At 41.0% G+C, this 144,179-nt stretch overlaps 2 protein-coding genes and 1 pseudogene across 5 annotated transcripts; 1 reads left to right on the forward strand and 2 right to left on the reverse strand.

Moving 5' to 3' along the window:
• Positions 1-4,762: 4,762 nt before the first annotated feature.
• Positions 4,763-62,071, forward strand: SMAD4 (SMAD family member 4). 3 transcript variants are annotated; one of them, XR_013525906.1, is made up of 13 exons: positions 4,763-5,168; positions 21,854-22,227; positions 23,591-23,765; positions 24,199-24,228; positions 29,367-29,579; positions 32,543-32,662; positions 32,759-32,875; positions 34,254-34,304; positions 42,185-42,368; positions 43,755-43,923; positions 53,488-53,626; positions 54,158-54,270; positions 55,114-55,250. XR_013525906.1 is itself a non-coding variant. In XM_008979832.5 (12 exons), the coding sequence occupies exons 2-12, from the start codon at positions 21,979-21,981 to the stop codon at positions 55,323-55,325; spliced, it is 1,659 nt and encodes a 552-aa protein (XP_008978080.1). In that variant the 5' UTR covers positions 4,763-5,168; positions 21,854-21,978; the 3' UTR covers positions 55,326-62,071. The 3 variants fall into 3 exon arrangements, 2 of the variants coding, with proteins under 2 accessions (XP_008978080.1, XP_008978081.1); XM_008979832.5 differs by lacking the exon at positions 54,158-54,270 and having other exon boundaries at positions 55,114-62,071; XM_008979833.5 differs by lacking the exons at positions 32,543-32,662; positions 32,759-32,875; positions 54,158-54,270 and having other exon boundaries at positions 55,114-62,071.
• A 47,015-nt stretch (positions 62,072-109,086) lies between these two features.
• Positions 109,087-123,518, reverse strand: LOC128929486 (serine/arginine-rich splicing factor 10 pseudogene; annotated as a pseudogene). Its single transcript, XR_013525908.1, has one exon. The product of XR_013525908.1 is annotated as a serine/arginine-rich splicing factor 10 pseudogene (transcript).
• MEX3C (mex-3 RNA binding family member C) lies at positions 121,921-143,960 on the reverse strand. The gene is made up of 2 exons (XM_002757244.7): positions 142,888-143,960; positions 121,921-124,953 (listed from the first exon to the last, which is right to left on the reverse strand). Exons 1-2 carry the CDS (start codon positions 143,618-143,620, stop codon positions 123,728-123,730), a joined length of 1,959 nt encoding a protein of 652 aa, XP_002757290.4. The 5' UTR covers positions 143,621-143,960; the 3' UTR covers positions 121,921-123,727.
• Between the last annotated feature and the right edge of the window lie 219 nt (positions 143,961-144,179).

Raw genomic sequence — 144,179 nt, forward strand, 5'->3', positions numbered from 1 at the left:
GTGTGAGAAAACAAGGGAGTCCACAATTGTTGGACAGCACAAGGATTTACTTGAGGTTCATGGTGATGAAATTAAAGTCAAACTACTCAGGGTTTTTGGTCTGAGCAACTTGAACAATAGTTATCAAATGAGAGGAAAGCTAGTGGGTTCAACGAGTTTGAGAAAGAATATTGCTCAGTTTGTGACATGTTTGAGGATATCAGAATCTGGAGTTCAGGTAAGAGGTCTGAGCTGGATATATAAATTTAGGAGGTTGTCATCATATATGATGATATCATATATCTTAGTTGGTATTGAAAGTCAGGAGACTGGTGACATCAAGGAAATGAGTACAGATTAAAAAGAGTTCAAGGGACTGGGTGTGGGAGGCTCACACCTGCAATCCCAGCACTTAGGGAGGCTGAGGCAGGCAGATCACCTGAGGTCAGGAGTTGGAGACCAGCCTGGCCAATATGGTGAAACCCTGTTTCTACTAAAAATGGGCCAGGTGTGGTTGTGGGCACCTGTGATCCCGGCTACTTGGGAGGTTGAAGTGGGGAGAATTGCTTGAATCTGGGAGGTGGAGGTAGCAGTGAGCCGAGATTGCACCACTGCACTCCAGCCTGGGCAACAGACTCTGTCTCAAAAATAAAAAAAAAAGAATTCAAAGAATGAGCCCTGATTAAGGGGTCTGAAAGAAGAGATGGAACCCAGCAAAGAAGACAGGGAAGAAGGAACCATCAATGAAGGAGGAAAACCAAGAGGATATGGTTAAAAAAAGTGAATTAAGTGATTAGCTGTGTCAGCTGTTACAGATACATCAATCAAGATGAGAACTGAGACTAGATCATTGGGTTTAGCCAATGTGAAGTTCATTTTTGGCCTTCATAAGAATAGTTTTGATAGAGTGGTAAGGACAAAAGCATGAATGGAGTTTAAGAGAGGGTGGGAGCCTACCACTCAGCTGATGATCTATAATATGCCACGTATGTAACCTGGTGTGTAATGATTCTACTACATATATATGGAGTCTTAACATATGTATCATGCATGACATGTTTTTGAGCTTTATATAAATGGTGTTGTATGGTATGTATTCTGCTGTTGTGGAATGGGAAAACTGCAGACAAAGCATAGAAAACTCTTTTAGAAGCTTCGTTGCAAAGGAATTAGAGAAATGGGTGATAGCTGACAGTAGATATAGGTTAAAGAGAAGAATTTGTAGGACTGGAAAAATCACAGCTGCTTGTAAGCTTACCAGAATGACCCAGTAGAGAAATATTGATAATATAGAATAGGGGGATAATTGCTGAAGTGACAGTGAGGATCTTGATTAGTCAAGATAGGACCTTGATCTGTATCTTGGTGACAATGCTCCTTTAGCTAGGAGCATGGCAATTCAACCATGTGAGGATGGGAAAGGCAGAGTAGAGGCTGGTATATGGGTGTGGGTGATGTTGAGATTCTGTGGAAGTTTTTCTCTTATTGCTTCAATTTTCTCAAACAAGGGTAGTAATTGAGGATGATCGAGGGGAGGATATGCAAGTTAAACAGAGAAGGTACAAAATCCAGAAGAATGGAGGAGGGAAGTAGAATTGCTGGACAGCACAAAGGGTCTACCTGAGCTTCATAGTGATGAAATTAAAGTGAAAGTACTCAGTGAGATTGTGTTCTTCCCTAGTCACATTCAGATGCATGAGTGCTAGCTTGAATCAGGATCATGGCTTTGCAAACAAGCAAGCACAACAAAGGGAGAGAAAGGCAATGGGGCTGAGGGCATGTATAAGAGTGATTGTGATTGGCCAGGGGTTGAGGCTGGGTGAGAGCGGATATGAGGCTTCAAGAATTGTTGGAATTAGAGTACTACAGGGAGTGACCTGGAAGACTGAGGTGGTGAATGGGGTGTGAGATGTTTGAAACCGAGATAATGAAGAAGTTGCAGTTTGATAAGGCTAATGTGATTATGACCATGGGAGTAAGTGGCTGAGTTAGGGTATGTGCAAGTTAGAGGACAGAGAAGGTACAAAATCCAGAAGAGTGGAGCAGGGATGTATGACAGAACTGCTGAACAGCATTAAGGGGCTACCTGAGGTTCATGGTGAACAGCGAGGGTCTCCAGCCAATAGCCAGGAAAAGACTGAGGCCCTCAGCCCTGCAGCCTGCAAGGAACTGAATGTTGCCAACAACCACATGAGCATGGAAGCGGATCCTCTGTCCCAGCCTCACTTTGTAGAGGACACAGCTAACCCATGCCTTGATTCCTGACTCAGAGCAACTGTAAGATCACAAAATTGAAGCAATGAGAGATCCCTGGAGAAGAAGAAAAGGAACTGAGAGGCCAGGGTACTAGGAAGATCTTATAACCACCTAGCACTAGGACAGAAGTGGCATTAGAGTGACTGACAGGAGCAAATTGTGCAGAGATGAAGGGGAGTGAGGTCAGCGATAGAGGTACTGGATAGCAAGATTTAAAGCTGCTGGTTTAGAGGAGGAGGGGGATGGTTTGAAAGCAATGTTGAGAAGCAAGAAGGAAACCTACCCCACTTCCAGGCACTGAGAGGCTGAAAGCTGAAAACACAGTTGCCACTACTTGAGAGGTGGAAGGAGAAGCAGTGTTCCACGGCAAAGCTGGGGTTTCCCTTAAGTAAAAAGGTGAAGGGAACCTGAAGAGAAATTCTGAGAAGAGGCTGAGCTTATAGAGAATGCCATTTGCCTAAATAAATAGATAGCATTGTAGACTGAATCTAAAGAAGCCCCATATGATCCCCACCTCCTGGTGTTCATGCCTTTGTGTGTCTCCTTCCCCTTGGCAGTGTAGGTGGTGCCTGTGATTTGCTTCTGGCCAGCAACGTATGGCAAAAGTGACAGGGTATGAGTGACACAGTGTATGTGATGATGTTACATAAGATTGAAACCAGTGTCTTGCTGAGACTCTCCCCATTGCTGGCTTTGAAGAAGCAAGCTGCCATATTGTTAGCTTCCCTATGGAGAGGACCACATGGCAAGGAACAGAGGGGGTCTCCAGCCAACAGCCTGTAAGGTACTGAGGCCCTCAGTCCTGCAGCCTGCAAGGAACTGAATGATGCCAACAACCACATGAGCTTGGAAACGGATCCTTTGTTCCAGCCTCACTTTGTAGAGGACCCAGCTAAGCCATGCCTTGTCTCCTGACCCACAGAAACTGTAAGATCATAAATATGTGTTGTTTTAAGCTTCTATATTTGTGCTGACATTGTTATACAGCAATAGATAACTAATACAGACGGAATGGAAGAAGTTTAGTTATAACAATGTCTCAACTTTTAAAAAACTTCTTCTGAAGTGTATTACCTAAGAATCACATATTGAACTATTATTAAATCATGTTTAGTAATCTATTAGCTGACAGATCTACTTTCAGTTTTGTTGACAGAAAAGATTGGAAAACTATCCGACTTGCAAAATAATTTAATACCCTTCACCTAAGGTCATTTACTTTCTCAGCATAGATACCGATATTTGAATTGCCCCTTTTGGATTGCTGGGGAGGTTCTGCATTGACCCAGTGTACCTTAATAATGAGTAAGAATTCTGACTTTCTTTTGTAAGGTGGGAGGGAGAAGGGTAGTTTTGAAAACAGGTGCTGTGTCCTTAGCTCCCTTCTCAAGCTGGGCAATTTTAGAAAACAGAACATATAGCAACGGAAGATATGGAAATGAAATCCCTTAAAACTGGTCTTCATAAACCCCAGTGGTAAGAGAACACCAGTTTGAAGCTTTAGGGGCTTTCTGGCATTAAAAGAAAAAAAAAAGTGGGGGGGAAATGGCCCAGGATGTGGAGGACAGAATGAGGCACAGAGGATCTATGTGGCGAAGGCATGCGGTGGGTGTAGAGAGTTCTGGGCTACGTGACCTAAGAAATGACTTTAGAACTGGCTCATCATTAGTTTTGGAGGGACTAAAACTAGTCCCAAAGTAGTTCCTGCTTGGTGAAAATATATCATTAATGCGTTTTAAATTAAAAAAAGAAATGCATGCGTCTTGTAAAAAATGAAATAAAAGAAATATAAAGCCAAAAGCAGAGCCTATGCCTTTCCCCACCGAACAAACAGATAACCTAGTTAATAGGTGTGTAGTAGGAGTCGAAGTTCCCCTCCAGCTCCGAGAGTGCTCTGTATCTCCTCCAACAAAACCACCCACACTTGGAACGCCTGGCAAGGCTCTTCAGTAAGGGATTCCTTGACTGTCCTGTGCGTCTCTCGAGTTTAAACACCTCTGGGGCTCGTGATTCGGGGCTGCCGGAGAGGGAAGGTGCGGCCAGCGTCTGTTTCTTACCGAAGTGAACTGCTACAACCTAGCCACGTTCTCCTCCGAGCTGTAGACTGGCTCTTGAAGGCCAATTTTTGTGCCTACGCAGGTCCTCAACACCAAACAAAACAAAAAACCAACAAAGGCCGGGCTAATCACTGTTTATAAACACTTACTGGACGCCCACTCAACGCCGAGCTCTCCTGCGCAGCTTGGGTACTTTTTTGCAAAGAGATGCCAGTGTCCCTGGCGACCACTCCCTCAAGCAGGCCTTCGCCCTCCGCCCGCATCGCGGCCCAGGCCCAGGCCCAGGCCGAGGCCGGGACTCTGAGCCTCCCGCCGGCTGGCGCTGCCCGGCAGGCGCCTGCGCAGAGCGACCCTCCCCTTCACAGGGGGCGGGGGACGGAAGGCGGGGGCAGCCGGGAGAAAGGAAAGCTGCGGGGGAAAAGGGCCAAACCCTGAAATTACCCGGATGTGGTCCCCGCGCGCGCATGCTCAGTGTTCTCTCGACAAGTTGGCAGCAACAACACGGCCCTGCTCGTCGTCGCCGCTGCGGTAACGGAGCGGCTCGGGTGGCGGAGCCTGCGTTCGCGCCCTCCTGCTCTCAACGGGAGGCCTTTCTCGCCCTCCCCTCGGCTCCGCAGTCGCCCAGCGGGTGGGAGCGGGTGAGGGAAGCCGGGTGCCTCGCGAGAGAGGCCCCCCGCCGCGGGGCTGCCCGGGAGCTCGAGGCGGTCCGGTCGGCGCGGGCAGCGGCGCAGCGCTGAGGAGAGGCGGCCTGGCCGGGAAGCCTCGGGGCGGGGGCCGAGGAGCTCTCCGGGCCGCGGGCGAAAGCGACGGGCCCGGAGCGTCCGCGGACCAGCAGCGGCGGGAGAGCGGACTCCCCTCGCCACCGCCCGAGCCCAGGTAACCGCGCCATGTCCCCTCCCCTTCCCCCGGCCTGGCCCGCGCACCCCGCCCGCGGCTTCTCCGCCCCGGGGCGGGCTCCCGGCGGCGGCGGGGAGCGCGCGGATCCGCTGGGAGGGCGACCGTGGCTACCTGACGAGCCGGCCCGGGCGGGCTGGGTGAATGCAGGGTAGCGGTGCCTCGCGTCCCTCCAGCTCCCAGCTCCGCTAGCAGCTCGTGCGAGAATCAAGTTAAACTCGGACGGGACTCCTGCCGCGGCCGCCGCTCCTCTTTGTTGTTCTGGAGTAGTTTCTTGGTCGCCCGGGCTGAGCGCGTTGGGTCGGCTGGAGTGTGTTGCCTTACGGTCTAAATGAAAGTTGTAAATTGTTTGTCTTAATTTATTTTCTCCAGCCAATTTCTGTTTTCTCTTTGTCCTTTACTTTCTCTTCCTAGTCGTGTCAATGCCAGTTTACGCTTCTGTCTTTGATATGTTTAGTTTTTGAGTACTGAGAGTGACGGTGGTATGCCGGACACATTCTTAGCACCTAACTGAACCCCTTCTTCCCCCTATATAACATGCTCCCTAATAAAAGGCACAGTTGATCTTACTGTTAGCACTACGTGTACTGAGAGTGAAATGGGTGTAGGGTGGAGGGCGGTGGCTCCATCACTTGCCCCAAACTGTTGTTAGGATCTCTCAAACTAGATTTTCAAAGACACGAGTATGTTTAGTTAACCTGAAAGGTTTATTGGCTGGTGCAGAGGTTTTACAAAGCCCTGCTGAATATTAATAGCTGTTTCCCTCAAAAACCTAAGTACATTTGTTTTTAATAAAGCGCGCGCGCGCACACACACACACACACACACTCACACACACATTTATTTCCAAATTACTTTCTTAATGCATTTAGTTTTTGCACCGTAGTTTAAGGTGAAATTGCCAGTTACTTAGGAATAATAAATATAACAAGATAATAAGGGAATTAGACTGAGTTGACTTTCTGCAGACATACAATCTTAGCTAATTTTTGTTAATAACCTTTTGACTTTTGTCGGAATTAGAATCCTTTTAGTCTTAGTAGCAGCTTGGTTACTCGGGTATTTAAGAATTAGATTCACTACTTTTTGCTGGCAAAAAACATTTATTAGAGTCTCAAAAAAATGAAATGCATAATGTTGTAATTAGGTTTAGAACATGGCATTTGAATAATTTTTATGGTGGATTTCATAAATTACTTTGCCATACTCTGCCGAGACTAGATATATATTTTTTAGTTGAAATATAGGAAATTCTAAAGTGCAACTTTTTTTTTATGCTGAGGACTTATTCTGTCTATATTGGAAAGTTCTGATGTGATTAGTAGATAACATTCTAAACTGTAAATGATTAACATTTAAAAACACGGATTTTTAAAATTAATGTTTCTTCCATAATGCTGTCATGATTTTGTATACTTAAATGGGTTCCTTAAAGAACAAATGTAATAGAGATAGGCCAAGCATTTATAATTTGGAGTAGCTTTAGATCTAAAGATGGTGATGAATTATGTAGGCTTAAGTTGTTGGAATTAAAACCAAAAGCTTCTTTAGATAAAATTGTTACAATATTTAACTTTATTAATAGAAGTGGCTTTTTCCTTGCTTTCCAGGTTTTCGGGTGAGTTTTTAAAAAGTATGGCATCTTGGGTTTTTTATTTTTGAAGTGGGGGTGTATGGCTCTGTTTAGGTCAGTGCCTTCAGTGTAAATCTTGAGTTTAGAAAAAAACAAATTGCAAATCTGTTTTTCAGACTTAATGAAAATTTGTGCTGAGAAATATTTCACTTTGAAATATTTTGGAATAAGTTTTATGTGGATGATTGACTTTTTATGATAGTTTTGCTGCTTGAAGCAATTCTGCCTATACTAGGAGGCAGCAAATCTTATTTTAGAAAACTTGTGCTTCATTTTCTTTTTTTTTTTTATTGCATTTTAGGTTTTGGGGTACATGTGCAGAACATGCAAGACAATTGCATAGGTACACACATGGCAGTGTGTTTTGCTGCCTTCCTCCCCTTCACCCACATTTGGCATTTCTCCCCAGGCTATCCCTCCCCAGCTGCCCCGCCCCCGTCCCTTCCCTATTGCCCCAATAGACCCCAGTGTTTAGTACTCCCTTCCCTGTGTCCATGTGTTCTCATTTTTCGTCACCCACCTATGAGTGAGAACATGCGTTATTTCATTTTCTGTTCTTGTGTCAGTTTGCTGAGAATGATGTTCTCCAGATTCATCCATGTCCCTACAAATGACACGAACTCATCATTTTTGATTGCTGCATAATATTCCATGGTGTATATGTGCCAGATTTTCCCAATCCAGTCTATCATCGATGGGCATTTGGGTTGGTTCCAGGTCTTTGCTATTGTAAACAGTGCTGCAATGAACATGCATGTGCATGTGTCCTTATAGTAGAACGATTTATAGTCCTTTGGATATATACCCAGTAATGGGATTGCTGGGTCAAATGGAATTTCTATTTTAAGGCCTCTTAAGCTACATTTTAGTCGAGCGATTGATTGTGTGTGAATTCCTTTTCTGTGTTCCTCTTCAGTTTTTCTTTTCCCCCCAAATTAAGGAGCAAGCATTAACCTAATTTGTGCTGCCCAGTCACACTGCAGCTCTCCCACTTGGAAGCAGTTTCTTTCTGATTGAGCCAGTGTTATAGTAACATCATTAGACACCATTCTAATTGAGGTGTGAATTACTGAGGCCTCTACTAGGGCGGTTAACCCTATAGAATCTGCAGGGTTCATTATATGTAAAATGCATATTTAGGCTTGTCTAAATTTTTGTCTATTTTGGTGAAAACAGGTTTTGCTGATGTTTAAATTTAGTTCATTTTGTCCCTCTCTAGTTCATACCTAACCTTTTTTCCATTTTTAATTCAGTGATTTTTTTTTTTTTTAGAGTGACTGGTTCTTTAAGCATCTTTTAATCGGCATTTCAGCACTCATTATATATGTTTGGATTTCTTTTTGTTGGTGTTGTTGACCTGGAAGACTGTGTAGTTACGAATAATTTTTTTTTTTTTTTTTGCTTAGATCGATGATGGATGGTGGCTCTGAGATGACTGTTAATTGTGTATAAAAGTAACCTGACAAAAAATGTTTTGTTATCTACAGTTAAAGGACAGACCAGAATAACACAGCATTTCTTCTTCTTTTTTTTTTGAAATGGAGGCTTGCTCTATTTGTTTGTTTTTGAGATGGAGGCTTGCTCCATCTGAGATGGAGATTCCAGGCTGGAGTCCAGTGGTACAATCTCAGCTCACTGCAACCTCCGCCTCCCAGGTTCAAGCAGTTCTTCTGCCTCAGCCTCCCGAGTAGCTGGGATTACGGGCATGTGCCACCACAGCACCTGGCAAATTTTTGTATTTTTAGTAGAGACAGGGTTTCACCACGTTGGTCAGGCTGGTCTTGAACTCTTGACCTCAGGTGATCCACCCACTTTGGCCTCCCAAAGTGCTGGGATTACAGGTGTAAACCTCTGTGCGTGGCCATAACACAGCATTTAATACAGTTCTGTATATCAAATTTTGGACTTTTTGTTCAACAGTTGATGAAGTCTCAATTGTTGCAAAATGAGAAATTGAAACAGTTGACAAATATATCTAGATGTATTCATTTGAGCTACTTGTAGAGTGATGCTGTTTGCATATGCCAAGCATACACTTGATCATAAGTCAGATTTAGAATTTTTGGATTTTTTTTCTCTCTAAAATGTGTAATTTGGTGATGGGAAATTGGACTGAATCCAGTTTCTCAGGAACAAAGTATTTTAGGTTGTGTCACCTTGACACTTACGTGGTGTATTTGGCATCCGGGAATATTTGTTTTTAACTCTGAAAGTGAGTGAAACCTAGGGTAGTGCTTACATATGTAAAACTAAGATGGTAGATAGTTGGATTCTTATAATTTATAAGGTGCTTATAATCTAAGTCTCGATAAGTTGCTACTGCAAATTGTATCATAGATCAGACAGGTAAGTATCAAAGACCAATCATAAAGAGGGTCTGTTGTTAACATTTTAATCAGCTTAAAATTGGCGATAATGGTAAAGACCTTTTGACTCAAAGACTGTATTTCATTATTTACATTTCAAATGAGAATTTTTTGCAGTTTGGAAAACTTGTAAATGTGTTGAATTTATCTTATTTTGAGACAAAGTCTTGCTCTTGTTCCCCAGGCTGGAGTGCAGTGGTATGATCTGAGCTCACTGGAACCTCTGCCTCCCGGATTCAAGCCATTTTTCTGCCTCACCCTCCCAAGTAGCTGGGTTTACAAGCACCTGCCACCACGCCTGGCTAATTTTTGCATTTTTAGCGGGGGAAACGGGATTTCACCATGTTGGCCAGGCTGGTCTTGAACTCCTCCTGACCTTAGGTGATCTGCCGGCCTCAGCCTCCCAAAGTGCTGGGACTATAGGTGGGAGCCATCTCGCTCAGCCGAATTTATCTTTTTATTGCCTTTTTTACTCCCAAGGTTTAGGGCGATGGTCTCTCCTCTCCTTCTCCCTCTCCCTCTCTTTCTCTTTCTTTCTCTTTTTTTCTCTCTCCCTTTCTCTTCTTTTTTTTTTCTTTTTCTTTTCATCTTGCTCAGTGCCCCAGCCCTAGAGTATTGCAATCATAGTTGACTGCAGCCTTACCTCCCAGGCTCAAGCAGTCCCACCTCAACCTCCCTGGTAGCTGGAACTACAGGCATGCAGCATCACACCTGTCTAATTTTTTTGAAAATTTTTTGTAGAGACAGGATCTCCCTGTGTTGCCCAGGCTGGTCTTGAACTCTTGGGTTCAAGTGATCCTCCCACCTCGACCTCTCAAAGGTGCTGGGATTACAGGCATGAGCCACCATGCCTGGCCAGTTGTTTTCAGTCTTGGCTGTACTTTTAGATATCTTTGGGAGTTTTACAAAATACTGATGCCTGAATTGCAGCCCCAGAAATTAATGTGATTAGGTTGGTCTGGGGTGCAGCCAGGTTAGCCCTCCACAGTGATTGAGCCATTAGGGTCCTCTGACTTTTGAACTGCTTCACTTGTGTTAGCTTTACATTGTTTAATACGGTGATAAACATATGCACAGTGTAGTCATTTCACACTTAATGGGCCTTTTGAAAGTATTGCCATATTTGTTTTGCTTCTGTGTCTGTCTCCTTTCTTTCTCTCCCCCTTCCTATCACATATTCCTTTCTCCTGTTTCTTTACTTTCAGTTTATTTGAACTGTCTGGTAGTAAGTTTTAGGAAGCTGTATTTCCCATTATGAGTAGTTAGTATATCATCACTCTTTTAAATAGGAAGTTGGTCTTCTTTTAAAGTATATTCCCAAATGCTTACTTGTACTCCTTTTGGAGACTGATTACTTTAAGTCCCTAAGTTAGCATCTAACTCCCGGTGGGCTTGATGTGATGGCTTACTCTTGTAGTCTCAGCGCTTCCTGAGGCTGAGGTGGGAGGATCACTTGAGCCCAGGATTTCAAGGCCAGCCTGGGCAACAAAGTGAGACCTTGAGTCTTAAAAAAGAAATAAATAAAACTCCTAATGCAAATTGTCTTCTTAGGGGGTTAATCTACTTGGAAACCATAATGTTTTCTAGCCACCAGTTAACTAGTTACTTAACCAGTTTCTGAGACGCAGGTTGCATTGGGCTTTTTCTGTCAGGGCTTAACTTACACGCTGCAAGACAGTTGCTCGGCTAGGCCAGCTAGCTAGTACGTCTTTAGAGATCATCGAGGGCATGTTCAGCTCTCCATTTACATCACCTGAAGTAGTTCCCAAGTGCTGGGCTATGGAGTAGTTTCATCTCTCTCTCTGGAAAAGCTATTTTAAAAAATAAAAATATTTTTTCCCTGCCTGATTGTAATACACATGCTGCTTCAGAATGGGAATGGAGTGGAGGAGACTTGGGAATCTGCATTTTTCAAAAAGTGTCTCTTGATTCTAAGGGCTTTATTTTAGTATGCTTATCCTTCTTGCTTTATTTATCCATTTGTCTATCTGGTTTTTTTAGAGACAGTTCACTCAGGCTGGAGTGCAGTGACACCATCATAGTCCACTGTAACCTTCAACTTCTGGGTTCAAGAGATCTTGCCGCCTCAGCCTCTAGAGTAGCTAGGACTACAGGCATGTACCACTATGCCTGGCTGATTTTTAAAAATTGTTTTGTAGAGATGGGGGTCTCTCTTTGTTGCCCATGCTGGGCAAATCTTATTTATGATTTATAACTGGGACTTCTACTGAATATTTATTTTTATAGTAAGGTATTATTTCTATAACTTAATATGGATGAATGGATGCTATTCAAGTCTTTTCAAGTCAAAATGTATTTCTAAATGTAAACTGAATTAAGGCTATTTGTCAGTGATACTCACTAGTGAATTCTAGAGCATATGATATCACTAGATGGTCAGTCATTGTAAAAACTGAATCATCTAGTGAAAGGATGACTGGAAATAATATTTAATGGGGTAAGCCAAGCCAGGAATCATTGTACCTAAATATATTAGGTGTGTCTTACGTCGTAAATATGCCTACTAAAACTAGTTGAAGGAAGAATGTGCATAGATGTTGTAATAATGAAAGGGCTGGCTAATTGTAAAGAAAATGATACAACATCTGTGTAATTAGTCTTTTTAATCAGTTGCATATATTTATAATATTTAATTTGTAAAGTAAAGATTGTAGACTAGATCAGTGTTCTATAAAACTACCAGAACCTCTGACTTCCATAGTACTTTTTAAAGGTACAGCCCCACCCTTGGTTGTAGTTAGTGGAACTCACCTAACCTGCAGGGGATTTTGATTCATCCTTTTTGAAGGAATAAGCTAGATGGCTTGATAGTCTCTTTCATTTAAGTTTTATGAAACACATTTTTCAGTTATCAGTTATTAAAATTCGGTTTAGTTTCCACCATCTTTTAAAACAGTGGTTCCCAAAGTATTGTCCACAGACTCCTGGACATCCCTAGGATCCTTATATTTAAGGGGTTCACAAAAGCAAAATTATTTTCATAATGAACCTGAGACATTTGCCCTTTCACTGTGAGGACATTTGTATGGATGGTGAAGGAGCAGTGGTGGGTAAACTGGCAGCACTTTAAAATGTATCTAGGCAGTTGTACCAAAGGTCTGAGTTCTTATTTTGTTCTTTATAGTCAAACACACATTAAGCATTTGAAAAAATGCTGGTTTCACTTAATAATCCCCTTTCTGCAGCAGTAAAAAGGTTTAATTTTAAAAATGTCTACCCTGGAGTACATATCTTGTTAATATTCAGTGTGATTAAATGGGAAGTATGCATAAAGCATTTCTGCACATTGAAGTACAGTGTTCTTTTCTAGGAAAAGCACTTGTGTGATTTAGCTGCAAGCTGAACTAGCTGCTTTTTAATGGGACACCATTTTTGTTTTTATATAACAGAATGACAGATAAGCCATAGCTATTTAGATTTGAGTATTTGGCAGGTAATTCCTTGGAAATGAATAAGTGAGACAGCCACTTCAAGGAAAACATTTATAGCCAGTGCTAAAATTAGATTTTTGGGAAACACCTATCTGTCACTATGAACTTGACAGTTTCTTAATACTTAAAGACTTTTCTGATAAGATGGGTGGTGATATTAAGGAATGTGATCTAAACAAAATATGTTGGGCTGGGTACGGTGGTGCACACCTGTATTTCTAGCGCTTTGGGAGGTGGATGTGGGAGAATTGCTTTTGACCAAGAGTTCAAGACCCTGTTGCTACAAAAACATAAAAAATTAGCCAGGTGTAATGGCATGGGCCTATAGTTCTAGCTGCTCAGGAGACTGAGGTGAGAGTATTGCTTGAGCCAGGGAGTTCAAATCTGCATTAAGCTAGGATCATACCACTGCACTCCAGCCTGGGCTACAGAGCGAGACTGTGTTGTGTATGTGTGTAAGGGGTGGAGGCGGGGGTGGGGGGAGTATGAGGAAGTGTGTCAACATTAGGAAAATCTGTATAACTCATTGAACCAGTATTTTTCGGAATGACCAATTTATGTTACAAAATCCTAAATGGGTAGGCAATCCATTCAAAGTACAGCATAGACAAATGGATTTTTATGTATCAGAGCCAAAATATTCATTGATACAGGGTCAGATTCCACATTGTAACTAACCTTTTGGAATTGCCACTTGAATTTTGGTGTTGAATAAAAGATGAATATCCATTATTTTCTGAAAAGGTTATTAAAGTATTCCTCCAGTGAGCTATCCATGTGAGACACATTTTCCTCATGTACTTTAACCAAAACAACATATCATAACAGATTGGATGGAGAAGCAGATATGAGAGTCCAGCTGTCTCTTATTAAGCTAGTCATTAAGATAAACTTGTGAAGATGTAAAACAGTGTTACTCTTGATTCCTAACTTTTGTTGTAGAAAATTCTGTTTTTCATAAGATACATTATTTATAAGATAGCATGGGGAGAAATGCCAGATATAGGTGAAGGGGAGGAAGGCAGTAAATCACACTGCCATATGCAACAATCTTGCATGTTCTTCACATGTACCCCCAAACCTAAAATGCAATAAAAAAGATATATTATTAATATTAACATGTAATGGGTTTATTATTTTAAATGAATTAACAAAGTGAATACCAAAAATTTTAGTAGTTTTATTTATTTGTAATATGATAAATATCAATGTATATAGCCCACATAAACAAAAGCTATTTGACATCTTTAATAATTAAGAATATAGGCCAGACACGGTGGCTCATGCCTGTAATCCCAGCACTTTGGGAGGCCAAGGTGGGCGGATCACGAGGTCAGGAGATGGAGACCATCCTGGCTTACATGGTGAAACCCCATCTCTACTAAAAATACAAAATTAGTTGGGCATGGTGGTGTGCTCCTGTAGTCCAGCTTCTTGAGAGGCTGAGAGAATTGCTTGAACCCGGGAGGGCAGGTTGCAGTGAACCTAGATTGAGCCATGGCACTCCAGTCTGGGCGACAGAAAGACTCTGTTCCCAAAAATAAAAAATAAAAAAAATTAAGAATATAAATAAAGACTCAGTTTGGCCAACGTGGCAAAACTCTGTCTCTACTAAAAATACAAAAATTAGCCAGGCATGCTGGTACATGTCTGTAATCCCAGCTGCTTGGGAGGCCGAGGCACGAGAATCATTTGGACCTAGGAGGTGGAGGTTGCAGGGAGCTAAGAATATGCCACTGCAGTTCAACCTGGGCAACAAAATGAGACTGTATCTCAGAAAAAAAAAAATGAATTAAGGGGTCCTGAGATCAGAGAGAGACAGCTGCTGTTTTAAAGTAACTAGTTCTAAATTACTGATTGATTTCATTATTTATGTAGTTTGTACTATATTGCTATTTTTTCTAAGGATGTTAGTCATTCAGTTTTTGTTCAGTTATCAGGGAGCATGTAGCAGTCAGACTTAAGTAAAAAGGGGAATTCATTGGCTTGGTCTGGAGATTGAGCTGGCCTCAGATTGCTGTATCCAGGGTTTTCAAGCATTATTACTAGGACTCTTGACTTTTCTTCTTTTCTCTTTCTCTGGTAGTTTCCAGTCTAACTACTCCTGGCTTCAAGGAAGCATGAAGAGGGCTTTTTCTTTTCTCTGTACTTCCATCAGAAATGCTGGAGCTATGTCACTGGCCTGCCTTGGGTTCTTTTTCATCTCTGAAACAACATTGTGGTCAGGGGGTGGCTCTCGTTAATCTGGGAATTGTCCCATCTGGTTGGATAGGAAGATTCTCCTTGGAAAATCAGACTGCAGTGTTACAAATGGGGAAATATATGCTGGTACACAAAAACTGATGTCCACCTACAGTACTTTATTGTTTCTTCTTTTAACAACTTTTAATTTATTAATCCAAAAAGGATAATTTTTAAATAAGATCATTTAAACTGAAGGTGTTATACCAAAATGACATTTAAATTTAAGACACATGGGTAAACAGGAAGCATACGTCTCAATTTATCCTGTATAGTTCATCTTAAAAGTTAAAAACAAAATCTTTGTGTTGTTTTTATTGCTTTATAAACTCCTTATGCTCTTGGAAGTTCTCCAGCTGCCCTCAGTTTGAAGAACCTCAACTTGCTGTCTAGGATTTAGTCTTGAGCTTGTGCTGCAGACTACTCCTTTTTTTTCCTGTTGGTAAACCTAAGTTTAGAGTTTCTTCCTAGTGATATTTTACCAGGTCCAGCTTTTTTCTCCCTCCCCTAGTTAAATTTAAGCACTTTTCTCAGATATTCCCATAGTAAGTAGTTTACTGATCACTGATCAAAACACGTACTTCTAGAAAATATATGTTTGACACATACAGTACAGTTAATTCAAAGGTAAACTAATATCTGAGTAATAAAAAATGCCAACAGTTGTTACCTAAAACATATGAATTTATATGAGAGCATCACAGGCCAGTATTCAGCTTGAATACTAAAATTAACAAGAATACTTGTTTAATTTTAGAGAGTAACTTAATTAGTTTGGTTCCTTGGCTTTCTAGTCCATTGATTATTATACTTATGGTCAATGTTAGGTGACAGCTTACAATTCATAGCAAGGCTAGAGGAAAAACAATAGGTACGTACAAGAATCAGCTGTCTCTTTTTGCTGACTCTACCTCTTATTACTCTTTACTTGACTGGATCTAATACCTGTATATGTAAAACCTACCTTTCAGTTAGGCTTAACTTCTCTGGTAATCTCTTCAAACTCAAGATATCTAAAACTGAATTTGTTACATACCTCCTTTTAAATTTTTTGTTCTTTTTTAATCATTGAGTTAACCTATCTAGAAATGAGTCATCTTTTGATTATTCTCCCTTTTTCACCCTTCATATTTAGTTGGTTAAAGACACCAGTCTTTTGTACCTGGAAATATCTCTCTGATTTTCTCCTCCTCCTCCTCTCTGTGGCCCGTTGCCCATACCCTTAGTCTAGGATCTTATCACTATTCTGATAATTGTTTCCTAATTGATTTTCTGTTTCCTTTTCCAAAGCTGTTTTCTGTGCTCTCACTGAAATTTTCTTTCTAATACAAATCTAATGCTGTTATTTCTCTTTTTCTACCATGAACCTACTCTAGACAAAGCTCTTACTCATCTCTGCTTTTCTCCATCATTTTCCTTCAGCCTGGCAAATTGTTAATCACATGTGGTAATCCATTAATACTATTCTACCAGAATTCTGATAGTTCTCCCCTGGAAAATGGTAGTATTGTGCTTCTTTGTCTCTCTCATCCCTACATTGAAATTAGGTGTGGCCTAGAGTTTCTTGTACTGGCACTGTTGACATTTTAGGCTGGATAATTTGTTTTGGGGGTTGTCCTGTGCATTGCAGGGTACTTAGCAGCAACCATGGCCGTTAACCACTAGCTGCCTAGTAGTACCCAGTTGTGACCATATATTGCCTCCAGATATTGCCAAGTGTCCCCTGATGGACACAGTTGCTCCTTGTTGAGGACTCCTGGCATGGCCATATGACTTTGGCCAGTCAAACATGAGTAGAAGTGGTAGCCTTTAAAAGAAGATACATGAACTGTCCCGTCCCTTTTGCTGTTTAAGGACATATGTAGAAACGGAGCCTTTGTCAGTCTAATTTCTGAGAGATGACAGTTAGCAGTGCCCCCAGTTGATCTGTGATGAACGTGTATTATATCTTAAGCAGAAAATAAACTTTGTTTTAAGCTACTGATCTTTTGGGGGTTGGTTGTTACTGCAGCATAGACTTGCCAACCCTGACTGAACATTCTGCCAAGACTTAAGTTACGTATGAACTTTCCATGCTCCCTCATTTATAGTCCCAAATCACTTTATACCTGCTGCTTTTAGCATCTGTTACTTATGTAATAATATGTTTGGGTCTTCCAGATTAGTAGTTCTCAGTGGAGTACGTACTGTTCTTTAAGGGATGTTGTAGAAATTTGTGGATGGGTTTGGTGGATTGGGGGCCAGGGATGCCATCCTGCAGTGTGAAAGACTGAGTAATTATCTTGCATCCCACAAGACTTTCAAATGCCCCAGAAATTCATGTAGGAGGAAAACATAATTAGCCCAGAACCTAACTCTATAATATTCGCTTTGCCAGGAATTAAATTTCTCTTAATTTATTTTTTTTCTTCACTGCCTGACTCCCTCCCTCCCTCCCTTCCTCCCTCCGTCCTCTTTCCCTCCCTCCCTCCCTTCTCTCTCCCTCCCTTTCCTTGGGCTCTGTTGCCCAGGCTAAAGTGCAGTGGCATGATCTTAGCTCATTGCAACCTCTGCCTTCCAGGCTCCAGCCATCCTCCCACCTCAGCCTCCTGAGAAGCTGGAACTATAAGCATGCACCATGATGCCCAACTAATTCTTTGTATTGTTTTGTGGAGGGGGGGGTCTCACTTTGTTGCCAGGCTGGTCCTAAGCTTAAGTGATCCAACCATGTCAGCCTCCCAAAGTGCTGGAATTACAGGCATGAGCCGCTGTACCCAGCCTTTGTTTTTTTTTGGATTTTTTGAAACCAAATCTTACTCTGTCACTCGGGCTGCAGTGCAGTGGCTCAGTTGTAGCTTACTGCAGCCTCGGTCTCCCGGCTCAAGCAGTCCTCCTGCCTCAGCCTCTCATTAATTCATTTTCTTAATTGAAGTTTTTTTAAGAGTTCACCATTTGGGAAAATCCATGTTACTGACTGCAGTGCCAGTATGCTATTTGAGTTGCCAGTATAACACATTTGTCTTGGAAGGTCTGAATTTGTAGCTGTCATATTTATGATGATTCTATATATAAGTGCAAGCATCTAACTTCTTTATTATACATTCTAACTTAGTTGGCATGCCTGAGTATTTATAGATGCAAATACACATTATATATTAAGACTTTCCTTCTTTTTGTTATGGTTAGGGCATTGTTAAATTTTCAAAATATATGTAAGTAGTTTAGAATTTTGTTTCAGTACAGCTAAGGTGGTGATATAAATTATTTGTTAGAAAAAAATGGGATGTTGGTCTGAGAGAGTCCAGACCCACTTTCTTACTATGCGTCACCTGTTTTTGTATCTGTAGTGCTATGTACATACATTGTTTGTTGAATTGGTTAATTTATGGTTCCCAAAGTACTTTTATGTACATAGTTGCATCTAATTACAACAGTAAATCTGTAAAGTTGGCAGGGCAGGCGTTCCTATTTTATAGATGACAGAATTGAAAGAGATGTTAACATTCAGTTATGTTGCTAGACCTTTAATCAGAATATATAATTTTATTTATATTGCTATTATGCCCTTGCCTACCATACTTCCATAATCTAGAACCATTTAATGTAGGAATACATCTGTATATTCCTGCTAGTGTTATATTTTATGTGCAGAACTTTTAATTATGCGTCACGCACTGTGCTCATAGGAATACAATAAAGAGAGAGATGAGAAAGCTATATTTGTTTAAGAAAGCAAGGTCGTTGTCATTTGTATTCAAAACAACTTGGCTTTAAAATAAACTTTGAGATACTGTTAAGGCTGCAGAATAGCATAAATTTTAGAAATGGTGACATGGTGAGGCTGCGGTGAAATAGTTACACTTAAACAGTTTAATTGCATTGTAGGTTGAGACACATCTTTTGGAATATATCAGAAAATGACTTCAAAAGCATCTGCACTCTTCTAATTTGTTTAAAGATAATTCCACAGAATAAAAAGCTGTGTAGTCAGTCCACAAACACTTGCCTGGTATATGTCAGGAACTGTGCATGGTTCTGGGAATTTCTAAAATGAGAGTGTTTTTGCTGTTTTCTTGGATATCTAATTTGTGGCAACAATGTGGGACAGATATGTAATCAGATAACTGACTACTGTGAAAGCTGGAATTCTAATCCAGATCTCTGACTCCAAAATCTCCCATGCAGGGAGTTATCAGATGTGTAATTCAACACATCTTTCTTTTTCCCTCTTTCCTGATTCCTTTTCTTTCTACGAGTCTCACTCTATTGCCCAGGCTGGGGTGCAGTCGTAACTCACAGCAGCCTTGAATTCCTGACTCAAGCAATCCTTCTGCCTCAGCCTCTTGAGGAGCTGGGACGGCAAGCCCACACTATCATGCCTGGCTAATCTCCTACATTTTCTTAGACAGATTTTAATAGGAGAAGATACAGAAAAATGCGTAATGTATTTTAGGAAAAATCTCCTGATAAAACTATTACTTTTTTTTTTTTTGAGATAGGGTCTCACTGTCGCCCAGGCTGGAGTGCAGTGGCACAATCATGGCTCACCACGGCCTCGACCTCCCAAGGCTCAGGTGATCTTCCAGCTTCAGCTCCCTGAGTAGCTAGGACAACAGGCATGCACCACCACACCTGGTTAATTTTTTTATTTTGAGTAAAGATGGTGTTTTGCCGTGTTTGCCCAGTCTGGTCTCAAACTCCTGGGCTCAAGCGATCCACCTGCCTCAGCCTCCCAAAGTGCTGGAATTACAGGTGTGAGCCACTGTGGCCACAATTAAACATTTTAATATTTAGACCGTAGCTTTTTTACTGAACACTGTGTGTCAGACACGTTACATTTAATTTTTCCTTTGAACTAGAAGACCCTCCTTTTAATCCAGATTCAGAGTAACTTCATTTTCTTATTACTGTGAAAGCTGGAATTCTAATCCAGATCTCTGATTCCAAAATCTTCCATGTAGGTTAACCTTGGTTATTCGGAAAGTATACCTTCAGCTTATCTGTATTGAGTGTGGGCAAGTGCTATATATAAGGCATATGAAAAACTGCTTCTCTGCATGGGGTTTATGAGTTGAGACAAACATTTGTGTAAAAGGATAACAACAGGGAGAAGCAAGTCTTAAATATCAAGTGATTGATGTATATTCTGAAGAGGCTCAAAACTACAACAGTGGCAGGGAGAATGGAAGGAGAAATAGAAATGACTGAGGTAAAGAATCTTCTAACTGTGAGGGGATGAATGTAGGGATAGTGAAAGAAAGAGGCAGATCAAAGATCTCTTTTTTGCTAAGCTTTCCGAGACTGGGTAATTGAGTGTAATTGATACTTTAACAATAAAGGTCTTCAGAAGAGGAAGAGATTTTGGTAGAATGATCAGTTTTATTAATCTTGTGGGAGGGTTTAAGGATTCAATTATACAGCAAAAGAAAATGAAAACAAAATAAATCTGGAATGCAACTTCAGTGAACAAATAAAATACAACCTAGCACATAAAGTACAGGCTTCAGTCTTGCTTCATTTTCTTTGCTCTTAGGCTAATGGCCTTTTCCTATTCTGTGTGGAGTCTTGGGATCAGATAAGTTAGTTTAGTTTTCTACTTGTTGAATGGATTCTTTATTAATCTTCATTTATTTTATTTTATTTTTTTGAAAGTAATTTACCCTGTTGCTTTTACAAATCTTTTGAGGAATTTAGTGATCTCTTTAAAAAACAGCTGTATTGAGATATAATTCCCATACCATAAAATTCACTATTTCAAAGTGTACATTTCAGTAGTTTTTACTATAGTCAGTTGTGCAGACATCAGCATTATCAATTTTTAGGACTTTTTCATTATAACAAAGAAACATCATACTCTTTAGAAGTCATTTCTCATACCCCTTCCTGCCAGGCCCTGGCAACCACTGATTTACTTTCTATCTCTGTGAATTTGCCTATTTTGTATATTTCATATAAATGGGATTTTATAATGTGTGACCTTTGTGACTGACTTCTTTCACTTAGCATGTGTTTTTGAGGTTTATCCATGTTGTAACATGTATTAGTACTTTTATTTTTTATGGTTGAATAATATTTCATTGTGTGGAATTTTATTTGTACATTCATCAGTTGATGGACATTTGAGTTGTATCTATTATGAACAGTGTTGCAGTGAACATTCGTGTACAGGTTTGTGTGGACATAGGTTTTCATTTTTCTCAAGTAGAATTGTGAAGAGGGGAATTGCTGGGTCATATCGTAACTGTGTTTAACATTTTGTGTTAATACCAGCCTGTTTTCCAAAGTACCTGTGCCATTTGTAATACCAGCAGCAGTGAATGAGGGTCCAATTTCTCGCTTCTTCAATACTTATTATTGTCTCTTTGATTTACCCATCTCAGTAGGTATGAAGTGGTAGAGCTACTTGTGGTTTTGGTTTTCATTTTTATAATGACTAATGTTGAGCTTTCATGTGCTTATTGGCCATTATCTTTGGAGAAATGTCTTGTAGAATAAAAGAGATCCTTTTTTTATTGGTCTCTTTTAACAAAGGTCAGTGTTAACTGCTAGGTAGCATTTCATACCAGGCGATGGTAATTTTTCATAAATATTAGTAATAGACTTTTAGGTTTAGCTGATTGTTAATCAAGACTATTTTAAAGTGCTAATCCTCATAAGTAATCCTTTAAAAAAAGTCCTGGTAAGATTTCCCTTTAGGGTGACCAGTACAGTCAGCAAGACTCAATTGAGCGTCTCACTATTATAATGAGGAGACCTAATTTTAATATTTTTGGAATGTCAAAAACAGTGACATTTTGATTAATTTTATTTTTAAAAATTATTTTTGATGGTTAACATTTTATAAGAATTTTAAGTAATGTTCAACTCTGAGCATCAAATTTTAATTATGTGCGTTGAATCTCTGACTTAACCAGAACAATTTCATCTTTTTCCAAGTATATCTAAATCTACTTTGTGAAATATGTTCTGATGTGTGTCTTTTTTTTTCTTTTTTAGGTTATCTTGAATACATGTGCAACAGTTTTACTTGCAACGTTACCTGTTGTTTTATACTGCTTCCAAAAGATCAAAATTGTTCTGGAAATTGGAGACATTTGATTTAAAAGGAAAAACTTGAACAAATGGACAATATGTCTATTACGAATACACCAACTAGTAATGATGCCTGTCTGAGCATTGTGCATAGTTTGATGTGCCATAGACAAGGTGGAGAGAGTGAAACATTTGCAAAAAGAGCAATTGAAAGTTTGGTAAAGAAGCTGAAGGAAAAAAAAGATGAATTGGATTCTTTAATAACAGCCATAACTACAAATGGAGCTCATCCTAGTAAATGTGTTACCATACAGAGAACATTGGATGGGAGACTTCAGGTTAGTCTTATAAGAATTTTTCTATACCCTCTATGGTGGCAGGTTAAAAAACTTGCTAAATTTCCTTTCAAGCTTCTATAGGGTAATTTAATGCATGCTTCATCTCTTCAGATACTGTCATCCAGTACAAATATGCATTATGGGAATATGTGGAAGAATATGCAAAAGATAAAATTTTAAAGTTTTTTATGTTCTGACTCAGAAAAATGTTCAGTGGAGAAAATTTGGAAAATAAAAAGAAGAAAACCCACATTTTGCAGGAACTTCCGTTAGCCCTTTGGTATTCATTTTTGTAGTCTGTTGTTTTCTTTTTCTTTCTTTTTCCGAGGCAGAGTCTTACTCTGTCACCCAGGCTGGGATGCAGTGGTGCAGTCTTGGCTCACTGCAGCCTCCGCCTCCCAGGTTCAAGCAGTCCTTCTGCCTCAGCCTCCTAACTAGCTGGAACTACAGGTGAGTGCCACCATGCCCAGCTAATTTTTGTATTTTTAGTAGAGATGGGATTTCACTATGTTGGTCAGGCTGGTCTCAAACTCCTAACCTCAGGTGTTCCACCCACCTTGGCCTCCCAAAGTGCTGGGATTACAGGTGCAAGCCACTGTGCCCGGCCATGTTTTCTTTTTTGATATTGTATGTACATTTAAACAACTGGTGGATTATACTTAGTCCTTTTATAATTTAGAAATCTGGTATGTTTCACTGATATCAAATGTTTCATTGGTCACGTTTTTCATGTAGAACTTTGTAATACGTCTCCCTTGCTCAAGTAAATCTCATAGAAATTTTATGTCTTAGATTTTAAAGTTTTATTTCTAGACTTTAGTTTCTACAACACAGTCTTTTTGCATATTTATTTGTTTATTTTATTTTCTTTCTTTGAGACATGGTCTCAGTCTTGCCCATGCAGTGGTGCGAACATGGCTCACTACAGCCTTGACCTACTGGGCTTATTCAGTTCTCCTGCTTTAGCCTCCTGAGTAGCTACGACTACAGGCACACACCACCATGTCTGGTTGATTTTTTATTTTTTGTGGAAACAAGGTCTTGCCATGTTGTCCAGGTTGGTCTTGAATTCCTAGGTTCAAGAGATCCTCCCTTGGCCTCCCAAAGTACAGGTGTGAGCGACCAGGCCCACCCACTTTTTGCATTTTTAAAACCTGAGCACAGGCCTTGAAATTATACCAGCGTTTAAATTCTAGGTCTGAAGTATGACATGGCCAAGTTAGTTATTTTGAATTTTAGTGTTCTCGTTTATGAAATGGGGATTGTAATACTGACTTGGTAGGATTGTGAGGTTTAAATCAGAATATATGTAAAGTGTCTTGCATAATGTGACACACGAATAAATGGTTGTTTATTTTTCTAGGTGGCTGGCCGGAAAGGATTTCCTCATGTGATCTATGCCCGTCTCTGGAGGTGGCCTGATCTTCACAAAAATGAACTAAAACATGTTAAATATTGTCAGTATGCGTTTGACTTAAAATGTGATAGTGTCTGTGTGAATCCATATCACTATGAACGAGTTGTATCACCTGGAATTGGTAAGTAGACTTTTGCTTTTATCCTTAGAAACATAAAGGAAAAATGATGTCAGTAATGCTTTAATTTTTGTGAGTTAAATTATAAATTTCGAAGATAGCCCAGGATTTTAAATAAGGTTAAAGAATGAGATATTTTTAATATAAATATTTAAATTTGAACTCAGGAACAAACATTTTGACTACTAAAACCAAGTATTATCGTTGACATTTTGCCCATGTAAAACATTGTTTTTGAGAAATAAGATGGAAAGCATTATAAGTTTGAATACTTAGTGTATGTATTGTTAGTTAGCGTTTATGCTACTTCTGAATTGAAATGGTTCATGAACTTTTGTAATCTCTGGCTTAAATTTACATTCTCTGTTTTTAAATGGAAAATATTTTCATTGTAATGATTAATGTTTTATTTTTTTCCCCTCTTTAAACAATTAAGATCTCTCAGGATTAACACTGCAGAGTAATGGTAGGTAATCTGTTTCTTATCACATTCTCTTTCCTGTGTTTTATCCTCTCTGTTTTTTTGTTGACCTAGAATTAATTAGTTTGTGTGGGCGGCAGTAACCTTAACAAGAAAATAACTTACTGCTTTGGAAATTTAGATTGAGGGGGCGTGTCGGTGTTTAAAACTGGATTTAAATTGGCTATTTGCTCTTTGTATTTGAACTGCAATTTATGAGTTAAAGTACTGTAAAAAATATGATAAGGGAATGAACCAAAAACAAATACAAAGGCTGCTTTTCAAGTTAAGCACTGTTTTTGAAGAAAATCTCACAGAGTCAGTTTAAATGGATGTTAAGTTCCCAGAATGTTTGGTAATTTGGAATCACATATAACATATCCAGTAAAAATACCAGTATTCTAATGTTTCTTCATTTCAGTCTAATTTATTTTTATATAATGTTGAGAATGGTTTAAAATTGCACTCGTTTGTGTTTTTTCAGTCTTGTTACATTTTGAGTAAATAAATCAAGGCTACTTTAAAGCATATGCCCATCACAGCTTACCTTACTGAAAAAGTGTTTTAAGGTGAGAAAATGAAACACCAGTGGGGGTGTAGGTGTTTTTTAGTGTAATATTTGAGAATGGAGTTTTATTAAATCTTTAGGTCTGTTACTTAGAACTTACTAAAATTTCTGTCAGAACTAATTAATTTGCAGAGAAACTCTTATAAAGAACCACTGTGAGCCAGGTGCAGTGGTTCATGTCTGTAATCCCAGAACTTTGGGAGGCTGAGGCTGGTGGATCATGTGAGGTCAGGAGTTCAAAACCAGCGTGGCCAACATGGTGAAACGCTGTCTCTACTAAAAATATAAAAAATTAGTCAGGTGGGTGCCTGTAATCCCACCTACTCAGGAGACTGAGGCAAGTGAATCACTTGAACCCGGGAGTTGGAGGTTGCAGTGAGCTGAGATCATGCCATTGCCTGGGCAACAATAGCACAACTCCATCTCAAAAAAAAGGACCCAATGTCATATTAGAAAGGTGTGCTATTGTTCTGGAGGGAAATGAGTAGTAACTTGGGACCTTTTTTGTTTGCAGAATTTTAGAGATGGGTCAGAAATACTAGGTGACGTTAACCAAAATTTAGGAAGAGTTTGCAAGTCTTCTTGTTTTTATTTTCCATCTTTCTCCCATATCACTAATGGAGGAAGGAAGACTTAGTGCCTTGTGGTGCTTGTTAGTGATTAGTAGGTTTCTGAGAAGTGTGCATTTATTATTAGGAGCTGTTGTGGTGGTCTGGGAAGGGTTGCTTTAAGATTGGTTAAAGCTCTGCCTCTTTGCCATGCAGACATTGAAAATCATATAACTTCTTCTTCTTTTTTTTTTTTTTTTAAGTAAATACCCTTCATATCTTTTAAAGTGTTTTTTAAAGTAAACACACTTCATATCTTCATTTTCCATCCATGGTTTTGGAGAATTAAAACATTTGGCTCAGTAGGTATTAAAGATTGGGAGACTGCAATGATATGTCTATCTGAATCTCTCTATGGGGCTGTTTGTGAGGGGGTTCAAATTCTGAATGCTTATCACACACCTCCCCTATCCTGAAATTATTGATGCATTGTTATCAATGGGATTGCATGGGTCGATAGCCTTTCTTTAATGACTATAGAACTGTATTCAGCCTTGTAGAGCCCCCTAGTGGTGGTTTTGTAAAGGGTGTCTTCAGTGCCTTATTTCCTCAGAAAACAAGGGGTATTTCTCACAGCTCCTTCTAGATTTTAACAAAGGAATAATACAAGACCAGTTAACTAAAAAGTTAAGAAAATGGGACATTTCCTTCATTTTTGAGTTAAAGTCTTGTGGTAATCATTTACAGCCTGCCTTTTATCTTTCATGAAACTTTCTATGACCAAGTTGACCTGTGTATTCATTTTAACAAATATTTAATGAGCATGTATTGCTTGGTACTAGGTTCCAGGGATGCTAAGATAATAAGGTATGTCTTGTCTACTTAAGTGAGCTTATAGTCTAGTGGAGGAGAAAAAAAGTAAGTAAGAGGGTGATAATACCATCAGACAGGTGCTATATCCTGCCTGCTGGTGATGATAAAGAATACAGATGTAGAGTGGGCCCAGTGGTTTCAGCTTCTTTGTCACCTATAGAGAGTATATTATTTGACCTTCTTAGAACTTTTTTTTTTTTGAGACAGAGTTTCGCTCTTGTTGCCCAGGTTGGAATGCAGTGGCACAATCTTAGCTCTCTGCAACTTCCACCTCCTGGGTTCAAGCGATTCTCCTGCCTCAGCTTCCCGAGTAGCTGGGATTACAGGTGCTCACCACCACACCCAGCTAAAATTTTTTTTTGTAGTTTTAGTAGAGTTGGGGTTTCACCATGTTGTCCAGGCTGGTCTTGAACTATTGACCTCAGGAGATCCACCCGCCTTGGCCTCCCAAGCTGCTGGAATTACAGGCATGTGCCACCGTGCCCAGCCCTCTTAGAACAGTTTGTGATTACTATATATATGTATGATTACTCTAAGAATATGGTGAAATAACCATAACTAACATGTACTGAGTACTCATTTTGTGTCAGGTCAGATTGAGCTAAATGATTTCTGAGTATTGTGTTATCATTCTCATGATACTTCTACATGGGAGGTGGGATTATTCATACTTTAACAGATGAAGGGACTGCTATTTGGAGAGGTGAGGGAACTTGCCCAAGAATAGACAGCTAGGAGAAGCTTGGAGTAATGTTTGCTTGCTATTAGATATTGAAGCAATGGAAAAATACTACAAAAGACTGCAAACTCCATGGCAGCAGGGATATTTGTTTTGTTTATGGGTCTATCCCAAGTACTAGAACAGTACCTGGCACATAGGTGCTCAAGAAATATCTTTTCAATGAATGAATTTGTTGAATGCTAGCCCATAAAGGGAAATATTTAACAATTTGGTGTCTTTTTCTGGACTATAAAAAATATATACTATATGTTTTTTTAATTTTATTTTTTTGAATAGGCAATACATGGTCCATAAATCAAAATACTATAAAAAGGTATACAGTGAAAAGAAGTGCTCCCACCCCTGCCCCCATTCCCCCCTACCTCAGGTAATCACTTTTATTAGTTTCTGGTGTTTCCTTCCAGGGTTTCTATCTGCAAAAAATACATACCTCCTTTCTTACACAAAACGTATACTGTGCATAGTATTCTGGACCTTGCTTTTTTACTTACAGTATATGATTTTTTAAACATGCATATGACCGTTGTGTACAATAGTGTTTTGTAACGTGTTTTTTTCTCTTGGCAAAAATACATTGCAGACTTTCTATTCTTGTTGATACCTTCAGTTTTACCCAAAAAAAAGTTATTATAGAATATCTGGTTAAAGAGATCTGTACACCAGTAGAAGTTTCAAACTTCTACATTTGGGAAGTTTCCCTGCCATATTTAAGGCAAGAAAAATTTATGAGCCATAACTATTTAAAAGCAAAATACAGTTGGTATTTAAATATGTTATGATGCTGATGAAGCTGAAGAGTCACCTGAAAAGCTGAAGCAGTGAGTATCAGGTAGACCAGCTGTATCCTCAAATCAGCTAGCAAAGCCAGTAGGTCGGTAAAAAGATCCCAGTCATTATAACAACAACTACAACAACAAAAAACCCCTAAAATGTCCAGAACGTAATTAGAGATGGCAGGATTTATATGAAGAAAATCATTGAACTTTGTTGAAGGTCATAATACAAGGCTGAATAAATGTAGATATACTGATTTTATGCCCCAAACATTTTTTTTCTTTTTACTATTTTTTATAATTTGGCCAATGTTAGTGATGAGTGATTGGGTTTGGTTTTTTTTATTTATACATAATTTGTTAAGCATCCTTTTGATAATCTTTTTGTTTCTGTTAAATTTATAAAGAGGAACTTTGGAATGGGATTTATGGGTCTTCAGAATATCATCTTCATGACTTTTGATGCATGAACTTTTAAGAGGTTTTTAAGAAACTTGCACAATGGATGATTATTATTGCTGTTAAATGTCTCAATTTAATTAAAAAAATCCATGTAACTTAACCGATATTTACATGTAGTAGATTTGTTTTCAAAGGTTGACATAGGGAAAGATAAGGGAAATGATAGGCTGGTTCTTAATGAAAAAAGGAATGCCTTTTTGTGGTCTACTAATTGACTGCTTTGTGAAGAGAACCTACTGTTAGTTCAGTGGCTCCTTAAGTTCTGGAGTAGTGTTAGTTCAGAAGCAAAAAATGATTGGTTGCTAAAGATAAAATGGAAACCTTAAAACAATAACCTAAAAACAAATGGGAAGATTCTGGACAGAGAATTAACATTATTAATGCAATTCAGTTTCTGGTTTCTTTTTTCATACAACAGAGCAAATATTTCCTGGTTTGTTAATGGAAAGGTGTTGTATCAGCTGGAATCTAGCTTTCCTTATAAAGGTGTAAGCACATAGGTGAAAGATATTGATTATTGAGTTTTCTCACACCATGTATTTATCAAATATTCTTATTTGGGTTGGGTTTCTAGAGGGAAATTTCAGTTTGACTTTTCATTTAGAATTTTACCTCTTGGTTCTAAATCTATAGGGGACATTTAATACACTTCATTTTTAAAATGTATTAAAATATTGCTTAACAGTAATTCTAGATCATGGAATTGGATATCTATCAGATCCCAGTCATATCTCCACAGTGTGAAATTAGCAAAAAGATACAGTTAAGTACCCAATCTCGATTTAGACTGAATAATTGGTTTTCTCAGCTGGATACACATTTTCCAGCCATTTGGTTTTTGCTTGCCTTATGTATTTAGGTGATTATTCATCTAGGTTTATCAAAAAACTGAGGAGTATCTTTTAGGATTGTTGCTGGAGGCCGTTGGAACATAGACTAGCTTCAAATTTGAGAGTCAGATTGATTGATAAAATATATCTGATGCTATTACTGCTAAATAAGTGACTTTTGCTGGTAAAGTAGTATGCTTTTAAAATAATATGAAAAAATTCTGAATTAAAGTTAGTTATTTACACTGTAATTGATTTTAGATGTTGTGTTGTTATATTGCTAATAAGATTTTTTTTCTGGGAATAGAAGCTTATAAAAATTTAAAATATGTTTAATTTTCTACGTAGCTCCATCAAGTATGATGGTGAAGGATGAATATGTTCATGATTTTGAGGGACAGCCATCGTTATCCACTGAAGGACATTCAATTCAAACCATCCAGCATCCACCAAGTAATCGCGCATCAACAGAGACATACAGCACCCCAGCTCTGTTAGCCCCATCTGAGTCTAATGCTACCAGCACTGCCAACTTTCCCAACATTCCTGTGGCTTCCACAAGTGAGTTCTAGAACCAGATGTAGTCAGCAAGTTGAGTTGTCCAGTCACTTTGAGGGAAATGCCAATTAAGTAACTGTTAAAAGTAACTGTGGTATCTTTCATAGGTAAACAGGTATTAAATAGATGTATACAATCACTTGGAATTTAAGTAATGGGTTTGACTATAATATTGATTTAAATTAATGATTTGATTATATTGATTTAAATTAATGATCTAATTTGTACTTTACTATTACATGTAGAAGTAGCATCTTCAGCTCTCAGATAGATTTTGGAGAAATATTTAAATAGTTAACAAGTAGTTTTGATCCAAGATGTTTATGAAGGTCTGTGTTAATGGAATTGCAACCTTTCTTTTAGTCCAGTATTCTTATTTTCCTTTATCTGGGAGAATATTACTTTATAATTTTCTGATTTTTCTGTTTGTGCAAAGGGATCTTGACAAATTTGTTATATATCCCTCAAGATAGACATTAAGTAATTTAGTCAATTTTGATATAAAGCTAAATTCTCTATCTCTTTTTAAAATATATGTATATATATATTTTTAAAAGTCTGTTTCAGAAGGATCCTTCTTTTCTGCCATGTCATAGGAGGTAGAGGGGCTACTAGGTTCAGGTTTTGGGGGGCCCGATTATATGATCTGGTTCTGTTATTTTCACGGTAACCAAAGGTTTGATAGTTTGTGGTTTGGCAAATGAAGTAGCTCCCCCCTCCCCCCCAATTAATCATAGAGCATTGTCTTGGCATGTGTATGGTGTTAGCTGCATGCAGTTGCTAAGGGAATTGCACGTAAACCCACATCAGAACAGATTTTTGACAGCTCTGGGCTAATACTGTGTTAGTTGCTACCAAAATAGAATAGTTACCATTATTCTGTTTGCTTTAGTATCAGATTAGATTCAACATAGAAATTTTGATCTTTAGAATAAATGGGGGCTGATTTCTGTAATTGTGAGTTTTCAAGTGAAGTATACCAAAATTACACCTCTTTCATTCATTATACCACTTTGAAGCAATATGTTTTTGGTTTGCTATATAAGAGATGACAATCTCAGTATGGGCAGCATATTCTAAATGGGTCATGTAGGTTAAGCACTTACCCAGATCCTTAATCACTTGGTGCTTCTGTTACCTGTCTACTTTTTATTTACCAAATTAGGAATATGGTTGTCAAACAGTGAATAGTGATAGAAAATAAAAGAGTACATTTTAGCCACTTGAATGTAGATTAGTGCTAGAGCACAGCTACCTACTTCTGTTGATAATATCTGGACACTGAATTTCTGTGCCTTTGTTAATTTTTACTTAAGTGACTTTATTTTGACTGTTTTGTTCCCTGAAGTTGAGTCCTATTCGAAGATTAGAGAAAGCAATATAAATGAAATGGAGCAAATTTTACCCTGGTATTTATCGGGTAGATTTTAATAATTGAATACTGTAAATACTGTAAATTTTAGAACTTGTGTCAAAATGTTCACTTAGATTTCAAAAAGTGTATTGATAAAATTAAATGAAAGAAAAGAAGTTGAACTAAAATAGAAGATTTGGACGGCTGTATTACATGAGCTGATTTAGTTGTATTAAATTGTTTAACCTTATTTTACATACTTAGAATTGTATAAGGAAGTATTCAGTATGGATAACTACAATAGGTCACTTTATAATTTATGTTCATTTGACACCTGAATATTTTAAGAATTTCCTTCTAAATGCCTGTAAATTAAAATAATTTATCTTGTGTAGTTAGTGACAATTTTTGTAAGTTAGCTAAGAGCATGTAGCATGTAGAATTGTTAAAAACATGGACAAAACCGTAATTAACCTTTAAAGATAACTTGCAGAATCTGGGGGATGAGTAGGAAGGGAGGTTGCTAAGATGTCATCTTTACAAATAAATAATTTGGAAGTGTTGAGATATTCTCTTTAGCTTTTGATTTTGTAATTCTTAGCTTTAAGAAAATGTGATGTGTAGAGAAGAGAAAAATATTTCTTTTCTTTGATACTTTGAGCAGTGGTGACGTTTACTTTCTTCCATCAGATTATATTCCCATTTAGAAAAGAATGAGGTGATGCCAGTGAAAAAATAATTATAAATTTAGTGCTTTCCAAATGGGATAAACAGTTGACTTAATTACCACTTTAAGAAATCAAGTTTTTTTTACTTTAAAAAAGAAGCCTTAAAAATGTAGGACAGTAAGCAAAATCATAGAATCGTTTTTGAATAGAATAGAAGCCAAGAGAGTCTTGGTTCTCTTGGTATATTTCATACATAGAGGGCAACTAATTTCTTGTAAATCTAGTATAATGGTATTCTTGAAAAGAAATGATTCTTGGTTTATAAAAGCTCTGGAAAAAATTTCAAAGTATACTGATGGTTGTTTGTTTTATTTGTTTTTAACCAGTAAATGGTATATCGATTGGACAGGAGAGCTAGATCTTTTAACTTCCTCATCTTCACCATCACATCCTATTTAAAATAATTTCCTGCTCGGCTTTTCTCTGTCAAACCCTAGCATTCATTACCAATACCAGTGCTGATAATGATTAACTTTTCAGTTTTCAACATTTTCTTGAGCCTGGATTTTTGGGGTCCTAATCAGAAAGGTCCAGAGAGAGCTGATGGAGTGGCCAGGGATGAACTGATTACTTCTGAAGAAGTTAACATGATAGGCCAGACAGTGGTGTTTTGCTGGCATTTGAAATATGTTTGTGAAGAAGTAAGCCACTAAAATTAGCGAGAAAATGACCTAAAATGGAATAATTTTGAGCTTCATCAAGTTAGGATTTGCCTTTATAGATGACTTCAGGTTTTTTACCTGATAGGCCGTGGGTGAGTTACACTTTTTGCCCATCTTTATAGTTGTGGGCATTATCAGATACAATTGGTCCTTCATTTAGTATATGAAATCATAAGATGACATCTATGAATGTACCGTGTTAATGTCTTCTTGTTCCTCTAGGTCAGCCTGCCAGTATACTGGGGGGCAGCCATAGTGAAGGACTGTTGCAGATAGCATCAGGGCCTCAGCCAGGACAGCAGCAGAATGGATTTACTGGTCAGCCAGCTACTTACCATCATAGTATGTACATGCTTTAAAAAAATCTTTTAAATAGTTGAGAAAAAAGTAGGCAGCCTTTATAAAAGCAAATTAACCCATGTGGGCCTTAATTTTTAGACAGCACTACCACCTGGACTGGAAGTAGGACTGCACCATACACACCTAATTTGCCTCACCACCAAAACGGCCATCTTCAGCACCACCCGCCTATGCCGCCCCATCCCGGACATTACTGTAAGCTCTTGTTTTTGTTGTAAGGGCTTTTTTTTTCTCTTTTTTTTGGTAGGGCTTTGTTTTGTTTTTTCTTTTTTTTTTAAATGGTTTTACATCTTTTATTCATCCTGTGATTTTGTTTCATTAAATAGTGCTTTTCAGTATTTTTTGTGAACAGTATTATTTTTCATAGTTATACCTTTTTATTTTAGAGGAGTAATGTTTGCTGAATGAATTTATTTCTCTGTTGCCAATGTTTCATTAACATCACATTGATTTCCATTCATTTGTTTGTTTGCTTTGTATATGTGTTCTTAGATCTCATGTGTGTCTTGTATATCCACCCATAATGGATTGAAACACTTTGAGCACTAAGTTCTCAAGGTTTCCCTCAGCATAGTATTCAGTGTACTTTGGATAATGTTGAATCTATCAATAACTCTGTGCCAGCATGATTGGGAGGAGTACCATACAGATAGCCTCTAGTTTCAGATAGAATAGGAGCATTGTTCATATGGCTTAGTAAAATCAATCTCATTATAATATTAATAGTACCAAAGAAAACTTAGACAATGTAGAAAAGGGTAAATAAGAAAAGCAAAATTACCCTGAATCCTGCTACTCAAAAATAGCCACTTCTAATACTTTGTCATTTTCCTTCCAGTCATATAAACAGGTATATGTAAATTGACAGAGGGCTCCTACTATATGTGTATTGTATATATCTTGCTTCTTTTCAGTTATGTTACTATTTTTTTTATTTTCTAAGAGAATGTAATTTTTAATGGCTCCCTGGGCCATTATAGTGGTTAAGGGTGTTGGGTTTGGACCTTTAACTGGTTCTGTGACCATTGACAAGTTATTTCACCTCATTAAGCCTCAAGAGTAATATTAGTAGTATCTACCTCAAGGGGTGTTTGTAAGAAGTAAATGTAATAATTTGTGTGAGGTGTTTAGCACAGTGTCTTAACACATAGTAATTATGTTAGCTATAATTTCATTATATAACATCCTTAATTAACATAAGCACTTCTTTTTAGGATAGATCTCACAGTTTATTATACATTGCACTATAAATTATACTGTATTGCACATTACATGAATAATTCATTTATATTCTGTATTAAATACTGGATGTAAAATTATGTATAAATTGTGTAATAGCACGTGGCAGGTAGCACTAAAATATTAGTTATTAAATAGCCACAAAATTATTAATAGTTCAATACGATTTGCTTATTGTAAAGTAATTTAAACTTTTAAGTTCTTAGACGTTGCATAAGCTTGTTTTTAACAACTCTTAACCTATAATAGTTATATTTAAGTAAGATTTACCAAAAGCTTTAGCATTAGACAACTTTTAATAAATAAAAATGGAATTTTTTTGTCTTTTCTTTAGGGCCTGTTCACAATGAGCTTGCATTCCAGCCTCCCATTTCCAATCATCCTGGTAAGTGTATTTAAAAATTGATTCCCTATATTTAGATTGATTTAGTAGTGATTGAAATGCACAAACACAGGTTTTAATTAATTATAGGGTCACTTCTCAGATAAGTACGATACTCATCATGACATGAGTTAATCAAAGAGAGGCTTTAATGTCAATGCATACTGCTATAAATGCATGACCTCAACTAGTTAATGCTATTTTCTAACCACCAGGAGATGTTGGGCCTAAACACCAGTTCTGCTATGAAAAGAATGAATTAAGTCTATTAAGAGGCCAAAGGCAACTGCTGAATCAAAAACAGAGGTCCAAATGACTAGCTAAATGGCTCCACCCCTATCCCCACCTATGATTCTATCTAGGGTAGGTCTCTCTTCAGAGCCGTGACTGCCCTCACTCCTGTAGACTATCTCCGACTAAGCAATACAAACACTGAGATCCCTAAGTTGCCAGGAGCCACTAATGACTCTCAAGGATGCTGCCAGCAAAAAAAGTTCTCATTCTTCAGACTGTAGATTTTCCTTCTTATCACAATATATTCATTCACATGAATCAAGATTCTGATATAGTAATTCCATTTATATAATTAAAAAACAAGTAAAGCCAGATTATTAAACTAGACTGTTAGGAATACATTCATCACTTTAAAGAGCAAAAAATGGCTGGGCACAGTGGCTCACGCCTGGAATCCAGCATTTTGGGAGGCCAAGGGGGCAAGATCACTTGAGGCCAAGAGTTTGAGACCAGCCTGGACAACATGATGAAACCCCATCTCTACTAAAAATACAAAAATTAGCTAGGTGTGGTGGTGGGTGCCTATAATCCCAGCTATTTGGGAGGCTGAGACAGGAGAATCGTTTGAACTTGGAGGTGGAGGTTGCAGTGAGCTGAATTGCACCACTGCACTCTGCTTGGGTGGCAGCGAGAGTCCATCTAAAAAATATATATTGAGATTTAAATTAAAATTTAAAAATAAAACAAGAAAAGTGAATCAATTTAAAGCAGGACAGTGGCTACCTCTGGGGAGAAGGGAAGAGAAGGTCTTGACAGAGATAAAATTCGTGGGGTAGGAGGGTTTCTCGGGTGCTGTAATGTTTTAGTTCTCAATCTGGGTAGTGGTTGCATGAGTATTAGTTTTAGTGAAATTAGACTTTATACTTACTTGTGTTATGTACTTTTCTGTATATTACATTTCTCAAAGTGTTTATGAAAAGGCTAGACCCCTTGACCTACAAAAATGTTTAAAATCGTTTTTACATGTATACAATAAAACACGGAATATCCATTAAAGAAGATAATAATAAATATATATTGTTAAAAGAATGCTTCTGCCCCACTAGCCTCACTTTTTTCCTAACTAGAACAAATATTTGCCTCTTAAATCAGCAAAAAGTTTGTTAAACTATCACATCTACTGCTAGTGAGCATAGTAAAACTAGTTTTCATACTCTGATGCCAATGTAATGTGGCCTTTCAATCTAGAAATTCTGTAAATCTCTTAAACTAAAATATGAGAAAAGTTATAAACACAGAGATACTCCCTTCTGTTTTTTTAAACATCTAGAAGAAAAAACCAACATAAATAATAACAGCATTATTTACATGAAGAAAATTATTAACAGGACAATTATCAAGAATTGTATGTTTCCCTTTAAGTTAATCATTATGGACACTGTGTTTATGTTTTTAGAAAACCTTTACTGGGAATATATACTAAGATACTTACATATAAAACTATTATATAGGATTTGCTTCAGAACAATATGAATGAAGAAAGAACGTAAGAGTATGAATACAAAAATTAGCTAGGCGTGGTGGTGGCCACCTATAATCCCAGCTACTCGGGAGGCCAGGAGGCTGGGAGGCAGAGGCTGCAGTGAGCCAAGATTGCACCACTGCACTCTAGCCCGGGCGACAAGAGCAAGACACTGCCTCAAAAAAAAAAAGATCATGAGTGAAATAAGATTGGTCATTAGTTGATAATGGCTGAAACTGAGGAATGAGTACAATGGGGGAACTTCCTGTACCATTCTGGTATGTTTAAAATTCTTTCAACTTATACACAGTGAAGTATTATTCAGCCATAAAAAATAATGAGATTTAGTCACTTGTGACAACATGAATGGAAGTGGAGGTATTATATTAAATGAAATAAGCCAGGCAGAGAAAGACAAACATCACGTTCTTATTTGTGGGATCTAAACATCAAAACAATTGAACCCATGGAGACAGTATTACCAGAGGCTAGGAAAGATAGTGGCGAGTTTGGGAAGGTGTGGATGGTTAATAGTACAAAAATTGGTTAAAATGAATAAGGTCTAGTATTTTAGAGCACAACAGGGTGACTGTAGTCAGTAATTTAACTGTCCTTTTTGAAATAACAGTATAATTAGATTATAACACAAAAGATAAATGCTTGAGGGGATATGTACCCTATGTTCCAAGACATGTCATGTATTATATGCCTGTATCAAAACTTCTCATGTGCTCCATAAATACATACACCTCCTATGTACCCACAAAGATTAAAAATAAAATCACTTAAAAATTTATTTTTTAAATTCTTCAAGCTTGGTGTGGTGGCTCATGTCTGTAATCCCAGCACTTTGGGAGGCTGAGGCAGGAGGATCACTTGAGCCCAGGAGTTTGAAACCAGCCTGGGCAATATAGTGGGATCGCTTGACCTTGTGATCTGCCTGCTTTAGCCTCCCAAAGTGCTAGGATTACAGGTGTGATCCACTGCGCCCAGCGCTCATCTTTTTTTTAACCTAGCGTTATAAATATTTGTTTATAACAAAATTTAATATTTGGACTGATTGTGTAGAGACTACTTTTAAGTGCTGTTACTGTTCTTTTTTTTGGGGGGGGGGGGCTGCCAAAACATTGGGTAATTGTTATCTTGTCTTAGATGATCTCTGTAGTTTTGATTTAACCAGTATCCCTATCAGTTGTTTGCTGAAGCTTCTTGTCCATAGCATAATGTAATGTCTTCACATTACAATTTCTATAGTAAAAACTCTTTTTTTCTTTCTTTTTTTTTTTTTTTAAAGAAAGAAAAAAAAGGAGTGAAGGAGAGGAAGAAAGAGGAAGAAAAAGAGGGAGAGAAAACGGGAATGTAGCTTTGTTTCTAAAAATGGGTATTAATACTGGCCGATCAATATTTTGTGTATTTAAGGTGGAGAATGTATATTTTGTGTATTTAAAATGGAGAGCTCTATAAATATTTATTGAGTTTACTTGTTCCGGATCTGAGTTCAAGTCCTGGATATTCTTATTAATTTTCTGTCTCGTTGAGTCTAAATCTCTTTATGAGTCTTAGGTATCTGGGTGTTAGGATCGTTAGCTCTTATTGTTGCATTGATCCTTTTATCACTATATCTTTGTTGCTTTGAAATCTTTTATCAGATGTGAGAACTGCAACTCCTGCTTTTTATTTATTTATTTATTTTTGCTCTCCATTTGGTTGGTAAATCTTTCTCCATCCCTTTGTTTTAAGTCTTTGTGTATCTTTGGATGTGAAATGGGTCTGGATGTAGCATATCGTTAGGTTTTGCTGTATCTTTTGATTGGGGGATTTAGTCAACTTAAATTTAGGGTCACTGCCATTTGATGTTAACTGGCTATTTTATCCATTTGTTGATGTAAATTCTTCTTTATGTTGATGCTCTTTACTTTTTGCTATATTTTTAGAAAGGCTAATACTGGTTGTTCCTTTCTATGTATAATGCTTCTTTCAGAAGCTCTTGTAAAGCCGGCCTGAAAAGATTTTATTTTTCCTTCAATTGTGAAGCTTAATTTGGCAGGATATGAAATTCTGGGCTGAAAGTTCTGTTCTTTAAGGATATTGAATATCGGCCCCCACTCTTCTGGCTTGTAGGGTTTTCTGTTGAGAGATCTGCTGTAAGTCTGATAGGCTTCCCTTTGTGGGTAACCTGACCTTTCTCTCTGGCTGCCCTTAGTATTTTCTCGTTCGCTTCAACCCTGGTGAATCTAATGATTATGTGCCTTGGAGTTGCTCTTCTTGAGGAATATCTTTGTGGTGTTCTCTGTATTACCTGGGGTGGAATATTGTGCTGCTTTGCTAGATTCGGAAAGTTTTCCTGAATAATATCCTGAAGAGTATTTTACAGCTTGGATTCACTCTCTTCGTAGTATTTAGGTACACCTGTCAAACGTAAATTTGGTCTTTTCACATAGTCGCATATTTCTTGGAGACTTTGCTCATTCCTTTTTATCCTTTTTTCTCTATTCTTGTCTTCTCGGTTTATTTCATTAAGTAGGTCTTTGACCTCTGATATCCTTTCTTCTGCTTGATCAATTCGGCTATTCAAACTTGTGCATATTTTGCTAAGTTTTTGTGTTGTGTTTTTCAACTCTGTTAGTTCATTTATATTCCTCTCTATATTGTCTATTCTTGTTAGCATTTTGTCAAACCTTTTCTCAAAGTTCTTAGTTTCTTTACATTGGGTTAGAACAAGTTCTTTTAGCTCCCAGAAGTTTCTTATCATCCACCTTCTGAAGCCTACTTCTGTTAATGGGACACAGTCCTTTTCCATCAGGGCTTGTTCCGTTGCTGATGAGGAACTGTAATCCCCTGTAGAGGGAGAGGGCTTCTGATTTTGGGTATTCTCAGCCTTTTTAGGCTGGTTTCTTCCCTTTGTTATAAATTTATCCATCTGTCATCTTTACAATTACCACCTTTCTAGTTGGGTTTCTGAGTGGATGCCCAGTTTATTGATTCCCAGCGCTGGAATCCGAGCAACCCACTGCGCCGGCCAAAACAGCAGCGATAAGACTGGTGGTACTCTTCTGCCCGGGAATCTCCTCCCGTTTACTCTGCACGAAGAGCTGCTGCGCTAAGGCGCTGGCAAAACCACTGCGCCAGCCATAAGAGTCGTGCTAGCGACCTGTGGGGCCCCTCCACTGGGAATCTTCTGGTCCATGAGTGACAAAAATTCGTCTAAAAGTGTGGCGTCCTCTCGTTCTCTGTGCTTTCACTGGGAGCTACAATCCCGAACTGTTAGCAATCAGCCATCTTGGATCTCTCTCCCCTTTTCTTTTAGTAAAAAAAGTTTAGTAAAAACTTTAGTTTATATATAAACTAAAGATGTGTCCATCTGTAGTCCCAGCTACCCGGGAGGCTGAGATGGTAGGATCACCTGAGTCTGGGACGTCAGGGCTGCAGTGAGCCATAATGCCACTGCACTCCAGCCCAGGCCATATAGCAAGACCCTGTCAAAAATTTTTTAAAAAATATATATTTTTACATATATATTTTAAATTTTTTGAGATATATTTTTATATTAAAAAATAAAAATATATATTTAAAAAAGTTTTTTTGAGGCAGAGTCTTGCTCTGTGGCCTGGGCTGGAGTGCAGTGGCATTATGGCCCACTGCAGCCCTGACCTCCCAGTCTTAGGTGATCCTCCCATCTCAGCCTCCTGTGTAGCTGGGACTACAGATGGACACAACTACACCCAGCCAATTTTTCTATTTTTCATAGAGACAGGGTTTCACCATGTTGCCCAGGTTGGTCTTGAACTCCTGGGCTCATGTGATCTAGCCATTTTGGCCTCCCAAAGTGCCGGGATTACAGGCCTGAGCCACCATGCCCGGCTGATACACTTAGTATATCACTGGTTTTTATGTTCTAACCATAATAAAATATATTTAAACAAATATCTTTGTGACAAATTCTTTAGAGTGACATGGCAAAACATGTGAGTTTTTAAGTTTTTGAATTATCCAGTCTTCCTGTGATCTGTTTTATTAATTCTTCATTGGAAAGTACTTTATTGCTTGGCAGCATTTTGAAAAGCAATTAGGGTACATAGCTTTTTTAAGTTCTTTTCTTTTTTTTTTTTTTGAGATGGAGTTTCGCTCTTATTGCCCAGACTGGAGTGTAGTGGCACAGTCTTGGCTCACTGCAACCTCTGCCTCCTGGGTTCAAGTGATTTTCCTGCCTTGGTTTCCAGAGTAGCTGAGATTACAGGAACCTGCCACCATGCCCAGCAAATTTTGTATTTTTAGTGGAGATGGGGTTTCTCTGTGTTGTTCAGACTGGTTTCGAAAACTCCTGACCTCAGGTGATCCACCCACCTTGGCCTCCCAAAGTGCTGAGATTACAGGCATGAGCCACTGTGCCCAGCCTATTTTCTTTTTTTTAAAATGTTAAGCATCATTCATGCTTCTTTTAGGTTTTTTTCCCTTAAGATCTTGTCATTCTAAGTAACTTTGTTGAAAGTAAGATTGTTGGAAGTTTTATTGCTTCAAATTCTAGTTTAAAGTTCATAAATAGTATATTGAGAAACAGATAAATGTTTTAAATATGTCAAACCCGTTTCCACCCTAGGGTCTTTGCTTTTGCTTCCTCTCTGAAATCTGTTCAGAGTCTTCACAGAGATGGAAGGTTTTCAGATCTCATCTTTTCAGATAAGACGTCCCCTACCATCCAGTCTGAAGTGTTCTTCCCAATCATCTGCTGTTTCATGCCCTGTCTTATTTTCTCCAAATAAGTGTTCATCATTAGCTGAGTTATTTGTTTACTTGTCTGCCCCATACCTCTGTGAGAACAGGGACTGTAGCTGTTTTGTTTCTTACTGTGTGTGTAGTGCCCAGAAAGGTCCCTAGATGCTCTATAGATACCTCTTAAGTGAGTTAAAAAAGGAAAGCCAAATAATTTTTACGTTTTTGGGCTTGATGTATTAATTGTTGTATTCAAATAAAAATTGGAAATGCTTGATCAGTTGTCTCTGCAAGCCAAACAAAGTAGCACCTCTTTTTTTTTTTGATTATTTAAAATTATATATTGTTCAAATACACTAAATACATCATCAAACTTAAAATTGTGGTAGTTAACATGACCTGACTTCACTAAAACTATCTTTTGCTATGGCATACATGGGACAAATGATCTTCTACTCAAGAGAAAGTTGAGAATCTGCATACAACAACTGTGTGATTAGAGTACAATTAACCTTAACTCAGGGATGGGATAGCTGACCTGCTTATGCACTTTCTCTCAATTAGGGAATCTATAAAAATATGTCATGAATTGATGTTATTCAAGGACAGTTCCCTGGAATACATCTTAGGGTCAATGTGTTTTTAAAAAATAAAAGTTGAGGCCAGGCGCAGTGACTCAAACCAGCACTTTGGGAGGCCGAGGTGGGTGGATCACGAGGTCAAGAGATCAAGACTATCCTGGTCAACAAGGTGAAACCCCATCTCTACTAAAAATACAAAAACTCGCTGGGCATGGTGGTGCGCGCCTGAGTCCCAGCTACTCGGGAGGCTGAGGCAGAAGAATTGCTTGAACCCAGGAGGTGGGGAGGTTGCAGTGAGATGAGATCGCGCCATTGCACTCCAGCCTGGTTAACGAGTGAAACTCCCTCTCAAAAAAAAATAAATAAATAAAAGTTGAGACTACATAGACAATATGTGTAGTCAAATGAAACATCATGGTAAAATAACTTATTTTAGTTTCTGATGATTTATGTTCTTTAAATTCTCAGTTGACCTGGTCCTTTGAGGTAAGAATCAAATTCCAGATTTTAAAAAACAACTTTTTAGAACTTTAGGATAAGTGGTAATTAGAAATTTTAAACAACAACAACAAAACGGTGAAGGTGATATTTGGGTCGGGTGCCTTAGCAACCATTTTAGAACAGTGCTAGATACTGAGTTAGAAAATAGAAGACTTAGAAATTCCTACTTTTTAATGCATTACATTATTTTAATCCAGTTGTTTTGGGTGCATTACATTTCCCTCTCTCCTCCCTTCACCCTTTCTTTTAGAAAAAGCTTTGTCTTGTGGAGTGCAAGTGAAAGCCTTTTATCTTTCTCTCATGGGAGAATGTTCTTTCCCATTTATTTCCTATAGCTCCTGAGTATTGGTGTTCCATTGCTTACTTTGAAATGGATGTTCAGGTAGGAGAGACATTTAAGGTTCCTTCAAGCTGTCCTATTGTTACTGTTGATGGATACGTGGACCCTTCTGGAGGAGATCGCTTTTGTTTGGGTCAACTCTCCAATGTCCACAGGACAGAAGCCATTGAGAGAGCAAGGTATTGATTGTATAGTTAGATAGTTACTTTAAAAATTGAGCATAGTACATTGTCTTTTGTTCAGAGTTATGTTTTCCTACATATATGTGTTCTTAAATATAAATAAAGGAATAAAGATCATGTTGAAAATTCAGAATTTGTAAGCATGCCATCGTAATTGTAGATGTTTGTGTTGTTTAACATATAATGATAGAAGATGGCCTTTTTTATGTTAGGTTTTTGAATAGTAAATATACCTTTTGGAATTCAGTTTGAAAATTTTCTGTGATCATACATTTCTACAACTTACTGAAAGGAAGTAATATTAAATGAGAACATGTTTCTCAGAGTTTTACTTATAATGTTAAACATTGGTAATAAAAGGGAAATGATTAAGACAAATTTTTCATTTTTTATATAGTCATTAAAATGTTTATAACTTTGTATGATGAGACCAGGCGCAGTGGCTCACGCCTATAATCCCCGCACTTTGGGAGGCCGAGTCGAGCAGATCACTTGAGGTCAGGAGTTCGAGACCAGCCTGGCCAACATGGTGAAACCCCATCTCTACTAAAAATACAAAAATTAGCCACACGTGTTAGTGCACACCTGTAATCCCAGCTGTTCAGCCGGCTGAGACAGGAGAATTTCATCAGCCCGGGAGGCGGATATTTCAGTGAGCTGAGATTGTGCCACTGCATCCCAACCTGGATGACAGAGCAAGACTCAATTTCAAAAAAAAAAAAAGAAAAAGTTTATATACTGAAATGGAATGTGTACAGTGAAATATTACAGGAAAATACCATTTTAGCTACAGTACGATCTCAGCTTTTTAAGGATGTGTGTGCCTAAGCACATAATCTTGGCTCTTTCACTTGCTGTGGGACTTTGGCAAATTAGTCTCTAAGCCAGTTCTGGCTAATAGAATTTTCTGTGATGAAGGAAATGATTTATATTTGCACTGTCCAGTTCAGTAGCCACTAGCCACATGTATATATTGCGTACTTAAATTATAGCTGACATAATTGACTAATCAGATTTCTAATTAGTTTTAATTTAATTTAAATAGTCATATGTGGCTAGTGACTATCAATTTAGACAGTATGCCTTAGGTTCCTTATCTAAAAAAAATGAGAATAATAGTACTTATTGAGTTATAAGGGTTTAATGAGAATTCATACTGCATGCTCCTGACACATAGTAAGCACTGTATTTATATGCATCATTATTAGATATGAACAGGAAAAGAAAAAAGGAAATATACCAAAGTGTTAATAGCTATATTTTGGCTTTATATGACATTCTTTATTTTTAATATTTCAATATTAAGCATGCTATATAGTCTGAATTAACATTTAATTTAAAATACTTATCAAGATGAATTGTAATTTCTTTTTTCTTCCTAAGGTTGCACATAGGCAAAGGTGTGCAGTTGGAATGTAAAGGCGAAGGCGATGTTTGGGTCAGGTGCCTTAGCGACCATGCAGTCTTTGTACAGAGTTACTACTTAGACAGAGAAGCTGGGCGTGCACCTGGAGATGCTGTTCATAAGATCTACCCAAGTGCATATATAAAGGTTAGTTACAATTTTATTTGAATATTTTAGAGTGAAAGCTTTATTTCTTGTGAAAAGAATTGAAATCCAGGTGGAAGGAATAGAAAGATATTTTATGTATTAAATAATAAGAAATTGTGTTTAAGTATAAAGCACATTTTCTGAGGGCGTATGTCGATATTATCAGTCATCTGGTTTTGTGGTTGCAAATTGTTACATGTTTTGTTATTTATTTATTTATTTATGAAACAGAGTCTTGCTCTTGTCACCCAGGCTGGAGTGCAGTGGCGTGATCTTGGCTCACTACCAACCTCCGCCTCCTGGGTTCAAGCAATTTTTGTGCTTCAGCCTCCCAAGTAGCTGGGATTATAGGCATATGCCACCGTGCCTGGCTAATTTTTGTATTTTTAGTAGAGACAGGGTTTCACCATGTTGGCCAGGCTGGTCTTGAACTCCTGACCTCAAGTGATCTACCCAACTCAGTCTCCTAAAGTGCTGGGATTATAGTTGTTAGCCCCTGCGCCCAGTCTGTTACACATTTTAGAGTAACACAGGGGCTCTTGAATACAGAGTGAAACCTACAAACTTAACTTCCTTTGACTTGAAATTTGTAAGAATCAGACTCTGGATTTTCATCTTAGCCAATCTTTAGGATTTTATGGACGGGAATTCTAAAATTAATAGCTTTTCAAAGTAAGAACCTGATAAGCCTGAAATATTTTCACTACTTATTATATATTCAACCTATTTGAATTTTACTTAATAATATAACCTTTTTTTTTGAGGTGGAGTCTTGCTCTGTCACCCAGGCTGGAGTAGTGGTACAATCTTGGCTCACTGCAACCTCTGCTTCCTGGGCTCACACAATTCTCCTGCCTCACCCTCCCGAGTAGCTGGGACTACAGGCTCATGCCACCATGCCCGGCTAATTTTTGTATTTTTGGTAGTGACAGGGTATTAGCATATTGGTCAGGTTGGTCTTGAACTCCTCCTCGTGATCCACCTGCCTCGGCCTCCCAAAGTGCTGGGATTACAGGCATGAGCCACCATGCCCAGCATATAACCTGTTTTTGAAAGAGAAAGATAATTTTAATTAGATAGCCTAAATATATTTTTAATTTTGGGTCATCTTCAACATTTTCATTGTCAGTGATTGTAAACTGTTGGAATTAACTATATCTCATAACTTGTTCCCTGGAAGTTGCTTAGGATAAAAATAATACAGCTCTGTAACATCTATGAAAATGGAATTGCCTGATTGCCTTACAATAGCAAACTCAGTTTCTCATTTCCAGTTATAGTTCAGTTAAAGAATATTGGAATTTTTTATATGACACTTTCAAACATACCAAGTATAGAGAAAATAATAAACCATATACCCCTATCATCCAGCTTCAACAATTATCAGCATTTTACCAATCTTTAATTTGTTTTTACTCCTTCCTTTTTTTTTCCTGGAGTCATTTAAAGCCAATTCCAAACATGATAGTAACTCATAAAATATTCCTGTGTGAGTCGCTCATAAAATACTCCTGTGTGACTCACAAATCTATACAGACTTCTGAAAAACATAATCACAGTGCTATTTATTACATAATAAAATTAGCTTCAATTCTCTGTTAAAATTTTCAGCAATAAAGCATCAGTTATAATTTTGGTCTTTCAGAACAATATAATAGAACAACAAAATATTTATTGGTAGGATATTCATGGTGTAGAAAAGTTAGTTATTAAACAGTACATAAGGCCAGATTCAGTGGCTCATGCCTGTAATCTTAGCACTTTGGGAGGCCGAGGTTGGAGGATTACTTGAGGCCAGGTGTTCAAGACCGACCTGAACCACAAAGTGATACCCCCCCATCTATGAAAAAAATAAAAATTGACTGGGTGTGGTGGTACATGCCTGTAGTTTTAGCTACTTGGGAGGCTGAAATGGGAGGATTGCTTGAACCCAGGAGTTCAAGGCTGCAGAGAGCTGTGATCATGCCATTGTGGTACAGACTAGGTGATAGAGTGAGACCTTGTCTTACAAATACATACATACATAAGTAGAACATACACTATGATCCTATTTTTGTTAAATGATGTCATGATATTTGTATTTGTTTATATGTACTAATAAGTCTAGAGTGGTATGTATAATGGAATTGTCTCTGTGAGGTGGAAATTGTTTGTATTTTGCAATTTTTCCACAAGGAACTTTTGTATTGGGTATTTGTGCTTTGTTGTTGTTATTATTTTTGAGACAAAGTTTTGCTCGGTCGCCCAGGCTGGAGTGCAGTGGTATCATCTCAGCTCACTGCAACCTCTGCCTCCAGCGTTCAGGTTCAGATTCTCATGCCTCAGCCTGTAGTTCTCTCCAGTAGCTGGGGTTATAGGTGCACGCCACCATGCCTGGCTAATTTTTGTATTTTTAGTAGAGACAGGTTTCACCATGTTGGCCAGGCCGGTCTCGTACACCCGACCTCAAGTGATCTGCCCAACTCAGCCTCCCAGAGTGCTGGGATTACAGGTGTGAGCCACTGTACCTGGTCTGTTGTTGTTATTTTTTAATGGCTTTGGATTTCCTTATGTTTTATAGTCCCTTTTGTATTTGTTGGCTGTTTGTTTTGAGAAAATTCATTCGTTTTATTTTGTATTTTTTCATCCTGTCATTGCTTCACCCTGTGGGGCAATTTTGCCTTACCCTGGCATCTGGGATTCACATCTCAGAACTATATCTTACAAATTTAGGAAGTAGGGGACCCTGTTTCTGAGGAAATTGAGTTCTGTTCTGTAGGTATGCTCAGGGCCTAATTTTTGATTGCATAGATTTCTCTGAAACATATCCCTGCCATGGGCAAATATTTTATTCCTAGGTGTATTTCTTTCTGAATTGACTGTATTTTACCAGCACTTGATTTATGGGCAGGTGCCCACTTGTAACTTCCAGAGAGTTTGGCTGTTGTCTGTCTCCATATTATTCCAAGAAGTCAAATTCCTGTCCTCTGCCCCTTTGTATATGGTCTTGGTACTCTAGTACCTCCTATCTTTAGTCTCTGCTTTCCACTGTGGGTTTTATTTATCATCAGTTTGGACGTATGGATTGTTTCCATATGAATTTCATGATCAGTTTGGAGAGGATGCCTATTTTAAATAGTTTTTCTGTTATTGGTATGTGCTTGGAGCAGAGAGAGAAGGTGATTATTTATACCCACTTACCCATCTTGATTGAGAAGTCTCTTACATGTTACATAATTTAAAGTGACTGAATAGAGAACTACAGTGTTGAATATATACTATGTGCCAGATAGTATTTATGAACCTGTTCAGATATGGAGCAGTATTTAAAACAATTGAGCTTAAATAACGTGGAGTCTTGCAAATGTAATTTGGATTGTCAAATAAATATATTGTAACTTACTTACATTTTGGTACAGATGGTCTTTGAAAAGCCCCCAAGGTGTGTGAGACAAGTTATCACTTGATAAACCACTGTCTTGGACAGATCTTAATAGTGATCTCTTACTTTTGCTATGAACAGTAGATAAATATCTTGTTGGACAAGATATTTGGAGTTAGAAAACAATATCTCATTTTGTTACATTAACTGTATAAGATTTTAAAAGGATTATTTCTATTTACCAAGTATATGACTGTTCTTCAGAAGAGTCTTACTAGTCAGAAAGAGACAGTTACAAGTACAACCCCTATCCACAATTTCACTTTCTGTGGCTTCAGGTATCCATGGTCAACCACGGTCCAAAAATATTAAATGAAAAATTCCGGAAACAAACACTTCATAAATTTTAAAATGTGCACTGTTCTGAGAAGCATGACGAAATCTCACTCCATTCTGCTTGGGATGTAAAACCTTTTGTCCAGCATATTCATGCTGTCTCCACTACCCATCTTAAGGTCAACCTTAAGTAGCAACTTGAGTTATCAGATTGACTGTCATGGTCTCACAGTGCTTGTCTTCAGGTATCCTTCAGTTAATAATGGTCCCAAAGTACTGGGATATTGTCATAATTGTTCTGTTTTATTATTAGCTATTGTTGTTAATCTCTTACTATGCCTAATTTGTAAGTTAAACTTTATTATTAGGTATGTATGTATAGGAAAAAACAGTATATGCAGGGTTCAGTACTATCTAAAATTTCATGCATCCACTGGAAGTCTTGGAACATATCCACCATGGATAAGGGAGGACTACTGTACACCTTGAAAATTAACCATTGGCATTTTCTTCATTCATTTTTTGGGTAGCAGTGACTAAGAGATTTGTAGGTTATCAGATTATCACAGGAGATGATATTACTGGGGTAAAGTATATGTAGATAACATGCACCCCTGGAAGGAGTGCCCACACTTTGAGTACACACATGCACGTGCACACACACACTTTTCCCTTTTTAATTAAAATGAGGAAAACAGACTTGGAGAGCCATAATTTCATTTTATAAGTCGAGAACCTAGGACCAAATTGTAGGTTTTTTTCCAAGTTGTTGGCTTTTTTTCCTGCTTCTCTCATGACATAGTAATCATCTTACACTTATGAAAATCTGATGTAATAAAATGACGTTTTACAAGCTTCACATGAAACAAATGTTTGAATTCTCTTTAAGTGGCCTTGTTCTTTTGCTTTCCCAAGTAAAATCTGTTTTGTTTTGTGTCGTTTGGTGTTGGGCATTTTTTAATAGCTTTATTGAGATTTTGAGAGAGAATTCATATGACATACCAGTCACCCATTTAGAGTGTACATTTCGATGATTTTTAGTATACTCACAACATGATACAGTCATTACTACTCTCCATTTTGGAGCATTTTTATGACTGCGGAAACTCCATACCCTTTTAACATTATCACCCCTAAATCTCCATTCCCAGTAGCTCTAGACAACCACTATTCTACTGTCTCTATAGATTTGCTTATTCAGGGCATTTTATGTAGATTAGAATTATGTAATGTAGTCTTTCATGACTTCTTTTCACTAAGCATAGTGTTTTAAGCTTCATCCATGTAGAACATACCAATACTTCACTCCTTTTTATCGCTTAATAGTACTCCACATACATTTTGTTCATGAATTTATTCGTTGATGGACATAATTTCCATTTTTTGGCTATATTATGAAGGATACTGCTATGAACATTTGTGTATAAATATTTGTGTGTTTTTGTTTCTTCTGGGTACATACCCAAGTGGAATTGCTGGATTGTAAGGTAACTCTGTGTATAACTTTTTGAGAAACTGCTAGACTATATGTAAAATGGCTGTACCACTTTACATTCTCACTAGAAGGGTATAAGGGTTCCAGTTTCTACACAGTCTCATTACTTGTTATCTGTCTTTTTAATTTTAGCCATTGTAGTAAATGTGAAGTATAACCTTATTATAGTAGTTTTGATTTGCAAACTTTCTCCAGTAATAATGAGTTGGGTTTGTTTTTGAACACATTTACGTTAGAGGAAGGGGCAGCAGATGCTTCTAAATTACTGGTGGGCTAGGTCAGAGAGTATTATGAACCTCATTTAATTTATTTCTATTACCACATATTGTGATTCCATAAGTTAGGTAACTTAGCATGTCCTTATTACAGTCTTACATAGGTTCAGGTGCATTTCTCATTCTGGATTACTGTTTCTACTGTTAATTTAAAATTATATAGTATTGCAGTTAAAGCCTCATCAAAGGAAAATGGCAAAATTTGACTCCTAGATGTTGACAGTGATCTTTATGAGATACTTATCTTTGTTAAGTAATGGATTTATAATAAATGTATAGAGTGACCACAGAAAACATGGTTAAATAAATTAAGGCAGAAATTAGCTCAGGAGTGGTGGTCAGAAATATTTTTTGGATCTGAGCCAAAAAGACTATTTAAAGCATTTGATTACTTTGAATTGCCTTTGTCAACAATTTAGTCAGCTTATGAAAGAAAGACAGTAGCATTTCAATAACTTTAATTTTATCATCCAGTATAACAAATGGAATGTATTATGGTATCAGTTATCAGTGGATTAGTTACAGTGTGAAGTCAGGAGGCAACACAGGTTTTAGTTAGTAGTAAGCCTAACTGAATAATTTTAAGTCTTCTGGTTTGAGCACTGTACTTAGATAAATAATCTGTGAAAGGGAGGTTTGCTGAGGTGCGTGCCTGATGAATTATTTTTACTATGTCTGCAGATGCAGGTCATAAACTTTAATCCATGTGGATACCTTGTAATATGTGCTGCTGATGTTAGCATTGATTCCGGCTAAAATAATCCTAATTGCAGTTATTTATCACACATTGGAAAGAGCCTATGTGTGATGTATTACTTGGGTTTTTTAAAATGACTCGTGGGGTGGGGTAGTGTTAATGTTAAAGGCATGCTTGAATTTTGGGGATTATAATTAAGTTTTGTTCCCTACTTGTAGATAAGAAGATTATGTACATACCATACTTCGTTAGTGATGGTTAAAAAAAAAAAAAAGTGGTTAGGGCCGGGCACGGTGGCTCACGCCTGTAATTCCAGCACTTTGGGAGGCCGAGGCGGGTGGATACGAGGTCAAGAGATCAAGACCAGCCTGGCCAACATGGTGAAACCCCGTCTCTACTAAAAATACAAAAATTAGCTGGGCATGGTGGCGCATGCCTGTAATCCCAGCTACTCAGGAGGTTGAGGCAGGAGAGTTGCTCGAACCCAGGAGGTGGAGGTTGCAGTGAGCCGAGATTGCGCCACTGCACTCCAGCCTGGCGCCTGGAGACAGAGCGAGACTCGGTCTCAAAAAAAAAAAAAAGAAGTGGTTGTAGAGACCTATATGTAAAACATAAAACTATAAAACTTCTCGAAGATAATATAAGAGAAAAAGTGAGAACTTTTACGATACAACGTCAAAGACATGATCCAAGAAGGAAAGACCTGATAGGCCAGACTTCATTGAAACGAGACATTTCTGCTCTGTGAAAGACAGGCTTAGAGAATGAGAAGACAAGCCACAGACTGGGTGAAAATAATTGCAAAAGACACAACTAATGAAGGATTGATATCCAAAATTACAAATAACTCCTAAAACTCAACAATAAAATGAACAGCACAGTTAAAAAATGGGCAAAATAGACTGGGCATAGTGATTAACTCCTATAATCCCAGCACTCTGGGAGGTCAAGGCCAGAGGATTGCTTGAGCCCAGGAGTTCAAGACCAGCCTGGGCAACAGAGCAAGACCTCATCTTTACCCCCCCCAAAAAAAAAGCCAGACATGGTGGCATGTGCCTGTAGTTCCACCTAGTTGGTAGGCTGATCTGGGAGGACCCTTCAGCCCAGGTGTTCAAGACCAGCTTGGGCAACACAGCAAGACCCCATATTAACAAAAAACAATAAACAAATGGGCAAAATATGTAAACAGACACTTCACAGAAGATATACGGATGGCAGACAAGCATATGAAAAGATGTTCAGCGTCATAAATGTGTACAAAGCCATAGAATGTATAACACTGAGAGTGAACCTTTATGTAAACTGGATTTTGGGTGATAGTGATATGTCAGTGTACATTCATTGATTGTAACAAGTGTGCCATGGTAGTGAGGATGTTGATAGTCGAGGAAGGTTGTGTGTGGGGACAGGGACTCTGTACTTTCTGCTTAATGTGCTGTGAACCGAAAACTGCTCTAAGAAATGAAGTTCATTAATTTCCTTCTTTAAAAAAAAGTGGTTGTAGAGCTGTTCACCATTTCAAATGTTTTGAGTCTTCGCTTTGTTCTGTGCTGGGTAATGCCTTCCAAATGTTGTAGCTCAGAAGTTTTGAAATAAATGGACTGTTGAGAAATTTGAGAAAGTAGTGGTTTCAGTTTTGGGTATTGTGGGCTTTTTGATTTCTAGAACCTGACTTTGTCATGCTTTCTTTCATTTAAATTTAAAAATTTTTTTGTGGAGATGGGGTTGCAACTGGTTTTGAACTCCTGGACTCAAGTGATCCTCCCGCCTGGGCCTCCCAAAGTGCTGGGATTACAGGCATCTGTCACCATGCCCCGTCATGCTTTCTTTACTAAAGTATTTTAGGACCGAATAGTCCAGGAAATACATACATGTTTATTTGACAAATTGAAATCTGTAAGTGTTGTCCTTCACTGGTGCGAATTGCGAAAGGTTTTTTGAGGATATGGACACTGAGTAGAGAAATAGGAATAAGTAGGAGTGTGATTTGCTGTTTGGAGAGAATATATTATTGTATGTTTTTGTGGCTCATGTAAATACCATGGTTGAAGATGATCAGAATTTTTTCAAGCATCTGAAAATTTATGGTTTAAGTTTTAAAACTGTTGTCTATCATCAACTAATTCTATATTCTCCGATTTCGCTTATTTTCAAGAATAATTATGCTTGCTCATATTGGGTCCTTTATGTACCTAATTGGACTTTAAAAAATATCCATGTCCCTTTAGAGTAGGGAATATAGCTACATGGTTCAGAAATTAAAGTGACTTTAAAACAGCAGCCTGTTTTAAAATTGAGCAGCCTTGCTTCTACCCTTTGTCTTCCTTTCTTAGAAATTATTTTTATGTAATATTCCAGTGCTTTTTAAAAATGCAAATAAGCAAATATTTTAGGAAGATTTTTCCCCCAGGAAAAAAAGGTGATGTGATTTATTATCTGTAATTTGTTGCTTATTAAAAGAACATTCCAGTACTTTCATGAGCATAAGGGTAGATATCGCTACCCCTTCCTTACTATGCCAGTTTTCCACTTGGTTTATAAAACTGAAATTATTTATTAACTCTTTAACTCATCCTGGGGACTACAGGGGAGGCCACAAACAAAATAAGTAACTCTATACTATACCAAGTTTGCAGCAACCTCATGAAAGTATGTACAGTTAGCATTCCCATTTTATAGATAAAAGAAACTCAACCCATATAATTAGCAGATATCACTGTTGGGATTTAAAACTAGGCTTTTTTTTCCTTTAAAAATTATGAACATTTTCAAACATAAAGAAATGTAGAGAGAAAGTAATGAAATCCCATGTACCTATCACACAGATTAAGTAGTTATGATTTTATATTTGCTTGATCTAGTCTATTTTTTTTTGTTTCTTTTTTAAAACAAGTCCTGGATATTATTTTGCTTCTATTTGCTGAAGTGTGCATCTCTGAAAAATATTGATGCCTCTCATGTAGCAACAATGCCATTTGTTAAACTCCAAATAAGCAAGAATGATAACACAAGAAGTTGGCCAGGTGACCAAAGCTATCAACTCCAGCCTAAGGAAAACTCAGCAATGTGGTTATGAAAGGGGAAAGGGGACTTCTTAATTGTTCATTTTACACAGATTTTCACAAGGACAGTAACAGCTGACCCACATTGAACTAAAAGATACCAGAGGCATGTGGCAGCCAAAGCCATCGTGATGTTAACATGATCTTGGTGAGCTCCAAGCCACCTTTCCTAACTAGTTTTATACCAGTCACAATGTACATAAAAATCTACATGTTTTAATTAATTCTTTTTGTGTGAGAAGTAAAATGAAACTGAGTTTTAAATAAGTCAAGCATTGGTTTTTGATGTATGAAATTTTTCTTTATGGACTCATAATATGAAATTTTTTTCTTAAAAGGTCTTTGATTTGCGTCAGTGTCATCGACAGATGCAGCAGCAGGCGGCCACTGCACAAGCTGCAGCAGCCGCCCAGGCAGCAGCTGTGGCAGGAAACATCCCTGGCCCGGGATCAGTAGGTGGAATAGCTCCAGCTATCAGTAAGTATGCTTTTGATTTTTTTTTAGAAAGATAAAATAGTTGATATGTTTATCTTGATTTACTCAGTTGACTAGTTTCTTTGAGCAACAATAGAAATTAAATTTCTTTTTACTGGGATGATTACATTTTTGAGTTGGTAAAATCTGTTCTGTAATAGTTGCTTTTTGCCTGTGAACCTGTTTACATTCTTTTTGTATCAAAAATGGAGTATGGGATAAAGAAGAAAGGGGATGATTATTACATTATACTATTCCATCTCCTCTTTTTCTGCTGATGCCTATTATAATTCCTGCCTCACCAGCCAGGGTGGGTTGTAATTACTGAAGTGCTTGGCTTTATTCTAGTAAGGAAAGGATATTTCAATTTCAGAATTGGACACCTCTCCAGTTTTTTTTTTTTAAAGTGTGCTAAACATGGAGAGAAAACTAAGTAAGAGTGGTATTTTGATAACTTGTAGACTTTTTTTTAATTTTAGGGTAAAATTGAACTGTGTGCCAGGTTTCACACTGATGGGGAATTTTTTACTGCAGAGTTAAACTCCTGACTATAGACTTTTATGATGGAAACACGTGGCACCCATCTTCCACGTCTGAAGGCATAACTAGTGATTCATTCAACCCCTGTTCTTAACCTCTTCAGTGTGGTAAGCAAATCACACTGGCTAAGAAAACTGCAGTGGCCCTGCAGGTTTCTCTACAGTACATGCAAATTCCTCCCATTAGTTTCATTGTAATATTGATGAATGCAGATGGACTATATGACTGTATGTTCTGACTGAAAAATTAGATGCAATCTCTATTGTGACTTATGTTCAGGAGTTTACAATTTAGAAGTAGATTAGGCATATTCATTGAGAGAATTTGATTTTTTAAAATTTGGGGATCTAAACCATTAATTTGCTAGTTTCAGTGTTATAAACATGCTTTTACTGAAGAATCCAGAACTATTATTAAATTTCATATTCTTATCAGTTGCCACCACTGAGTAATAGTGTATTACTCTGTTACACTTTGAAATTGAGAGAGAGACTTCATCTGGGTCATCTAAGAGGTCTTATGGAACTAGGAATATTAACTGCCCCTTTGTTAGTTATGTCTTATTCTGAACTAGGCTGTTTAGACAGTAAGGCTTTTAGAACCAACATGTGGACACACACTATCTCTTAAAAACAAGTTGTTTCTTATCCCTTCACCTCCACTTCTAAAGAGAAAAATAGGTGAGGTGTTGGTGGATTGTGGTAATTTACTTTATAATTGGTTGTAGCTAGAAGACTACTTTACATGTGGAATGTAAAGTTCCTTAACCAAAAGTTTTCAGCTTCTTGATAAAGTTTAGATCTACAGTTACTTCTTGGCACTTTAGCAGAGAAGTTATATGCTGAGGAGAATGAAATACTGAAAGCTGGTCTCTTTATTAATTTAGAATGTAGGGAGGATGGGAAGAGATCACCCTGTCCCTCTGATGTCTTCCAAATCTTTTCTGTTAGGTCTGTCAGCTGCTGCCGGAATCGGTGTTGATGACCTTCGTCGTTTATGCATACTCAGGATGAGTTTTGTGAAAGGCTGGGGACCGGATTACCCAAGACAGAGCATCAAAGAAACGCCTTGCTGGATTGAGATTCACTTACACCGTGCCCTCCAGCTCCTAGATGAAGTACTTCACACCATGCCGATTGCAGACCCACAACCTTTAGACTGAGGTCTTGGGGCCCTTAACCTTATCAGGATGGTGGACTATAAAATACAATCCTGTTTATAATCTGAAGATATATTTCACTTTTGTTCTGCTTTATCTTTTCATAAAGGGTTGAAAATATGTTTGCTGCCTTGCTCCTAACAGACAGAAACTGGATTAAAACATTTTTTTTTTCCTATTTAGAACTTTTCAGGCATGGCTCAGAGCTTGAGGATTAAGAGAAACACATTCTTATTAATTCTTCACCCATTATGTATGAAGAAATCATTCCAGTGCTAGAAAATTTAGCCCTTTAAAATGTCTTAGAGCCTTTTATCTGCAGAACATCAATATGTATATCATTCTACAAAATAAATCCAGTATTGCTGATTTTAAAGGCAGAGAAGTTCTCAAAGTTAATTCACCTGTGTTATTTTGTGTACAAGTTGTTATTGTTGAACATACTTACTTCAAAAATAATGTGCCATGTGGGTGAGTTAATTTTACCAAGAGTAACTTTACTGTTTTTAAAAAGTAAAATAATAATGTATTGTAACCTTTCATCCAAAATATTTTTTGCAAGTTTTATTAGTGAAGATGATTTCATTTCAGATTGTCTTGCAACTTCAGTTTTATTTTTGCCAAGGCAAAAAACACTAATCTGTATGTATATTGAGAATCCCTTAAAATTAGCAGACAAAAAAAGTCATTTAAAATTACATTTGTTATTCCTAATGGATGACTGTTTATCAAGAAGTATACATTTCCCCTCTTTTTTTTTTTTTTTTTTTTTTTTTGAGACGGAGTTTCGCGCTTGTTACCCAGGCTGGAGTGCAATGGCGCGATCTCGGCTCACCGCAACCTCCACCTCCTGGGTTCAGGCAATTCTCCTGCCTCAGCCTCCTGAGTAGCTGGGATTATAGGCACGCGCCACCATGCCCAGCTAATTTTTTGTATATTTTTTAGTAGAGACAGGGTTTCACCATGTTGACCAGGATGGTCTCAATCTCTTGACCTTGTGATCCACCCGCCTCGGCCTCCCAAAGTGCTGGGATTACAGGCTTGAGCCACCGCGCCCGGCCACGTTTCCCCTCTTAAACAGTAGATGTATTCTTCTGTATTTCTAGGCAAAAGATTGGTTGCTAAAAAGCCTTGAAGAGGAATTTCTTTTCCTTAATTCACAGGGAAAGGTTTTGTATTTTTTAAAACACTAAAAGCAGTGTCACTACCTAATGTCTCACTGTTCTGCAAAGGTGGCAGTGCTTAAACTAAATAATGAGTATTTTGGAAACTGCTAAATTCTATGTTAAGTACTGTGCAGAATAATGGAAACATTACAGTTCATAATAGGTAGTTTGGATATTTTTGTACTTGATTTGATGTGACTTTTTTTCGTATAATGTTTAAATCATGTATGTTATGATATTGTTTAAAATTCAGTTTTTGTATCTTGGGGCAAGACTGCAAACTTTTTTATATCTTTTGGTTATTCTAAGCCCTTGCCATCAATGATCATATCAGTTGGCAGTGACTTTGTATAGAGAATTTAAGTAGAAAAGTTGCAGATGTATTGACTGTACCACAGACACAATATGTATGCTTTTTACCTAGCTGGTAGCATAAATAAAACCGAATCTCAACATACAAAGTTGAATTCTAGGTTTGATTTTTAAGATTTTTTGTCTTTTGCACTTTTGAGTCCAATCTCAGTGGTGAGGTACCTTCTACTAAATGACAGGCAACAGCCAGTTCTCTTGGGCAGCTTTGTTTTTTCCCTCACACTCTACCAGGACTTCCCCAAGGACATTGTGTATCATGTGTGGAGTTGGTTATTTTTTTGAATTTTTATTTTACTGTAGCAGAAATAAGCCTGATTGTCTACAAGATGATAAATAGATTCTCTACAGAGTAGTGTGAAATAAAATCAAGGATTATCTTTCAGATGCTTTTACTTTTGCTTGGAGGACTTTTAGCTATTTACCACTTGTGTGGTAGTCCTCCTGATATCACCTGGAATGAACACACCATTTACCACCTTGCTAAGAAGGTCTTTTAAATAGACCATCCTGGAAAAACACTGAGTTTGCTTATTTCTGTGATTTAAACATAGATGTTGATCCAAGCTACATGCCTTTTGTTTTTAAATAAGTTATCTACCAACTCATTTGTATTCTTGAGTACTTACAAATTCTTTCAGTAAAGGCCTAATTTTCTTCTGTAGAAGTGTAATGATTTAAGTTTTATTGGCAGTTTTTTAAAAAGACATCTTCTCTAGAAATTGCTAACTTTAGATCCATTTTACTGTGAATGAGGAATAGGAGTGAGTTTTAGAATAACAGATTTTTAAAAATCCAGATGATTTGATTAAAACTTTAATCATACATTGATATAATTCATTGCTTCCTTTTTTTTTTTGACAGAGTCTCTCTGTGTTGCCCAACTGGGAGTGCAGTAGCGCAATCTCAGCTCACTGCAACCTCTGCCTCCCAGGTTCAACTGATTCTCCTGCCTCAGCCTCCCAGGTAGCTGAGATTACAGGTGCCCGCCACCACGCCTGGCTAATTTTTATATTTTTAGTAGAGATGGGGTTTTGCCATTTGGCCAGGCTGGTCTCGAACTCCTGACCTCAAGTGATCCATCTGCCTCGGCCTCCCAAAGTGCTGGGATTACAGGCTTGAGCCACCGTGCCTGGCCTCATTGCTTCCTTTTCTACTTTAAGGAGTTTTCATGTTTAATCATCTAGGGAAAGTATGTGGAAAATATTTGTTAAGAAGTATCTCTTTGGAGCCAAGCCACCTGTCTTGGTTTCTTTCTACTAAGAGCCATAAAGTATAGAAATACTTCTAGTTGTTAAGTGCTTATATTTGTACCTAGATTTAGTCATGCTTTTGAGAAAACATCTAGTATGTTATGATCAGCTATTCTGGAGAGCTTGGTTGTTAATATATATTTCTATTTCTTAGCAGTAGTCATCTTTGATGAATAAGACTAAAGATTCTCACAGGTTTAAAATTTTTGTCTACTTTTAGGGTAATTTATGAGGATATGGTTCTGGGTGGGTTTTCTCTAGCTAATTCATATCTTAAAGACTCAAAATAATTAATTTCAGTGCAAGCTGAATGAGAGATGAGCCATGTACACCCAGCGTGAGACCTCATTCCATGTTTGTCCAGTGCCTTTCAGTGCATTATCAAAGGGAATCCTTCATGGTGTTGCCTTTCTTTTCCAGGGAGTAGATCCTTTTGTGGGATATAGTCTATCTCATTTTTAATAGTTTACTGCCCCTGGCATACAAAGATAATGACAATAAATCACTGCCATGTAACCTTGCTTTTACAGAGACATGGCTCATTTGTATTGCTGTAACCACTAAATAGGTTGCCTGTTCCCATTCCTTCTGTTAACAGTGCAGGTTTACAGGTTGCATCGTCTGGCTTAATGAGAGCCATGCTGGAGACATCCAAGTAAAGTGAACACATATTAGCTGTGCTACATTTCAGACTTAAAATCCATTTTTATGGGGCAGGGTGCAGTATGTAAAGGGGATGTTTGTAATACAAGTTTTGAAGGCAAAATAAAATGTCCTGTTTCTCAGATGATACATATCTTCTTATTTTCAAAGTTTATTACTAATTGTAGGAAGGTGAGTTGTGGTCATCTGGGGAAGGAAAGTTTTACATTTTACCATAATGCTCCTTAAGTGTCTATGGAGGTTAAAGTATAAAATGGTAAAGAAATGTTTCTATGCCAGGTTTGATGGTAATTGGTTAATACTCACTATTTTATGCAGAGTCACATTAGTTTACACCCTTTCTGAGAACCTTTTGGGAGAAGCAGTTTTATTGTCTGAGTGGGACAGAGTTCTTTTTGTTGATAATTTCTATAGTTTGCTCCCTTCATTATTGCCAATTTTATTGGCATTTTATTTAATGATAGCAGATTAGGAAAATGATACATTTAGGTTACTGAGGTAAATGAGTATATGAAAGCAATTACCTATAAAGCCAATTAACAACTTTTTTTTAGGTGGGGTGCACTCAGCTTGAAGAAATGTGTTTTTTGTTGTTGTTTTTCTGTAAAGGCAGAATCCATCTTGTAGCAGACAGCTATCTAAATAATCTCCTAATCCTCTTTTGCAAAGACTATAGAGAATAGGCTATGAGAATCTTGTGCAACCCTTTCTATTTTTTTTCCCCTGATAACTAAGTAATTTCTCTGAATATACCAAGAAGTATGTAAAAAAAGGTCCATGGCCTTATTCATCCCAAAAGCATCCTAGGCCCAGCCTCATCTCTAGCAGTTGTCGCAGTGCTGCTAAGTTGTTTATCTTGTTTATCTGGTATCACTGTGGAATGAAATTTTCCACATAATTCAAAATTGCCTTATTTAAGCAGTAAAATGTTTTAATTTTTAGCCTCTTTTTCCTGTGGAGTTATTTAATACTTATATCAGAGGGTATACTAGATGTAACATTTCTTTTTGTGCTTAGCTATCTTTGTGGACTGTGTTGTCTTTACTATAAATGGTCTCAGACAACTATGGTTTTGAATTTTCAGTTTTTTTTTAACCCGCTTCTTCTCTCTTGGTTTTTTTCTCTCTCTGATAGCTACCATTCATATGTGGGTATTAGTGTATCTCCTTTTAGCATTTTCCTCTTCTCTTTCTGATTCTTCATTTCTGACTGCTTAGGCAAGGAAGCCAGATAACCAAACTTACTAGAACTTTCTTTAAAACACAAGTACAAATTCTGGGACCGGACCCAAGATACTTTGCTGTGAAGAGTTGAAAAGGACCTCACTGCATTGGCATTTGATGTCAGTTTGACTGCTTAGAGTGCTTTCTGATTCTTGCTGAGTTTCAGGTAGTTGAAAGAGAGAAGTGAGTCATATTCATATTTTCCCCCTTAGAATATTTTCAAGGTTTTATTGCTTCCACTTGAATGCTACAAAAACTGGGGTTATAAGGGTTACTAAATTAGCATTTAGTAAATTACTAAAATACCATTGCCTAGAGGACACCAGCAAACAACACACAACAAAACAAACCTTGGGAAATGGAGGCCATTTGTTTTGTTTTGGTGTCTCCTTTTAAGCCCTGCCTTCTGGCCTTAGTCCTGTACAGGTATTTTTGACTTGTAGGTGCCTTTATGAGAATTGAGGGTCTGATATCCTGCCCCAAGGAGTAGCTAAAATAATTGCTGGTGTTTTCAGGGATTTTAACATCAGACTTGAGTGAATAAATGAATGAATGAAGCTTTGTTTTCCTTTTTTTTTAAATGTAGTATGGACTAAGGAAAACCTTTGGTGAAGACAATCGTTTCTCTCTGTTTCTGTGGATACTTTTCACACCGTTTATTTAAATGCTTTCTCAATAGGTCCAGAGCCAGTGTTCTTGTTCAACCTGAAAGTAGTGACTCTGGGTTGGGCCAGACAGTTGCTCTCTCTAGTTGCCCTCTGCCATGAATTTGATGTGTGATCTTGGGCAAGTCATTTATCTTCTCTGGGCCTTAGTTGCCTCATCTGTAAAATGAGGGAGTTGGAGTAGATTAATTATTCCAGCTCTGAAATTCTAAGTGACCTTGGCTACCTCGCAGCAGTTTTGGATTTCTTCCTTATCTTTGCTCTGCTGTTTGAGGGGGCTTTTTACTTATTTCCATGTTATTCAAAGGAGTCTAGGCTTGGTATTTTATTACTCTTCTTTTATGGACAAAAAGTTACATAGTATGTCCTTAAGGCTTAATTTTAACCAAAGGCCTAGCACCACCTTAGGGGCTGCAATAAACACTTTACACACACACACACACACCCCTGAGAGGGAAAAGCCTTCATTTTTCTGTTATCTCTGGTCAGAGTTTCTTAAGACTTTCTTTGAGTCATGACATTCTGGCTTTTGAGTTTGTATGTGTGTGACCCCACCCTCTTAAGTGGTGTGCTGGTAATTTTTTTTTTTTTTTTTAGTGAAAATGGATTGAAAACCTATTGTTAATGCCTAGTGATATTATGCTCAAAACAAGGAAATTCCCCTGAACTGCATCAATAAACTGGTTTATATGACTCAAGAAACAATACCAGTAGATGATTATTTACTTTATTCTTGGCTCTTTTTAGGTCCATTTTAATTAAGTGACTTTTGGCTGGATCATTCCGAGCTCTTTTCTAGCCTACCCTTGGATGAGTATAATTAATGAACTCAATAGTGTCAAGGACCTGAGGGCCTTCCTTGGGGCTGGGTTGAGGGTGGGGGGTTGGGGAGTCCTGGTAGAGGCCAGCTTTTTGGTAGCTGGAGAAGAAGGGATGAAACCAGCTGCTCTTGCAAAGGCTGCTTGTCATTGATAGAAGGACTCATGGGCTTTGGATTGATTAAGACTAAACATGGAGTTGGCAGACTTTCTTCAAGTATTGGGTTCTGTTCAATGTATTGGACATGTGACTTAAGGGACAAGTGTGAATGCTTATAGACAATGAAAACCTGGTGGGCTGCAGAGCCCAGTTAGAAGAAGTGAATGGGGGGTTGGGGACAGATTTGGTGGTGGTAGTCCCCAACTGTTTCTTCCCCTAAATTCAGAGGAATGCAGCTATGCCAGAAACCAGAGAAGAGCCATTCTTAGCTTCTGCTTTAGGGACAACTGGTCAGTTGAAAGTCCCAGGAGTTCCTTTGTGGCTTTCTGTATACTTTTGCTTGGTTAAAGTCTGTGGCTAAAAAATAGTTGAACCTTTCTTGAGAACTCTGTAACAAAGTATGTTTTTGATTAAAAGAGAAAGCCAACTAAATCATTATGTGCTCATTCTTTTTCTTAAGCTTGTGGATGTCTTGGATCTGGAAAGAGATTCTAATCACTTAGAAAATTTTCAAGCTTTAGGTCAACATTTTCCTTTATTGCTTTTTGGCCACTGAAATGGGAAATGTGACATTTAAAATATGACGCTGAACGGTCCCTGTTCTTTTCTCATCTAAAAGGAGAAGGTGGAGTGATCAGAGAGATGGGTTCTAGGGGATTATAAAAACCAGGTTGCTTAAAGGAGAGGGACAAATTAGAAAGTGGAGACCCTTTCATTGCTCATCTAAGGGATAAGAAAAGCTATTTCTCTCCCATCTGCCTTCTCTATGAAATGGGGGTCAACGGGAGGGGAGTGGTGGTCATGTAAGGTGCTTCTATGGCCATGGCTTGTAAATAGCATGACCACATCAACATTTTCTTTCTAAGTTTGCTGACATGAGTTTTAGAGAGTTTATCAGAGTGAAAGATTTCTTCTCACCTGTTTGCTAACCTGAAATTTATAATATTTTAGGCTAGAACTTGAAGAGGATAGTAGATAAGCATTCAGTTGAGAAAAAGGAAAAACATACCTTTGTGGAACGCTTCAGGAGAAAGGGCAGTTGTGTGTCCCTGTCTGCCTTCTGCTCTTGACCCTTAATTCTTTGTGCTTAATTCTATCTCCTCCTGCATCACAACTCTTCCATAAATGGCAATCTCAAAACTTAGGACATCTCCATCATTTCTTCAAACCTTTCCCACCCTTGTTATCTCACTGATAAATTGTAATGCCCTTTCTCCTCAGCCCTTTGCGTTCTAAAAGAATAATGTCTGGCCCTACTTTTGGAGTAGCATCCACATCTATACTTTGATAGTTTTGTTGGGCTACCACTAGGTCTCAAACAGATGCATAGGAAGGATTCAGGGAGAGCAGAGAATCCATTGCCAGCAGACCTACCTTAATTGAATGGCAGTAAAGGAAGTTCCCTAGGCAGAAAGGAAATAATGATAGAAGGAAAGTGGGACCATTAGGAAGGAGAAATCAAAACAAAAGCCCAAAAAACAATGATAAGCAAAAATGTGGGTAAGTAGGATTTCCTTCTCATCTTGAGTTTTCTGAATTACATTTGATAGTTGAAACAAAAATTACAACACTGCCTGAGGTGGTTCAAAATGTATATAGAGGAAATATTTAAAATAATTATAAACAGGGAAGAGTAAAGGAACCTATAGGAATATCGATTTTCTACAATTCATTCAAACTCGTAAAATGACAATAGTAGACTGTGATCTTATGAATATATAATGAAATTTCTAGTCCAAGTACTGAAAAAAGTATACAAAGATATATACACAAAATCATTACAGATAAAATGAAATTTTCAAAAATGTTGAGAATTCTCAAAAACTCAGGATAAGGCATGAAAAAGAACACAGAAAACAGAACAAAGGTAAAAGGAAAGTGGGAGACTCACCTGCTAACATATCAATAATTATATTAAACAATCTATGCTAATTAAAAGAAATGCTGGCAGAATGGATCAAGAAATGTGACCCAACTGTATACTGTCTACAAGAAACTCACTTCACTTAATAATAAAGGCAAGCTGAAAGAAGTATAGAAAGATACATATCAGATAAACATTAAAAGAAAACTGTAATGGGCTATACTAATATCAAAATAGATTTCAGAGCAAAGAAAATACCAAAGAGGGACATATAATGATGAAAGGGTCAGTCCATGAGGAAGAATATAAGAATCCTAAATGTGTATGCGCCAAACAACAGAGCAGCAAAATATGTGAAGAAAAAAAAATAGATAAATCTACAACTGTATTTGAGTACTACAGTACTTCTCTTTCAGCAATCAATAGAATTAAACATAAAATCAAGACTATGGAAGAACTTAATACTATCGGCCAGTAAAATCTAATTTATAGTATAAGCCATCCAACATTCGGCAACATTCATATACCTTTCAAATGCGAACATGACATAAATGAAGATAAGTCATATCACGGGCCGTAAAACAAAACTCACAAAGTGTAAAAGAAGTGTATAATCAAACTAGGAATCATCAACAGAAAACAGGAAAATCTCCAAAGAGTATACTTAAAAGTAATCTATGGGTCAAAGAAGAATTTCCAAGGGAAATTGACCAAATCATGAACTGAATGAAAATAAAAATAAAACACCAATGTTTGTGGAATATGGCTAAAGCAGTGCCGAAAGAGATCTTTGCAGCACTAAATGCAAACCTTAGGAAAGAAAGGGGGATGTCTCAATACTCTAAGCTCCCACTTCAAGCACCTAGAAAAAGGGGGGCAAAATAAAAAGAAAGCAGGCCAAAAGACAGAAATTAAGATAGGAGCAGAAATGAATAAAATTGAAGCAAAAACGGTAGAAAAAAAACCAATGAAATAGCTGGTTAATCAATAAAATTGAACCAAAAACAGTAGAGAAAACCAATGAAATAGCTGGTTATTTGGAAAGATTAAAATTGGAAAAACCTTTAGTAAGACCCACAAAGAAGAAGACAAATCCAATATGAGGAATGGAACAGAAGATCACCAGACTCTGCAGACATCAAAAGGGTAACAAGAATGATACAAACAACTCTACACACATGAATTGACAAACTAGTTGAAACAGACCTATTTCGTGAAAACCTACCATAACTCATCCAATATGAAATAGATCATTTGAGTATGTCTGTAGTTATTAAAGAGATTAGTTTCATAATTTTAAAATCTCAAAAAACAAATATCAGGCTTAGTTTTACTGGAGAATTCTTAACACTGATTCTGTAGTCTTCCAGAAAACAGAAGAGAAGTAAACATTTCCCACATTGTTTTATGATACTAGCATTACTGTAATACAAAACTCAAGATCAATGTCCCTTGTGAATATTCACACAAAAATCCTTAACATTAGCAAATGGAATTCAGCAACCTATTAAAAAAAAAACTTGAGCAAGTCAGGATTATTCTAGGAATCCCAGACTTCTTCATGTTTGAAAATCAATCAGTCTAACCTACCGCACTGTCATACTAAAGGAGAAAAATGTTGTCATATCAATTGATGCAGGTAAAGCACGTGACAAAATCCAACAACTATTCCTGATAAAAACTCAGAAAAATAGGAATAGAGGAGACTTCCTCGACTTGAGAAACAGCATCTATCAAACACCTACACCTAATATTTTATGCTTAATGGTGAAAAACTGAATGCTTTCTGCCTAAGATTGAGAATAAATAAGTCAAGGATGTCTGATTTTACCACTCCTTTCAAAATAATGCTGAAAGTTCTAGCCAATGTAATAAGGCATGAAAAGGATATACAGACTGGAAAGGAAGAAACAATGGTTCCTATTTGCAGGTGATGTGATTATCAATGTAGAAAATCCCAAGGAATGTATTTTTACACAAGTAACTAATGAATGAGTCCAGCAAGGACACAAGATAGAAGCTCTACAGACAAAAATTTTATTAGCAATGAATGTGTGAACACAAATTAGAAATATAATACCAATTACAATCACTTAAAAAGGAAATAGGGGCCGGGCGCGGTGGCTCATGCCTGTAATCCCAGCACTTTGGGAGGCTGAGGCGGGTTGATCACGAGGTGAAGAGATGGAGACTGTCCTGGTCAACATGGTGAAACCCCGTCTCTACTAAAAATACAAAAAATGAGCTGGGCATGGTGGCGCGTGCCTGTAATCCCAGCTACTCAGGAGGCTGAGGCAAGAGAATTGCCTGAACCCAGGAGGCGGAGGTTGCGGTGAGCTGAGATCGCGCCATTGCCCTCCAGCCTGGGTAACGAGCGAAACTCCGTCTCAAAAAAAAAAAAAAAAAAAAAAAAAAGAAAAGAAATAGGTGTAAGTCTAACAAAACATGTATAGGACTTACATGCTGAGAACTACACAATGCTGATAAAGATCTAAATAAGTGGAAAAACATACCATGTCTATGGATTGAAACACTCAACATGGTAAAGATGTCGATTTTAATTTTATTAACATTGACAGGCTTAATGCAATTTCCACCAAAATCTCAACAAGATATTTTTGTATACAAACAAGATTATTCTAAATTTTATGTGTAAAAAGAACCTCAAATAGTTACAACAATGTTGAAGAATAAAGTGGGAAGAATCAGTTTACCTGGTTTTAAGATATTTTAGCTACAGTAGTCAAGACTGTGTGTTATTGATAGAGGGATAGACACACAGACCAATGAAACAAAAGAGAACCCAGAAACTGATCCACATAAATACACACAACTGATTTTTGACAAAGATGCAAAAGCAGTTCAATGGAGGAAAGTTAGTTTTTTCTCCAAATGATGATGGAGAAACTGGACACACATAAAAATGAATGTTGACCCGAGTCTTACACCTTGTACAAAGATGAACTAAAAATGGACTACATACTTAAAATATAAAACTATAAAACCAAAATCTTTGGGATCTAGAAATAAGCAAGAAGTTCTTAGACTTGGCACCAAAAGCTCAATTCAGCAATGGGAAAATTGATCAATTTTATTTCATCAAAATGGAACACTTGTTCTGTGAATGACCCTATGAAGAGGATAAAAAGACAAGTTTTGGACTGGGAGAAAACATTTGCAAACCACATATTCAATTAAGGCCTCATGTCTAGTATATATAAAGAATTCTCAAAACTCAATAAAATCCAATTAGAAAATGGGCAAAAGGGGCTGAGGGGAGGAAAAAAAAAAAGAAAATGGGCAAAAGATAAAAAGAGACAGTTCACTAAAAAGGATATACAAACGACAAGCACATAAAAAGATGTTCAAAGTCACCAGCTATTAGAAAAATGCAAATTAAAACCACAGTGACATCATAGCACATAAAAAGGCTAAAATAAAATATAGTGGCAGCACCAACTGCTAGTGTGGATGCGGAGAAAATGGACCACATACACTGCTATTGCTAGTGGGCATGTAAAGTGGTACATTCACTCTGGAAAAGACTTTGGCAGTTCCTTTTACAAAAAACTAAACATGTACTTACCATATAACCCACCAATTGAAATCCTGGGCATTTATCCCAGAGAAATAGGAAAAGTACCTGAATGTTTATAGCAGCTTTATTTATAACAACTAAAAACTAGAAACAGCACAGATGTCCTTCACAGATAAATGGTTGAATAAACTGTAATACATGCATGGAATACTATTCAGCCATAAAAAAAGCACAAATTATTAATACATCCAGTAACCTTGATGAATCTTTAGAGAATTATGTTGAGTGAAAAACAGCCATTCCCAAAAGATTATAGATTATTCTGTTTACAAAATGTTATTGAAATGACAAAATTACAAAAATGGAGAACGGATTAGTAGTTACCAAGGAGGGGCATGGGATGGGAGGTACGTGGGTGTGAATCTAAAAAGGTAACAGATTCTGCTAGGGATGGAAATGTTGTCTATCTTGACTCTATTAATGTGGATATCCTGGTGTGATATTGTACTGTCATTTACCAAGATCTGACTGTGGGGGAAAACTGGGTTAAGGGTATATGGGATTTCTCTGTGTCATGTCTTAGAACTGCATGTGAATCTATATCTCAAAGTTTTAATTTTAAAAAGTCATTACTATGAGACTTATGATGAAAGACAACAGTTTCTTATCTCCCCATTTTCCACTCCCATTCCTGTTTCTTAGCTGTTTTTTCTGGGTTTACCCACATCTTTCTAAATAGCATACTCATATTGCCATATCTTTCTTCCTCTTTTATTTTTAAATGTAGACATCTACTGACTTCCTACTCTGGAAAATGATGAGTTAGCTCTCTCGTACCACCACTACCACCATTATTACCCGTTCACCGAAGAGAGTAAATCATAACTTTTGATTAATTCATTATCTACAGTTGGACCATTCTGTAATTTTTCTTATATAACTTTTTTCCCTTTTTTACCTTTTTCTGGAAGTTAATTGTCTCAATATATTCATTTGCTTGTTTTTCTGTGTAGCTCTCATTTGAGCCCCCAACTTTGCAACAGAATAATAAAATTCCTTCATTATGGTGAGTCACATCAGACAAGCTTTCAGTTCCATTAATTAATTGACTTTTCTGGAGGTGGCCTCTGACTTAGCGCTCCAATCAGGACTAGCATTTCTCTAGGGCTGCCTCATAGTTGTCATCTGTGGACATCTCTTCACCATCAGTGATAGCATTCTTGAGGATTCCTTCTTTGGAACCAAAAAGGTGAAAGCAAAAGTTGGAGCATGCGACCTTAGTGAGTTGCCAGTGAAAACCTATGGGAATGGGCAAAGCTAAAAACATCCCTGAAACAGAAGTGCAACAGCAGGTGTGGTAAGTGTAGGGGATTTAAATTAGGGAAGGCAGCCAAGCCTCTCCACAGGTTCTACCTGATGGGCCCAGGAAGCAGGAGTTCAGCAGGGACAGAATCAGTCTCACTAGTCCTGGCGGCAGGGACAGGTGGTATCATCCGACTCAGGCTACAAGCAGGAGTCAATGACAGCCAGGAGGATCAGCCACGAGAGCTCCAGTGCTAACAGCGTGCTTTGCAAAATTCCTTAGAACCTTGCATACAACCCCTTTGGCTGTAATTACTGGAATTTAAAACAATACTGGTCCTGGTGTGGTGGCTCACACCTGTAATCCCAGCACTTTGGGAGGCCAAGGCGGGTGGATTGCTTGGGACCAGAAGTTTAAAACCAGCCTTGCCAACATTTTTCTCTACAAAAAAATTAGATGGGTGTGGTGGTGTGCTCCTGTAATCCAGCTACTTGAGAGGCTGAGGCAGGAGGAGCACTTGAACCCAGGAGGTGGAGGTTGCAGTGAGCCAATATCATACCACTGCACTCCAGCCTGGGCAACCCAGCGAGACTCCATCTCAAAAGAATACATACATACATACTGTGTATACTTGATACATGAAAATGAACATAATACATAAGATATGCAGTGTAATAATCAAATGAGCACCCACAAACCCACTCCCACCTTCAGAACTAGAATGTCTGTTCTTTTACAAATCTCTTGTGGGTTTGGGGACCTAGGGTTGCTGGGCCATTGGGAAAACCTTCACTTGAAGAAAACCTGCAGCGCTGCCATGGTCAACTCAACAGCAGCTGCCACAGTGCTGCTTCTGGCAGAAGTCGGGGGCAGTGCAGGTCACGGAAGCACAGGAAGAGGGCAGGGTGGGGGACACCTGTGACTGCTGTCATGCCCATGGTGTCCCTATAGGATAGAACTCTGAAGCAGCCTGCAGGGCTCTTCCGAGCCTCCTTTAACTCCTGTTTTGTATAGTGGGCTTGCTGTTAGGTAAACCACCTCTCTCTCCAACCCATGAGTTCTCAGAGAGCATGGAATGTCCTTTACACTTCATGTTAAAATAAAAACCTTTTTTTCCCTTTGAGACGGGGCTCACTCTGTTGCCCAAGCTGGAGTGCAGTGGCACAGTCACAGCTCACTGCAGCCTTGACTTCCCAGGTTCAAGTGATCCTACCTACTTCACCCTCCCAGGTAGCTGGGATTACAGGTTTGCACCTTGCCAGGCTAATATTTTGTGTTTTTTATGGGGACAAGTGTTTGCCATGTTACCCAGGCTATTTTTTTTTTTTTTTTTTTTTTGAGACAGACTCTGTCTCCAAAAACCCAGGCTGGAGCACAGCAGTGGTGCAACCTCTGCCTCCCGGGTTCAAGCAATTCTCCCTGCCTCAGCCTCCTGAGTAGCTGGGATTATAGGTGTGCACCACCACACCTGGCTAATTTGTTTGTTTTTTAGACAGGGTTTCACCATGTTGGCCAGGCTGGTCTCAAACTCCTAACCTCAAGTGATCCACCCTCCCCAGCTTCTCAGAGTGCTGGGATTATAGGCGTGAACCACTGCACCCAGTGGAGGGGGGGTCTTGAGCTCCTGAGCACAAGCAATCCTCCCTCCTCCTGCCTTGCCCTCCCAAAGTCTGGGATTATAGGCTAAAATTAAGAAACAAACAAACAGAAAACTTTACTTACTCACACAACTCTCCTGGCACCAAACCCCGTTGCTCAGGGTTTTTAGCCAGTTTTTTCATTACTTGGTTTTATAAAAGTAACTTGGTTCTCTGGATCTGTGTTGAGCAGTCCAGGGCTGTGGTGCTCATGCAATGCCAATGGGAGGGCTGCCATCATTCTCGGGACCAAAGACCCTTTCACAGTCCTCAGGTTCTCATTACCATTTCCCATTATGCTGCCATTTGAGATTTACAGATCTGTGGTCCAGATCTTGTTTGACTTCACTTCAGTTTTTCATTGAGACGCCCGTTCAAGGTAGTAGCATCCTGCACTGGGCGGGAGGGGCAGAGTGTGAACTGGATCAGAGGATGTAGTGGTTTCCAGACAGTGGACAGTGGATGTGGGGATGGCAGCAGTGCTGGTGCAGGGCTGGTGGCACTCGAATGTCCCAGGAGTTCGAGGAGCTTTATGCAAATGCAGATTTCCTGGTATCCCAACAGACTTACTAAATCAGACTCTCTGGGGCCTAATATGTATTTTTCAAAGTTCCCTGGGGGATTCTGTTTCACAGCCTGGTTACAGACCCTTGATCCAAGTGACCTATTTATAAGATTTGTTCAAACTCTGAATTTGCCTGACATCATCTTCATTTTATTTATCCAAAACTTGCCTCACTGCAAATAATAAACAGAATCTCAGGTACACTCCTATTTTAAGATTTAGTGAATGTGGTTGATTTTATTGTTGTTAAAAAAAATCCACTGCCCATCCATGGAGGGAACGATACGGGAGGGAGACAGGGAAGTCCCGGGTATAGAAGCACGGGGTCCTTGTGTCCATAGACCTGAGTGAGAACAGACACTCCTGTTTTTACACCCAAATGTTGCATTTTCCAAGACCACTCTGGCCCTCCATATCCCCCTTCCTGTGCTGATATAAACCCAAGAGCTTGGGCGGCACACATACAAGCGGCTGAATGTCAAGACCAGCAGACCAGCAAGTGTAGAACGACACAGCAGAGAAAGAGAATGATATAGGCACCTAATGATATATGTGCGAGATCTTCTCACGTTAGTCCATTTAGAGCTACCTTGTTTTAAAAGGCTGCATGAAAACTGTAGTATCCCCAGTATGATTCTACCACAACTGGTCTAATCACTGTTCTATTGATAGGTCTCTAACCTGTTTCTAAATAGTATCAAATGGTACAATAAATAGATTCACATGCCTCTGAGTGTGTTTCTCTAGGACAGATGTTGAGAAGTGGAGTTGTTGGATTGAAGGGTATGCCCATGTAAACTTTTAAATGGTCTCCCAGAAGCCCTTATCATTTTGTAGTCCCACCAAATGTATATTCAAATGTTCACATATTCCATCGCCCTTGTCCACATTGGATGTGATATATTTAGGAATCTGTGTTAATCACACTGGGTTAAGAGTGATGCTATAATGTTATTTTACTTTGCATTTTCTGGACTGGTATTATGGTAAGAAGATTTTAACATGCAGAGCAGATTAAAATACTCATCCCCACCAACTTATTGGCTCAGTGTTCCATGGGTCAGGAATACAGGCTTTCTTTAAAAAAAAATAGAGATGAGGTCTCACCATGTTGCCCAGACTGGAGTACAGTGGCCACTCACAGGTGCAGTCTCACTACTGATCAGCATGAGTTTTGACTTGTTCTGTTTCCAAGTTGGGCCAATTCACCCTCCTTGAGCAACCTGGTGGCCCCACTCCCAGGAGGTCACATTATTGATGCCAAACAGTCCAGACACCTGATGGGCATAGTGTACTACAGCCTAGAACTCCTGGGCTCAAGCGGTCCTCCTGCCTCAGCCTCCCAAGTAGTTGGGATGATGAGGGTGAACCTGCATGTCCAGGAGGAGGTCAGCATATAATAGCTGGGTCCTCTACTCAGCATCTCATAAGGCTGAATGAAACCAAGGTGCTGGCCAGGCGTGTCCTCATCTGGAGGCTTGATCCGCTTCCAAGCTTCCTCGGGCTGTTGACAGAATTCACTTCCTTATGGTTGGAGGACTGAGGTCCTTTTGTCTTGCTGACTGTTGGTTGGGGACTGTTCTCAAATCCTAGAGGCCACACTCTCAGGTGCTTCCCATGTGACTTCCTCCAGCTCAGTCACGGGACCCACCCACTGTCAAGTCCCTTATGCTTTGAAGCTCTCAGAGTTCCCCTTCTGTAACCCATAGAAGAAAACCATCTGCCTTCAAAGGGCTCACATGACTAGGTCAGGGCCACCCAGATCATCTCCCTATTTTAGGTCAACTTTACCATCTGAATCACAGGAGTAAAACCCATGATATTCACAGTCCCAGGGATTTTTCAAGGCACAGGCACTCAGGGCACAGGAACCTTTGGAGGCCACCTTAGAATTCTGCTCACCACACCACCAAAGAGGGCGCAAAAGAGAGACCATTCACATCAGACAGGAGCTTATATGTGGACACAGCTTATGCTAGGAACGGGTGTGTGCATGCGTGTGCGCACGCATGTGTGTGTGCATGTGTGTGCGTGTGCATGCATTTGTATGTGTGTGTGTAAAGGACCTCCAAAGAAGCCCAGGTAGAGTTTCCATGAGGAGCTCAAAGTCTGATGGATGATTAGCAGTTGAAAGAAGCTCAGGGCACATGACTCACGACTCCAGGAAGTGTTCTCTTTTTCAGTGAAACATCCCCAGCAGCCGCAGCGATTTCTTCTATGTGTGGTCTGCAGATGCTCTCCTTCACTGCTGAGTAGGAAGAAGTGTGAGGGACATAAATTTACTTCAGACCAAAGCAGCATGTGGTTGGTGCCTGCACTGAAGGTCAACCTTCTCAGGAGAAAGCTGGAGGATCAGGGAAGTCTTCCTGGAGGAGATGACCTTTGAACATTGAAGATTGGGGAGAATTCCTATAGGATGAACCGGATATGGAAAGGGAATTCCAGGAAAGACACAGCTAAGTGTGGAAGGCTGAGGAGCATTTCAGGAAGGGCGAGCAGCCCGTGTGTAGAGCTGAGAATGGAGGATCAGCACCAGGAAAGAGCTGGGGCTGGATTGGGATGAGGGGTAAGGACCAGGCAGAGTAGTGTGGACTTCAGTAAAAATGCAAGGTCAGCTTGACTTATCTTGACATTAGAATATTCTTGCCAATTCCCAGGAGGGAGAGGCTATATTCCAAGTTAATAGACCATTTTAACACCTAACACGAAAGAGAGAGGGAAACACAGGCACTTAAGCCTGGAGTAAACACAGTCATTACAGTGACCACAAAAGCATCACTGATGGACCAATAAAAAGCGAAAGGAGTCATGGGGGAAACCAGTACATTGCTGCAGCGTGTAAAGTAACCCAACCTCATAAGTGCTGCTGACCTTTCCTGTGACAAACCAAGCCTGGAGAGCATTCGTTGTAATTGACGGTGAGACCACAGACACATTGCCCTTCACTGCTGTTACAGGTTGAATTGTGTCCCCCTAAAAGAGATGTTGTTCTAACCCTTGGTGCCTGTGAATGTGACATTATTTGGGAACAGGGTCTTTGCAGAGGTAATCAAGTTAAGATGAGGTCATTAGTGTGGGCCTTAATTCAGTATGACTGGTGCCCTTAGAAAAACAAAAGACACAGATTGACACCAGGGAGAGCACCATGGGAAGATGGAGGCATGTAACTGCAAGCCAAGGAACGTCCAGGATTCTGGCCACTACCAGCAGCATGGGGAGAGGCCAGGAAGGACCTTCCCTCCCAGTGCCAGAGGGCACGTGGCCCTGCCAACACCGTGATTTTGGAATTTTGGTCTCCAGAACTGTTAGAAGATAAATTTCCATGGTTTAAGTCACCTGATTTGTGGTACTTTGTACAGCAACCCTGGAAAATGGGTATAGTAATCATTCATTTGTTCATCTTTTGTTTGTTTTTGCTCTGTCACCCAGGCTGGAGTGCAGTGGTGCCATCTCAGCTCACTGCAATCTCCACTTCCTAGGTTTAAGCGACTCGTGCCTCAGCCTCCCAAGTAGCTGGGAATACAGGTGTTTGCCACCATGCCCGGCTAATGTTTTGTATTTTCAGTGGAGATGGGGTTTCCCTGTGTTGACCAGGCTGGTTTTGAACTCCTGGTCCTGTGATCCACCCTTCTTGGCCTCCTAAAGTGCTAGGATTACAGGCGTGAGCCATCACACCTGGCATCATTCATTCTTCAAATGTGCAGCATATGCCCCCCATGATCCAGGCTTTGTGCAGGGGCTGCAGGTGGACTCTGCTGAGCAAAGTGGTAGCTGGCTTCAGGCCCTGGCAGGCTGCTTTCTTTAAGGAGAAGTTATTATTACTGGGCCAGGCCGTGTTGTAATGTTCTTAAGGGAACCTGCTGGGAATGCAGAGCCTTGGAGACCACGGTTGAGGGGCACATGGGGTGGGATCAGAGCAAGTTGGAGGAGCACCCAGGGCAGACCTGGGGCAGGATGACTTAGTGTCACCTCTGGTGAGCTGGATGGACCTGTCCTTGGTACACTGTAAACCAGCCAAAGGACTACGTAGACAGGAGGGGCAGTAAAGGTGCAAAATATTCCACCGCTGGTGACCACACTACAATAGCACATCTTCCTACAGGCTTACAGGAATCAGTAACTGAACGTTCAGGCGTCAGGTTTGAGGCTCTGGCATCCGTCCCTCCCGGAGTCAAATCTTAGTTCTGTTGCTGCTGCATGTTGGAACTTCACAGCGTTTTTAACTTCTGAAAAGCCTCTGTATCTTTATCTGTAAAAGGCTGACAGAAATACCTAACTTCTTAGGTTTGGTGTGAGCATAAAGTGAGAAAATGCATGTAACGTTCTTATCGATATGCCTGGTGCCTGGGAAGGCATTCCTAAGGCCTCGCTACCGACGGCGACAGTGGCGCATAGAAAAGCGCAAGTCTGGGAGATGTCGGTGGCCTTTGAAGTGGACACGCCGATCAGAAACTTGGCATGTTCTGTATCCTGTTTGGGGAATGGTGGTCTCCTCCAAGGCTCGCCACCGCAGCAGGTGTGGTCCTGGCTCAGCGGGTGGAGACAGCTCCAGATTTTAGCTGTGGAGCGAGTCCTTTGCGAGATGACAGCGCAGGTCCTCCGAGTGCGCTGGGGAGGCGGATTTTCCCAGCGAGAAGGGGCTGGCCTGGCAGGAGCAGCGTTTACTGCGAAGTCCCACAGGTAACCGGGCCAAGCACCCCGGGGCGAGACTGGAGTTAAAGGTGTGTGGCAGTCCCGGTATTCAGGGCCCCCTGGACGGTGGACCCTGGGAAGGAGCCGGGGTGCCGCCCTGGACAGGGTTTGCCCCTTTGCGGGGCAGAGGGAGCCGGGGCGGCAGCGCTGCTGGCAACTTGGGAACGGGGCGAGGGTCCTCGGGGCGGGCGGGGGCGCTGGGAGCCGGGCAGTAGGGAGGGGAGGGAAGAGGGCAGCGGGGGTTGGAGGGCCCCAGTGCCTGCCCCGCGCTGGGGAAGCCGCGCGCCCAATTTCCCGCGACCACCACTGGGTGTCGCCCTTGCCCCGCGAAGGGAGCGGGCGCGCGTCCCCGGAGGTGCCTCGGCCCTTCCAGTGCCTCGGGGTTAGACGGTGTCCTGGGACCCAGGTGGGCGTAGTGGTCCCCCCCCGGAGTCGCCCACCGCGGACCCCGAGTGGCCGGCCCTGTGCAAAGCCCGAGGCAGGGTGGGCCCGGGCCGCCGCCTGCAGAGAGTCTGCCAGGCCCAGCCTCGCGGACGCGCTGCCAGCACCTGGATTCTGCGGTGTCCGGATCCTCACTGCGAAGCTGCGGCGGGCCCCCAGGAGACGTCCTGTGACCGCTGTGGATTTAGGGCCTCAAGAGCCTCCGTCCTGCAGAGGGACCACGCCAGGGCCTCACCCGCCCAGAATCCGCGGGCGGCGGGATCGGCCTCCTCAGGACAAAGGCCCGGCCCGACGCCGGTGGCCTCAGGCTTCCGGGACCCGTCCCCTCCAGGAGCCTAGGGAACAGCGGCTCCCGGAGCATCGCTGGGAAGTCGTTCCCGGGTCCTCACCCCGCACCCGGGCTCAGCTCTCCAACAACCCCTGTTACTGAAAGGCTGGGGAAGCCCCCAGCATCAGGAGCAAAAGCAGAAATTCTAGAACCAGATTCAGGAGGCACGAAAATAATGAACAGCAACAACAGCTCACAACTGACACTAACCTGTGCCCGGCGCTGTGCTATGTACTTTTCAAATAATTATTCAATTCTCAAGAGTCTTTAGGGGACTATTTATCACTGTGGTACAACTGAGGAAAGTGAGGCACACAGATCTTAAATCTCTCTGGGTCTCAGTTTCCTGAAATTTAAAACAGTCTGAAGCAAAGTGCCCTGGAAGTCTGCATGTGAATGGGCTCAGAGGACCTGTGACCTGGGAGGGCCTGTGACCCCGAAGGACCTGTGACCCCGGAGGACCTGTGACTCCAAAGGACCTGTGACCCCGGAGGACCTGTGACCCCGGAGGACCTGTGACCCCGAAGGACCTGTGACTCTGGAGGACCTGTGACCCTGGAGGACCTGTGACTCGGAGGACCTGTGACTCGGAGGACCTGTGACTCGGAGGACCTGTGACTCTGGAGGACCTGTGACCCTGGAGGGAGTCTCTCCACCCTCCACATGTTAGGGATGCATCGTTTTACCAAAATGGGAGGGAATTTCATGGTGAGAGTCAAAGTGTAGGGGGCCGGCCAGGAGAACGGATTTTTGGACATGCTGGGGACAAGAACATTAGAAAAACGGCAGCTAATGGGCTGGAGTGCAGTGGTGCTATCACGACTCACAGCAGCCTCAACCTCCTGGCCTTGCGCAATGCTGCCCCCTGGGCTTGCTGGTGGTCTTGATGGTGGGGAAGGAAAACTACATGCGATTGAGGGGAGGATGAAAAGAACACCCATCACGGGTCTATCCCTAACGGAGACAGAAGCAGCCACAACCCCTGGGTCTTCAGTTCCTGGCCCAGCATGGTTCCAGAGTCTAGCCCTGCCCTCCCGGTGCCATCTTGTCCCAAGGCCCAGCTGCCTGGCCTTTGGGGACACTCTTTGTAAGGTGCCACTGCCCACCCTTGCTGCGGTCCTCTGCCTGACCTGTTTCCCTATGAAGGCGCCCCTCCGGGTTCCCTGTTTGGAATTACAGGAGGGGAATGTAGGAAGGAACTTAGAAGAAACTGTTTTAAATAACAAAAGCTAACACTCTTGAGGACAGCCTGAAAAGGCTTTCTTTAATGATGAAGCCTCGGAGAGTTAAGATTGAAGGAAGGACTGAAGGAAGGAAATTGAGGATTTGGATGAGGCTACAGGTGAATTTTCTACAGATGGAAGCACTAGAGAGGGAGACCAATGAGCTCTGCCGTGCCCATCAGCGGGAAACCAGGCAGGCTGGGCCTCTGTCCATGGGGCCTTGGGCTGCCCATCTGTGCAACCGGGCAGCCATCACCCCTCACAGAGCTGTTATGAGGCTCAAAGGAATCACTGTGTATGAATCACTCAGCACAGGGCCTGACCTGTAGTTAGTGCTCTATTTTAGTATTCTTCCTTTGAAATAAAAACTTGCAGAAAATTAGGGAAAAGAACAGGGAGAGTCCATGGGAACATCCAGCCTGACTGCTTCCCTAATGTGAGGAGACAGCACAGAGAGCTACTCTCCCAGCCGGCACCTGAGTGGACGCTCTGCTGGGGCCTCCTGTCTGCCACCTGCCCACTCCTTTCTTAGCTGCTGAGACACAGTCAGGACGGTCCCACAGCACTCCAGGGGGTGGAGTCTGACCACAGCGCAGTGCCTGGGTCATCCATACAGACTGTGCATATCAGTCAGGGTGCTTAGGGACAGACAGTCCAACTCCCCAGCCAAAAAGTGTGCTTGGTCATTTAACTAAGACGTCTGAGATTGGTAGATTCAGGACCTGAAATGACTCCATCAGGACACTGTGGCCTCTGTGTTCTTTTTTTTCTTTCTTCCTTTCCCTCCTCTCCTTCCTCCCTCCCTCCCTCCCCTTTTCTTTCTTGACAGGGTCTCACTCTGTCACCCAGGCTGGAGTGCAGTGGCACAATCATGGTTCACTGCAGCCTGGACGTCCTGGGCTCAAGCGATGCTCTGATGCTCCAGAAATGGGAAAGGTTCCCCTGTCCCCCTCACAGGGTGTGTGATCTGGGGAGTGGCTCCCTTCTTCGGTGTCCCACTGCTCAAATCTCTAGGTGAGCATACAGACAGGCAAGCTGTGGGCCTCCGACGCCATGGCAGTGTCCAGGGGTGAATGTTTACGGCTCCTGAAGCCTAGTGGGTGTGTGTTGCAGGGTCTCTTAGTTTGCTGTCTGTAGGTGGTTTGTGTTAACCAGCTCGGTCAGACCCTCTACCTTGTTGCAAGGACAGAGGGCTTCCTGTATCCTGGGTTCTTGCCTTGGTGTCCTGGAAGAATCAGATCACATGTGGGCTTGGAGAATGAGTGTAAAGTTTTGAGTGGAAGCACCCTCAGCCAATGGTGAAGCCAAAAGGGAGATGGTCTTCCCCTGGAGTTGGGCTGCTTGGTGGCCCAGCTCTCCTCCAACTACCCTGGCCAAACTCCGCATCCTTTCACTGGCTAATGGCCGGCCTGCCTGCCTTCCACAGCTGGCCTGCTTGCCTTCCTACCAGGTGGCGGGCTTTCAATGACCAGCTGCTTATGTCTTCCACCCATGTGTTCCTCATGATGTCCAGCACATCTGTGTCTGCCCGCTAGGGTCACAGGTTTCTATAGGTGCAGGATGGGGGCATGGCAGGCCATGGTGGTCTTGGGAAATGCAACATTTGGGCAGGAAATGCAACATTTGGGCAGGAAATGCCTGTCCTTACGTAGGTCTGTGGGGGTGGAGCCATATCCAGGGACCACGCTCTCTACCCAGCACTTCCCTTCCCATTTTCCAAATCATTTAAAGGGACCATGCCCTTCCCTTCCCAGCATTTCAGTATCACTCCCACCTCAGCCTCCTGAGTAGCTGGGACCACAGTCATGCACCACCACATCTGGCTAAATTTATTTTATTTTTTTGTAGAGACGGGGGTCTCACCATGTTGCCCAGGCTGGTTTTGAACTCCTGGACTCAAGGGATCCTCCCACCTCAGCCTCCCAAAGTGCTGGGGTCCTCTACCTTTCTTTGGGTTCATTCTCAGTAGGTTCTCCTCATGTGGGGTAAGGTGGCCATCAGCAACTACAGGCTTACATGGTCCTTGTGTTTTAAAATGCAGGTTCTATTATTAGTATTCAGGTATGGTGAGGCCAACAGATCAGATTGTTACCCACAGTTCCCAAGAGGAGGGAACACACTGCACCACACAGGTCACCCGGGGAAGCAGGAATAGGTCAGGAGGCAGAGGACATGAGGGGAAAATGTGGGCAAGAGTCATCGTTGTGTTGTCATGGGAAGGAATGGTCAAGGTAGGTAAGCAAGTTTAGCGAGTATAAGATGGGCCAGCTTGAATAATCTCAGCGGGCTCTAGGATGCAGGGGCTGCCCTAATTGTCTGATGTCTGTGAAATGGGAGAGTCCCCTGACCCCCTTAACTGGATGTGTGACAAGGGTGTGGTTCATGTGTTTGGCCACCGTGCTCTCAACCCCCTTATGGGATGGGGAGCACGCAGACAGGCTGGCTCAGGAGCGTGTGTGACAGTGTGCTATTTTAACTTTGCTATCTACAGATGGCTTAAGTGTTAACCAGTTCAGTGGACCCTCTGCTTTTTCACAAGGGCAGAGAGCCAGTGTGACAGGTTTCTGTGTCCCAAACTCTCGTCCAGTATCACTGAAGAATTAGGTCACACATGGACTTGAAGGTTGGTGAATGCAGGATTTTTATTGGGCGATGGAGGTGGCTCTCAGCAGGATGGATGGGGAGCTAGAAAGGGGATGGAGTGGGAAGAGGATCTCTTGGAGTTTAGTCATCCAGTGGCTGAACTCCTCTCTAACTGCCTCTAGCCAAACTCCTCTTGGCATTTAGACACTCCTTCTCTTCTCTCTGACATACCATTCTGCTGTTCTTCTGCTCTTCTGTGTGTCTTCTCATCTCCTTCTGGAGCCTGGGGTCAGGTTTATATGGGTACAGCATAGTCAGGTGTGGTGGGCCAAAAGACAACTTTTTGGGCATGAAAACAGGAATGTCTGTTTCCATTTAGGGCTCAGGTATCCAGGCTTCAGGGTGGGGCCTTTGCTGGGGAACTGCCCTCTTCTACCCAGTATTTCCCTGTCTCCTGTCCATAATCTGGGCCTGAGTGAGCAAAGCAGGTCAGTAGTTCCCCGAGTGTGAGAGTCCAATAAAGGCGGCTGCTGGGGAGTATGGAGTCTGGACTGGTTCACGTGCACATGAAAGGCACACCAACAGGAGAATCTTTTGCTATTTCTAGGAATTAACTATCCCTGAGAGGGCAGTCTCTTCAAGGTCAGCAAGGCTTCAGATGTTAAGTTTCAAAAATATAGAAAACAAAAAGTCATATTTAACATACCTCACAATTAGCCACCCCAGTAAACAATTTGCCTCTCTTGGCTGGGTGTGGTGGCTCATACCTATAATCCCAGCACTTTGGGAGGCTGAGGCAGAAGGATTGCTTGAGGCCAGGAGTTTGAGACCAGCCTGGGCAACAAAGCAAGGGGATTCCCCATCTCTCCAAAAAGTTTTTATAGTATCAACCTGACATGGTGATGCAGCCTGTAGTCCTAACTTCTTGGGAGGCTGAGGCAGGAGGACTGCTGAGCCTAGGAGTTAGAGGGCGCAATGAGCTACAGTCATGCCGTTGAACTCCAGCCTGGGTGATAGAGTGATATCCTGGCTAATTGTGAGGTATGTTAAATATGACTTTTTGTTTTCTATATTTTTGAAACTTAACATCTGAAGCCTTGCTGACCTTGAAGAGACTGCCCTCTCAGGGATAGTTAATTCCTAGAAATAGCAAAATTACATCCACACAAAAACCTATACACAAATGTTCATAATAGTTTCATTTGTAACAGTTCCCAGAAAGCCCATCTTAAAACGTCATTCATCTATTGTATGATTCTATTTATACAACATTGTTGAAATGAGAAAATTAGAGAGGGGGAGGAGAGAGTACAAATTGCCAGGGGTTAGGGATGGTGGGGGGGGGGTGCGGGGGGTGGGGGGGGCAGGGTAACACTCAGGAGATCTTTGTGGGCTGGAATAGTTTTTATCTTGATGGGTGGTGGCTACAGGAAGCTGCACACTGAGGAAATGGCACAGCACTGCACACACATTGTATCAATGTCAATTTCCTGGGTTGATGTTGTGCTATACTTATGTAAGAAGTAACCATTGGGCATGGGGAGGGATGAAGGTTACTTGGAACCTCTCTATACTATTTTTGTAATTTCCAATCTGTATTTATTTCACACTAAAAATATACCATTCTGTGGGGGCTCAGGCAGTGCTAGGTGAATGAACAAATCCCAGTTACCCTGGGGGAAGATGTGTGAACACAGCTGGCTCTATTTCTGCCTGTGCACTGAGAGAAGAGGGTCTGTTCTGTTCCCCCATCAACCCCAGCTGCAGCCAGAACTGTGCTAAGTGATAAGCTTCAGACTCATCCACCTGGGTCTCCCAGCACCACTCTTAGCTCAGGGTGGAGAGGCCCACAGTCCCACTTCCAGGTGCTCGCATCTTCGCTTGCATAGGGGAGGAGTCTTAAAGGCACCATCAGCCTTTAGAAATGAGAACGTTCACCAGGCACAGTGGCTCATGCCTAGAGTCCCAGCTACTCAGGAGGCTAGAGCAGAGGATTGCTTGAGGCCAGGAGTTCGAGGCTGCAGTGAGCTGTGCTTGCACCACTGCATTCCAGCTTAGGCAACAGAGGGAGACATGAAGAAAAAAAGTTGATGGAATTTCACTTTTTTCAACCAGCCAAAATGAATCCAATGTGACAACCTAGGAAACACTTAGGATGGTCAGAGGAACAATTAGGAGACAGTTTTATGTGCTCCATGTCTGTACCTATGTATAAAATATAAGTATCTGGATAAAAACAGGAAGAGAATCTGTCAAAATGAACGCACTGTATCATGCTTTTATGGCAGTAGGATTAAGAGTGGGTTTTCCTCTTTTGCTTTTCAAACTATTCATGAAGTTGCTTGTGGTACTTTCTTTTTGTAATTTTTAAATGTATAACTTGAGAGATTCTTTCTAACCTGTCCCCATCTACCTGGTTCCCAACAACCACTTTTGTTAGTTTCTTGTATATCCTTCCACATTTTGTTTTTTTTTTTTCTTTTTTTGAGACGCTCTCTTGCCCAGGCTGGAGCGATCTCAGCTCACTGCAACCTCTGCCTCTCAGGTTCAAGCAATTCTCCTATCTCAGCCTCCTGAGTAGCTGTGATTACAGGCGCCCAACAGCACACCTGGCTAATTTTTGTATTTTTTGTAGAGACAGGGTTTCACTATGTCAGCCAGGCTGGTCTCAAACTCCTGACCTCAGGTGATTCACGCTCTGTGGCCTCCCAAAGTGTTGGGATTACCGGTGTGAGCCACTCGCATCTGGCCATCCTTCTACATTTTCTTGATGCAAATATAAGCAACCCTGAAAAATATGTGTATATATATATACACGTATATGTATATGTATATACGTGTATATGTATATACATACATATACACATATTTTTCATATGTGTATACATATATATAACATATTTTCATATTTTTCATATGGAGAGTCGTGGTAGCACCATGGCACTCCAGATTGGGCAACAAAGCGAGATCCTCTCCCCAATATATATATATGTATATATATATTTTTTATATGTATATATATGTGTGTATATGTATATATATATTTTTATATGTATATATATGTGTGTATATATATATTTTTATATGTATATATATGTGTGTGTATATATATTTTTGTATGTATATATATGTGTGTGTGTGTGTGTGTGTATATATATATACATATATATATATATATATATATGTATTTTGGGGAGAGGATCTCCCTTTGTTGTGCAGTGGTGCCACCATGGCTCCATGCAGCCTCAACCTCCCAGGCTCAAGGGATCGTCCAGTCCTTCTGGAGTAGCAGGGACTACAGGCACGTGCAACTACACTTGGCTAAGTTTTTTTTTTTTTGAGTAGATACGAGGGATCTCACTAAGTTTCCCAGGCTGATCTCAAACTCCTGGGCTCAAGCAGTCCTCTTGGCTCAGCCACCTGAAGTGCTGGGATTGCAGATCTGAGCCACTGCACCTGGCGCCTGAACAATATTATTTCCCCTCATTTGAACATAAAAGCAGCATTCTAAATGCAGTTTTTGCCCCAGGCCCACCTTTTTAAAATTACTTTTTCTTTCTGTATTGGTACATGATACTTAAAAAAAAACAAACAAAGGCAAAAATCCCAAACAAACAAGCAAATGGATGTGTGAATGCTGTGATTTCCAAACAAGCAGGCAAATGAGGATCCTGCGGGCAGCGGCTCACCCGGTCCAGGCCAGCTCCCTCACCCTAAGTCTGTCTCCCCACTCACTTCCTAGTAAAACGAAGGACTTGCCTCCCTGGCCACTTCCCAAGCATTGCTCTGCAGTCCAGGCTAGTAGGCAAGGATCTGTTCCATGTTGGTGAAACAGTTTGGGGAACAGATCTGAATGGATTTCTGTTAGCAGCTAGGGGCATCTCCTGCTCTGCTTTTGTCACTTAACTGTCCCGTTTCCTCCCAATAAAATAGACTATTTTATTCTTGTTGCTTTAAAATTTTTAGTTGACATGTACTAATTGCACGTTTATGGGGTACTGAGTGATACTTCCATACATGTCTACATTGTGTAATAAACACCTCAAACACCCATTATTTCTTTGTGTCGGAAACATTCAAAATCCTCTCTTCTAGCTATTTGAAAACATAAATACATAAATGATTGTTAATTCTAGTCATTCCGCAGTACTATAGAACATTAGAACTTGTTTTTTTTTTTTTTTTTTTGAGACGGAGTTTCGCTCTTGTTACGCAGGCTGGAGTGCAATGGTGTGATCTCGGCTCACCGCAACCTCCGCCTCCTGGGTTCAGGCAATTCTCCTGCCTCAGCCTCCTGAGTAGCTGGGATTATAGACACGCGCCACCATGGCCAGCTAATTTTTTGTATCTTTAGTAGAAACGGGGTTTCACCATGTTGACTAGGATAGTCTCCATATCTTGACCTCGTGATCCACCCGCCTCGGCCTCCCAAAGTGGGGGGTTACAGACTTGAGCCTCACTGCAACTTTGTATTCATTAACCAACCTCTCTCCGCCTTCCCCTCCCCCTTACCCTTCCCACACTCTTGTAACAACAATTCTTAAAGTGGGCTAATTTTTAACAATACAGGCAACTTTAGTTATAACTAAAGCCCAGTTCCCTCCCCTGCAGAGGTAGCCTGCCCTGTCCAGCCTGCCCAGTCCCGCCTGCCCTGTCCCGCCTGCCCTGTCCTGCCTGCCCATTTGCAAATAAGATAAAATCCCTACGTCTCTTGGGACAATTAAGAGCTTCCAAGGCCTGCAGCGGGAAGCTGAGATGCGCTCCTGGCTGTGGGGGCTGCCCAGTTCCAGTCCGGGTCCCACCCTTGTTTGGCACCCTGCCTTGCCTGTTCTGAAAGCTGGAAGCATCTGGGTGTGGCTGGCCCCAGACACCATGGGAGACAGGACTGTGCTCCAGGATGCCAAAGGTAGGATGCCATCAGGGACAGAGGATGCATCAGCAGCAGAAAAGGAGCAGGTAAACATTTGCCAGAGGCCACTGCTCTCTCTCGAATGTTTTCTGTCATTGGTTTAGCTTAAACTGTGCCCCTTTCTTTTCTGGGCCTAGATGTGGCTCCTGAGAACAGCCATGGGGTGGTTGACTGAACTGGATTCCGCCCCCAAGGTGAGGCAGAGCCTGGTGACTTGGCCCTGCGATGTTAGAAAGCTGGGAAGAAGCCCCAGATCTCAGGACGCCCTCGCCCTGGGTACCAAACTCCAGCCAGGTCCTTGTATTTGGTGGATGGCAACTTCTACTGAGAAGTTTCCCCATGGGAGATTGGTACAAGGACCACCTTCTCTTTCGTTATGGGATGCAATAAAAAAGTCAGATCAGTATAGCAAACTCAGGTGCTTTGAATAAGCAAATGGGGGAAGCCGCTGAGTAAAAACAAGTAATAGATTTCTTTCCTTTTTTTTTTTTTTCTGAGGCGCGGTCTAACTCTGTTGCCTAGGCTGGAATGCAGTGGCATGATCGCGGCCCACTGCAACCTCTGCCTCCCAGGTTCAGGTGATCCTGTCTCAGCTTCCCGAGTAGCTGGGATTACAGGTGTCCACCACCACACACGGCAAATTGTTTCTGTTTTTAGTAGAGATGGTATTTCTCCATGTTGGCCAAGCTAGTCTCTTACCCCTGACCTCAGTTGATCCGCTTGCCTTGGCCTCCCAAAGTGCTGGGATTACAGGCGTGAGCAACCATGCCCAGCCTCTAGACTTCTTTTCTTGAAACACGAAACTCTTTTGGCTTAGTTTAGATTTCCTAGCCTTTTGGTAGAAACATAGGTATAAAAAAACACCACTTTCCTTCTCAACTCTGCTCTAAGGGAAACTAGAGACAGACCCAGTTGACTGTAGCTGCCAACTGCTTCAGGCCTCTGTGTGGGCAGAGGATGGGCAGAGTGGGGCCGTGGGGATGGAGGGAGCAAGGGGCAGCAGCAGGCCACGGACAGGCAGAAAAGCAAGCCTCACGCTGCCAGGGCAAATTTTTTAAGAGAAGTTAGAAATCTGTTTTTTTTTTTTTTTTTTTTTAACATTTCTCAATGTTTAAATGCTGGCAAATAATTTTTAAAAAGTGTCAAACACTTTGGGCCAATCAAAACAGGTCTGAGGGCCAGATTTCAGTCTCAGGCTGCCAGTTCACTGACCTCAGACCCAGACCTCTTTGCAGCCACGTGCCAATGGCTGGCAGTTGGCCTGCTGTTTCCGCCGGCTGTGGGGAAAGTCTGTAGACCAGCCCTCCCACCCCGCAGCTGTCATTCTGTGGGAGACACTGAAAGATTTCATTTTGAAATATAAATGTACTAAGGATTTTCTGCAAGTTTTTCACCCACCTTTTCCACTGTTTCTCGGCAACAGCTTGACATAGCTGAATGAAGCACTCTGCAGTGACACAGGGGTGGCTGCAAGCTGGGCAGGTCATTCCTCTCTAGTCCTGAGATCCAACTAGACACTCATCCAGCTCAAACCTTCACTGGCTCTAAGACCAATTTTGGGGGGTGGGGAAGGAGTTTTTCTAACATGGTATCAAAAGGTAACAACTTCACTCACGGTTTTAGCTGAGTCTCTGAGTGCACTGCAGAGGTAATTTTAAATCTTCTAGTAGTCACATTAAAAAATTTAAAAGGAGCTGGGTGCGGTAGTGGGTACCTGTAGTTCCAGCTACTCAAGAGGTTGACGTAGGAGGATTGCTTGAGGCTGGGACACAGAGGTGACAGTGAGTTAGATCACGCCACTGTACTCCAGTCTGGGCAACAGAGAGAGACTCTGTCTCAAAAAATATAAAAAATTTAAAAAATTAAAAAAATAGGTAAGGTTAATGTTAATAATGCATTTTATTTAATGTAACATATAAACATGTCAGTTCAATATGTGATCGATTTAAATATCATAATGGGATATCTTGCATTATTTTTCACCCCAAGTTTTGGAACTCCAATGTGTGTCTTACACTCACAGCACATTTCAGGTGCTCTGTGGCCACCTGTGGCTAGTGGCTACCACATCAGAAAGTCCAGTTCCAAGGCAAGAAGTGCCAGCAATCGCCACATTCCCTAGTGAGACACTAGATTGCCTGAGCAGGAAGAGAATCCTGCATCTCCTCATGTAGGCAAAACAATACATATTCTCCCCCACCTTCCTCTCTGCCACATTTTTCTTTCCACTGAGAAAATGTCTTCATCGGCCTGGTTCAGTGGCTCACACCTGTCATCCCAAGGTGGGTGGATCACTTGAGGTCAGGAGTTTGAGACCCTGTCTCTACTAGAAATACAAAAATTAGCCGGGCATGGTGGTGGTGTGCACCTGTAGTCCCAGCTACTTGGGAGGCTGAGGCACAAGAGTCACTTGAATCTGGGAGGTGGAGATGCAGTGAGCTGAGATCTCACTACTGCACTCCAGCCTGGGTGACAGAGCAAGACTCCATCTCCAAAACAAAAAAAAACCCCAAAAAAGTCTTCACGGTGAAGGACGACCACACCATGCTCAGCTTACCTGGCACACACTGCTGTCCAGCCCAGCAATCAGACAATGACAGGCACCTTCCCAGGCTGTGGCAGCCTGGCCCTGGGTGGGAGAGTAAGCTTTAGCTAAAAATGAAGTTTGAAAGTCCTGGATCATTTTGCTGGGGTGGATTTACTCATTGTTGAACTAAGGCGGTTTGTGTTTCTAAATTAATTAGAGGGTTTTCTTTAAAACATTCCAGAGGCCAGGCATGGTGGCTCATGCCTGTAATCCCTGCACACTTATCCACGCACGGTTTCAGTTACCTGAGATCAGCCTCAGTCCGAAAATACCAAATAGAAATTCTGCTGATAAACAATTGGTAAGTTTTAAATTGTGGCTGTTCTGAGTAGCGTGAAGAGCGTGATGAAATGCTGTGCTGTCCTGCTCTGTCCTGCCCGGGATGTGAATCATCACTTTTCCAGCATGTCCATCCACAATGCAGGCACTCCCCAACTGTTAGTCACTTAGAGATGCCTCAGTTATCAGATCAACGTCAGAGAGTCCAGCCCAGCAGTGCTTGTGTGCCAGTACCTCTTCTTTGACTTAATAATGCCCCTAAAAGTGCTAGAGTAGTGATATTGGCATATTGTTATAACTGTTCTATTTTGTTATTGTTGTTGTTAATCTCTTACTGTGGCTAATTTATCAATTAACCTCCATCATAGGTATGTATGTATAGGAAAAAACAAACTTATAGGATAGTAGGGTAGTAACCCTACCCTATAGGATGGTAGAGTTCCATACTATCTGTGGCTTCAAGTATTCACTAGGAGGCTTCAAACATATGCCCTGCAGGCAAGGGGGGACTCCCATATCTGCTTCTACCATCAGCAGTCAGACTTCCCCCTTACCTGGGGCTCAGCTTGCTCTGCATGTACTGTTGTCCAGCCCAGCAGTCAGCTCTGGAGCTAGCTCTGAGTAGGCAAGACCAATGGAGCAGAGTAAGAGCCTGCTCTGGGACTTGTAGATGACACTGCCACCAGCAGGTCAGGGCCAGTGGGAATACCGCCCCTCTCCACTCTCTCACCGATGTTGACCCTGAAGGAGCCATAGGCAACTGTGAGGGCGAGGAAGAGAAACTTGGGGTGGGGAACGCAGGCAACACCCATCCAGGCCCCCTGCTGACAGGCACCTTCCCAGGCTGTGGCAGCCTGGCCCTGGGTGGGAGAGTAAGCTTTAGCTAAAAATGAAGTTTGAAAGTCCTGGATCATTTTGCTGGGGTGGATTTACTCATTGTTGAACTAAGGTGGTTTGTGTTTCTAAATTAATTAGAGGGTTTTCTTTAAAACATTCCAGAGGCCAGGCATGGTGGCTCATGCCTGTAATCCCTGCACACTGGGCGGCTGAGGCGGGCAGATCATGAGGTTAGGAGATCGAGACCATCCTGGCCAACATGGTAAAACCCTGTCTCTAGTAAAATGCAAAAAATTAGCTGGGCGTGGTGGTGCACATCTGTAGTCCCAGGTACTCAGTAGGCTGAGGCAGGAAAATCGCTTGAACCCAGGAGGCGGAGGTTGCAGTGAGCCGAGATCGCACCACTGCACTCCAGCCTGGTGACAGAGCAAGACTCCATCTCAAAAAAAAAAAAAATTTTTTTTTGTTTTAGAAAAAAAATGTGTTGGGGGGAGGTGGGAATTCATATAACAACATGGCTGTAATTTCTTACATGGCAACCCACTATGCCATTGTCTTTTTTTCTGGTGATGTGTGAAAATTTCCATAATGAAAAATTTTAAACAGTGGCTAGAGAACTTCTTAAAATTGGGAATGAGCAGGAGAAGTACAGAACCTGCTGGAAATTCATGCATGGGTGGGATCAGAGCTATCTTCAGAGCAGGTTTCAGTGGGCAAACTATAGAGGGAAATGAAAAAATAATCCAGTCGTTTTCTGAGTACACCCTGTGAGATCCACTTGTCCAATGTTCTTCTTATTTTTTCTGGGTGGTTGAACTGATGTGTTCCCATCCTCCATTCCCAGGGAGTGCCTTCTGGCCAAGACTTCCCCAGTGCTCACCCCAGCAGGATCTGGACAGTTCTGTGGCTCCCTGTTTTTTTTTGGGCGATCTGATGACATGGCAGCCCCTTGCCACAGACACCAAGATAGATGTTCCCGGAGCGCAGAGCCCTGGGGATGCGGAAGGACAGCCTCTGTGAAGATGGTCACCACAGCAGGAGCCATTAGTCACCAAGGATCATTTGACATTTTGAAATGAACTCCTGAGCTCTCTTAAGTAAGCTGGAATACTGAATCATGCCTAAAGCGGTGGCTGTGTGGGGGGCTGGGGGTCCCCGCCAGGAGGGGAGGGATGCTGGGTGCAGTGCCTCAATGTGGAGAAGTGAGCAGCACAGCGCATGCGCTGCCTGTGGTCCCTCCGCTGGGGCTGCAGCCAACGTCAATTTTGGCGGTATGGGTGGGTGACCTTGCTTATCATCGACCTTTGTGACAAGACTTACTGGCTCCTCTGCAGGAACTTACCAGCGAATGTCAGCTGAAACCTGAGTTGGCTGAGGCCTAGGCCAAAGGCCCTTCTAGCTGTCCTTTCTCAGGCCCAGAGGATGCTCACGGAGAAAAGCCATCAGTCAGTTGAGCCCATCTCTGGCACCAAAGCTCACAATGAGGCTATGCCGAGGAAACTGGCTTTTCATAGTTAGATTTGGTTTTCTTCCCTGAGCATGACAAACGGTACTTTATGAAGACTCCCTAAATGCTGGGCATTGTTCAATACTTGGAATCATGTAATCCTCACAGCCACCCTGTGAGGAGGGGCTTTCTGTGTCCCTATCGTATGGATGAGAAACAGAAGGCTTGCAGAGACTTTCTTGAGGTGACTTGTCCAGAGGGGCACAGCGAGCGAGTTGTGACTAGGACTCAACGCAGCCACAAAAGATTGGCTCTCAACCACGGATCCTGCCACCCCCGGAGCTTTAGGAAACCAGGCTCATTACAGGTTCTGATCAAGTGAGGGATGGATGGGGCTTCCAGCTGAGGCCCTGGAGCCGTCGGGCAGTGTTAAATTTCTTACAGCCAGCTACATATGGGACATTCCAACCCAGGTGTGGTCAAGTGAGCCTCTGTCATGCAGGGTTTCCTAGGTGACCGAGGGGAATAATGATTTTTGTTTTTTTTTTTTTGAGACAGAGTCTTGCTTGGTGGCTCAGGCTGGAGTGCAGTGGGTCGATTATGGATCACTACAGCCTAAACCTCCCGGGATCAAGCTCCAATCTCAGCCTACAGAGTAGCTAGGGTCACATGGGTCCAAGAGGTAAACCCAGATTTTCTGTTATAATCCCAAGGTCATTCTACTCCAGCCCTAAGGTACCTCCCTCTTTCACTCCTGCAGCCTGTGCTTTTTTATATTGTTTTAGACAGTCTCACTCTGTCACCCAGGCCAGAGTACTCAGCTCACTGCAACCTCTGCCTCCCAGGTTGAAGTGATTCTCATGCCTCAGCCTCCCAAGTATCTGGGATTACAAGCACTCACCACCATGCCTGGCTAATTTTTGTATCTTTAGTAGAGATGGGGTTTCACCATGTGGATCAGGCTGGTCTCAAACTCCTGGTCTGAAGTGATCCGCCTGCCTTGGCCTCCTGAAGTGCTGAGTTTACAGGCATGAACCACTGCACCCAGCCTGTGCGGTCTTATAAGATTCATTGGTGAATGGGCACATTCATTTGCTAGGAATACTTAGATGTTTGTTTACAAATGGATATCTCCCCAACCAGATTCTGAGCTCTTTTAATCAACTCAACACATTATGAAACAAACAAACAACAACAATGCAAGCAGACTAAAAAAAACCAAGTGCGTCTTGTCCCCAGGTAGGAACTTCCCCGTAAATCTCCTCATCTTCCAGCACCCCCTTCTCCCCTGCACAGCCAGCATGGGTTCTGGGGTAGGGTTTATGTTTCCAAAAGTGCCTAAGAGGAACTTGCTTATCATTAGTTCTCCAAATCTGAGGAAGTCTCTTTTGTTTGCTTGTGTGAAAATGAATGTATATTTTACCCGGTACACACACAGACACACGTGTGAATGCGCACACATACACGTGTGTGTGTATATATAATACATATGTTAGTCAAGCACAGAGAACAAAATTTGGAGAAGTGCCAGATCATGAAGAGTGTTTAATCCCGGGGTAGGGCCAAAATGTCTTTATAGGCAATTTTCATCCTTTGTGCATGCTTGCAGCTTATCCAAAAAACATTCTCAAAATAAAATATTGAGTATGTATAAAAGAATATCAGTAAAATCGCTTCTTGGCCTTTTGGCTAAGATCAAGTGCAAAAGAATATCAGTAAAATGTAAGTAAGGTATGAAGAGACACTCATATACTCACCACCTGGGCAAAGAAGTAGAACACATGACTAATTCCTCTGAAGTCCCCTGTTAGTCCTTCCCAAAGCCATCCCTGCCCTTAGCCTTCAGAGGTAACCATGTCCCTGAATTCTGTGTTTATCAGTCTAACTTTTCCTTTAGTTTTACTATATATGTTTGCAGCCCACAAGAGCTGTCTGTTTCATTTTGTTTTTACATTTTTAATAAATGGAAACATACTCTAAGTACTTTTCTGCAACTTGGGAGATTAATCCATGTTGCTGCATATAGTTCATTCATTTTCAGTGAGTAAAGTTTATTCATTTTCAATGCCATATAGTATTTCATTGTTTGAATGTATTACAATGTATTTTATCATTCTTGAACAGCTGCATTGTTTATAGTTTTTACTTTTTAATATTATAAGCGAGGCTATTATGAACATTTTTGTACAGTTCTCATGGTGTTACACATTGCCATTGAGAAAAATATCTGAGAGGAATTTCCGGTCATACAGTATGTACATATTTAACTTTACTAGATGATGTCAGTCTTCCAAAGTGGTTGTACAAACTTATACTCCCACCACCGTCTTTGGAAGTTTCCATTGATCCTCTTCCTCATCAACATTCAGCAATTCTTGTGAGGCTTCTTAATTTTAGCTGCTGGGTAGGTGAGTAATAGTGTCTCACTGTAGTTGTAATTTGCATTTTGCTGATTACCAATGAGGTTTAGCACATTTTCATGTTTATCGGCCATTTAGAAGTCTTTTCGGAAGTGCCTGTTCGATTAAGTTTTTTTCTTTTTTCTTTTTCCTCTGATGCTGAAACTGAAAACCTGCCCAATACTTTAGTCTATTTTTCTATTGGGTTTTTTAAAATTGCATTTTAGGTTTTGGGGTACATGTGAAAAACATGCAAGACAGTTGCATAGGTACACACAGAGCCGTGTGTTTTGCTGCCTTCCTCCCCATCACCTATATCTGGCATTTCTCCCCATGCTATCTCTTACCAACTCCCCACCACCTGCTGTCCCTCTCCTGTTTCCCCCCAACAGACCCCAGTGTGTGATGATCCCCTGCCGGTGTCCATGTGTTCTCATTGTTCAACACCCACCTGTGAGTGAGAACATGCGGTATTTGATTTTCTGTTCTTGTGTCAGTTTGCTGAGAATGATGGTTTCTAGGTTCATCCATGTCCCTCCAAAGGACACGAACTCATCATTTTTGATGGCTGCATAATATTCCATGGTGTATATATGCCACATTTTCCCTGTCCAGTTCATCATCGATGGGCATTTGGGTTGGTTCCAGGTCTTTGCTATTGTGAACAGTGCTGCAATGAACATTCGTGTACATGTGTCCTTGTAGTAGAACGATTTATAATCTTTTGGATATATACCCAGTAATGGGATTGCTGGGTCAAATGGAATTTCTATTTCTAGGTCCTTGAGGGATTGCTACACTGTCTTCCACAATGGTTGAACTAATTTACACTCCCACCAGCAGTGTAAAAGTGTTCCTGTTTCTCCACATCCTCTCCAGCATCTGTTGTCTCCATATTTTTTAATGATCACCATTCTAACTGGCATGAGATGGTATCTCAGTGTAGTTTTGATTTGTGTTTCTCTAATGACCAGTGATGATGAGTGTTTTTTCGTATGTTTGTTTGCCTCATGTATGTCTTCTTTTGTAAAGTGTCTGTTTATATCCTTTGCCCACTTTTGAATGGGTTTTTTTTCTTATAAATCTGTTTTAGTTCTTTGTAGATTCTGGATATCAGCCCTTTGTCAGATGAGTAGACTGCAAAAATTTTTTCCCATTCTATTGGTTGCCAGTTCACTCTAATGACTGTTTCTTTTGCTGTACAGAAGCTGTGGAGTTTGATTAGGTCCCATTTGTCTATTTTGGCTTTTGTTGCCAATGCTTTTGGTGTTTTGGTCATGAAGTCCTTGCCTACACCTACGTCCTGAATGGTTTTGCCTAGATTTTCTTCTAGGGTTTTTATGGTGTTAGGTCTTATGTTTACGTCTTTAATCAATCTGGAGTTAATTTTAGTGTCAGGTGTTGGGAAGGGGTCCAGTTTCTGCTTTCTGCACATGGCTAGCCAGTTTTCCCAACACCATTTATTAAACAGGGACTCATTTCCCCATTGTTTGTTTTTGTCAGGTTTGTCAAAGATCAGATGGTTGTAGTTGTGTTGTGTTGCCTCTGATGCCTCTATTCTGTTCCATTGGTCTATATCTCTGTTTTAGTACCAGTACTGTACTGTTTTGATTACTGTAGGCTTGTGGTATATTTTGAAGTCCGGTAGTGTGATGCCTCCCACTGTGTTCTTTTTGCTTAGAATTGAGTTGGCTATGCCAGCTCTCTTTTGGTTCCATATGAAGTTTAAGGTGGTTTTTTCCAGTTCTGTGAAGAAGGTCATTGATAGCTTGATGGGGATAGTAGTGAATTTGTAAATTACTTTGGGCAGTATGGCCATTTTCACGATATTGATTCTTCCTAATCATGAACATGGAATGTTTCTCCATCTGTTTGTGTCCTCTCTTATTTCGTTGAGCAGTGATTTGTAGTTCTCCTTGAAGAGGTCCTTTACATTTCTTGTTAGTTGTATTCCTAGGTATTTTATTGTCTCTGTAGCAATTGTGAATGGCAGTTTGTTCTTGATTTGGCTCTCTTTAAGTCTGTTATTGGTGTATAGGAATGCTTGTGATTTCTGCACATTGATTTTGTATCCCGAGACTTTGCTGAAGTTGCTTAGCAGTATCAGGAGATTTGGGGCTGAGATGATGGGGTCTTATAAATACACAATCATGTCGTCTGCAAATAGAGACAGTTTGGCTTCCTCCTTTCCTATTTGAATACCCTTTATTTCTTTTTCTTGCCTGATTGCTCTGGCTAGAACTTCCAATACTATATTGAACAGGAGTGGTGAGAGAGGGCATCCTTGTCTAGTGCCAGATTTCAAAGGGAATGCTTCCAGTTTTTGCCCATTCAGTATGATATTGGCTGTTGGTTTGTCATAAATAGTTTTTATTATTTTGAGATATGTTCTGTCAGTACCTAGTTTATTGAGGCTTTTTAGCATAAAGGGCTGTTGAATTTTGTTGAAGGCCTTCTCTGCGTCAATTGAGATAATCATGTGTTTTTTGTTTTTGGTTCTGTTTATGTGGTGAATTACGTTTATAGACTTGCATATGTTGAACCAGCCTTGCATCCCCGGGATGAATCCTACTTGATCTTGGTGGATAAGCTTTTTGATGTGCTATGGCAATTGGTGTGTCAGTATTTTATTGAAGATTTTTGCATTATGTTCATCATGGATATTGGCCTGAAGTTTTCTTTTCTTGGTGAGTCTCTGCTGGGTTTTGGTATCAGGATGATGTTGGTCTCATAAAATGATTTGGGAAGGATTCCCTCTTTTTGGATTGTTTGGAATAGTTTCAGAAGGAATGGTACCAGCTCCTCTTTGTATGTCTGGTAGAATTCAGCTGTGAACCCATCTGGACCTGGGCTTTTTTTGGGTGGTAGGCTCTTAATTGCTGCCTCAACTTCAGACCTTGTTATTGGTCTATTCAGGGTTTTGACTTCTTCCTGGTTTAGGCTTGGGAGGATTCAAGTGTCCAGGAATTTATCCATTTCTTCCAGGTTTACTAGTTTATGTGCATAGAGTTGTTTGTAGTAATCTCTGATGATGGTTTGTATTTCTGTGGAATCTGTGATGATATCCCCTTTATCGTTTTTTATTGCATCTATTTGATTATTCTCTCTTTTCTTTTTTATTAATCTGGGTAGTGGTCTATTTTGTGGATCTTTTCGAAGAAACAGCTCCTGGATTTATTGATTTTTTAAAGGGTTTTTTGTGTCTCCATCTCCTTCAGTTCTGTTCTGACCTTAGTTATTTCTTGTCTTCTGCTAGGTTTTGGGTTTTTTTGATCTTGCTCCTCTAGCTCTTTCAATTTTGACAATAGGGTGTTGATTTTAGATTTTCCTTGCTTCTCATGTGGGCATTTATTGCTATATATTTTCCTCTAGAGACTGCTTTAAATGTGTCCCAGAGATTCTGGTATGTTGTGTCTTTGTTCTCGTTGGTTTCGAAGAACTTCTTTATTTCTGCCTTCATTTCATTGTTTATCCAGTCAACATTAAAGAGCCAGTTGTTCAGTTTCCATGGAGCTGTGCGGTTCTGAGTTAGTTTCTCAATTCTGAATTCTAACTTGATTGCACTGTGGTCTGAGAGACTGTTTGTAATGATTTCCATTCTTTTGCATTTGCTGAGGAGTGATTTACTTCCTACTATGCAGTCAATTTTAGAGTAGGTGTGATGTGGTGCTGAGAAGAATGTATATTCTGTGGATTTGGGGTGGAGAGTTCTGTGAATGTCTATTAGGTTTGCTTGGTCCAGGTCTGAGTTCAAGTCCTGGATATCCTTGTTAATTTTCTGTCCCGTTGATCTGTCTAATATTGACAATGGGGTATTAAAATCTCCCACTATTATTGTGTGGGAGTCTAAGTCTCTTTGTAAGTCATTAAGAACTGTTGATTGGTTTTGGAAGAATTTACATCTTTAAAACATTTAGTCTTCCAGTTTCTGAGCAGATATAATTATTTAGTTAGATCTTTTTTTCAGTAAGGTTTTATAGTTTTAAACATAGGCATTTTGAACATCTTTTGTTAGAGTTTTTTTTGATGCTGTTTTAAAATTTCATTTCCAAACTACTGCTGGACCCTAGAGATGCAACTGATTTTTATATTGACCTTGTATTTCAAAACTTGCTGTACTGGCCCTGTCTGCATTTATTGAGATAGGATTTTTCACTTTCATTATGAAAGTGTGGTAAGTTATAATGATTGATTTTCAAAAGCTGTCACTTTTGCAGTCTAGAAATACACTCCATTTAGCCATGATACAGTATCCTTTTTATATTATATATAATTCGATTTGGCTTGCTGATTTTTAAAAGGATTTCAAAAATTGATATTAATGACACTGGACTTACATTTTCCCATTTTGTGATTTTGCTGTCACGTTTGGTATCAAGGCTATGTTTTAAAAAGTAGGTTTGGCGTAGTGGCTCATGCCTGTAATGTCAGCACTTTGGGAGGCTGAGGTGGATGGATCACCTGAGGTCCGGAGTTCGAGAACAGGCTGGCCAACATGGCGAAACCCCATCTCTACTAAAAATACAAAAATTTGCCGGGCATGGTGGTGCCTGCTGGTAATCCCAGCTACTCAGGAGGCTGAAGCATGAGAATTGCTTGAACTCAGGAGGCAGAGGTTGCAGTGAGCGGAGATCATGCCACTGCATTCCAGCCTGGGAGATAGAGTGAGACTCCATCTCAATAAGTAAATAAATAAAAATAAAAATAAGTTTGTGATTATTCCTGGTTTTCTGTTCTCCGGAAAAGTTGTGTAAGATTAGTGTAAGGATTTTCCTAAAAGTAAAATCTTGGGCCGGGTGCGCTGGCTCACACCTGTAATCCCAGCACTTTGGGAGGCCGAGGCAGGTGGATCACGAGGTCAAGAGATTGAGACCATCCTGATCAACATGGTGAAACCCCGTCTCTACTAAAAATACAAAAATTAGCTGGGCACGGTGGCACGTGCCTGTAATCCCAGCTACTCAGGAGGCTGAGGCAGGAGAATTGCCTGAACCCAGGAGGTGGAGGTTGCAGTGAGCCGAGATCGCGCCATTGTGCTCCAGCCTGGGAAACAAGAGCGAAACTCCGTCTGGAAAAAAAAAAAAAAAAAGTAAAATCTTACCTCTTAAGCTGTCTGGAAGTGTTCTTTGTAGGGAAGGATTTAGTAAAAATTTAATCTCCGTGATTCCGTGATAGATATGGACTATTTAGATTTTCTATTCTTGTGTCAGTTTTGGTTAAGTGCTATTTTTGTTAAGAATTTGTTCACTGTCAGTTTTCCAAAGTTGTCATAATATCCCCTTACCATCTTTTTCCTTTTCTTTTTTCTGTGAGACAGTCTCTTTCTTGCCCAGGCCGGAGTGCAGTGGCAGGATCTTGGCTCACTTTAACCTCTGTGATTCAAGTGATTTCTTGTGCCTCAGCCTCCTGAGTAGCTGGGATTATAGGCATGTACCACCACATCCAGCTAATTTTTGCATTTTTATTAGAGCTGGGGTTTCACCATGTTGGCCAGGATGGTTTCAATCTCTTGACCTCATGATCCATCCACCTCAGCCTCCCAAGGTGCTGGGATTACAGGTGTGAGCCACTGTGCCCAGGTGCTTATTATCTTTTGAATGTGTGGGATCTGTAGCGATGGCTTCTATTTCATTCCTCACACTGGTTTGAATTTCACTCTAAGTCAGCAGCTTTTCTTTCTTTCTTTCTTTCTTTCTTTCTTTCTTTCTTTCTTTCTTTCCTTTTCTCTCTTTTCTTTCTCTTTCTTTCTCTCTCTCTCTCTCTCTCTCTCTCTCTCTCTCTCTCTCTCTCTCTCTTTCTTTCTTTCTTTCTTTCTTTCTTTCTTTCTTTCTTTCCTTCCTTTCGACAGAGTCTCACTTTGTCACCAGGCTGGAGTGCAGTGGCATGATCCCAGCTCACTGCAACCTCCGCCTCCCAGGTTAAAGAGATTCTCCTACCTCAGCCTCCTGAGTAGCTGGGATCACAGGTGTGTGCCACCATGCCCAGCTAATTTTGTATTTGTAGTAGATATGGGTTTTCACAAGGTTAGCCAGGCTGGTCTTGAACTCCCAACCTCAGGTGATCCATTTGCCTTGCAAAGGGCTGGGTATATAGGGATGAGCTGCTGCACCCAACCATTTATTTATTTAACAAAGAACCAAGTTTCAGCATTGTTGAATTCTCTATTATATTTGTTTTCTGTTTTATTCGTTTTGTTATTACAATTTTTTTCCCTCTACTTTTTTGGGAGGTTAATTTGCCTTCTTTGAAAAGAAGTGTTTTTATAATAATGCTTAGATCATCCATTTTTAGTATTTCTTCTTTTCAGTTGTGCACTTTGAGGTATCTGTGTCTCTCTAGGCAAAGTTTTAGATGCATGGCACAGGTTAGAGATTTATATTACATATTGTTATTTGGTTCTAAGTTACTTTTTGATACTGTCTTTGATGTGACTGTTATTTAGAAGTTTATTTAGGAATTTCCAAACACATGGAGACTTTATAGGATTTTTAAATTGATTAAAATTTCATTTCTACAATGGTCAAAGAATGTATTCTGTGACTTCATTTTTCTTTGCATCTGTTGCAAATTAATGGCCCAAAACATGATATATATTTGTAAATTGTCTGTGTCCTTAAAACAAACATGTGTTCTGTAGTTGTTGGGTTCAGTGTTCTGAATATATATATATGTATCGGTTAGGTCAAATTTGTGAATCATGTTGTTTACAATTTTGACTTTTAAAAACTTAAAAAAAATTTTTTTTTAGTTTTTGAGATGGAGTCTTGCTCTGTAGCCCAGGCTGGAGTGCAGTGACGCAATCTTGGCTCATTGCAACCTCTGCCTCCCAGGTCCTGGTTCAAGCAATTCTCCTACCTTGGCCTCCCAGGTAGCTGGGATAACAGGCACAAGCCACCATGCCTAGCTAATTTTTGTATTTTTTTTTTTTTTTTTTTTTAGTACAGATGGGGTTTCACCATGTTGGCCAATCTGGTCTTGAACTCCTGACCTTGTGATCCACCCGCCTCAGCCTCCCAAAGTGCTGGGATTACAGGCGTGAGCCACCGTGACCGGCCCTAAAACTTTTTATTTTTAAGTATAATACACCTTCAGAAAATCACATAAAACAACATACTGCTTAATGAATTTTTATAAGGTGAATATTTTTGCAGCCACCACCCATCTAAGAAGATAGAAGCTTGCAAGCAAGTGCCCTCTGCTAATCATAGGCAGCCTCTTACCCCACTCAAATATCTACTCTTCTGACTTTTATGGTAATTACCTTCTTGCCTTCATGATTTTGTCACCCAAGTGTAAATACCTAAACACTACAGTTTAATTTTAACTTTTCAGAACTGTCTTTATATGTCTCTTAATTTGTAGTTTTCCTCTTTCTCTGTCTCTCTTATAATTTGTTTTAAAAAACCAGGTCATTTGTAGAGTTTCTCTTATTCTGGATTTGTTTTCTCTTCTTCTTTTTTGATTTTTCTTTTGAGACAGGCTCTCTTGCCCAGGCTGGAATGCAGTGGCACAATCTTGGCTCACTGCTGCTTCAACCTCTTGGGCTCGGGTGATCCCCCTCAGCCTCCTAAGTAGCTGGGACTAAAGGCGCACCACTGTGCCCAGCTAATTTTTGTATTGTTTTTGGAGACAGAGCTTAACCATGTTGCCCAGGCTCGTCTTGAAGTCCCAGGCTGAAGCAGCCCGCTTGCCTCAGCCTCCAAGGCTTCTAGGATTACAGGTCTGAGCCACCACACCCGGCCATATTCTGGATTTTGCTGATTACATTTCCATGGCATAACTTAATGTATTCCTTTATCCTCTGTATTTCCTGTAGATTGGTAGTTGACGTTAGAGGACTAATCAGAATCAGGTTGGTTTTGTTGTTGTTTTTTGACAAGAGTCTTCATGAATACTTGCTTGCTTTTTTGTTTTTTTTTTTAATATCACAAGGCATAAAATGTCTGGAATTCCCTCTCTTTGAGATTTAGAAGGTATTGGTGTTTAACGTCTAGATACATTAATTCATTCAAGGTTGCAAAATAGTGATATTATAGTTCTGTCATTCGTTCTTCATCCATTTGCTGGAATACTTCTAGAAAGAGAAAATTTATCTCATCTACTATTTAATTCCCAATTGTACAATTCAATAGAAAAAGCCAGATAAATGCTAATGATTTCTTTTTCCCCACCAGTTTTCCAAATAAAGAGTTGATTTCTCGGCATCCTCCAAGGGTAACCAATTTGCATTTTATTTTTTGTGTTATAATGAACCAATGGATTTAAACATATTTGATGTGTTTCATCCACTGCAATAATTACCCTGGATGTTCAAATTGTCCCATATTTGGGCTCCTGTGTTTCTGAAGCTTCTTTTTCATCTGGTATAACCAGATACTCCAGGCTTGTCTTGTACAATTCTTGTCCCAGACATTTTTCCCTGAAGCAGTGGTTTCTATTCTTTTCTGAGACAGAGTCTTGCTCTGTTGCCCAGGTGGCAGTGCAGTGGCGCAATCTCAGCTCACTGCAACCTCCGCTCACTGCAACTTCCACATCCTGGGTTCACGTGACTCTCCTGCTTCAGCCTCCTGAGTAGCTGGGATTACACGGGCACACCACCATGCCCGGCTCATTTTTGTATTTTTAGTAGAGATGGGGTTTCATCATGTTGGTCAGGCTAGTCTCAAATTCATGACCTCGTGATCTGCCTGCCTCCGCCTCCCAAAGTTTTGGGATTACAGCTGTTAGCCACCATGCCTGGCCGAAGCAGTGGTTTCTTTTAGTGGAGAACGCTACTATCCAAATTTGGTTACTGAAAACAGTTGGAAAGGTTATTTTGTGAGTATTCTCAATCCATTCTACTTCACGCTTCTCTTGCTCTTCCTCTTCTAGGGAACATAGAGTTAATATCATATGTGTAGTTTTTAATATCCCTCATGCAGTCTCAGTTTTACACACACACACACGTTGTTAAAATGTCATTCCTAAGCAGTTTCCTAAGAAAAGGCTATAGATTAATATCTCCTGGTTTTTGAATGTTTTGCATGTAATTCTTCTGCAATATTCATATTAAAAGTTAATTTTGGGCTGGGCACAATGGCTCACACCTGTAATCCCAACACTTTGGGAGGCCGAGGCAGGCGGATTACTTGAGGTCAGGAGTTTGAGACCAGACTGGCTAACATGGTGAAACTCCATCTCTACTAAAAATATAAAACATTAGCCAGGCATTGTTTCGGGTGCCTGTAATACCCAGCTACTCAGGAGACTGAGGCAGGAGAATCGCTTGAACCGGGGAGGTGGAAGTTGCAGTGAGCAGAGGTTGCAGGAGCCAAGATTGTGCCACTGCACTCCAGCCTGGGTGACAGAGCAAGACTCTGTCTCAAACAAACAAATAAAAGTGAATTTGGCTAACTTAAAAAAAACATCTTGTCCTTTATCTTCTTTCCTTGAGTGTTTAAAATATCTTACTCATTTTCTTCTGACATAAAACGTTGCTATCAAAATGCTTTTTTAACAAGCACTTTTTCTTCCCCTTGTAAGTTGATCTTTTTGCCTGGATATCCAAAAGATTTCTCTCTTTTTTTTCTAAAGTCTGATATTTTACTAGACTTTCTAATATTTCTCGGTATTGGCTACTGGGGGTCGGTTGCTCCAGTTGTGGTGTGCCCTTTAGATTCCTTTCATATTGTTTGTTTTCCTCAAAGTTTTAGGATAAAATGCGTAATTATATTTAATATGATTATGATTCACTTGTGTGTAAATGTTATTATTTACTCTCTTTTTGCCCCAATTAGTCTATGTTCCCTTTTCTTTCTTGCCTTTTAAAAAATTATTCAATTTTCTCATCTCTTAATTGTTACATATTTTTTCAAATAAGATCTTTAGTGGTCAAACAGATATTGCAACGTGCTTGAGTTATGAAATTCTAAGAGGAATTAGTACGTTTACTTCTTTGAAGATGACATGATTCTTGTAACTCGATCAAGACAGTTGCAGGTGTGTGAAAAAGAAAAAGGAAAAAACAAGAAAGACATTAATTCCATTCACTCCACTTCTGATTTATATGCTATTATTATTGCTACACACCCCTGCCCAGCAGCCTCTGAAGCCTGCAAAAGCCATGCTCAGGCTTAATCAACCGTCTGTACGATCAGTAAATACATCCAGGTCCCAGGAACCTGCCTTATCTGCTTGAGTTTCTGCTCTCCAGAGATCTTGGCTCAGCACTTTTTCACTCTCATTTGAGCTCTTTGATGCCTTTGATAATTTTCATGTTTAGTCCAGCTTTTCTAGTTGTTCTTTGTGGGGCAGTTGTCCTGGTTTACCTATTCTAACCTTAGGGGAAGTAGACGCTCCATACTAACTGCTTGATGAGGACCATTGAGCAGCGTAGAGTATAGCTGCCAGCAAAGCAGTCGAAGTCCCATAGCTCCTGAGAATCTGCAGTGTCTGCGAGAGGTGACTCACCGCCCAGCATGTGATGTTGCATCTGGAGTCAGAGGCGTGTGCTAGCCAGGCCTGGGAGCTGCCTGTATTGCTTAGCTGTCTCAGTAAACATCATCCAAAAGGGCACCTGAGGCAGCCTGTGCTGTACTGAGATTTTGGACCTATGCCCAGGGCCCAGTGCCACGGAGGTCTACCTAGAAAATAGTTTCTGTTCCACCTTCACCAGGATAGATACAGTGAGCACTTGTTGTGGGTTCAATGCCCTGTAATCCAAAGACAGGAGTCTGGGCCAAAGGTCGGCATTACCACATCCTTGCCAGGGGCTGGGGAAGGGTGAGAGATGGGCCACTCCTGGAGCTACTGCTCATCTTCTCATGAAGGTGAATGAAGCTGCCACTGCAGGTGGGGGCTCACTAGGACGGAGCTCCAGCCTAGGACCTCCACACTTCACACGATGCCATTTTATCAGCGTTGTGGACTAAATTGTCTCCCCCCCCCCAAATTCCTATACTGAGATCCGAACTCCCAATACCTCAGCATGTGACTATATTTGGAAATCAGGCCTTTATTTATTTATTTAGTTTTTTCCCCCCTAAGAGAGAGTCTTGCCTTTTACCCAGGCTGGGAGTGCAGTGGTGCGATCTCGGCTCACTGCAACCTCCACCTTCTGGGTTCAAGCAATTCTTCTGCCTCAGCCTCCTGAGTAGCTGGGGTTACACGTGACTGCCACCGTGCCTGGCTAATTTTTGTATTTTTAGTGGCGATGGGGTTTCACCATGTTGGCCAGGCTGGTCTTGAAATCTTCTTGACCTTGTGATCCGCCCGCTTTGGCCTCCAAAAGTGCTGGGATTACAGGCGTGAGCTACCGCACCCGGCTATTTTATTGATTGATGATTGATTAATTGAGACAGAGTCTCACTCTGTCACCCAGGCTAGGTGTGCAGTGGTGCAATCTCAGCTCACTGCAACCTCCGCCTCCCAGGTTCAGGTGATTCTCCTGCCTCAGCCTTCCCAGTAGCTGGGATTACAGGCACACGCCATGCCCAGCTAATTGTATTTTTGGTAGAGATGGGGTTTAGGCATGTTGGCCAGGCTGGTCCCGAACCCCTGACTTCAGGTGATCCGCTGATCTCTGCCTCCCAAAGTGTTGGGATTACAGGTGTGAGCCACTGCACCTGGCCTGGAAATCAGACCTTTAAAGAGGCAATTTGTTTTTTTGGGGGGGGATGGAGTTTCACTCTTGTCACCCAGGCTGGAGTGCAGTGGCACGATCTTGGCTTACTGCAAACTCAGCCTCCCGGATAGAGGTGCCTGCTGCCACGCCTTGCTAATTTTTAATTTTTATTTTGTATTTTTAGTAGAGACAGGGTTTCGCCATGTTGGTCTCGAACTCCTGACCTCAGGTGATCCACCACCTCAGCTTCCCAGAGTACTGGGATCACAGACGTGAGCCACCGTACCCAGCTAAAGATATAATTAAGGTTAAGTGAGGTCATAAAGGTCTGGCTCCCCTCCTATGGTGGCATGATGTCCTTATAAGAGGAGGAGGAGATGCTACGTATGCACAGGCACAGAGCAAAGCCCATGTGAATGCTCTGCAGAAGGCAGCCATCTGTGAGCTGAGGAGAGGAGCCGCAGGAGAAACCAACCCTGCAACACCTCGATCTTGGACTTCCAGCCTCTAGAACTGAGAGAAAACGAATGTCTGTTGTTGACGCTGCCCAGCGTGTGGTCTTTTGTTCTGGCAGTCCTAGTACACAAATACGCTTGGGTGGGGTCAGACACTCAGTTGACAGGAAGGTGATGGTGAAAGTTTCTGTCCTGCCTGGAAACACCCCACCCACGTGGTCCTGAGGCATCTGGCTTTCGGAAAGTGACTCTCCCCAGTGCTTCATTTGCTCCATTTGTTTCTAAGTGTGTCTGGGTCTGTTTCCAGCCTTACTTTGTGTTTCTTTACCAATCACCTCCTTCCAAATGAGAAGATTTGAGCAGGTCCAGTCTCAGAGGGCAGAAAATCCAGATCTGTGGAGTTTCTGTCCTGGGAGGTCCTGATACCTGACTTCCTGGCTCAAGTGCTGGAGACACCCAGAGGATAGCTGATGGGACTGGCTCCTCTGTCGGGTCCCCACACTGTGGGTGGCAGAACTAGAGCCTTGCGGCATTACAGGTTTCTTTATTGGCTAGCAGGAATTTGGCCGCTTCTGGCTGTAAACCTCTCGCACAGCTGTGCTTCTTGTTTTGCTCCTGTGGACACTGTGGTTTCTGGGACGTCTAAGCAACAACCTGAACAAAGCTGTGGCCCTTGCCCTCCTGACCATGACAGCCCAGACCTAATCCCTGAGACTCCCCCCAGTCCACTGGTGAGGGGAAGCCAGTGAGCGCCTGAAGTGTCACAGGCTCCCCTGCCCCCAAGGCAGTGGAACAGGTGAGGAGCCACTCTGTCACTCCCAGGGCAATGACCTCACTTGGCTCCTGTTGCCTCCGGGTCTGTGTGCACCTGTGTGGGTGTGTGTGTTGCTGCAGTGAACAGGCCCTCTGGTGGCATGTTCCCTAGATGTTAGCCTCGCCTCTAATTTTTTAAACCTCTTCCGAATCTGCTTAACCTCAGCTCCCAGTAAACACACAAGGGACAACGGACTTCCCCGGGGCCCCCTCTCTTTGCTAGTCCTAAGTCCTAAAAGACCTCGCCTTAATTCTTCCAGCATGAGCCTTTGTTGTAGATAATTCTAGCTATCTGATTCAAACATGAGAGTAATGGTTTTTACATCTGAGTCATGTACAAACCTACGTTACACAAAGGAAACCAGACGTCGAATGATCCTCCAGGGATGACTTCAGTTATTTTGCTTATCATATCTCTTAAATAAGTACAAACAAAAATTATTTAAACTCTGTATACTTTAATGAGTCTTACCTAATTCTAAAACCAAAATCAGTGTACAAAGAAAACATCAAAAGTCCCTGAAAAACCACCCAAACTCATTAGCACATTCATGTGACTTGCTATGTTGTTTTTCTGAACCCAAACACCGCGAATACCGTGCTCCGTGATACCCCGACTGTGTGGTGTGATGATGGTGCTCTTCCAAATCTTGCCTCTACTGGAAAAATTGTAACATTTCACTCGTACAGAACACCATGGTGACATTTACAAATGAAATCCTCTGCTCTGTTCTATTAAATTACTACTATTTGGCTCTGAAATCTCTAGAGTACCTGACTGTGAGATGATCTTTCATTTGATGTCAGAGGTGTTTACATTATTTTTTAAGGCTTTCATTCAGATGAAAACTAAAAGTCTCCTAGAGGGTCGTCATGGACCTCTTGAGAGTGTATCTGGTGAGTCTCAGGGTGTTTGGAGACTCCAGATCAAAAATTCCTGGATTTGAGATCCTAGTATTTCACTGAAGAAGCTCTTTACCTGCCTCTCCCTAGCCCAGGGTTTGACTCTAGCCACTCAACGCCCTGTGGGGCTGAGGCTCCCCCAGTCAGGCGCTGGGGGCCTGGCTTGTTTTTGTTTTGCTTCTTCTGGGCAGGGCAGGTGCACACTACATGTCGATGAGAACCGAAACAAAGTGCCGGGTGGCCGCTCAGCAGACGGTGCTCCCTGCTCCCCTGTGGCTCTCCAGCTCAGTTTGTGAAGAGTCCCCATTCCCTCAGGCTGGGGCTGGCCGAGGTGGGGGTCTTCTACCCAACTGATCCTGGTTGAGGGACCAGCTGCTCACTGTGCCTCCAACAGAGGAAAAAATAGCAGTTCAGTCTTTGGAAAAAATAGCGACTCACACGACCAGAATAGCAACTGAAGACACTCTAAAAAACAGAAACACCTGCTTCAGAATTATGGCAGGAAATTAGATTTCAGAAATGCCACAAGAAGCTAGTGTCGCAGCCACCCCTCCCTCGTATTCCCCCAGCCTTCACCCGCCAGCTGGGGCTGCCCACAGGGAAAGCCCCTTGGCCCAGTGCCCATGGTGGCCGCTGGGCAGGGCCTGGCATGTGGGGTCAGGGCCCAGTGCGGCCTGCCTGAGGTTGTCTAGCAGCTGCCCCTGCCATGCTGGCTGCAGGCAAGACTCCACACTTCTGTGTCTGAACCTCTTGAGTGGTAACAGAAACTCAGGGGGGACTGGTCATGGAGCAAAGAGGGACATCCCGTCTCCTGAGAGCCCCCTGAACTGAGCCTTTCTTACGCAAACTGTGCAGCTGTTGGCAGAGCCCGTGGATTGATGAAACATCTTGAGGGACTAAACAGGGCTTTCAAGGGAAGTGGAGGGTGATGTGTTCAGTCTGGAGCAGGGATCTCCAAAGTGGGGTACACACATCCCAGGAGGGCTCGAGGAAAGAAAAATTATAGTGTATCTACTTAATGTTTTGCTTCCAACTTGAAAGAAAAAGCTCTGCAATGTTAGTAACTTTGAATGTTGAGGGATGCACGTGTCTTAGACAGCTGTGTGGGAGGAGTGCTTTGTGGGAGGGAAAAGTGGGGATTTCAGCAAATTGCAACTTACATAGTGCCCACTAAAGGGTACTTAGGTATTTTGTTATCTATTTTTAAGGCACCTAAGGCTCCTAAGAAAAGGATAAGTGGCTTTAAAACAATGTTGAAAAGAAATCTTGGACTGAAGATAATGCTAATATGGAAATGACATCAGGCAGCCCCCACATGGCAGAGCTGACCCTCCCTCCTCCTGCCCCCAGCCACGTTATGAAATGAAAACAGCAGCACTTTCCTCAGACCATGCAGAGTTGGCTGACATTGCAATCATCCAGAAGACCATATGAATGGCTTTACATCCATAACCATTCTGGTTGAATGTTGCCTAATGTGCGTATTGTGCCAAGAAAGGGTAATAAGACATTTGAAATATTAATTTTACCTTTATCTCATCCTTTTTATCTTCTTTTTGGATGTTTTAAAATAATAGCATGTTAATAGTATACAGGAATCATTTATAACATTAAATAATCAGAATGTCTGGGCATATGAACAACTTTGTGTCCCGTGGTCGGGGCAGGCAATACAAAAGCTCAGTGACCCTCATCCAGCCCAGTGCATCTCAGGCCCAACTCCAGAGTTTCTGATCCACTGGGTCTGGAATGGAACAGATAATTTGCCTTTCTTTCTTTTCTTTTTTTTTTTGAGATGGAGTTTCACTTTTGTTGTCCAGGCTGAGTGCAATGGCATAATTTCGGCTCACTGCAACCTCCACCTCGTGGGTTCAAACAATTCTCCTGCCTCAGCCTCCCAAGAAGCTGGGATTACAGGCCTGTGCCACCACACCCAGCTAATTTTTGTATTTTTTAGTAGAGACAGGGTTTTGCCATGTTAGTCAGGCTGGTCTTGCACTCCTGACCTCAGGTGATCTACCCATCTCAGCCTCCCAAATTGCTGGGATTACAGGTGTGAGCCACTGAGCCCGGCTTTATTTTTTCTTTCTAGTTAACCATTATTTCCTTCATTTTGTTTTTATTATAGCAGGTTTGCTTATTTTACAGCAAGCAGAAAATAAGCTTTGATCCAAACATTGAGGTTTTACAGGCTGTACACAATATTTCCCAAAACACACAAAAAAGTACTTTTTAGAAGCTTCTATAAGAAAGAAAATACGAAGTTTAACCCCACAATATTCCTCTTTGCTGTAACTTGAAACTACTGCTATGGTTTTAAATAGACTTTTTGTTGTTTAAACCATATATCCAGGAAAATCTTAAAAAACTATACAAATGTGAATATAAATGACTGCGTAGTAGAACTTGAACATTAACTGCAAACAGTAAAGAAATGAGAGTTAGAAACACTCTCAAATATACAAATGTTCTAGAATCAATCCTTTATAAACACGTTCCACAAACAAAATTTAAAAGCCACATTTTTGTTCTTTACAGGCAAAGTCCAGATTACTAAAACCAAAATTGAGAAAAGTAATTCTTTAAAAGGAATTGTTACCCTAAGATAATTCTTACTTAAATATGTAAGCAAGCATCTGAGATTTTAAAAGATGCTAGCTTTCTATTCTGAAACAAGATTGGACATGTCAAGTTGCTCTTGCCCCCAAAACAATCTTTCAGAGAAATACTAGAAATTATAAATGATACATTTGAATGAAGGGTAATCAATGGGGGTATTACTCCATTTTTAGTAGGTACCACATTAATAATCAAAATCTCAGAGACGTGACTATTGCTGGAAGTTGACTAATTTTTCCAAAAGTACTTTGAATTTCATGGCACCACAGAATCATCGGAGTGAAAGTGCTGTCTTTCATCTTGCCTCACATTAAATAAACTGAGGTGTGAAGAGCAAGCCTCCCTCATAAAAAAGGAGGCCAATTTTTATACAAATGCACATGCCACATATTGCAAGTATCAAAATTGAGTACATTTTATTTTTTACTTTTTTTTAAGAGGAAGTCTCACTCTGTCACCCAGGCTGGAGTGCAGTGGTGTGATCTCAGCTCACTGCAACCTCTGCCTTCTGAGTTCAAGTGATTCTCCTGCCTCAACCTCCCGAGTAGCTGGGATTATAGGCATGTACTCTCATGCCTGCTAATTTTTGTATTTTTAGTAGAGACAGGGTTTCACCAAATTGGCCAGGCTGGTCTTGAACTCCTGACCTCAGGTGATCTACCCACTTTGGCCTCCCAAAGTGCTGGAATTACAGCTGTGAGCCACTGTGCATGGCCTAAAATTCAGTACTTTTACATATGCACACAAAGCCTACTTTGAAACAATATACTTGCTTCTAACAGCAGTATGAAAACAAAGCAATATTATGGTCAATAGTGCTCCTTACATTTTAGAATAACTGCATAGGAACATTCTTTTCCTCTTAAAATTATTTCTGCCATCACTGACCTGCTCAAATTTTAAGGTAACATTTTCTCATGTTTTCTATGTCTGAACCTTCATAGAAACCAAAAGAAGCAGTGAAGACTCCAGGTTTCAGTCAAAACTCAATCTCCCTGAAAATACTGCATAATTCAGTTGGCATCATTCCCTAAAACAGTGGGGTTACCAAAAGAACTATTCCCCATTGCATGACAAACAATTATCACAGGCCTAGACACCTTGTCAAGACATACAGGCCCACCCTGAACCTGAATGTGTCTGAGCAGTAGTGTTTTGCTGTGGCTACAACTTCACTTTTGTATCATTCTATCTTATTAGGAAGCTACATTTCTAAGTTCACAGTTCTACCAAATAAGAATATGAAAGTTTATTTTTAATAAGACAATGTTAGGCCAGGCATGGTGGCTCCCACCTATAATCCCAACACTTTGGAAAGCCAAAGCGGGAGATTTGCCTGAGCCCAGGATTTTGAGACCAGCGTGGGCGACATGGTGAGACCCCATCTCTACAAAACATTTTTAAATGAGCCAAGAATGGTGGTGTGCTCCTGTAGTCAAGCTACTTGAGAGGTTGTGGTGGGAGGATCACTTGAGCCCAAGAATTAGAGGTTGCAATGCCCTGTGATTGCATCACTGCACTCCAGCCTGGGTGACAGAGCAAGAACCTATTTTAAAAAAAAAGATAATGTTGCAAATTATGGTCAACCAACATCTTTTAACCACAAACTTCAAACATGAAAAAAAGAATCTTTACAAAAATATACAGACACACCACAAATTGGTGGCTACCAATAACGTTAGACAAAGTGGACTCTTAAAAGCCGCTTCTCCACAGCATATCATTAGAATTATAACCATTGCCTGGTACAGTGTTTTTAAAGCGTCATTACATTGTATTCCTGATTTTTTTTCCTTTGTGAGACAGTGTCTAACTTTGTCACCCAGGCTGGAGTGCAGTGGTGTGATCTCGGCTCACTGTAGCCTGGATCTCCTGGGCTCAAGCAATACTCCCACCTCAGACCCCCAATAACTGGGACTACAGGCATGCACCACCATGCCTGGCCAGTTTTTATATTTTTTGTAGAGATGGTGTTTTGCCATGTTGCCCAGGCTGGTCTCAAGCTCCTGAGCTCAAGTGATCCTCCAGCCTCAGCCTCCCAAACTGCTGGGATTAAAGGTGTGTCACTGCACCCAGCCTGGAATCTGTTTTAGAAGTGCCTCTAGTTTTAGTGTGAGATGCAGACCTAGCCTTCATTTCTTCCTTGGGCTGCCTTGAATTAGATGTAGATCTTGAAAAAGATGGATTTTGGTGTTTGAATCCACCACTGTTGGAATGGCTTCTGCTACTCCGTGGTTTTCCAGTTGGTCGATTTCTAGGACTGTAAGATCTTCTATAATTGTAATCAAAACACTGACTACTTGATCTCCTTTCATAACTTTGGCTTCTAGAACTTCTGTATCTGTTGTAACCATCATGGCGTGAAGAACTGTACGCATTCCTCTGTTCCTGAGCTTTCATCTGATTTGGTGTCTTCTGACCCACCCTGTGCAAACTGTATTTCAACTTGATGTCCACAAATTTATTTCCTGTCCAGATTATGTAAAGCAGCTTCAGCATCACCAACTTCCTCAAACCGAACATAAGCAAATCCTCTCGGATGGCGAGTGTGGAAATCAAGTAGAACATAAACATCTCCTGTAGGACCATCATAACCAAATCCATCCTGTCCATTTGCAGACCTGGTGTCATTGGCCAGATTCCTGATGGACAGAGACATGTTTTGGAGGGGTGTGCAGGTAGTGGGACATGATGGTGGCATGAGTCCAGGCCTGAGGCCCTAACAGACCAGGCAAACTGTCCACGGCTCTGCTGTTAGAAATTTGTATTTCTAACAAGTTCTTAGGTGATGCTGATGGCTGATGGTCTGGGTACCACCAGTCTACAGAAATGATCACAACCTGAATGAAGGCAAGCTGAAGGCAATGAGGCCACCACTGCCCTTGTCAACCTTCCTCACAGGTGGAGACCAGGCTCTCACCTGAAGACTGATGATCTCTCCCCACAGCCTGCCATATGCCTGAAATTCACCCTCAGTGCCGGACTCCTTAAACATGGCTTTGCAACTGCCTCTAGAAACTAGAAGTAGTGTTATCAAATGGCGAGCAGGGATGGGGAAGAGCAAGGGTTTGTGATCCCACCTACCAGCCTCACTGCCAAGGGCACAGGCTTGGAAGCCTCAGGCTCTGATGTCAGGGAGAGCTGAGCTGGATTCCCTGTACAGCCACTTGCTAGCTTTTGATCTCAAATCTCAAGAAAAAAGACTTTGTTATTTCCAATTCTTTTGGTGCCTTCTAAGAAGGGTGGGTCTTGGTAGCAGAAGGCTCTTGTCTGCTGGGCTCAGCACTGGTTGTGGGCGTGTAAGTGTGGAGGAGCTGGTAGCAGGAGCTGGGGAGTGGGAGGCTGCTGCAGAAAGGAAGGAGGAGGAAGCTGTGGCCAGTGAGAAAGCACTGGGGAGACCTACGAGAACGAAGTGGTGAGCTGTGTGGGGTGCAGCCCACCCTGTTCCTCTGGCCCTGCATGCTGCCATCATCCTTTATAGGGCAGGTCTTGGGAGGCTGAGTCCACATCCTGGTGGGTGTGAGGAAGGCCTGGTACAGAGGCCATGTGCCTGCTAGAGCAAAGTTGCCAAGTAGATATCAGGACCTTCTCCATCCGCTGCTGCCCCAGGACTCCCTCCCCCACATGCATCCATTTTCCTTTATTTTTTTGAGATAGAGTCTCACTCTGTTGCTCGACTCACTGAAACCTCTGCCTCCTGGGTTTAAACGATTCTCCTGCCTCAGCCTCCTGAGTAGCTGGGATTACAGAACTGTGCAGCCATGCCTGACTAATTTTTATATTTTCAGTAGAGATGGGGTTTTACCATGTTGGCCAGGCTGGTCTTGAAATCCTGACCTCAAGTGATCCACCTGCCTTAGCCTCCCAAAATGCTGGGATTACAGGCATGAGCCACCACATCCGGCCTCTTTATTTTTTAAATATGCATTTTTATAAGGGATTCCTGAAAACCAGAAGCAGTGCACACCAAGGGATGTGACATTAATGACAGGATTTCCTGCACGGCACAGGCCGCGAGAGTCAGTGTCCTTCAGATTGGGCCAAGTCATATCCATGCACATCCAGGCCACTCGCTTCTGCAGAAAGGCCTGTTGTGATACCAGGTTTCTGGACCTGCCCATGTTGGCCTTGGAATTCCAGCTTCTAGCCTGCAGGCTGCAGGGAGAAGGGAGCAAGCTCTGTGCAGCTCTGCAAAGTTTCAGCATAGCCGGCCTGTGCCTGGTGCTACTGGCTGGGGCTGGTACGGGGGAGCCTCTGAGCTCCCTCCTTTTTAGCACGTCTCATGTACCATTTGCCTTTAGGGGTAATTCTGGAGCCTCCTTTATCTGCGTGAGTTAGTGCCTATAAAGGGCCATTAAGAACTGTAAGAACTGTGTGGAGACAACAGGCCTCAGAGGGTCCAACCCTCACCCCACCACTGGCCACTTGGGTGACCTTGAGTGAGTTCCTCAATGTCACTGAGCCCCAGTCCCTTGCTCTGTAAAATAGGGTGATGAGGGTGCTGACTGCAGATGGCCATGAGGATGAAGTGAACGTGTGTGAAGAGCGAGGCCCAGTGGACGCTCCCTTACGTCCTTACTATAGGCTCATCCAACTGGACTCAATTCTAAATCCTAAAAAACCCTATGAGTTATGCCATTGAGCTAAGCTCAGGGAATCTTACCATGGGATTTCTGGGGCACCTGAAGATTAATTCATTCATTCATTCAGGCAGTGAATGTACACTGAGTGCTGACAGCATGTCAGACAATAAGCTAGTAAATACCTAAGAACAGAAGCTTCTCTGGGAGAGTTATTCATGCAGTAGGGCCTTGAGGCTCTGTCAGACCTCCCTGGAGACTGAGCTGCTGGGTGAGGTGAGAATGAGGCAGTCAGTGGGCACTGCCAGTGGATGGAAGCCCTTCTCCACCCCAGGCAAAGTGGCAGAAGACCACGGAGGAACTGCCAGGTTGAAGGGCCCATAGTGAGACCAGGGGGAGTCTGAGGCTGCAGGGGGTGGCCAGCCTTTTTGGGCCATGAGTGCTCGGCCGCTTTTTATCCAGGTGGGAGGGTGGGAGGATGCTGGGCTCTACAGGAGCTGTTCTCTGCACACCTGACCCGCTGGAGTCATCCCAGGGCACTGCAAGCTTTGGAAATCAGGGCTTTGGGGTCAGGCCTGGATGCAAACCCTGTTACCCTGCTCTGCCTCTTAGCTTCTGAGCCTTAGTTTCTCCATATGTAAAATGGTGGTAATTGCATCTTTTTATTTACTCTGCCCAGGAGAACCAAATGAGATATAAGAGGGAGTGTTTTCAAGAGGATAGCACCTTATGCCCGGTGTCTACCACGTGGCAGTCTCTAGCAACAGCCTCCTCCTCGAATGGTTTTTATACTTTCAAACAGAAACAAAATCCTCACATGTAACAACAACACAGAACAATGACCTTTCAGCCTCTTTATGATGAGGCAAAGATCCTAACAGACAGATGGGGGAGTTGGGGGAAAGGAGCTGAAGATTGGAGCAGCTGGGCTGCAATGTGTAGGAACATCTGGCTTATATCCTCAGCTGGACAGTGGGTCCGAATGGTTCCAATGAGAGCCCCAAATGCAGTGGCTGCACAGATGGTCCAGTGGGCAGCTGCTGCCTTATAGATGGGCTCAAGGTACAGCTTCAGGACAGCAGTGGTCACACTGCAGATGGTGGTGACCTGTCTACTCTTTCCACCTCCTGCTTAGGGTGCTTGGTGCCTTCCTGTTCACTCAGTTTTCTCACCCAATCTTTTCAATAGAACCTTTACCCCCAAAGCACAGCCAATGACCAAGGATACCTTAGAGCAAGGGTTAGTAAGCCACCGCCTTTGTACCAACGCGCCCCACAGCCCATGAACAAAGAATGGTTTTTGCATTTTTAAATGCTTGAAGAAAACTCAGTAGAAGAATATTTTGTGACATGTGGAAATCATATGAAACTCAAATGTCAGTGTCCATCAGTGATGTTTCATTCACTTGTATGGTCTATGGCTGCTTTCGTGCTACAAAGGCAGGTTGCATACTTGCGACAGACTGTATGGCCTGCAAAACCTAAAATACTATCTGGCCCTTTGCAGAAAAGGTTGGCTGATGCCTGAGTTAAAGATACTTTCCTTCTAGGAGTTGCAATTTAATTCACATTCATGCCGTAAGCAAAACAGATGAAGCTCTAATGGTGGAATTTCAGGCATTTATGTATGACAGGCTGACCTTCTAGGGGAGAATATGAGGAAAATTAGAGCCAAGTAACAGAGAGGCAGCAGGATGTCAAACAGAAATTTGACTAGACAGTAGGAATCCTGCTTTCCAATTCCACCTTCAACTAATGAACGTGATTTTGAGCAAAAAGGCTTTTCATGTCCCAGCCACTTTCCTTACCCAAAATCTCCCCTCCTGCCCTTGAAAAGGAAGACAATTACCAGTAGATAAGGCACCAAAAAGAAAAGAAAAAAAAAGAAGACAATAGCTGTGAAATGCTTTAGACCTAAAAAAAGTCATTCAAATCAAAGATTAGGAGGAAAAAAAAAAGATTAGGCAATTCTAGAGCATTCTGAAAAGGTGGTATCTGATATTTCTTTCTGTTTTTGATTATCTGAAACATCTGATATTTAGTCCCTTTTTTTTAAAAAAAATTTTTTGAGATAGGGTCTTCCTTTGTCACCCAGGCTGGAGTGCAGTGGCACGAGCCTCTACCTCTACCTCCCAAGCTCCAGCAATCCTCTTGCCTCAGCCCCACAAGTAGCTGAGACTACAGGCATGCGCCACCATGTCTGGCGAATGTTTGTATGTTTTGTAGAGATGAGGTTTGCCATGTTGCCCAGGCTGGTCTCAAACACCTGGGCTCAAGACATCCATCTGCCTCAGCCTCTTAAACTGTTGGGATCACAGCAGTGGGCCACCATGCCTGGCCTTTCTTCCTTTCAAAGAAGGGACACAAAATGTCTATAGGTGTCGTGACCCTACGCTCCTCAAAACCCTTGGCTTGACCCGAAGTCTACTGCAGACCCTTGGCTTTTGTGCAGCTGACACAGTCATTCCCAGAAAGTCCCTGACCTGTATATTTATTTTGTCTAGGCACAATCCTGAGTTACTCCGCCGCTACTGAGTGAACCCAGTGAATGTAGTGGATGGCCCAGTACCGACGTCCCAGGACTGCTGGCTGTTCTTTCCTGGTTATGACAGACATAGTAACTAATAAAGTGATTTAAAACGTTCTTTGTAAATAAATGCTCTGAAATCATGACGCTGACCCTCTCAAATGTCTAAGGAGGGACTCTCCATGAGTGACATGCTTTGTGTTAAAAGTATTTATTTGCAATCAGGGACTTCGGTCTGTGGTGGCCGTTTCTAAAAGCTGTCTAACATGTCTTTAAATACCATGCCCGGAAGTGGCTTCCGTTTATGGAAGTCTCAGTTTCTGGTTTCTGGAAGTTGCTGATTCCAACAACACCTGATGCCTACAAGTCATCTGAGGGAGGTGTGGCCAAGAATGGATGACAACCACATTTTATTAGGACACCAAAGCAAGTTGCAGTCTGAACTGCAACCACACCCTGCAATGGCCCCAAAGCATGCAACAGAAACAGAATTTGCACTTGGTGTGTTTATTTTTGTTGCTCTTAAAAATGCAAACCCACACTACAGCCCATGCCAAAGACGGTTGGAACAAATTGCATCACCTGGATTTTTGGGTTTGTAACAGCTAGCCTATGTTGGTGTGCAAACTGGCCAGTTGTGTGTTATTTTAAACCCTTCCTGCTCCCTTTCCCATTTCTTGCCAAGGGCACACAAAGCTGCCCAGAAGGAAGGAATTCAATCAGCATCAGAAGAATGCATTGAAGTCCTGTTTCCTAAACCCCAGGGGAGAGCTGAGTGGGAGGGAAGGACCCAGCTAGCTGAGGACAGAGTCCTTTTTATGTGTCTGTTTCCCCAGGCCGAATGCTGCACCCAGCTGATGAATGTTAGTGGGAGGGAACAATGGAGGAGGGTGGCTGGATGGCAGCTGAGAGGCCTGGGAAGGGCCTGGGGATGAGGAGGGGGTGGAAGCACTTCCTGAGGATCCATCCGGGCCCAGAGTTTTCAGCCACCACCTCCAGAGCTCCGCCTGCCTGCTTGGCCAGGTCCAGTTGGCCCTGGCAGAAGGTCATCACCCTGTCCTTGCCAGCACTCCATCCCTGGCCATACGTCTTATCTGGCCAAGTTGCTGTCTGTGTTGAACCCTCCAGTTAAGTATCTAGACTGCTGGGCTGATAGTCCCCTTTTTTCTCTGACGTTTCTCCCTGGTCAGTCTCAGAATCAATACATTTTTTGTCTGCTAGTTCCCTCTCTTCTGAAATAGCACGGAGGTTCTGTCTAGTCTAAACTCACCCAGGGAATGGGCTGGGCTGGGCTGGATGCCCTGCATGCTGACACCTCCATGTGGCCAGCCCACATCCTGGGCTGTTTGCCAACCTACCTCCCATTTTTGCAGTGCCATACCTCAGGTGCCCTCTCGTGTCAGCTAGTCGGAATGGAGTGTCCTCCTCTAGAACCCAGTGAAATAGTTTAGAGGTTGAAGTCCATCTTAAGGCCTCTAGGGTGTCAAAGCACAGGACATCTCATGGAAGCACTGGTGTGGGATCAAGTCCACCCTAAAAAAGTCCTATGCTGTATTATATCTGCTAAGGGGAAAGGCTGGCCCCCCAAGTAACAGGATATTATATGTTAGCCCCTAGCACAGTGTCACCTGCATGTTTTATCTGCTCAGTAATGTAGAGTAACAAATACTTGAGTGGCCAGGGCAGTCCAATTACTATGAACAACACAGAAGGGGCAGGTTTTTTTTTTTTATGAATGAAATATTTCCCACCCAGGGGACTTTATCATTGTTAATATAAACTGTGCATTTAGAGAGCTTTTTTATTTTTTAGATGGAGTGACAAATCCATTGTGGAGCTTTGCTGGATCAAACCAGGTGACACCAAAGCCCTACAGAGGTCCACTGGGGTTAGCTCCAAACGGTCTTAGCACTGCCCTTAGCACACCCTTAGAGACTGGAGCCAGATCTGGCAGAGGACCCAGGACTCATACTTTAGGTGTCTTTCTACCTTATTAATGGGGTAAACTAAGGATGTCCCTCTAAGCCCTTTCAGGACTAAGCCAAGAAGAGTCTCTCAAAGCCCTGCAAGACAGCATCCCTACAACCCTTTCTAAGGCCTGAAGGTGTTGGTTCTGAAGTCCTCTGGTTCCTTCCTGGAAGAAGGGTCAAATGGGAAAACCACAGAAAAATGGGACTTCCTAGAAAGGTGCAGGCATCCTAAGTTTTCAAGTAAAATCTTACTTGAAGCCTAAGAAAATGGATTCAGGCAGCTTAATTCTTGTGTGTTCCACGTGCAACCTATCTTTCATCAAACAGAATCTGAGGCAACCTGATGGGGCTTCCAGGAAAGGGAGACTGTGAGGTGGGAAGTGCAGCAGACCCAGGTCTGGGTGACTGTAAAGCAGGCCCTCAGGGCACATTGCTCTGGCTGCCTGGCAGCAAGATCTCTAGAGAGAATCTGGGAAGTGCAAGAGACAGCTTTGTAAAGTGGTCCTCAGGCTTAGGAACCCTGACGGTGGCATTTCAACCGCAACGGAAGCTGCTGGGGGTAAGGAAGCAGCACACCGCAGGGGTGAAGAACGTGCACATCAGAATGCCACTCCCCAGCTGAATGTCATTGTGTGACCCTGGGCAAATTCATTCATCTCTGAGATGGGGCTCTCATCTGTAGGAGGGGGTACTACTTAAACTACTCTATTTACTCCTTAGAGTTTAAGGATTAAATGTCATTGTAGATAAAACATTTAGGAGCATGCTTAACTCAAGTACTCAACCTAGAACTTGCTTAAGTGGACTGGCTAATGAGGGTGTGGCTTTCAATGTCAGAAGGCATTTTTGATGGTCACAACTGTATGCGCATGTGTGTGTACTATTGACAGCTAGTGGGGAGGCCAGGGATGCTGGTAAACACCCCACAACGCACAGGACAGCCCCATACCTGCAACAAATTATCCAGCCCAAAATGTCTATAGTACTAAGGTTGAGAACCCCTAATCTAAAGGGAGAAACTGAGGTTAGGCCACCCAGACAAGGGGAGGTGGGTAGGAAACAGGCTTTTAAGTGTGGGATCTGGCAGCTACTTTAAACACCTGCAACCATCCCTGGAAGCAGAACCAACCCTCTTCTCAATTTGGTACACTTTTAGAAGCTGTAAGTTAGGGGTAGGAGACACTGGGTTCAGAATGAAGACTCATAGGTCAGTGGACTGATTTAAATAGCTTTTTGTTAAGATGCGAAAAAGCAATAGAAAATGGAGGCCAGAATGGAAAAGAAGCTACAGGCTGAAATGTGGTTCAGGCCACTTGAGGTCAGGAGTTCCAGACCGGCCTGGCCAGCACGGTGAAACCCTGTCTTTCTCTATTAAAAATACAAAATTAGCACCAATGCTGGGCATGGTGGTCCAGGAAGAAAAAAAAGCATCACATAGTAGTAAAATATGAGGTCCACCCGCATTGTTTTTTCTTTCTAGGACAAGGCAAACTACATAGTCAGAGACTACAAACACTTAAGTAAATGGCTTTGCATTATTCTAGAAAAAAAGACCAGTCCTTCAGAAAGTCTAACAGAGTTATCTGGCTGGGCCACTATCTGCTCAGGCTATGGCGTCAAAGATGAAACAAACTAAGTAAAAATGACTCCACCACAGCTTTGGCTGATTTTGACATTTCATTTGCTTGGCAAGGCAAGTGCCCATTGAGTCCACAAATCAATTCTGTAACAATTATCTGTGCCCTTCATGGTCATGACAGTCTGAGGATATGAGTTAATCCTATCGTATTAAAAATGGCGACTGAAATATTTTGATTGGCACGCCCTGGAATTAGAGAACCAGAGTTAAACGAAAAATGCTCACATTTGCAAGCAACTAAGGCATTTTCCATGGAATCTTCTGAAAATGCCTTTAGACTTGGGAATTTTTACCTTAAGCCTTTTCTTTTTTTTCTTTTACTCTTTACTAATTTTTACTCTTAAGCCTTAGCTTCCTCTGCAAAATGGAGATAATACTTTCACCCCTAGGGCTATGGTAAAGGTTAAGTAAAACTAAGTACCTGAGTTCCCTTTGTACTATCTGGGTAATACAAGTAAAGATAGTGTTCTAAACCCCAAAAGCTGTTCACTTTTACTTTACACACTGCTTTCCAGAGCACTTCAATAGTATTTTTCAGGGTCATGTTGGATTTTTAAAAGAGTCAGAACAGGAAGATGCTACCTATGAAAGTAAATTAGGTACTGCACAGCAAGCATGTCTATGCCTTAGTTTCAGACTTAGGTTTCATGTAGTTCTTAGAGGCAATTATTTCCATTTTACAAATAAGGAAAATGAGATTCAAAATACTAATCTGCAAAAATAGGATTAAATGCCCTCTAACGATGCCAAAAAATAAGGAAACGTGAAATGGAAGCCCAAGTTGGAGACTAAAATGAAATTCTGCCGCTCCCATGCCTTGACACCTTTGTAGGGCTAGCCCATAAGTTTCTAGGAGAAATGACCAGGATTTATAAAGTGTAGGAAATGACTGAAAAATCGGATGTATTCTAAAAGGTGACACACTAAATTTCCTTCATTGGTCCACTTGGATTTTAAGATCCCAGGGAGAGCTGTGAAGAATTATAGAACACTACAGTAACTGAGCAGCTAGCCAAACCTAATGTTTGCAGCTTAGCATTTGTCTGTCCAGGTTGTGAAAATGGAAAAATGTAAAGGTCTCCCAATAGGTTTGCCTAATTCTTGGTTATTCACATTGCAGATTATTCAGTGTGGTGTGGCTATTTCCTGTAACACAGGGTCCAGAGTTCCCGAAGCCTCTCTTCCCCAATATTTCGGTAAGCAAGAAAATTAACACAGGGACACAGGGAATGGCAGATCCAGACTTAGAACCAGAGTAAGTACTTATCAGTTTTGCTAACATTAGTTCCAGACAAGTTTTGGCTTACTCCAAGACAAGGAAAGCTTCTAAAAGAGAGATTATTTTCAAGGGCCCCTGAAAGATCTTGACCTTGCATTAGGTAAAAGTTAATTCATTTCACAAGTCATCCAGTCTAAACAGTAATTGTACAAATACTGTAATAAATATACTCGAATAATTAGACTGTTAATACTTCTGGAGCCTAATCCTAAAGTTGACAAAGTAATTCTGCCCAATTCTAAAATGATGATCTTGCCCATCATTGAATCTATGTTGCAAGTCTACCACAGTCTAAGAATTTGTCCAAAATCCACAATGAAGCCTTGGTATAGATATGTGATACCTCTAAGTGTTAAGAATAGAGGTGAGGCGAGGTGGCTCACGCCTTGTAATCCCAGCACTTTGGGAAGCCAAGGTGGGCGGATCACTTCAGGTCAGGAGTTCTGAGACCAGCATGGCCAATATGGTGAAACCCCATCTCTACTACAAATACAGATTATTAGCTGGGCGTGGTGGCATGCTCCTGTAATCCCAGCTACTCAGGAGACTAAGGGAGGAGAACTGCTTGAACCTGAAGGGTAGAGGCTGTAGTGAGCCGGGACAGTGCCACGGTACTCCAGACCGAGTGACAGAGCAAGACTCTGTCTCAAAAAAAAAATATAGAATTTTAGTTTCTTTAAAATGATCTTTCTTAGAAATGTCTTTAATCTTGCTTAAAAAAAATGGCAATTGTTTATTCCAATCTGTATCAAATGAATACCATAAATGGAGAAATATTTTTGTCAACATTTCAGAGGTACTTTTACCTGAAAGGTAAACTGGTGCTTTTGTATTAGAAAAGAATCTTTTTTATAGATTTGGTGATAAAAAGACAAAAGTCCATAAACAAAGGATGCAAACCAAGTAGAATTTAGGTTGAATTCAGGATTTCAAGTAACAATGTATAAAAAAAGTCATTTACTATTTACAATTAGATCAGTAGTAGTTTGTGGTCAACTACGTAAACATGCAACTAAATCTATGACCAGCCAAATCTCCAATTTACTATAATGTAACACTCATTTAAAGAAAAAGTAAACTTGGACAGGAACATAAGCGACACATTCAAAACCAAGAACATACACACACACAAAATAACTACAAGAGTGAGCACAGATAGCTGGCTGGGAAACAGAGAGTCTATAAAAGGAAATTTTAAATTTAGTTAAATAACTAATCTTCTAAACTGCTAATGATTACATGAAAAACACCAAGGAGAATACATTCAAGTTAATGGAAACAAGTCTTTATTAAGTAACTTTTAATATCAGAAAAATAAAACTCTTATAATTCTCTTTACAGCAAATATATAATATCAGTGCTTTGGCCATCTTAAGTTAAAGGCCCTTTATCATAAAATATATGGTTTTAAATTTTACTCAAATTGAATTTATAATCCCTATGACTTCCCTACATATACATAACAAAAGAGTGTAGTAAAATTAGCAAATACTAAACTATATTGATAATTTATCATTCTTAGTTTGTGGTTTTTAGAAACAGTACACGCACCTAATATATGTCGATTCCTTGGCTTATTAGTTGCAGTGTACAATGCAACAAAATACAAAATACATGCTTGGTGAACATTCGTTCATATCTACAAGACGGCAGCTAGAGATTAAGTTTCAATACTGACATTTACTATCCTACAAGCAATTAGCATTTACATCATAATATGCCATCAAGGCAACTTTTTTTATACTGAAAAAATCAAAATAAAAACCGTTATTTGTAAACTTTTATACGAAATGTAACTCTTCAAGTGGAAATAAAAAATAAAATTTGTCTATTTACTATTGAATACACATAGGATTTCAATTTTCATTATACTGAGAAAAAAAGCTCTTTTGTGTTGGGAAAATAATGCTTCAAAAAATAATTAGTAGAAAAATCCACCAGTATAATGTTTTGTCCTTTCGATGCCAGCACAGATTTGGGAACATACTGAGGATGAAGTTATAGACATCCACAGGTGAAATGTACAAGTGTATTTTAAAGAAATCTTTCCTTGTGATTGGAAATAGTTTGGAAATGAAGTAAACTGATTGGAGGTTGTCACAGCTGCTTTTGTGAATTATGCCAAGGGCATCATTATCCCTTTCTCCCTCCTCCCTCCCCTAAATTACTAAAAAATAAAAATATATTTATAATGTGCAAGACAAATATGGATTGAACATAAAATGTTTCACATTTTGATCTATAGTCTAAAAATTAACAGCTCGATCAGACTAATGAATGGAATGTTCGCATCCTCAATTATTAGCAAATATAGGTGCCATCCCAAAGCCCTTCCTGATACGGGAAAACCCAGGTGGCCATTTCCACATTCATCAAGAGAGGCAATGGGCAGGAATTCACAACTGCATTCCTGATCCACTGATCACACCAGCCTTGAGCACTCTGGGCGAGATGAAGTCGATGTAGCAGTTTTTGTCCCAAATTATAACAAGTGATCTAGTAAACTGCCACCAGCCCTATTATTACCAATAAGTAATCACAATGCATTAAAAAGTTATTTGCAATCCTGCAGAATTAGGCATAAGTTGTTGTAAAATAACAAACAAACAAACCTGTTTTGTCAAAACTGGCAGTGTAAAGAAGGCAGCACTGGAAGTGTATGAGTCGTCTGTAATGCCAAGTACCCTCCCATAAACTCTTAAAGTGGTTAGGCTTTGGGACCCATTGTTTTGAAATCTTAAATGTATACACTTTTCTCATAGGCTCACACAACCTATGATTATCTTCACTCAGCCAAGTTGAACTTCAGCTTTAGCAATCTTATATAAGCTATGTCTCTGGGTCTACAGGATAGTATTAATAATTCAAACCAAACTAATAGACAAGAGACCACTTAGGTTTAGTGTTACCATAGCAGCCTTTTATAAGTTTACTAACAACTTTAGCCTAATCCCAATAAAGCCTGATAACAGTCATAAGAATTCTTTAGGAAGTTTACTGGGGGGTACCATTATACCCATGCCTTTACGAGTCCATATAGAGATATAGTATTTATGTAATATATATATAGTTAAGAGTGAATTTGGATTGCCTGAGTAACAGCTGTCTGGCAAACTGGACATGATGGCGTTCTCTTTTCACAGATCTTGTTGGCACATTCCATGCAGAAGAGGTTGTGGCCACATGGAACTAGGGCAGCAATAACCTCATTCTCAAAGCAAATCACACAGTCATGCTTTCGTCTTGATTCTGGAGGTGAGCTAGAGGTGGAACCACCATTGGAAGAGGAGTAACTATTGGTACCATTAGAAAAAGCAGGGATGTATATTGGAAGGCCAACATGGTTGCCTGTACTAGGTGGGTCGCTCCTAACCCTCCGAGCAAGTGGGTGTTCTATGCTCTCAGGAAATGTAGGAGACAGACGAGGAGTTGATGGCTGACTTCCTCTGCGCTGAGTCTTCATGTTACCAGAAGGATCACTCCCAAAGCCAGAGAGTGGGTTAACTGGTTCAAACGGAGTCCAGATAGTTTGAGCAGATGTTGGTAAAGAGTCAAAGGCAGGAGAGTCAACTGTAAGATCTTCTGAGCCTACAGACGGTAGTGTATCTCCAAACCAGAAGTTTCCTGTGCTAAATGGGCTTGTTGGACTAAAGTCAGCCAGCCTATTGCTTCCGAAGTAGGAATCTGTGGAGCCGCTTCCTAGAGAACTGGAACTATCATTTCTGTAATTGGATATCATTCTTGCACGGCTAGGGGGAACAGGATTGGAGGAGAGCCACGCAGAGCCAAGAGTGCCACCTTCAAAGCTTACATCGGTACCATTGTAATGGAAATCATTCTCTTCATTGAGCTCTATATAGTTTCCTGTACGCATGGCAATATGCATTTCTATTTCTTCCCGTGCTCGGTCAACATTTTCAGGCATCCCTGTCACTTCAAAGACAGGTTCCTTATCTCTGCTTGGAGTTACTATGTAGGTGTGGGTCTGCTGCTGAATTCTTTTAATAGTTGCTCCTTTGGGTCCAACCACTAATCCTACCACACGATAAGGGACCCTGACTTGCACGGTGGTTTGACCAGGCAGATTAGGACTACATGACAATCCTCCCAGGGCAGGTCCGTTTTTGTTTCGAGATGCACGAATCATGGAGAAGTGTTCTGCAGCTGAGAGGATCTCTCTTTTGGCCATGGCAACATCTTCTTTTCTTCCAGTGACAACAAAAATGGGCTCTTCACCACGAACAGGAGTCTTGATATACGTGTTTGTCTTAGCTCTCAGTGCTTTAATTTTACAACCTGTTAGAAAGAAAACATTTCATAAGAATCAACATCTACTTCAATAATATTTATAAAGACAAATCACAGAATGCACCTTTTAAGCTGAACATCTGATTATGGGTAAGGTTTAGAGTTTTTCACACAACTAGCAAGTGGCAGAGCCAGAGGTAAATCTAGTTTGACTTAAAATCTATGGTCTTTCTGCTAGTCCAAGAACCTCAATTTTCACAATTATCTGAGAGAAGTTCTTAAAATGAATTCCACCTAATTATCTAATCACTTTAACTTAACATTACTCTTTCCTCTTAAAACTCAGTTGATGACAAAAACACAATACTTGTGGTTAGCAGGTCATCTCACTTCTGCTCTCACCAGTTAAATTCTAGGCCTGCTATGATTCAGTTTTGTTTATTCCCATGTTGTTTACACTAGGTGTACTCATGACAGTAACTAAATTATCTAAAGTACTGCATAAACTAGTGAAACATGAATGCAAAAAAGATTAGTATCTTAAAGACAAAAGCTGCTATTGAATTATGAATACGTGAGACAGTTGTAAAGGGCTGGGATAAAAAAAGTAATATAGAATGATTTTGTAATCATTGTATAGTTCTGCTGCATTTAAACGAAAGATACTGCAGACTGTATGGAATGTGGGTGCTGGGTGTGGTTTTATTCAAGGACTGCGCTGACTGACAGACACAAACTCAAATAAAAGGCCATGACCCCAAATCCTAAGTATATTTAAGTTAAAATAAAACATCTAAGAGACATATACGTAACTTTTCATAATTCTCCATTTTAACCAACTTTTTTTTTATTAATTACAGATTACTATATGCCAACTATGTTAAAATTAGAAACTTCAACAGGCTTCAAACTGTAACTTAAAATGTCAAATACACAACAAAGGCATAAAACTCTGGGGTTACACTTTTCAAAGACCCTAACTTGAGCTTGCCACGATAGATCTGTTCTCATGAATATATCATGCTATTCTTGGCTCGTCAAAATAAAGCAGCTAGGTGCTACTGAAGGTAAGTGTCACAATCTGAGCATGTCTTTTTCTTAAACTTTCCCTTGCTTTTTTGTTCCCAATAAATTAGTATTCTCTATTATGACTTTGTCAGCTGATGCTTTCTAAATAAAGCACGTGACCTGATTGCTTTTCTGCACAATGTGTAACTGGTTTGTTTGCCCTTCCTAAAGATTCCCAAAGCACTAGGTATTGGCTACACAGGTTGAGTTATCCCCTAACCAAAAACAATGGGACCAGCAATGTTTGAGATTTCGGAGTATTTGCATTATACCTGCCAGTTGGGCATCCCTAATCTGAAAATCCGAAATGCTCCAGTGAGTATTGTCTTTGAGCATTATATGCTGGTGCTCAAAAAGCTCCAAAACAAAACCTGAGGCTTTTTGAGCATTTAGGATTTCAAATTTTCAGATTAGGAGTTTTCAACCTGTATCTGCTTTTGTTCCACGATAGAGAATCAGTTAGAAGACCAGGGAGTGCAACAAAACTTCCACATCTACTTATCATTTATACAGGCTAAATGTCCAGGAGATTCCCTCATTCAGCACAGCAGGTGTGGTTTGGTGTGGAGAACTGAGATCACTTTCTATTGGCCAATTATGTGACTGAGGGAGAGATGCTTAAGAAATTCTGAAAGGGGTGTATAAACAGAACTGGCCATACTCTATACTCAGGGGAGTTTAAGTTTACAGTGGCTATGACTTGACAAGGTGACAAGGTGGCAAGGTGGCAATCAGCCAGAATTATGTTCTAACAAGAGATAAGACAATATGCTGCAGAAAAACACTGGGCAAACTGTATTAAGGACAAAGGGAGAATTAGTCTAAGGGTCTAGGGTTGGTCCCTTTCATCCCTTGCTAATATTGACCCATTAGAAAACAATAAATAAATAAATAAATAAAATAAAATTTAAAAACTATGTAAAAATCCCTCTCAATAAATACTCTGGATACTATAAGCAACAGTCAGTCACACCCTTAGTAGAATATTTTCTGTTAAATACCTCATAGGTATATTATTAACTGAGGAAATATTCGTGAAGGTCCATAGAACACTATCTAGCCTATGGTTGGTATTAATAAATAGGTGTTTAATGCATGGTTCACTGGGTAGAGAGAAGATAAATGGTTTAAGCATAGGCCACCCTTGAGACAGGGGAGAAAGGCCTGGTTGACACCCCAAAGGGTCATGTGATTAGATTTTGCAGATCAGGGAAAAAAGTAACAGGAAGACAGCAAAGCCAACGCTGTTTTTGTTTTTGAGACAGTCTCACTCTGTTGCCCAGGCTGGAGTGCAGTGGCACCATGTTAGCTCACTGCAAAACCTCCATCTCCTGGGTTCAAGCAATTCTCCTGGCTAAGCCTCCTGAGTAGCTGGGATTACAGGTGCCCACCAGCAAGCCTAATTTTTAAAAATATTTTTAGTAGAGACAAGGGTTTCACCATGTTGGCCAGTCTGGTCTTGAACTCCTGACCTCAAGTGATCCGCCTGCCTTGTCCTCCTGAAGTGACGGGATTACAGGCATGAGCCACCGTGCCTAGTCACCAACCCTGTTTAAGCCACTGCCAATAAAAATAGAAAAAAATATTCTTCACTTCCCTAAATCTTTAGATTATAGTACCCTAAACTCAGATTGGGGATTATAGGAAACCTCACCAATTATAACATTATTTCTATAGGAACACGTATTCTGAGTTCTAAACAACTTACATCATTTCTAGACTACAAATACATTCTAATGGGGTCTACTCGAATAGGTAAGTTTTTAAAAGGTGAAACAAACTAAAGGAGAAAAAACAATCTTGTTTTGTAATTTTGCAGGTGATGAAGGTATGAGCATTTCTGAGTATTTTAAATTGAGCTTTTATTTGAAGACTCAAAATATGTTTTTAAAAATACGTTTTTAAAATATGAATTTATAATCTCAGAGTGACATAGAATTCAGAAGCCATATTACCAAATATTAGACTGTATTTTCTAAGTTGCAACATGGCACAAGTCACCAAAAACAAAATAAAAAAATCTGAAGTATTTATGTCATTAGAAATGGCTAATTTCTCTCAGTTTCTTACATACTCACGGTCCCCTACAAATAAAAACAACAGAAACCCAATATAAGGGTGAAAGAAACAGCTAACATCCAAGCAAAATATACAAATGGCTCTGAAGATGGAAATTCCCATTTTCACGGAAACTGACCTATTATTTTCCACCTATAAGACTGTCAAATAACAAAAACTTTGTAACAATGCTAGTAAGAGTGGGGAGAAAAGGACTCTCATAGTTAGCTGTCAGAGTAGAGGTTTGGCACTCTCTGCGGTTCAGGCATCCACTTAAGGTCTCTGTTCGATGAGGGGGGGTCTACTGTACACAAACAGCAGGGTAAATGATTTCGTAGCCTCAAAGCTGAACAAAGTTTTGAAATTTTAAAATATGAGGACTATGCTTCTTATAGCTACAGATAAAAACCCATACATGGCAAGCTGTATTCAACGTAATCAATGGGCAGAAACCTAGACTTGACTGTTAAGAGGTCGAGAACTAATTTTATCTTGATCTGGAAGTACATTCCCTAAGAAAAAGTCTCCAACTTACGTCACTGGTTTAGGAACCCATTTTCCCTTCTTATGTCACTGTTGCTGGGGCTACGTTTCACCTTAAAACCCTTTGGCTACAGCCAGAACTCTGGTCTTCTCATTCCCTGATATAGCAAAGGATTCTGCCTTGCTTACCCAGGGTAAAGACAGCTTTTCCTAGCCTTAGCAATTAAGAGGAGGAGGTCCTCTGTTGCTGGGAGAGGGGTTAAAGAAAAGAAATTGAAATGAAGGTAATCTTCAGTGTTTTTCAAACCATGGGTTGCAATATCAATTCAGTGGGTTGCAATCAGCATTTAAAAAAAGAACTCACTATGTTCTGAATGTTTCAGTGAAATATGTAACGGGCTGTAATGTCAGATGTTCTTTTTGCTGTCAGGAAAGTTTAAAACCACTAGACAACATCATCTTTAAGGCCACTTTCTAGTTCTACAACACATGTGAAATGATGTACTTGCAACTAAGAACCAGTATGGTAATAGTGAAGAGGAGGGAGTGTGGTGTTACTGAGAAAACCTGTGTGTAAGATCTGACTTTACAGATGAAATTTCCATATAGTTGAAAATGGTAATACTGTAGAGTTCTGCTCTATAGTCACCTAAAGTAGCCTGTGGAGGCCAGAGAGCCCAGATATATTTATAACAACTGAATTTTTAAAAACCCATTATTATTTTTCTAGCCACCAGCAATATACGTTGAACACTTAGAGCAGGATTTTTCAAGTTTTGTTTTTGTTTTTAAACCACGGTACATTTAGATGGTAGCAAAAAGACCACATGGCCTATCTATACCATTTGTTCCCACTTCCCAATAGAAAATACACCATGTGATAAAGGATTGAGTTAACATTTAGGTCACCAGCAGTGTACAATTAAGCAGAAGATAAAAGTCCATGGAGCTGTTCATCATTCACCACTAAATCCTTTAAAAAGCTTTGGTTGACAGTATGATAGGAAGAATCCTAAGATGGCGCCCCAAGATTCCTGGCCTTAGTGTACACATACTTTCAGTTAAACAAACACTAACCTAGGTGGCCTCTGTGAAGAGACTTTGCAAATATAATTGCAATCCAAATCAGTTCGCCTTAGTGAAATTAGATTATCTGGGTTAGCCTGAGTTAATCATAAAAGCAGAGGTTTTGACTGATTGTGGTGGCTCATGCCTGTAATCCTAGCACTTTGGGAGGCTAAGGCCAGAGGACTGCTTGAGGCCAGGAGTTCATGACCAGGCTGAGGCACGTAGCTGGACCCTGTTTCTACAAAAATGGGGGGGAAAAAAAAAAAAGCCATGTATGGTGGTATGTCTCCGGAGTCCTAGCTACATGGGAGGCTAATAAGGACGTGAAGCCTGCAGTGGGTTATGATCACACCAATGCACTCCAGCCCGGGCAACACAGTGAGACCCTGTCTCTTAAAACAAAAAAAATTTTTTCTAGCTTCACTCAGAAATCAGAGAGATGTGCTCTGGTTAACCTGGAAGAAGAAAGCAAACAATATAGGTTGTAAATTGCCTGTGGTGATCCCAAGACAAGGAACTTCAGGTGTCTTCTAGGAGCTGTGAGCCAGAAGGAAAATGGAGGTCATCATCCTGCAACCTTCCCTCAAAATGAATTTTACCAACAACCATCAAGTTTGGGTGAGGACATGAGCTCCAGGTAAGCATGGCAGTCCTGGCCAATAACTTGATCTGAACCCAGTTAGACCGTGAAGAGACACACCATGCCTAGATTTCTGACCTACAGAAATGGAGATAATAAATTTGTGTTGTTTTAAGCTGCTAAATTAGCAGTAACTGTTAAAAAGCAATAAAAACTACTAGAGTTCTCAGAGTGCTTAAAAACACCACAATCACTGCCCCAAGAGAACAGAGACTAAAATGTTAGATATATTACATTCTTATTCAATACCCTAAAAGATACTCTAGAAGGCTCTCAAGATAAAAGAAGTAGCTTGTGGCGATCTGTGATGCCTCAAGCCTGTAATCTCAATGCTTTGGGAGGCTGAGGTGAGAGGATTGCTTGAATTCCGGAGTTTGAAAGCAGCCTGGGCAACATGGTGAAACCCTGTCTACAAAAAAACATAAAAAACTAGCTTGGTGTGGTGGTGTGCACCACACAGCTACTTGGGAGGCTGAGATGGGAGGATCACCTAAGCCCAGGATGTTGAGGCTGCAGAGAGCTGAGATCATGCCACCACACTGAAGTTTGGGAAACAGAGTGAGATCCTGCCTCAAAAATAAAAGCATTAAGAAGCAGCTTTCAACATAAAATACTGTATTAAGGTGTTATAGTAAATATGGAATTGCCATTAGTTCAATTAAAGTCCAAAAATAGGTCTCTGTCCTTTAATTCCCCATTACCTGCTTTAGTTTCCTAACGCTGTCATAACAAGTTACCACAGTGGCTTTAATGACATAAATTTATTATTTTTACATATATGTGTTATTTTTTACAGTTCTGTGGGTCAGAAGTCTGACATGGGTCTCAACAGGGCTAAAATCAAGGTGTTTGCAAGGGCTGTGTTTCTTGCAAGAAGCTTGAGGGATTTAGTTCCTTGCACATTCAGGTTGTTGGCAGAATTTGACTGCTTGCAGTGAGAGGACTGAGTTTCCTTGCTGGGTGTCAGCTGAGGGCCATTCCCAGCTTCTAGAGGCCACCTACATTCCCTGGCTTGTGATTCCTTTCATCTTCAGAGCCGGCAATGGAGGCCAAGTTCTTCTCATGCTTCAAATCTCTTTCTCAGGATCTCAGGCCCAACTGGGAAAAATTTCTGCTTTTAGGAACTCATGTGATTGATTATACCCAGATGACCATCCAGATGATCTCAACCTCCCCACAGCAAGGTCCACACCCTCAATCACATCTGCATAAACACCTGCAACATCCCTTTTGCCAAATGAGGTGACATATTCACAGTTCTTGGGGGATTAGGATATGGACTTCTTTGGGTGGGTAGGAATACTCTGCCAATGACATTACCTTTCTCCTTTCCTTCAGTTATGTTCCTTTTTCTTCCAAGTACCTAGCTTTTAAATCCCAATTCAGGATTAGTAATCCAAAGGCCAGGGCAGTGAACAGATATAACATAGGGTCAGGAAAGGTTTAGGGAATCATAGGCATTGGAAGAGGTGAAGGGATAAAGCTAAAAATCAATAAGGGCCAGGTGTGGTGGCTAATGTCTGTAATCCCAACACTTTGGGAGATAGAGGTGGGAGGAATACTTGAGGCCAGAAGTTCAAGCCAGTCTGGGCAATATAGTGAGACCCCATCTCTGTAATAAATAATTAAACATTAAAATAAGAATATCAAATAGGGAAAAAACATACAAGCCAAGTGTTGACAATGACTCTTACTAGGTGATTATGGTTATGTTGGGAGGTGAGTGGTTTCATACATGACAGAAAAGTAGAAGAAGCTCCTACTTACCCCAGGCGTTCCCAACAAAATCACTGCTGGGGTGAAGTCTAAGAGCATTTTATCAATTGTGAGATAAAGTTCAGCCTAATGCCTGAACTTACCCATTCACATGTTAAAATCCCCATAAAAATGCTAGTGCTACTTCCAAGTGGTATAAAGGAACTAGCATCATTTCTGCTATCAAGCTCAGTCTACAAGGAAAAGCATAAAGCAATACTGAATAAGACAACTGGTTTAAAGGTACCTACAAAGCAGTAGGTACATACAAAAGGAGATGACTTTACTACTTACAGTAAATAAAAGAAAGCTAAATTTAAAGGCATTTGAACTGAGGCTTAAAGAATGTGGTTTTGCCAGATAGGAAGGAGAGCAGAGGGAACTGCAAGTGCCAAAGTGGAGAACCAAGAGTCAGACAACTAGGTTCAGTAGTGTGAGAGCTTCAAGTGACTGGAGGGTGGAATGGCGGGGATAAAGCTGCATGCGGAGACAGATGTCTTCAATGGCAGGCAAGGAAATTTCAACTTTATCTTATAGTAGAAAAATTTAGGGGCAGAGGTAACATGATCAGATATGCATATTAAGACAGGTGGGAACAGCCGGGCGCGGTGGCTCAAGCCTGTAATCCCAGCACTTTGGGAGGCCGAGGTGGGTGGATCACGAGGTCGAGAGATCGAGACCAACCTGGTCAACATGGTGAAACCCCGTCTCTACTAAAATACAAAAAATTAGCTGGGCATGGTGGCGCGTGCCTGTAATCCCGGCTACTCAGGAGGCTGAGGCAGGAGAATTGCCTGAACTTAGGAGGCGGAGGTTGTGGTGAGCCGAGATCGCGCCATTGCACTCCAGCCTGGGTAACAAGAGCGAAACTCCGTCTCAAAAAAAAAAAAAAAAAAAAAGACTGGTGGGAACATAAAAGATGCAAGAGACAAGACAGGGAGAGACTCACCTCAAAGCCTATCACAATGACAAACAAAATGCTGAGAACGAAGGACAGAATGCAAGGCTGGGGCTATGTGTGATTACTATTATTAGTATCAAGTACTTGTGTTGCAGATTTTTGCAAAAAGGAATTTGTTTTCTAGAAATTAAGTTAATTATGTTTTCCATTCATTTCATACATTAGCTACAAATATAAAGTGACTGAAGAAAGCTCAAACCCTTATAAGCAAACATCAAAACCGCATTATGTGCATATTTTCACTTTTGGCAGTCCTTGGGGTTTAATTTCCTTCAAAACTTTCCCAAGAGGTTTTGTTTTAAAGGGTAAAGAGAGAGGGGAGTTAAACATCTTGAGTAGCTCTTTTTACCTTCAAGAAAAAGAAAACTCTGGCCTAAAATTAAATCCCCACCCCTTCTGCACATTAAGTGGCCATAACCTACCTTCTGTCAGACTTCATCCCCCAAACACACCTTGTTCCTCTTCTATCTCTGCTCAGGTATTTCCTTACATAACCTGAAAAACCCTCCTAGTATTTCCTTTCCTCCCTGAGTTATATGAGTAACAAACATGGCGATTTGGAAAAGATAAAACTGTATGTGTGAAAAGCTCCACGAACTCAAGAATAATACAAACATAGGCACATCTCATTATTATAGCTATCATATATGAATCCATTAAGGTCCAATTCAAGGGAAACAATACAAGGAGCAAAAAAAATGGAGTAGCTGCAGGACTGGGAAACTGCTGTTTCAATGTTAGGTCAAACTATGATTAAAGATACTTCCCTCATTTGCTTTTTGCAAAGATTATATGAAATAACATATGCTTACTAACATGCCTGTTAATCAGTTAAGTGCTCAGCCCAAGTTGTCTTAATTCCACAATCCTTTCATCACACTATTTTCCCCTAAAAACACATCATTTCCACATGTTCCAGGATATATAATGAATGAGGGGGTTGTATTAATGATTTTATACAAAATAAGGTCCCTTTCCCCTTGGAATAGTCTAGACAAAATATTCAAAAGTTCCTTTCATTTTACAGAACATAAAATACTGTATTAAGCTGTTACAGTAAATATGGAATTGCCATTTACTCAGTTAATCAATTCTAATATTCTATCTTCAAAGACAGTTATCAGCTAAATCCCAAAAAGAATGTTTCTTGTGTATACAACATTAATTCAACATTTTAAGTAATAAATAATTTAAGAATGCAGTGTATTCCTAAATGCACAATATAAAGCTAACAGCTTTCCTTTTAGGATTCAAGTGTCTTCCCTGTAGCTCTTCTAAAGTCAAGAATATTATTTGTCTCCCTTAGGGATCACTATGACAGTATTTCAAACAGCTTCATTTATGTGATTTTGGTTTCATTATTAGTACTCATATAAACATTTAATGCCTTCCATCAAGAAGCATCTATTGTACTTCAAACAAAAGTGCCAAAGAACTTGAGGTTGACTATGTCCTTAAATAAAAAACTGTTAGGCTGGGTATGACTTACACCAGTAATCCTAGCACTTTGCGAGGTCAAGGTGGGTGGATTGCTTGAGCTCAGCTTCAGCTCAGAAGTTTGAGACCAGCCTGAGCAACACAGTAAAACCGCGTCTCTAGCAAAAATACAAAAAATTAGCCAGGCGTGGTGGTGTGCATTTGTGGTCCCAGCTACTGGGGAGGCTGAAGGTAGGAGGGCCACTTAAGCCTGGGAGTCGTAGTATGCAGTGAGCTGAGATTGCACCACTGCACTCCAGCCTGGGCTGCACCAACGCACTCTAGCCTGGGGACAGAGTGAGAATCTGTCTCAAAATAAAGAAAAAAAAAAAGGTGGGAAAAAAGGCAAGAGGTAAGAAAACCCCATTTAACGCAATATGGAAAGATATATAATAAAATGGTAAGTTTATAATAAAAAAATTAAGTTCAATTAAATAAACAGGAAGTATTCTACTTCGTTTTAGGTACTTTAACCAATATTAAGAATGCAAAGATGGCCGGGCGTGGTGGGGCTCAAGCCTGTAATCCCAGCACTTTGGGAGGCTGAGGTGGGTGGATCACGAGGTCAAGAGATCGAGACCATCCTGGTCAACATGGTGAAACCCCATCTCTACTAAAAATACAAAAAAATTAGCTGGGCATGGTGGCCCGTGCCTGTAATCCCAGCTACTCAGGAGGCTGAGGCAGAAGAATTGCCTGAACCCAGGAGGCGGAGGTTGCGGTGAGCCGAGATCACGCCATTGCCCTCCAGCCTGGGTAACAAGAGCGAAACTCCATCTCAAAAAAAAAAAAAAAAAAAAAAAAAAAGAATGCAAAGATGACTAAGATTCCATTCTACCTTCACTGACTTCTATTAACTTCAAGTATTAAAAGTATTTAGTGATAAATGTTCATGTACAGATATTGACTTATTTCCTTTTCTTATACTGTTGGTTGTTGACAGTAGTCAGATCTTCTACAACATCCTTGCTGATTTTTGTCTATTTGTTCTTTTGCCAATTACTGAGATAGGCATGTTGAAGTCTTAAACAGTAACAGCTAGAGACCTTGGGTAACTTGTTTATACATCCACAGACCTGTTTATCTGTTTGGTGGAATTAAGAATGGATTAAATGAGATAACATATGTAGTTTTTGCACAGTGCCTGACACGTTTGTTGTTATTAAAAGGGAGTTAAAAACATTTAAAGAAACTCCTAAAGATAAAACATATTTATAAACTCTGCAAAACTAAGAAGTTTAATTTCTCAATCTAACTGGCAATATGAAATATGGTTTACTTTTACATAATTTTAGGGAATCTCTTTGGACAAAAATCAGAATATAAGAACTGTGACAGATCACCTAGTTAAATCCCATTTTAGACATGAAGAAAACCGAAGCCTAAAATTGTCGAGTTATAAACTAGTGACCCGTAAACCAATGTTCTCCCCAAGCTGCCTTATTTTCTTAAATCCCATAAGAATATTTCTTGTGTATTTTTAGGAGTGGAGAAGAATCTAAAATCCCTTTTTCACTTATTTTAGACAAGACAATCAAAAATATTTAATGAAAAGGTTTATTACATGGCCTTTCAGTAAACCTGAAAGACAAAACCAGAAGAGGGTATAAATTAAGAGATGAAAGGCAGAACAGATTTCCCAACTGGAGAGCTTGAAATTACATTCATGCTCTTTAGAGAATGTTAGCAGAAACCTTATAATTATCTGTTTGGGTATCATATAATAGAATCAGATTCATTTGTAAATGAGTCTCTTCCAGACTAGCTTAATTCTTTGCAGGAAATACATTTTCAAAGCTCTGATTTTAAATAAATTTTAAGATATATTGTAAACTTAAAAAATATAAGTTACCTAAGTTATTGGTTCAGCCTAGGAAAACTTACTAAAATAACATTTTTTTGGCTTTAACTAGCATTTGTTCAGAGTATAAAAGAAATTTAGCAGTAAAAATTTACCTTATCTGATACATACATTTATCATCTCTGTACTTTCAATTGTACCATGGATTTCTACTAATGCTATCTTCTCAAACTTGATCCTTACAACAAATGAGGGAAAAAGGAGAGAGGGATCTGGAAGAACAAGTAGATGAAGCAGGTTGTTTCCAGAAGAAGAAACTGAGGCTCAGAGGTTAAGTGATTTGTCCAAGGTCACAGTCAGCAAGTGGCAAAAATGCAAGGTTTCTAACTCCAAGTTCAATGTCCTTTCCTGCATTATACTAAATGGCACTGGTAGAAAGGCACAAGAGAAAGCAAAGGGAAAGGGAGGCACAGAGAAGGGAAATAATAAAAAGGTCAGCCCCAAATGAAAATATATATTTTTACACTGGTAACCATTTTAGGAGATTTTTTCTAGCTGTTTGAAGCCATTCCCTCCCCACTTCCCCTTCAATCATGTTCAAGACCAATTCTTTACGCTTACCTTCAACTACATCTGCAGTTTTCATTAAAGGATTTTCTTTATTATTTTAAAACTTAGACTTATTATTCCATGATACAACTTTACTTGTGACCAAACCAGGCTTCTCTGCATGCAATGATGAATTGTAGTCTGTGCTTATTGGCAAGGGCAAAAAACACTTGAATTGTCCTTAAATCTCAAACACTGGCACCATAAAGGTTCTATAGTTAGTGTAACTTAAAATTCTCAAAATCACTTTAGAATAAAGACTAGAACTACTCAAACAGTATTGGGCTATGCATACATTCACTTAGTATATCTGGGTTTGTTAGTAGAAAGTTATTTTCAAGGCTTAAACATCAGATTTAATGTTTGTAACTCTCTATATAGTAACTAATGGTAGCATGGAAAAATGTTAAAAGTAAACCCACAAATTATGGTATATAAGCCACTTGGGAAGCATTAAGAATGAAGTTTAATAAAAAAACATAACACTTAAGGATCACCTGAATATTAATGGAGTTTTAAACATAATTACCCACAATCTATTTGGAGCTTCTTAAAAAGCTTTAAGTGCAAATATACATTTAGTATCTCATGAACATTATCTACTTTTTTATTTTGAGTTTGGTTACAAATTCTACATGGCAGAAATGACACTGTTTAGAATTCCATAACAATCCCATAAATTATAAAATAGTACTGTGGCAGTCATCATGGCTCTCCTTGTGGGCACACAGTTGTAATGTACTTTCTCACCATTTGAAGTTAGGTGTGGCCAGATGATTTGCTTTAATTAAATATGAGCAGATGTGGTAAGTATTACTTCCGGATCTGTCTAACATTTTAAGACCAGTGTGTGTTATGTCATAGTCTTTCATGTTTTGGCACAATGGAAGATCAGTAACCCTGGAGATGGTGGCTGCTGTTGGCCTGTGTCCCTGAATGCCTAAAATGAGCAGGGCGAGCAGAACCTCTCTGAACAAGAAATAAACTGTGGTTAACAATGAGATCTTGGGGTTCTTTGTTAACCACAGCATAACAAGTCTATCTTGACAAAAGTGCCAAGTATCTAAAAGGCATTCAGACATCTGTTGGTTCTAGTTCTATTACATTGGAGAATATAATGAGTGAAACTACCTGCTAATGCCAAAGAAGATGAACATGATTAAACACTGGTTCCAAATTAATTTCAAATTTCCCTTAACAAAAGCAAAGTTGTTTACCACTTATAGTTTCATATATGTCGATTTATTATTTGTGTATCTTCCAGAGTCTCTATAGGAATTGTAGATATGATTACGCCCAGGTCCAAAAGAAGACTCTGAAGCCTAGGGAGTTTAAGTGACTTGTTCAAGATTACAATGAGTTATTGGCATAGGAATATCTATTTCTGATTGTTGGCTCTTTCCAATATATCACAGTTGAACAGAAACTGTTACAGGCAGTTTGGTGTAGTTTACAATATGTAGTTTTATATTAAAATACACATACTACAACATTTTTATCATCAGTTTAAGGCAAAAGTACCCAAAAACAAATGAGTAATATATTAAGTGGTATCTTATAACTAAATACTACCTTTCCTTAAAAACTTAAGCTGTGAAGAACCACCTAGAATTCTAACCCATAAACATTTTTTGAAAATTTTCTAGGTAGAAATCTCTAACAGAGTAACAGAACTACTTGGTTCCCTGGATCATTTTCAGGTTGTTGGTAACCAAGGGGTACAACATATACCCTTGAATTACAACTTCATTTCCCATTTCCTCCCTAGTGAATCAGAATAGTTCATTAGCTGAATAAGGCAGGAAGAAAAGGCATTAGATTCTCCACCCATTTGCAAAAACAATTACAATAACTGAACCCTTCTCAAGGGTCCCAGAGCTAATCCAAACCATCATCAACAAAATTTAAATTTTAAAGCCTAGAAAAATTATAATATTTAATTTTTAAAGCTAGTGTCTATATATACACACATTTTTATATATTTCAGAACTACGAATGACAGTGAATTTTTAGCTAGGCACAGAACTATATTACAACTGTAACTGTGCCTTGTGGGTAGTAAACATCAAAATTTTATCAAGAAAACTGATTTGGATAGTGATATTTTAAATTACACATACTAGAAATTCAGTATCCTATGATTAGGGCACAAGTTAATCCAAAATATTAACCTTCCCGAGCAGAATGCTTCAATACTGAGGTGGCAATGTAGAGTGCAAAGAATTTTATTTCCGATGTCAAACTATGCTAAATCCAAATTCCACTATTTGAGCAACTTAGCTCTCAGAACCTCAGTTTCTACCTCTCTAAATGGCAGTAATCACCTAGCAGGGTTAAACGGCACTGGTGAAGCACCTGAAATAGTACTAAGAAAAGAGAAGGCCAACAATGAACCCTTATCCCCATAAAAGAAAAAGACACTGTGCTATAGCATCATTCTGAAACTATTTATTCTCATGAAATATGTATTTCTCCTTGAAGAAAAAATTTATGTACAGCAAGACCAAGCTTTCTTTTTTTCTCCTGTTCACAGACGTATACACCTTATTTCAGTTGTGTTTGAGCTTACAGGGTGGTTCCACCCTAAGAAACTGAGAAGACAACTTGAAACAATGTAAAGTATTAATTGTTAATAAAGAATTTTATGTTTTATAATGTGTAATATATTAAGCACACTTACTATTCATATATAAATATCCAGATATTGGAGGTATACACTTTTTTTTGGACAGGGTATACAATAAAAAGAAGCTAGAGATGACTTTTCTAGACTACGTGGCTAGAGAACACACATACCATCAATTAAAGTCTAATGAAAATAATGAAAGATACATATTTATCCTAAATAATAATATAAAATCTTGGGTTATAAGTCTTTAAACAACTGAATTTATGACATTTAGTATTAATTTGTAATGTAGTGAAGAATGAGTATGGAGTTCTATTTTAATTCACTTTTTAGTCTAAACGGGATATAAATGACTATACAAATTGGAACAAAACCTGCTGACTTAAATTAGACCTGTTAATCACTGTTAATGTGTCTTGCAGGTACTACACTTAAAAACAGAGACGTTCTAAGTTTATAAAATTAGGTCTTAAAATCTGTTGTCAGGTTTATTTTTGATGTCCATATTCTAAAACTTTTTTGATTATATCAACAAGCTTCTTTAGTTCCTGGCTTTATTTTACAGTATTGTTGTTTCACAATAGATGGAATGTTTTAAAAAACAAGGCTAATTTAACATTTACAAATGACCATATGCTACTGTGGAGTATAAATCTGAGGTCAAACACTCTGCCAACTTTCATCAGTATCAAAAGAGGTAATTTGTTTTTTGAAATACACTGGAACTCGAAGGCCATCCACATGAGTTGCTAGTTTATGTGACTCAGAATTCCATTTGTCCTGCTCTTTGCTTCAGAACTGAAGTCATAAATGTCTCCATCTGTGACATAATTATTTCCAAACCCAATTAAGAGATCTCAAACAGAAAATTATGGCTTCAGGTAATAAATAAAATGGCAGAAATGGACAATTTAATCTTAAGGATGAAAATTTAGCTCCTTCAAAGCAAACAAGAAAATGAAATGATTTGCTCTGTTTCTTATTCACTTAGAGAACAGGTTCTCTCCCATGGGGAAATGATCACAACGTAAAAGGATGTGAACATTAGAAATCACTTCGTTCCCCATTCGAGTGAGCAAATACTTTACAGGTTTTATGACTATGCTGCTGGGACATGGGGGTGGCAAAGGAGTCAATGATCCACAAGTTGAATGGTTCAAAATAGCAAACGGACCAGATTTTCTGCTTTTAAGATAGAGGATGATGACACAATTTTACAATATTGTCAACTCTGGGAAAATATTAGGTGCAAATGGAATAGCCAGCAATTTGTCTCATGTCCTAAGACATAATTAAATTCAATATTTCCTTATTAATCAAATAAGCACAGTCCTCAGAAGAAAAACTAAGGCTTTATCTCATTACCTATCATGTAATATAGATGGTATGAAATAAAAACTTGGAATTCACTTCACTTTTAAAAAATTGATTTGTATAGAGACAACAATGTACACAAGGACCATTTTGCAGTGCTTTAAGAGGTGTTTAACATAGTGAAGCACAAAAGTTTGCATTAAACTAAGTCTATAAAATATGTTACCTTGTCCGTCAGTAAAACTGGCATGTAAATATTCTTTTCCTTTGTTACCCTAGTGTACACTGAAGCAACTTGTCCTGAGAAGTGGCATCTTCATATGGCATTCAGGCTTCTTCACGTTTTGGCATGATCGCCTGCCTTCCCGCTTTTCCATCACTCCCATCTACAGATCTCAAGTATCAAAATAACACTACTTGCCACTTATACCTAGAGGTCAGTCCTCCACACCATTCCTCACATTCATTGTTCCTCCACTGTTTTTCAATTTCCATTTGTTTTTGCTACCCATTTTCCAAGGCCCTCAGGGTAGATGTTCTTTTACCTGAGACTGTCACACTAAATACACTATAGTTAGTGCCATTCTACTGTTTATTAGACTGTTATCTTCTTAAGGGCAGAAAGTCTTAATTAACTTCACATTCTCAACTCAATACCACAAACTCAATACGCTGCAAAATACAAGCCTGGTACAGGGATTCCTCAATGTTCTTACATGAATGGTCAACTCATTCTGATCCAAATTGAGATGTTGTCATTTTATCCCATGTAAATATGTTTTCTCCTGGATTATTACCCTAAGTATCGCCAAAACCAAACAAACCAGGTATTTGAAACTCATTAACCAGAACAGCGACAGGCATAAACCTTTCAATGGAAAGGTCCTGCTTTGAACAGTGTCTTTAAAGTGCCAATCATCAGGCAGTCTGAAATGATCTCCTTTTTCCAGATTTCAGATGAGTTTTTATTAAAATCCTACAGATAAGAAAGAAACGAGCCAACTCTGATATGTGAAACCACCATTTCGACAAACCTCTTATTTGTGTGCACTTTAGACCACTTGGGAAAGATGAGATCATTTAAGCAGCAGCGCCATCATCTCTATTTGACCCTAACAATGCTCTCAACCTAACAGTAAAGAGGCATGCATCAACCAGGCTAAACCATATTGTCATGAGGTGGCAGCAGGTAACATCTGCCCCTTTTATAAAAGGGAAAAAGCTACCATAAAGAGCTTAGGACCTTCCCTAAAAATGTCGGATACAGAGGTACCCCCGGCATCCCCTTCCCCCACCTTCGCAAATCTACTCCTGGAATCTGAGACACAGGTCCTTTGTCTGAACAATGTGGGAGGAGTCTGTCTGCAGTACTGGTGTGCTGGCAAGAAGAGAATTAACTGAAAACTGTATAAACGCATAAAGTTTCTTAATTACCTTACTGTCCAATTTTTCTTCATCCTGCACACTGAACGGTTCTAAAAGATAGCCAGTGTGTCTTTCGGAGGGTTAAAACGTTATCGAGAGGAATACAGTAAGACCGGCGGCAGAGTTGGGCTGCTTTTCCAAAGCTAAGTTTCTGAACGGCGGAGGAGCGCGGGGGATGGCGGTGATACCAACCATTTAAACATCCCTTCCCTCCTCGGTGAGCTCTGTCTACAGGCCTCCATTTCTGTCCTTTTCTCCATCTGAACAAGCTCTCTCTCGTAAGGGAGGCTGAGCGCTTTAGGAGACACTCGGCAGCGCAAACTTGCAATCTCGATGCTTTCCATACCCAACAGCGAGCCCACAACTCCTAGAGCCCGTCCTTTTACCACCTCACAGGTTTCTGGTGCCATGCCAGCCTGGTGTTCCACGAATACAGCCCAAGTAACGTGAACACCACTGGACTGGGTCGCCGAGAAACTTCGCACTTTTTACCCGACGAAACAAGAGGAAAAGCGTGGGTTTTCACAAGGTGACCCATCTTCACATCTGGTCGACCCTCGGCTCCTCCCAGACCCCTTCGCCGTGGACGTGGGGGCCTCGCCGGGTTCGCCTTTTCCGCCACACGCTCGTTTCCCTCGCCTCCCCACCCACGCCCGGGGCCATGCCCAGCTGGACCTCCCCACCCTTGCACTCACCCTGACGGCCGACGATCTCGGCGACGTGCTCGGAGCTGGGCACCGGGACGCACTCGGTGGTGTTGACGCTCTTCCTCCGGAGCAGGGCCGCCTGCTCCCCGTTCAGGGCGGCCGCCGCCGCCCCGCAGCCGCCGGGGCCGTAGGCGTGGGATAGCATCGCCGCCATCATGCCCTGGGCATCGTCCCCTCCGTATAGCACCCCCGCCGCCGCGGCCGCCGCTTCCCGGGCATCGAAGCCGGTGGCTGGCAGCAGCACAGACCCCAGGGACCCGCTTGGGATCGGCTGGGTCTGAGAGGCGGTGGCCGCGGGGGGCGACAGCAGCAGCAGCGACGACCGGTCCTCCTCCTCGGCTTCTTCCAGCTCCTCCTCCTCCAGCAGGTCTCCGTCCAGCTCCGCTTCCTCCCCCTCCTCCTCGTCCTCCTCCAGCTCCAGCTCGGCCGCCTCCGGGGCCCCGGGCCGGCCGGGCGGAGCCCGCTCCTCTGGAGACAGCCCGGCCGCCCGCCGGGCCTGGCCCTGCGCCGCCGCCGCCGCGGTCCGAAGCGCCGGGGCGCCGGGCTCCGCCGGGCTGGGGTCGTCGAGGCCTAGCGTGGCCAGGCGCTCCCTCAGCAGGAGCCCGTCCCCCTCGAGCTCCGGGCCGCCCGAAGGCGGCGGCAGCGGCGGCGGCGGGGGCGGCTGCGGCAGGGGGGCCGGGGCCGCCGCCAGGGCCAGGGCCGCGGAGCTGCCGCTCGGCATCGCGGCGGCGCGCTGTCAATGGTGGCGGCGGCGGCGGCGGCGGCCAGGTCAGGCGCGGCGGGCGGCGAGCCCCATGGCGGACAGGGCCCGGGCCCTATTCAGCGCGCAAACACCTTTCCTCTGGGGAGGCGGCGGGGCTGGGCACCCAGGCCGAGGAGCGCCAGGGCCGCCCGGAGACCGGAGAGGGCGGGGTGGAGGGGCAGGGGAAGGAGGCAGAGGTAGGTAACTAGGTGGGTGGGTGGGGACGGCGGCGGGGCGGGCTGGTGGAGGTGGCAGCGGCTCCCCTCTCAGGGTTTCTTTTGTTTCATGGCCTTAACCAGCCCCCTGCGCGCGCGGCGGCGGCGGCGACGCCCCACGCCGCTCTCCGAAGGAAGCCGGCGCGCTTTGATTGGCTGCTTTTAATCACTGGGAGCCCGCCTTCTCCTCCTTCAGCTTTCCAACTCCGTTCCCCAGCCCCACCCCCCACCCTCCTTCGGGCCCCGCCCTTCCCCTCCCCAGAACTCTCTGATTGGGTGACCGGGACCAGCCAGTTCCCGAAGCCTACTCCTTTCGTCCTCTC

The sequence above is a fragment of the Callithrix jacchus genome, chromosome 13, assembly GCF_049354715.1.
Source record: "Callithrix jacchus isolate 240 chromosome 13, calJac240_pri, whole genome shotgun sequence".
Classification (NCBI taxonomy): Eukaryota; Metazoa; Chordata; class Mammalia; order Primates; family Cebidae; genus Callithrix; species Callithrix jacchus.

Bases quoted from the DNA above. Each gene is read 5' to 3' on its own strand.
- SMAD4 (XM_008979832.5), top strand. From the start codon at position 21,979: ATGGACAATATGTCTATTACGAATACACCAACTAGTAATGATGCCTGT. The intron at 22,228-23,590 runs GTTAGTCTTATA...TTATTTTTCTAG, and splicing joins CATTGGATGGGAGACTTCAG to GTGGCTGGCCGGAAAGGATT. The intron at 32,663-32,758 runs GTATGTACATGC...CTTAATTTTTAG, and splicing joins GCCAGCTACTTACCATCATA to ACAGCACTACCACCTGGACT.
- MEX3C (XM_002757244.7), bottom strand. From the start codon at position 143,620: ATGCCGAGCGGCAGCTCCGCGGCCCTGGCCCTGGCGGCGGCCCCGGCC. The intron at 124,954-142,887 runs GTGAGTGCAAGG...TCTTTCTAACAG, and splicing joins CGAGATCGTCGGCCGTCAGG to GTTGTAAAATTAAAGCACTG.